Genomic DNA, 144,179 nt, shown 5'->3' on the forward strand with positions numbered 1-144,179 from the left:
ACCTTTAACATTGATATACTGCCTTCTTTACCTTTGCTGCTTAAAAGTTACAATACTACTGTTAACTATAGTCTATAAGTTACAATAGTCTTCCCATGTATTCTTAACAACTTGTAGTAGAGGAACATTCTTGTATTTGTACTATTAACCACAATCTCCACCCACCTATGAAATATGTTATACAGCCCCTAGACTACACTGTAGCTGTCTTTCAATTGGCATTAACCTCCCTAGACTACTCTTCAGTCACAATAACATTTATAAATCAGCAGTGTTAAACTCATTATAATGTGTTACCATAAATTCTCTTCATTTTCACACATTTACAATCAACCTTATTGAACATTCTACATGCACTTAGCACCAACTCCCCCTTTTCAACCCTCATTCTGTCTCCTAGTAACCTATACTCTATAGGTTAATGCCATGAATTTATTCATTGTACTTAGTTCATATCAGAGATAACATACAATATTCTTCCTTTTGTATCTGGCTTATTTCACTCAACATAATATTTTCAAGGTTCTTGCAGGTTGTCACATGCATCCTGCTTTCATTTCTTCTTAGAGCTAAATAGTACTCAATCACACCACATTTTGTCTATCCATTCATCTGTCGATGGGTACTTTGGTTGCTTCCATACTTTGGCAATTGTGAATAATGCCACTATGAACATCAGTGTGCAAATGTCAGTTTGCATCCTTGCTTTCAATTCTTCTGAATACATTCCTGGATTGTTGGATCATACAGAAGTTCTATATTTAGCTTACAGAAGAACCACCAAACTGTTTTACACAGAGGCTTCACCATTTTTCTTTCCCACTGGCAGTGAAGAAGTGTTATTTCTCTGCAACCTCTACAGCACTTGTAGTTTTCAGATATACATATATATATATTTTTTGAGCTTACAAAACTATCATGCATAATGTGAATAATTCCCATACATCATATGTCTACCCAATACCTTGCATTGTTGTGGAATATTTGTTATGGATTATGAAAGAAAATCATCAAAATATTACTACTTCCTATGATCCATAGCTTATATTTGGTATATTTTTTCCATATACCTCCCTATTATTAACACCAGGTAATAGTATTATACATTTGTTATAGTTCATGACAGAACACTCTCATGTTTGTACTGTTAACCACTGTCTATCATCCACCACATAGTTCATTGTTATACAGTCCCATTCCTTGTACGATACAACTAATGTGTACTGACAGTGGCAGACACTTTCATCACAGATTTTTTAGTCATCGCCTAAGTAGATTTTAAACTTTTTCCTTAGTCCAAAAGAAAAAAATCCCATACACCAATATTATGGACCCTTAACATTGATATTGTACCTTCTTTGACATTGATGCAAGAATATTACAATGTTGCTTTAATCATAATAATGAATTATATTAATTGTATTTTATCATGCATCACCATAGTCTTACCATTTGTAATAGTGATATACATTTGGTCAACTTTACATAATAACATTCTTGTATTTATACTATTAACCATAATCCTGATCCACCACTGGGTTCACTACGTTATTCAGTCCTTACTAGATTATTCTCTAGGTTTCTTTCAGTTGGCATTTACATCCTTAGCCTACCCTTTCAGCTACAATTACATTTATACAACAGCCATGTCACATTCACTATATGTGTTACCACCAACTCTATCCATTTCCACACTTTTACAGTCAAGCTACTTAAATATTCTGCATACATTAAGCATCAGTATCCCTTCTGAGCACTCATCTTATATCCTGGTAACCTATACCCTAGGTTTTAACTCCATGTTTTTATTCATCATATTCAGTTAGGATTAGTGAGACCATGCAGTATTTGTCCTTTTGTATCTGACTTATTTCATTCAGTATAATGTACTTAAGGTTCATCTATGTTGACTTATATGTTCCAATTTCACTTCTTCTTACAGCAGGATAGTGTTCCATTGTGTGTATATATGATACTTTGTGTATCCATTCATCAGTTGATGGACATTTGGATTGATTCCATCTTTTGGCAGCTGTGGAAATTGGCACGATGGACAGATATCAGTGTGCAAATGTCTGTTCACATCCCTGTTTTCAGTTCTTCTGTATATGTTCATAGTAGAGGGATTGCCAGGTCATACATCAGTTTTATATTTACTTTCCTGAGTAATCACCATACTGTCTTCTACAGAGGCTGCACCATTCTACATTTCCACCAACAGGGAAGAAGTGTTGCTATTTCTTCACATCCTCTCCAGCACTTGCACTATTCTGCTGTTTAAAAAAAATAATGTGTGGTGTGAAATAATATCTCAGTGTACTTTTGATCTGGAATTCCTTACCACCTAGTGATTTTGAGCATCTATTCATGTGCTTTTTGGCCATTTATATTTCCTCTTTGGGAAATGTCTACTCAAATTTTTGCCCTTTCTAATATTGGATTGCATGTCCTTTAAACACTGAGTTGCATCATCTGTTTATAAAACATGGAAATCAAACTCTTATTAGATATATGGTTTCCAATAATTCTCTCCCCTTGAGTAGCCTTCCTCTTCACTTTCTTAAGTTCACTTAAAGTACAAAAGCATTTAATATTGAAGACGTACCAATTCTCTATATTTTTCTATCATTCCTCATTCTTTGGGTGTGAGGTTTAAGAAATTACTGCCTATCACAACCTCTTGAATATGTTTCCCTACAATTCTGCTAAAAGTTTTATGATTATATCTTTCATATTTTTGTCCTTGATTCATTTTGAGTTAATATTTATTTAAGGTTGAGATAGGGGCTCTCATTCTTTCTTTTGGATATAGATATCCAGTTTCATTTGCTGAATTGACTGTTCTGTCCCAGGTGGGCGGGTTTGACCACCTTGTGAAAAAGCAGTTGAGTAATTTTGGGAAGACAGTGTCAGATTAGGCAGGTAGAGCTCAACACTCTCACAAAAACAATGGAGAAAGAGTCAAAAGCTGTCCAAGGGACTTGCTTTGGAGGTCATCAGACCAGAACAGTGCTTCACAACTCCCAGGAGGGTGAGGGACAGAGAAAGGAAGAACTCAAAACAACAAACATGAGTTATCAAACCACCAAGGTGGACAGGAGAAGCTTGCCACTCCCACTTGGCATTAAGCTAGGATAAAATATTTGGCTCATGCAGCTTACAGAGAAGAACAGATATCCTCCCCATTAGCTGTTTATAAGGGGAAAGGAAGGTGGGATTGTGGTGATTTTCTTCAGTGAAATTGGCCAGCAGAGTTCACTTTGAATCTCAGCTCTGGCCAGATGAAAACACAGGAAAACAGATAGGAGCACCCCTTGGAAAGATGCACCAGCAAGTGCCATCTTCTGGCCAATCTGGAAATTGCATGGAAAAAAAAACTGTTTTTGGTCTTCTGTCTTCTCTAACTCCTGGGAAAAATCCATACCACATTAGTGAGTATTTGGCCTAATTATGATAACTTAATCTATGGAAATTTTAAAGACTTAGTATAAGTTAAACCAAACATCAAAGAAGAGCTGTGAAAAAAAGTAGACAAGAGAGAGAAATTGGCCATTGGAGTAAAGTCACCAACATTTTCAGATGGCTAAACATCAGCAAAAAATTACAAACTGGGGAAGCAGCTGTGGCTCAACCAATGGGATCCCATCTACCATATGTGAGGCCCTAAGTTCATATCCCACAAAGAGCTGACAGCCTGCACCCACGGAGAGCTGGTGCAGCAAGATGTTGCAACAAAGGGAGACAAGCAGATACGGAAGAATGTGCAGCAAATGGACAGAGAGCAGACAGCAAGCAAGCCACAAGGGGGGAAATAAATAAATAAATTTAAAAACTACAAAACATACTAGGAAACAGGAAGGGATGGACCAGGCAAAGGCATAATTCAAATATCCTAATAAGATACAGGATTTAAGTCAAGTAATCAATGATAACCACACAACACTCCTAAATCGATTTAAAGAATTGAAAGACAATATGTTTAAAGAGATGGAGAATTTTAAGAAGACACTGAATGAACATAAAGAACAAAAGACTGCAAAGTAAAGTAAATGACTTTATGGGAAAGAAAGACATGATGGATGAGATAAAAACTACAGTAGAGGTAAATAAGAGCTGATTTTAATTGCTCTGAGATAAAAATAGTGATTTTGAAGATAGAACATCTAAGCTGGATAAGACAGGAGGGCAGAAAGTGAAGAGAATAGAAAAAATGGAACAAGATGCCAGGGAATTTAATGACAATGCAAAACACTAAATATATATATTAAAGATATCCCGGAAGAAGAGAATGGAGAAAGGGCAGAAAGAAAATCTGAGAAAATAATGACCAAAATCTTCCCAACCCTTATGAAAGCCATAAATATCAATATTGAAGGACAACAGTCCCCAACCAAAATAAATCCACATAGACGCACCCTGAGACACCTACTATGCAGAATGACACATATCAGAGATAAAGAAATGGTTCTGAAAGCAGCAAGAGAGAAAAGCATCATATCCAAGCAAAATCTGTTTAATAGTAAGGGCTGAATGCTCGTCAGAAACAATGGAGGTGAGAATAAAGTACTATGATTAATTAAGTTACTGAAAGAAAACTTTCCAACCAAGACTTCTTTATCTAGCCAAACTGTTCTACAAAATGAGGGTGACATACCCGATGAATATCTGAACACATTTACATATCCTATATACATGCCCTGGAGAATCCTGCCCACCTATGTGTCCCCATCAATGACACCATACACCAATGCTCCTCCACTGCCATAGTTGAACACCTCTGTGATCCAAAACTTCTTCAAAAATGAAGCCTAATATATTGCCAAATTCAGTTAGTAGGACAATGAAATAGTAGTGCTAGGTTTAAAGATTATAAATAGAATACATAATAATTTAGAAAATCTAAAATAAAGTTAAAAATAAATTGTGGTATTAGAATGAAAAATATCATAAAACTTTGTTTCTGATATTTTGCATTTCATCACTGTAATAGGTGTTGCCCTGCATGAACAGTCACAAGGCAATCTCTTCCTTTCCTTCCTCAGTGTCTATAACTTTTTTTAAATTTTTTCTTCAAAAAGTTTTAGATCACAGTAAAGTCACATAAACAATAAAGGGGACTCCCATATACCTAACATCAAACCCTTTTCCTCCTTCCTCAGCAATGATATTTTTACATGTGGATGTTATATTTGCTACAGCTGATATACAAATATTGAAACATAGCTACTAACCATGGTTCCATTAAGATTTACATTATGGTTTACATTTTAGACTACACACTTTTATAAATTTTTGGTCAAATTTAATATGGCCTATATCAATCATTGTATGATTTTATGGAATAATTCCATTGCCCCACAGTTACCCACTCTTCCATCTGTTCTATTCCTCTTTCCCTTCCCCTTGGGACCCACAATGACAACCAAGCTTCACTGCTTGAAGAACAAGATTCATAGGTACATGCAAGAATGCTGAGGGCTGATACACAAATTTGCCCTCCCCCATTGGCAGCCAGCCATGCTCTCAAGAGACACCCTCTCTTCAGTTTGAGAACATATATGGCTAAAAAAACTTCAAAATGAGTTGGGAGATCATCAGATGGGTCACGCTTGTGCTCATCACAGCAGAATCCCAGAGACAGCTGAAGTAGATACAACCCAGTTACTGGTTCTCCTGAGGGATACAGAGACACACAGGTTCTACATTCATGGCAGATGGCTCTGGAATTCAGTGCCTTGCCAGTGGACCCTACTTTGGAATTTGTGCTCTGAAGCACGATGGAGCTGGACTCAGATGTGACCTCTCTATACATGCCTCTTCTGTCACTTTTACTGAACCTGTGTTTGGTGCTAGGGTTGGTGAATGTTTAGGAGATTTGAATCTCTGGTCTGTCCATATGCCAGCTGGGCCCTGAGCCTCAGCAGAGTTGCAACATCTACTCTCTGTTTCATTGGACTTACCCAGGTCAGCTATCAGGGAGGTGAGGATGGTCAACCACCACACCAGGAAACCAAGAGAGTCTACAACTACAAGCAGGATAATCACATTCATCAGCCATGAGGGATCAAAACCCCCTCTCCTATAATATCTTTTTTTTTAATGTTACATTAAAAAAATATGAGGTTCCTATATTCCTCCCACAACCCCTCACCCCATTCCTTCCACATCAATAACTTCTTTCATCATTGGGGCACATTCATTGCATTTGGTGAATACAATTTGGAGCATTGCTGCACCACATGGATAATAGTTTACATTGTAGATTACACTCCCTGCCAGTCCATTCAGTGTGTTGTGGCAAGATATACAATGCCCAGCATCAGTCCCTGCAATATTATTTAGGACAACTCCAAATTCCAAAAATGCCCTCACATCACATCATTTCTTCCCTCTCCCTGCCCTCAGCAAATACCAAAGTGATTTTCTACACATCAGTGTTACAATCTTCCATTACTAGTCACAATAGTCCCATAGTAGAATATCAATAAGTCCACTCTAAGTCATATTTTATTCCTCCATCCTGTGGGCCCTGGGATGGTGATGTTGATTCCACCTCTATAACAACAGGGGGCTTAGATTCCACATGGATGATGGATGTAATTTTTTTCCTTGCAGTTGTAGGCCCTCTTCGTTTTCTGGTCTGGTGGATGACCATTTTTACCTTCATGTTAGCTGACCTGGGTAAGTCCAATGAATCAGAGGGTAGGATTTTCAAGTCTGCTGAGGCTCAGGGCCCAGCTGGCACATGGACAGTTCAGAGCTTCAAGTCTCCTGAATATAAAACAACCCTAGCACCAACCACAAGTTCAGTAAAAGTGACAGAAGAGGCATGTGTAGAAAGGTCACATCTGAGTCCAATTCCATCACGCTATGGAACACAAATTCCAAAGTAAAGCCAACCGACATGGCACTGAATTCCAGAGCCATTTTCCATGACCATAGAGCCTGTGGTTTCTGTAGCCTCAGGAGAGCCAGTATCTGGGGTGGTATCTATTTTGATTGTCTCTGGGGTCCTGCTAACGTGTGCATAAATGTGCCCTCTCTGATGACTTCCTGACTCTTTTCTGAAGTCTCTTAGCCATATAAACTCATTTATCTTTAACATTTCCCCCTTTTATTCAAAATCAAAAAGGAGTTTTTAACAATACATGGTCCTACATGTAGGCTGAGATATTCTGCTGGTCTGAGTTGACCCTTTTATTCAAGGTATCTTTCTAGTTGCATCACCAGATAGTGATTGGTAGTAATCCCTTGGCACCAGGGAGGCTCATCCCTGGGAGTCATATCCCTTACTAGGGGGAAGGTAATGCATTTATGTGCTGTGTTTAGCTTACAGAGTGGCCAAATTTGAGCAACATGGAGGCTTTCAGGAGGTAACTCTTAGGCACCCTGCAGCTCTAGGTCTAGCTCATATTTCATGCACACAGACTCATAAGCATAGTCTTCAGTATCAAGCACTCATTGTTGGACCATCTTTTTTTATTAATCTTTGCCATTGTGCCTGGGGGATTGTTGGTGTTCCATTGAAGTATGTGATAGAGCTTTCCTGGGTAGGAACTCAGCACTCCCTCAGTTGTCATTTTTAACTTTTAACTACTATGAATGTACCCAACGTATATCCAAATTATTTTTATGTACCCTATATACATGCCCTGGAGAAATCCCTCCCAACCATGTGCCCACCGTTAATAACACCCCACACCACTGTTCCTCCCCGGCAATAGTTGAAACTCTCTGTGGTCCAAAACTTCTTCAAAAATTAATCCTAATATATTGTCAAATTCAATTAATAGGAAAATGATATATAGTGATGACTTTAAAGATTAGAAACAGAATACATATTAATTTTAAAAATTAAAATGAATATAAATTGGGGCATTAAAAATGAAAAATATTATAAAGCTTTTTTTTTGACATTTTGCCTTTCATCAATGCAGTAGGTGTTGCTCTGTTTGTACAGTTGCAAGGCAATTTCTTTCACCTCTTCCCTGTATCTATATCCTTTCTTTTTTCCTAATTCTTAAATTTTTCTTTAGAAAAGTTTAAGATCACAGTATTTCACATATAGAATATAGGGGACTCCCATATATCCAGTATCAAACCCTTTTCTCCCCTTCCCCAGCAAATATCTTTTTCATGTTCATGTTATATTTGCTGCAGCTGATGTACAGATATTGAAACAATAGCTTACAAACATGGTTCCATTTTGGTTTCCATTATAGTTTATATTTTATAATGTACAATTTTCTAAATTTTTAGTTACCTTATGATTTACATTTTGGTTTACATTTTAGCCTATAGACTTTTATATATTTTGGTGTAATTTAACATGTCCTATATCCATCATTGCATGATCTTGTGGAACATTTTCATTGCTCCCCAGTTATCCTACTTCCATCTATTCTATACCTATTTTCCTCTCCCCTCAGGGCCCACAGTGACAACCAATCTTCACTATTTGAAGCACCAGATTCACAGATACTTGCAAAAATGCTGAGGGCTTGACATCCTAGACTGCCCCAACTCATTGGGAGCCACCAATCTCTCGAGACACAATTCCCTCTGTTTGAGAATATCAGTTCTCCCCAGGATGTGAGTACACCTTCATACTCTTTTTAGGGTCTCCACCAAATGATATAGAACACTATGACAAAATGAGTGCTCACGCACTCCCTAGAAGCCTGCTCCTGTGCCAGATGCCCCCCTTAAGCATCTTAAATAGGTAATACTTCCTTATTATATTTTCTAAAGAGTTTTCCAATGTTATAATTTCACCAAACATACCTGAGAATTTCCCACGTTCAAATGTTCCCCTCAGCCCTCCCCCAATTCTTTGGGCCATGTGATGCATCCTGCCAGCCCTAGCCCCCCTCAAATCAGCCAAGTTGCACCCAAAGGTATACCTATGCCATCATCTTATCCCTTCCCTGTACAAATATTTACCTCCATTCTAAACCCCCTCTCAACTTAGAGGTGGAGTAATTGTCCCCATCTCACTGTCCACTGGATGGATGGTGGAGTAAAATATGGGTTAGAGTAGAATTACTGGTATTCTACTATAGAACTGTTGTGACTCCAGCAGTGGGAGAATTTGTATCATTGATGTGGAGACAGTGGCGGTGGGGGTTGCTGAGGGCATGGAATGGGAAGAAGAAGTGTGATATGGGGGCATTTTCAGGACTTGGAGTTGTCCTGAATATTTGCAAGCACAAATGCAGGTCAGTATATATCCTGCCATAACCCACTGAATGGACTGTGGGAGAGTGTATACTAAAATGTAAACTATAATCCATGTGGTATAGCAGTGCCTCAAAATGTATTCATCAAATGTAATGAATGCCACCCTGATGAAAGAGGTTGTTCATGTGGGAGGACTGCATAGGGTGGGGAGTGGTGTATATGAGAACCTCTTGCATTTTTTAATGTCACACTTTGTGTGACATTAAAATCTATGTATCTTTGTAAAAAAAAACAATAGAAGTTGTCAAAACTATTTTAAAAAATAAATGGTCAATACACACTTCAAAACAAACAAACAAAAAAAGAGTGTGAGTTCAAAGTCTTCACAGACAAACAAACCTGATTGTATAAGTTACCAAAACACCAAAATTACAAGAAATACTAAAGGGAGTGCTGCAGCCTGAAATGAAAAAAAAAGTTAGGGGGGGAAGTTGTGGAAAAGTGTAGAATTGAAGATTATTAGGAATGATAAATTTTTTACACCTGCTGTTATGTGTAGGCAGAGATATTCTGCTGGTCTGAGTTGACCCTTTTATTCAAGGCCGTTTTCTACTTACATCATCAGCTGGTATTTGGTAGTAATCCCTGAGCACCAGGGAGGCTCATCCCTGGGCATCATGTCCCATGCTGGGGGGAACATAATGCATTTACATGCTGAGTTTGGCTTTGAGACTGGTCACACTTGAGCAACATGGAGGCTCTCAGGATGTAATTCTTAGGCACTCTGCAGCTCTAGGCCTAGTTCTTATTTCAGATACACAGGCTCACAAGCATAGTCATTAGTATTAAGGGCTGATTGTCGGTCCATCCTTCTTTATTGGTCTTAGCCATTGCACTTGGGGGATTGTTGCTGATCCATTGGAGAATGTGATAGAAATCCCACCCCCCCAAGCTAGGAACTCAGCACTCCCTCAGTTGTCATTTTTAACTGTAACCACTATGAAAATATCCAAACATTTTTATGTACACTGTATACATGCCCTGGAGAACTCCCTTCCAATCATGTGCCCCCTATCAATAACATCCCACACCAGTATTCCTCCCCTGCCATAGTTGCACTTCTCTGCAATCCAAAACTTCTTTGAAAATGAAACCTAATATATTGCCGGGTTCCATTTATAGTAAAATGGCATATAGTGATAGATTTAAAGGTTATATATATAATACATACTAATTTAGAAAAATTTAAACAAAAATAAATTGGGGTTTCAAAAAATTAAAAAATAAAAAAGCTTCATTTTTGATGTTTTGCCTTTTATCTCTGCTGTAAGTGTTGCCCTGGGTATACAGTGACAAGGCAATTTCTTCCATTTCTTCCTCAATATCTACATTCTTTATTTTCTTTTCTTTTTTCCTAATTATTGTTTGTCTTCACAAAAGTTTTAGATCACAGTAATTCATATATCATATATACAATATATGGTATTCCACATATTCAGCATCGAACACTTTGTTCCTTCCCCAGCAATGATCTTTTTACATGTTCATATTATATTTGCTGCAATTGATGTACAGATATTGAGACAACAGCTTTCAAACATGGTTACACTTGTGTTTGCATTATTGGTTTACATTTTAGCCTATAGACTTTTTAAATTTTTGGCGTCATTTAACATGTCCTATATCCACCATTGCATGATCTTGTGGAACACTTCCATTGCCCCACCGTTACACTGATTCCATCTATTCAATAACTCCCCCTCCCCTCAGGGCCCACATTTCATTATCCATTCATCTATTGTTGGGCATTTGGGTTCATTCCAACTTTTGGCAAATAGAGAATAGTGCTAACATGAACAATGGTGTGCCATATATCAGTTCATGTCCTTGTGATCGGTTCTACTGCGTATATATGCCCAGCAGTGGAATTGCTGGGTCATATGGCAAGTCTGTAGCTAGTTTTTTGAGAAACTGCCAAACTGTCCTCCAGAATGGCTGTATCCTTCTGCATTCCCACCAGCAATGGGTGAGTGTTCTCATTCCTGCATATCCTCTCCAGCACTTGTAGTCTGCTGTTTTTTTTTCATAGTTGCCAATCTTACAGGAGTAAGATGGTATCTCATTGTAGTTTTGATTTGCATTTCCCTAACAGCTAGTGATTTTGAGCATGTTTTCATGTGCTTTTTAGGCATTTGTATTACTTCTTTGGAGAAGCATCTGTTCAAATCTTTTCCCCATTTTTAAAATGGGTTTTTTGCCTTTATTTTCGAGATATGGGAGTTCTTTATATATGCAGGATATAAGTCTCCTATCTGATATATGGTTTCCAAATATTTTCTAACATTGTGTAGGCTCCCTCTTCACTTTCTTGGCAAACTCCGTTGAGGTGCAGAAGGCATTAATTTTGAGGAAGTCCTATTTATCTCTTTGTTCTTTTACTGCTCGTGCTTTGGGTGAGAATTTCATGAAGCCATTTCCAAATTACAAGATTCTGTAGATGCTTCCCTACATTGCTTTCCAAAGTCTTTATGGTCTTGGCTCTTAAATTTATGTCTTTGATCCATCTTGAGTTGACTTTTGCATAAGGTGTGAGTTGGTAATCCTTTTTCATTCGTTTACATATGGATATCCAGTTCTCTAGGCATCATTTGTAGAAGAGGCCTTGTCAAATATCATATGGCTGTATATATGAGGATCTACATTAGAACTCTCAATTCTGTTACATTGGTCTCTGTGTCTATCCTCGTGCCAAGACCATGCTGTTTTCACTACTGTAGCTTTATAGTATGATTTGAACTCAGGAAATATGATTGCTCCAATTTGATTTTTCTTTTCAATATGTCATTGGCCATTTGGGGCCTCTTTCCTTTCCAAATAAATTCCATAGATAGTTGTCCTAGTTCATTAAAGAACGCTGTGTTGATTTTTATTGGGATTGCATTCAATGTGTAGATCAGTTTTGGTATGATAGAAATCTTAATAATATTTAGTCTTCCTATCCATGAACAGGGAATATTCTCCCATTTATTTAAGTCTTCTTTCATTTCCTTGAACAGTGTTGTGTACTTTTCTGTGTTTAAGTTTTTTACTTCTTTAGTTAAATTTATTCCTAGGTATTTGTTTTTTTTAATTGACTATTGTAAATGGTATTTGTTTCTTGATTTCCTCCTCAGATTGCTCATTATTGTTGTACAGAAATGTTACTGAATTTTGCACATTGATCTTATAACCTGCAACTTCACTGAACTAATTTATGAGTTCTAGAAGCTTTTTTGTAAACTTCTCAGGGTTTTCTATGTATGGGATCATATCATCTACAAATAATGAAATTTTGACTTCTTCCTTTCCAATTTGAATGCCTTTTATATCTGGGACTTACCTCAGTGCTCGAGCAAGTACTTCTAAGACAATGTTAAATAGAAGGGGAGAGAGTGGGCATCCTTGTCTTGTTCCTGACTTTAGAGGGAAGTATTTTAGGATTTCTCCACTGCAAATGATGTTGTCTGTGGGTTTTTCATATATACTCTTTATCATATTCAAAAAATTTCCTTGTATTCCGATCTTTTGGAGTGTTTTTATCAAGAAAGTGTGCTGTATTTTGTCCAATGCTTTTTCTGCATCTATAGATATAATCATGTGATTTTTTTCCTTTAATCTTTTTATATGGTGTATTACATTGACTGATTTTCTTATGTTGAACCATCCTTGCATACCAGGAATGAATCCCAGTTGGTAATGGTGTATAATTTGTTTAATGTGTTGTTCAATACGATTATCAAGTATTTTCTTGAGGACTTTGGTGTCTAGGTTCATTAGAGAGATTGGTCTGTAATATTCCTTTCTTGAAGTGTCTTTGTTTGGCTTTAGTACTAGAGTGGTGTTGGCATCATAGAATGAATTAGGCAATGTTCCTTTTGTTTGGATTTTTTGGAAGAGTTTAAGCAAAATTGGTGTTAGTTCTTTCTGGAATGTTTGGTATAATTGACCTGTGAAGCCGTCTGGCCCAGGGATCTTCTTAGTTGGTAGGTTTTTAATGACTGATTCTATCTCTTTACTTGTGATTCTTTGTTGAGATCATCAGTTTCTCTTTCATCAATGTAGGTCACTTATATATTTCTAGGAATTTGTCCATTTCCTCTAAATTGTCCTTCTTGTTGGAATATACTTTTTCAAAATATCCTGTAATGATAGTCTTTATTTCTGTGGGTTCAGTTGTGGTATCTCCATTCTCACATCTTATTTTGTGTCTTTGCATCTTCTCTCTTTTTTCTTTGTTAGTCTACCTAAGGGTTTGTCAATTTTATTGATCTTCTCAAAGAACCAGCTCTTGGTTTTGTTTAACTTTTCAAGTGCTTCTTATTTTCTATTTCATTTAATTCTGCTCTGATCTTTTTTATTTATTTCTTTCTTCTTCCATTGGGGTTAGTTTGTTGCTTTTTTTACTAATTCCTTAAGGGTGCTATTAGTTTTTCAATTTTACCTCTTTCCTCTTTTTTGATGTATGAATTTATGGCTATAAATTTCCCTCTCAGTACTGTTTTTGCAGCATCCCATAGTGTGGGAGTGCGAGCCACCGTTGCTAAGCCGACCCGGCAACAGGCGTGTGCACAGCCTGAAGCCACAGTTCAGGGTGGCTGGAACAGGCGACCACGCCCTCAGCCTGGTACGGGTGAAGCGCCCTCAGCCTACCCGGGCAAGATACATCAATAACGGTCGCCTCCCACTATCTCCCGCCTAGCCTAACATCTCACTTCCCCTTTCCCCTCCCCCATTCCTAACCTCTCCGCCTGCCCTCTGCCTAGCAACTGCTTACAACCACCTATCAGGAAGCAGTACCTGCCTGCACCTATCAAATCTCTCCATGCAGTCCCCAACCAATCCCCATCCCTATAGATAGCAGAGCTAACCTGATATCTGCCCCCGTCCCTAGTAACTGCTTATGGCAACCAACCACAAGTCGCCTTTAGCTTAAGCCAATCAGAACCCTCTACACCACCCTAAGTCCTATAAAAGTGTGTACCCTTCTGGAATAAACCAGACTTGTGCCATCAGCCTGTCTCCACGACTGCTTCCTGGGTCGTGCGCCCTCCACGCCTTCAGAGCCCCCGAGGGAAGCCTCAGCGGCCATAGGAGGCTTTCTTCCCCACGCCAGGGACCCCTCTCATCCCACAACGGGACCCCATTCGTCCCTTAACAGGGGCCCCGCTCGTCCCACAACGGGACCCCACTCGTCCCGCAACAGGGACCCCGCTCGTCCCATAAGAGGGACCCCGTTTTGCCCCTCACCATAGTTTTGGTATGTTGTGGTATTATTTTCATTAGTTTTATGGTAGTTATTGATTTCTTTGAGATTTCCTCTTTGACACACTGTTTTTCTAAGAGTGTGTTGTTTAATTTCCATATCATGCTGTGAAATCTGGGCCTGTGTCTCTTGCAGATTTCCAGCTTCACTTCACTGTGGTCAGAGAAATTATTTTTTAGGATTTTAATCTTTCAGAAATCATTGAGACTTCCTTTATGGCCTATTATATGGTCTATCATGGAGAATGATCCATGTGCACTTGAGAAAAATATATACCCTGCTTTATTTTGATGTAATGTTCTGTATATGTCTATTAGGTCCAGCCCTCTAATACACTGTTCAAAGATTTTTTTTCTTTGATTCTCTTTTGAGATGTTCTCTCCAAAGTTGATAGTGATGTATTAAAGTTCCCTATTAAAATTGTAGAGGCACTTATTTTTCACTTAATTTTTCCAGTGTTTAACTCACATATTTGGAAGCACCCTTCTTAGGAGCATAAATGTTTATGATTGTTCATTCTTCTTGAAAGATTATCCCTTTCACTAATATGTAGTGTCCATCTTTGTCTCTCACAAGTGTTTTGCATTTAAAGTGTATTTTGTCTGATATTAATATAGGTGCTCCTGCCCTTTTTTGGTTATTGTTCACTTGTAAGATAGGTTTGCAGCTGTTTACTTTCAACCTCCTTGAATCCCTGGGTCTAAGGTAGGTTTCTTATAGACAGCATATACATGGGCCATATTTCCTTATCCAATCTTCCAGTCTGACTCTTTTGTCAGGTCAGTTTAATACATTGACATTCAGTATTATTACTTTAAGAAATTACTTATAGGGCAGCGGACTTGGCCTAGTGGTTAGGGCATCCTTTCACCACATGGGAGGTCCACAGTTCAAACCCCGGGCCTCCTTGACCCATGTGGGTCTGGCCCATGTGCAGTGCTGATGCGTGCAAAGGGTGCCCTGCCATGCAGGGGTGTCCCACATGTTGGGGAGCCCCACATGCAAGGAGTGTGCCCCATAAGGAGAGCTTTCCAGCATGAAAGAAAGTGCAGCCTGCCCAGGAATGCTGCTGCAAACACGGAGAGCTGACACAGAAAGATGATGCAACAAAAAGAAACACAGTTTCCCATGCCGCTGACAACAACAGAAGTGGACAAAGAAGAATACACAGCAAATAGACACAGAACAGACAGCCGGGGTGGGGGGGAGGGAAGAAAAATAAATAAATAAATAAATAATCTTTAAACAAAAAGAAATTACTTATATTAACCATAATATCTTTGGATTTGTGTTTGTCTAATTTTTTTTTTGGCTCTTTAATTGCTCTTCCACTCACCACAACTCTGCCTTTCCTGCTTTTTTGTTACTTCCTGCAGAACTCCCTTTAGTATCTCTTGAAGGGCAGGATTCTTGTTGGCATACTTTCTTAGTTTCTATTTATCTGAGAATACTTTGAACTCTCCATCATTTTTTAATGCTAGCTTAGCTGAATAGAATATTCTTGGTTGGAATTTTTTTAGTAACTTGACTATGTCATACCACTGCCTTCTTGCCTCCATGGTTTTAGATGACAAAGCAGCACTTAATCTTATGGAGCCTCCTTCATATGTGATGGACCTCTTTTCTCTTGCTGCTTTCAGTATTTTCTCTTTGTCTTGAGCATTGGATAATTTGACAAGTATAGGTCTTGGGGTTGGTCTTTTGGGATTTGTTTTTTGTGGTGTGTTGTGTTTCCTGGACATGTACATCCATCTCCCTCAATATATTTGGGAAGTTTTCAACCATTATTTCCTCCAACACCTCTTCTGTACTCTTTCCCTTCTCTTCTCCTTCTGGAATGCCTATAATGTTTATGTTTGTCAGTTTTGCATTGTTATTCAGGTCCCTATGTCCCAGGTTGAGTTTTTATATCTTTTTATTGATCAGTTCTACTATTTGTTTGATTTCAGATGTACTGTCATCTACATCACTAATTCTCTCCTCTGCCTCTTCTAATCTGTTGTTATTTCCTGAGAGGGTATTTTTGATTTCTTGAATTGTGCTTTTCATTACCATCATATCCATTATCTTTTTGTGTATCATTGCACTTTCTTCTGTATTCTCTCCAAGTGTTTTCTTCATATTCTTAATCTCTTTCTTCAATTCACCAAATTGGTCCCTAATATATGTTTTGACATCTTTAATAACTTGTTTGATGATCTGCTAATCTTCCTGGTTTTTTGTTTGCTCACTAGATTGGGCCATGTTTTCCTGATTATTGGTTTGGTTTGTAGTTTTGTTTTGCTGTCTGGTCATCATTTTATCTTGACAGGTTTAATCAGTTCCTTAGCTTCTTCAACTAGTCCTGAGGCTTAATTACTTGTTGTTTTTGCATACGTGTTATGTCTTCTCTTTGCCACTTTGTTCTTCTTATTCTATTTTCTTGTTACTAGCTAATTCACCTAAAGGAAAATATTAGGGCCAGGGAAAGAAAAATGAGTAAGAAATATATATATATATATAATACTATATAATAGTAGTACTGATAGTAAATGTTAACAGAGGAACCATGTGAGATCTTGAAGAATGGATATTAGACTCATGCAAGCTGTGTAGAGTTATAACAGTAAGTAAAGTAGAGTACCTATAATAAGACAGTCAACTTAATATGGAGTGGACTATAGTATGAATTAAAATGCCAGTGTTTTCAGGAGAGAGGGAAAGAGAAAAGAACAACAATAATATAAAGAATGAATAACTGACAGAAAACTGAACAAATGTATTAGAAATAAAGTGTCAGAAAATTTGGAGACCAAGCAAAGAGAGGTGGAATGTAGGAGAAACAATAAATGATGGAGGATAGAAAGATGTAGAGTAAATTTTGAGTAGATTTTGTACTACTACTCAAAATGTAGAGTAGATTTTGTTGGCCAAAATCAATACACACAGAAAAGAGGAAATGGAGGATGAAGAACCAGGAAGTGTGAAGTGCTCCCTGCAGAACCTAATATAAAAAAATAACAATAAAGAAGAGAAAGGAAGAAAAATCAAAATAAAGGGGGGACAAAAAAGGGGGGAAGCAAGCAAGAAAAAGAAAAAGAGAAAAAAGTAAAGAAAAGAAAAAGGACCTTGGGGTAGTTACTAAATATCTTTTAACAAAATAAAAAAAATAAAAATGTGAAAAGTTGGAAAAAGATACTCCATGAAAATAGTAACAAAAAAGAGATGGAGTAATCATACTAATATTGGACAGTATAGGCTTTACATGCAAAACTGTTATAATATATGAAGAAAGTCATTGTATATTAATAAAAGGGGCAATTCACCAAGAAGTAATAACTATACTTAGTATTTATACACCAAACCTGATTATCCCACTGTACATGTGGCACACACAGCAAAGCTGAAGGTAAAAATAGACGTTTCTATAATAATTGTTGGAGACTTCAATACAGCACTCAGAATATTGGATAGAACATCTGGACAGAGGATAAATAAAGAAACAGAGAGCTTCAATAATGTGATAAATGAACTATACCGAACAGACACCTGTAGAGCATTGCACACCCAAACAGTAAGATATGCATCCTTTTCAATTGTTCACTGATCCCTCTCCAAAATAGACCACATGTTGGATCACATGGTAAGTCTCAATAAATTTTAAAAGATTGAAATAGTACAATTAACTTTCTCTGATGGATGGAATATAGCTGGAATTCAATAATGGAAGGAAATAGGGAAAATTCATATTTAGAGATTAAAGAACACACTCTTAAATAATCAGTGAGTCAAGAAGAAATTGCAGGAGAATTCAGTAAATATCTTGAGATGAATGAGAACATAACATATCAAAACCTATGGGATATCACAAAGACATTGCTGAGAGGATATTTGTAGCTCTTAATGCTTATATTAAAAAGGCAGAAAGAGCTAAATGTAAGGTCTAACTGCACACCTGGAGGAACTGGAAAAAGAAAAGCAAAATAACCTCAATCAAGCTGAAGTAAAGAAAATGTAATCATCAAAGCAGAAATGAATGGAATTGAGAACAAAAAAACAATAGAATCAACAAAATGGAAAGTTGTTCCTTTGAGCAGATCTACAAAATGGACAAACCATTATCTAGACTGACAAAGAAAAAAGAGAGAAGGCACAAATACATAAAATCAGAAATCACATGTGGGACCTTACCATTGACCCCACAGAAATAAGACAGATCATAAGGGGATACTATGAATAACTCTATGCCAAAAAATTAGACAATATAGATGAGATGGACAAATTCCTAAAAACACACGAAGCACCTACAATGAACCAAAAAGGAATAGATGGCCTCAACATACCAATCACAAGTTAAGAAATCAAAACAGTCATTAAAAATATCCCAAAGATGAAAAGCCCTGGACTATATAGCTTCACAGGTGAATTCTACCAATCATTCAAAGATGATCTTATACCAATCTTGCTCAAGTACTTCCAAAAATTTGAACAGGAAAGAACAATACCAAACTCATTCCACAAACTTACCATCATCCTACTTTGAAAACCAGATAAAGATATTGACAAAAGAGAAAATTACAGATTAGCATCTCTAATAAATATAGATGCAAAAATCTCCAAAAAAATACTTGCAAACCAAATCTGAAAGTACATTAAAAGAATTATACACCATGATAGCAATGGCAAGAACCAGGAAGGAAGGAGGGCCCAACAGTGGACTCCTGATACTAATGGCTATGCTTTTGAGCCTATACACCTGCAATAAGAACAAGGCCTAGAGTAGCACTGTGCCTGGGAGTTTCCTCCTGACAGCCTTCATGTTACTCAAATGTGGCCACTCTCACAGCCAAACTCAGCATGTAGATGCAGTGCATTCCCCCCAGCGAGGGACATGACACCCGGGGATGAGCCTCCCTGGCACTAAGGTCCACTACCACATACCAGCTGAAGATACAACTAGAAAATGACCTTGAATTAAAGGTTCAATACGGATCAGCAGAATATCCCTGTCTACATATAATAACATGACTTCAAAATGCTGATTGACCTAATGTAAGGGGGAAATGGAAAGGAGAAATGAGATTATAAGGCTGTGAGTCTCTAAAAAAGAGTCTGGAGGTTGTCAGAAGGAATCCCCTTGTGCACAACTGAGCAGAGTCTGAGAGACAGACAAAGTAGATACAACCCCAGGTATTGGTTCTTTTGAGGGACAAAGAGACCCACGGGTTCTATGGTCATGGCAGATGGGGTTCACTGTCATGGAAGATGGCCCTTCTTCGGAGCCTGTGTTTCTGTGTGATGGAATTGGACTCAGAGGGGATCTCTTTTCACAAGACTTCCATGCTACTTTATAGGAATTGTAATAGGTGCTGGGGTTTAAGATATATTTAGGGGATTTGAATCTCTGGACTGATAATATGACACCCAGGCCCAGAGCCTCAACAGACTTCAGCTCCTACACTTTGATTTATTGGACTTACCCCACTCAGCTAACATCGAGTTGAAGAAGGTCAACCACCACACCATGGAGCCTAGAGTGTCTACAACTGAAAGCAGGAGGGGTGCATCCAGTATCCATGTGGAATCTAAGCCCCCACTTGACATAGATGTGCAATGGATACAACCAATCCAATGTCCACAGAGAAAATGTGGAATGGGTGTGGGAAGGGTAGCCATGGTGGCTGCTGGGTTTGGGGAATGGGAGGAAGAGATGAGAGGTGGAGCCAGTTACAGGACGTCGAGTTGTCCTGGGTGGTGTTTCACGGACAACTACGGGACATTGTAGATCCCCCCAGGGCCCACTGGACGGAACGTGGGAGAGTGTGGGCTATGATGTGGATCATTGAGTATGGGGTGCAGTGATGCTCAGAGATGTTCTTACCAGGTGCAATGGATGTGTCACGATGATGGGAGCAAGTGTTGCTGTGGGGGGAGTGGGGGGTGGGGGCGGTGGGGTTAAATGGGACCTCATATTTTTTTAATGTAATTTTTAAAAATAAATAAATAATTAAAAAAAAAAGAATTATACACCATGATCAAGTTGGTCTTATCCCAGGTGTGCAGTGGAGAGTCTACAGAAGAAAATCAGTTAGTGTAATAAACTACATTTTTAATTCATCCATCCAAAAAGTGTACAATCAATGGTATTCAGGGTAATCACATATTTGTTCCTTATTAACATTTTTCAATAAATTCAATATGTTAAGAAAAAAATTATAAAACATGATTAAGAGGGTTTTATCCCAAATATGCAAGGGTAATAAATTTGTGTAATAAATGACATTGATGAATTGAAGAAGAAATGAATAGATGATCACCTCAATTGATGGAGAAAGGGAATTTTACAAAATACAGCACCCATTCTTGATTAAAAAAAACACTCCAAAATATAGGAATAAAAGGAATCTTAACCAATATGGTAAAGGGCATATATGAAAAACCTACAGCTACCCTTGAATCAATGATGAAAGACTGAAAGCTTTCCTGCTGAGATCAGGAACAAGACAGGTTGCCTACTGTCATCACTGTTTTTCAATATTGTGCTTGAAGTTCTAGCTAGAGCAATTAAGCTAGATAAAGAAATAAAAGACACCCAAATAGGAAAGGAAGACTCAAAACTTTCCACTATTTGCAGGTGATATGATCCTATATCTAGAAAATCCTGAAAAATACACAACAAAGCTACTAGAACTCATAGATGAGTTCAGTAAAGTTGCAGGATACAAGATTAATAGCCAAAATTCAATAACATTTCTATACACTCAGATGTGCAATCTGAGGAGGAAATCAGAAAAAAAATCCAATTGTAATAGTGACCGAAATAATAAAACACTTAGGAATAAACTTAAATGAGGCATAAAGGACCTATATTCAGAAAAGTAGAAAACATTGCTAAAAGAACCTGAAGATGACTTAAGTAAATGGAAGGACATTCCATGTTCATGGATTGGAAGACGAAATAACATTAAGATGTCAATTCTATCCAATTTGATTTACAGATACAATGCAATTCCAATAAAATCTCAACAGCCTTTTTTGCAGATATGGAAATGCTAATTATCAAATTTATTTTTTTGGTGTAAGGAGCCCTAAATAGCCAAAAATATCTTTAAAGAGAAAAAGAAAGTTGGAGGTCTCTCACGTTTTTATTTTAAAGTATATTACTTAGGAACAGTGATTAAAAACCAGCATGGTGGGAGGCAGGGCAATTTGGCATCTCAGTGAGTGCACCTCGTAATCTCTCCTGCAAAGAAGCAGTTGAGTGGGTTTAAGTTTTGTTGGACCAGGCTGTTTCGGGTGCTTGCAGGGCAGGAGGTGTCCTGATATCAATTTAGTGGGACAGTGACAGAGGAGATTCTTGCAAGAGTGAACTTAGCCAGCAACAAGAAAATAGAGTAAGAAGAACAAAGTGACAAAGAGAAGACATAATACTTACGCACAAACAACAACTAATTAAACCCCAAGACTAGAAAAAGAAGCTAAAGAACTGACTAAACCCATCAAGATAAAATGATGACCCGATAGCAACAAAAAACTACAAACCAAACCAATAATCAGGAAAACATGGCCGAATACAATCAACAAACTAAAAATCAGGAAGAGGAGCAGAATATTGGAAAAGTAATTAAAGATCTTAAAACTTATATTAGAGACCAACTTAATGAAGTAAAGGAAGAGATTAACAATATGATGAAAACACTTGGATAGGAAATTGCAGACATACGCAAAAAGATAACAGATATGATGGTGATGAAAGATATCAAATACACTCTCTCAGCAAATAGCAGCAGATTAGAAGAGGCAGAGGAGAGAATTAGCGAAGTGGAAGACAGAACATATGAAATCAAACAGATAGTAGAACTGATTGATGAAAAGATAGAAAAAATCCAGCTAACACGTAGGGACCTGAATGACAATGCAAAATGCACAAACATACATATTATAGGCATTCCAGAAGGAGAAGAGAAGGGAAAGGGGACAGAAGGGGTGTTGGAGGAAATAATGGCTGAAAACTTCCCAAATCTACTGAGAGAGATGGATGTATATGTCCAGGAAGCATAGCTCACCCAAAACATCATAAATACCAAAGGCCCACCCCAAGACATATACTTGTCAAATTATCCAAAGCTCGAGATAAAGAAAAAATTCTAAAAGCAGCAAGAGAAAAGAGAACCATCATATAAAAGGGAGCTGTATAGGATTAAATGCTGATTTCTCATCTGAAACCATGGAGGCAAGAAAGGAGTGGTATGATATAGACAAGGTACTAAAAGAAAAAATTTCCAACCGAGAATACTCTACCCAGCTAAGCTAGGATTCAAAAATGACAGAGAATTCAAACTATTCACAGATAAACAGAAATTAAAAGAGTATGCCAACAAGAACCCTGCCCTTCAGGAAATACTAAATGGAGTTATGCAGGAAGAAAGCAAAAAACAGGAGAGGCGGAGTTGGAGGACAATGTAAAAGCAAGAAAAAAGACAAAAAGAGAAGGAAAAAGCAAACAAAAAAAATGACAAACACAAGTCCAAACAAAATACAGCTAACATAAATAATTCCTTGAAAGTAATTATGGTGAATGTCAATGGATTAAACTCACCTGTCTAAAGATACAGGTTGGCACATAGAAGAGGTGGCATTGGATTGGGAAAAGTGGACATGGTGGACGATGGGTATGGGGAAAGGCAGGAAGAGATGAGAGGTGGAGGCGTCTTTGGGACATGGAGCTGCCCTGGATGGTGCTTCAGAGGTAATCACCGGACATTGTAAATCCTCACAGGGCCCACTGAATGGAATGGAGGAGAGTATGGGCCATGATGTGGACCATTGTCTATGAGGTGCAGAGGTGCCCAAAGATGTACTTACCAAATGCAATGGATGTGTCATGATGATGGGAACGAGTGTTGTTGGGGGGGGGAGGGGGAGTGGGGGGGTGGGGTTGAATGGGACCTCACATATATATTTTTAATGTAATATTATTACAAAGTCAATTAAAAAAAAAGATACAGGTTGGAAGATTGGATAAGGAAATATGACCCATCTATATGCTGTCTACAAGAAACACATCTTAGACCCAGGGATTCATGGAGGTTGAAAGTGAATGGCTGGAAAACAATTGTACAAGCAAACAATAACCAAAAAGAGGCAGGAGTAGCTGTATTAATATGAGACAAAATAGACTTTAAAAGCAAAACAATTGTGAGAGACAAAGATGGATAAAACATATTAGTGAAAAGGATAATCTTTCAAGGAGAACGAACAATCATAAATATTTATGGTCCAAACAAGGGCACCTCCAAATATGTGAGGCAAACACTGGAAAAACTAAGTGAAAGAATAGATGCCTCTACAATTTTAGTGGAAGACTCTAATACACCACTATCAACTTTGGACAGAACATCTCAAAGGAGAATCAATAAACAAAATCTTGAACAGTATATTAGAGGAGATGGATCTAATAGACATATACAGATCATTACACGAGAATACAGCAGGATATATATTTTTCTCAAGTGCACATGGATCATTCTCCAAGATAGGGCATATGCTAGGCCACAAAGAAAGGCTCAGTGAATTCGGAAAGATCAAAATCATACAAAATAATATCTCTGACCACAGTGAAATGATGCTGGAAATCTGCAAGGTCCAGAGACCCAGATTTCATGCCAATATATGGAAATTAAACAGCACACTATTTTAAAAAAGTGGGTCAAAGAGGAAATCTCAAAAGAAATTAATAACTATCTTGAAACTAATGAAAATGATAACACAACATACCAAAACTTATGGGATGCAGCAAAAGCAGTACTGAGAGGGAAATTTATAGCCATAAATTCATACATTAAAAAAGAAGAAAGAGCAAAAATTGAAAAACTAACTGCACATTTGGAGGAATTAGTAAAAAGTAAACAACAAAGTAACCCCACAGGAAGAAGAAAGAAAGAAAGAACAAAGATAAGTGCAGAACTAAATGAAATAGAAAATAAGAAAGCATTTGAAAAGATAGGACCAAGAGCTGGTTCTATGAGAAGATCAATAAATTGACAAACCCTTCGTGAGACTAACAAAGAAAAAAAGAGAGAAGATGCAAATACACAAAATAAGAAATGAGAAAGGAGGTATCACCACTGAGCCCACAGAAATAAAGACTATCATAAGAGGATACTTTGAAAAACTATATTCCAAAAAAATGACAATTCAGAGGAAATGGACAAATTCCTAGAAACACATAAGCAGCCTATATTGATGAAAGAAGAAACTGATGACCTCAACAAACCAATTACAATTAAAGAGATAGAATCAGTCATTAAAAACCTCCCAACTAAGAAGAGCCCAGCACCAGATGGCTTCACAGGTGAATTCTACAAAACATCCCGGAAAGAACTAACACAAATCTTGCTGAAACTCTTCCAAAATTTGAAAAATAAGGAACATTATCTAACTCATTCAATGATGCCAACATTACCTTAGTGCCAAAGCCAAACAAAGACATCACAAGAAAGGAAAATTACTCACCCATTTCTCTAATGAACCTAGACACAAAAATCCTCAAAAAAATACTTGCTAACCATATCCAATAACACACTAAACAAATTATACACCATGACCAAGTGGGATTCATTCTGGATATGCAAGGATGGTACAACATAAGAAAATCAATCAGTGTAATACACATATAAAGAGATTGAAGGAAAAAAAATCACATGAGTCTGTCTATAGATGCAGAAAAAGCATTTCACAAAATACAGCACCCACTCTTGATAAAAACACTACAAAAGATCAGAATACAAGATCGAAATACAAATTTTTTGAACATGAAAAAGAGTATATATGAAAAACCCACAGCCAACATCATTTACAATGGTGAAATCCTAATATCCTTCCCTCTTAGATCAGGAACAAGACAAGGATGCCCACTATCACCTCTTCTATTTAACATTGTCTTAGAAGTACTTGCTGAAGCACTGAGGCAAGAACCACATATAAAAGCCATTGAAATTGGAAAGAAAGAAGTCAAAATTTCATTATTTGCAGATGACATGATCCTATACATAGAAAACCCTGAGAGGTCTAAAACAAAGCTTCTAGAACTCATAAATGAGTTTAGTAAAGTCGCAGGTTATAAGATCAATGCGCAAAAATCAGTAGCATTTCTGTACACCAATAATGAGTAAGCTTAGGAGGAAATCAAGAAACAAATACCATTTACAATAGTCAATTAAAAAAATCAAATATCTAGGAATAAATTAAACTAAAGATGTAAAAAACTTATACACAAAGAACTACACAACATTGTTCAAGGAAATCAAAGAAGACATAAATAAATGGAAGAATATTCCCTGTTCATGGAAAAAGATGAAATATTATTAATATGTCTATCCTACCAAAACTGATCTACACATTCAATGCAATCCCAATAAAAAATCAACACAGCATTCTTTAAGGCACTAGAAAAACTAGCTATGAAGTTTATTTCGAAAGGAAAAGAGGCCCCAAATAGACAAAGACATATTGAAAAAGAAAAACTAAATTGAAGGAATCACACTACCTGACTTCAAAACATTCTACAAAGCTACAATAGTGAAAATGGCATGGTATTGGCACAAGGATAGACACACTGACAAATGGAACTGAATTAAGAGTTCTGATATAGATTCTTATACATAGAGTCATCTTATATTCAACAAGGCCACCAAGGCCTCTCAACTCAGAAAGAATAGCCTCTTCAACAAATGGTGCCTGGAGAACTGGATATCCATATGTAAAAGAATGAAAGAGGATTACCAACTCACACCTTATAGAAAAATCAACTCAAGATGGATCAAAGACCTAAATATAAGCGCCAAGACCATAAAGACTTTGGAAAGCAGTGTAGGGAAGCATATACAAGACCCTGTAGTAGGAAATGGCTTCATGAACTTCACACCAAATGCACGAGCAGCAAAAGAACAAATAGATGATTGGGACTTCCTCACAATTAAAGCCTTCTGCACCTCAAAGGAGTTTGTCAAGAAAGTGAAAAGAGAGCCTACACAATGGGAGAAAATATTTGGTAACCATATATCTGATAGGAGACTTATAACCTGTATATATAAAGAACTCCTATATCTTGAAAATAAAAAGACAAACAACCCATTTAAAAAATGGGAAAAAGATTTAAACAAACACTTCTCCAAAGAAGAAATGCAAATGGCTAAAAAGCACATGAAAAAATGCTCCAAATCTCTAGCTATCAGGGAAATGCGAATCAAACTACAGTGAGATACCATCTTACTCCCATAAGATTGGCAGCTATGAAAAAAACAGAAGACTTTAAATGCTGGAGAGGATGTAGAGGAATGGGAACACTCATCCACTGCTGGTGGGAATGCAGAAGGATCCAGCCATTCTGGAGGACAGTTTGGCGGTTTCTCAAAAAACTAGCTATAGATTTACCATATGACCCAGCAATTTCACTGCTGAGTATATACCCAGTAAAACTGAAAAGAAGGACACAAATCGATATATGCACACCAATGTTCATAGCGGCATTGTTCACTATCGCCAAAAGTTGGCATCAACCCAAATGCCCATCAACAGATGAATGGATAAATAAAATGTGGTATATACATACAATGGAATACTACTCAGCTTTAAGAATGAATACACTACAAACACACATGATAACATGGATAAATCTTGAGAACTTTATGTTGAGTGAAGCAACCCAGGCATTGAAGCACAAATACTACCTGACCTCAATGATATGAAATAAATAAACCAATCTGCCTCAGAGACCTACAGATTGGATGATTGGCTTAAAGGAAAATGGGGGGTAGAGGAAGGATGTAAGCTGACACCTGCATGGGTGAAATCTATGATAAACTGAAGATAAGTATTTGTACAAGGAAGGGATAAAATGGGGGAATAGGGTTACCTTTGGGTGGGGCTTGGCGGGCTTGAAGGGGGCTCAGGATGGGAGGATGGGTAATATTGCCCAAGAAATTGAGGGGAGGGTGGGGCAACATACGAACATAGGAGATTGTCAGGTATTTGGTTGAGTATAATGCTGAGAAAACTTTTTCAAAAATATATTAAGGAAGGTTACCTTTTAAAGATGCTTAAAGGGGATAATCCGACACAGGACTTGCTCCTAGGGATTATGTGAATGCTCATTTTTTTCCATAGTGAATTATATCATTGGATAGAGACCCAAAAATGAGAGTGAGGGTATACCGACATCCTAGGGAGGACTGATGTTCTCACATAGAGCGAATTTTATCTCTTGAGAGAAATGGTGGCTCCCAGTGCATTAGGGTATTTGAGCATGTCAAGCCCTCAACACTGTTGCAAGTATCTCTGAAAATGGCCCTTCTAGCAATGAAGATTGACTGTCACTGTGAGCCCTAACGGCAGGGGGAAAGAGGTATTGTATAGATGGAACCAATGTAACTGTGGGTAGTAGTGTTTTCCACAAGAGTACGCAAGGATGAATATAAGACAGGTTAAATTACACCAAAAATGTATAGGGGCTGATAGGCTAAAATATAAATCATAATGTAAAACATAAGATAACTAAAAATTTAGAAAATTGTATAGTCTAAAATATAAACCACAATGTAAACCTAGGGGTTGGAGGCAAGATGGTCGCTGAGTGAACTTGCCTTTGTGGTAGGTCCCGGGAGGAGACAGTTGGGCGCGGCTGCAGGCTCTCCAAGGTCAGGCTTTTTCGGGATTTTTGCAGGGCAGAAGTGCCTGGACATCGATTGGGTGGAAAGGTAACGGAGAGGATTGGTCTAGTAGATATAATTTGGGTTCTATTGCCTGTGGGTGAGACCCGTGCGGGCTCCTCCCTGCTGGGGGTGGGGGGAGTCGCGGTTCAGCCCAGCGGCACCGCTTTTACACGGCTCTGAGCTGTCGAGGAGTTCACGAGCTCTGGGCGAGCTGTGCACGGGTTGATGCGACGGCTCGCCTTTGAAGTGGGATTTGGGAAGATAGACGGTGCTTTGTTGTGAAGCGGGAGAAACTTGTGATTGCAAAAATAAACAATAGTGCTTCCGCCTGAAGCCCCGCCCCCAAAAGCCCGGCAGCCGGTCTCCGACCCAAATAGGCTGTAGGCAATAAAGAGACGTAATCGGAAAGTTGTATTAGGCTGCGGCAAGGGAGGGGGATACGTCTGGAAGCAGATTAGGGAATATTTTGCGAAGCTTGGGAAATCCGATTTTCGAATCTGTTTTCGGCGTCACAGGCCGGGCTTCAGATCTGTACTAGCAAAGTGGCTGCGGTGTAGAGGCGCCCTCTAGTGGCAGAGGTTTGGAATCACAGGACGGGAGCTGTCCAAAAGCTGAAGTGAAATATACTAATGAGCCCAGCTAAGTAAATGAATTGCAGGGTTCAGTCATAATATAAAGTTTGTGGATCTGACTTCCCCCTTAAGGCTGGCACCCAGCTGAGGGGATCCCTGAGGGCTGTATTACACTGCGGGGCTCCCAGGCTTCCTGTAGACCAGATTGGAGGGTGCCAAGTCTGAATTCCCTAAAATCTGGTGGCCCACACCACAGAGACTCACATCTCTTGAGACCTCAATATCTCAGACTTTCCATCCCTGAATCCATCACGCACTGAGGTCCATCTGAGGTCCTTAAATGCCCTAGCCTTCAACGTTGGTGTTCTTTCCTTATCATTTCATTTTGTTTTGTTTTTATTTTCATTTTGACTTATTCTTTACTTTTTTCAATTTCCTGATTGCTAACACCGCATTATCCCCTAGTCTTCTCTCACAGCGTATCCCCCAAAGTCTTTCTATTACTCAGTTATTTAAGGCTTTTTTTCGTGGTAGGTGCTGTGAAGTGGGTGTTTTAATTCTGGGTCATGCATATCTGTTTTTTTTTCTTTCCCCTATCTGTTCCCCACCCCTTGCACATCCCCTTCTACTTTCTTCCTCTCGTCCCTTCCCCCCCACTTTCTTTTTTTTTCTTTCTTTCTTTTTTTCTGTTGTCTCTCTCCCTCTTGTCCCTCATATTCTACTTAGTTTATTTTAACTCAATTATAAAATAGGTGCGGCAGGAAACACCTCACATTCGCTGGGGTTTTCTCATCCTCCACTGCCTCATTTCTGTGTGAACTGATTTAGCCTACCTGCACTATCCTCTTCCCCCTACATCTTGATACCCGCCACCATCTACTGGCTCTCCCATATTCCACCTCCCACCTCCCTTTCTTCGATCCACGAAGGGTCTAAGTCTTAACTTCTAATACCTATGTTTTGTTTTCTGTCTGTTATCCACTCTTGAAACTATTACCATATTTTTCCTTTTCCCTCTCTCACAAAATCAATAGCTTTTTAGCTCATACCATAATCCTCCCATATTCAATCACCTACCTCATAATAGGTACTCTACCTACTGCTATAACTCTACACAATTTACATAAATCTAACCTCCATCCTCCCAGATCTCATATTCTTGCTTTGCTAACATATATCACCAATATTACTTTACACTTTTCCCTTGCTTACACAATTGCCTTCCCCCAACACTAATACTTTCCTTTAAAGTGAACTTAACCAACAACAAGAAACTAGAATAAGAAGAAAAAAGTGACAAAGAGAAGATATAACACCTATGCAAAAATAACAGCTAATTAACCTCCAAGAGCAGACAAAGAAGCTAAGGAACTGATTAAATCCGTCAAGATAAAGAGATGACCAGAAACTAACAAAAATCTACAAACCAAACCAGTAATCAGGAAAACATGGCTGAATCCAATCAACAAACCAATAATCACAAAGGGGAGCAAAACTTGGCACAAGCAATGAAAGACCTCAGAACATTTATCACCGACAAATTTGACGAAGTAATGAAAGAGGTTAACAACATGAAGACATCACTTGGAGGGGAAATTGCAGACATACGAAAAAACATAACAGATATGATGGGAATGAACACCACAGTTCAAGAAATCAAAAATACACTTGCAGCAAATATCAGCAGACTAGAAGAGACAGAGCAGAGAATTAGTGATGTGGAAAACAGTACTTCAGAAATCAAACAGATAGTAGAAGGGGTCAATAAGAAGATAGAAAAAATCCAATTAGGATTTAGGAACCTGAATGACAATGCAAAACGCTCAAACATACGTATTATAGGCATTCCAGAAGGTGAAGAGAAGGGAAAGGGGTCAGAAGGAATGCTGCAGGAAATAATGGCTGAAAACTTCCCAAATCTACTGAAAGAGACAGATGTACATATACAAGAAGCACAGCGCACTCCACAAGTCATAAACCCCAACAGGCCCACCCCAAGACATATACTTGTCAAATTATCCAATGCTCAAGACAAAGAGAAAATCCTAAAAGCAGCAAGAGAAAAGAAAACCATCACATACAAGGGAAGCTCAATTAGATTAAGTGCTGATTTCTCTTCTGAAACCATGGAGGCAAGAAGGCAGTGGTATGATATAGTCAAGGTACTAAAGGAAAGAAATTTCCAACCAAGAATACTCTATCCAGCTAAATTAGCATTCAGACATGATGGAGAGTTCAAAATATTCGCAGACAAACAGAAACTGAAAGAGTATACCAACAAGAAACCTCCCCTTCAAGAAATTCTAAAGGGAGTTCTACAGGAAGAAAGGAAAAAACAGGAAAGGCAGAGTTGGAGGAGAGTATAAGACCAACAACAATAACAAAAAAGACAAAAAAAAATATACAAACAAAATATGACAAACACAAATCCAATCAAAATATGGCTAGCACAAATAATTCCTTGACAGTAATAACACTGAATGTCAATGGATTAAACTAACCTATCAAAAGATTCAGACTGGGACATTGGATAAGGAAATATGACCCATCCATATGCTGTCTACAAGAGACACATCTTAGACCCAGAGACACATGGAGATTGAAAGTGAATGGCTGGAAAACAATCATACAAGCTAACAATAACCAAAAAAAGGCAGGAGTAGCTATATTAATATCAGACAAAATAGACTTTAAATGTGAAACAATTGTGAGAGACAAAGAAGGATACTACATTTTAGTGAAAGGAAAAATCTGTCAAGATCGAACAATTATAAATATCTATGCCCCTAACAAGGGTGCCTCTAAATACGTCAGGCAAACGCTGGAAAAACTAAGTGAAAGAATAGATACATCTACAATTATAGTGGGGGATTTTAATACACCACTATCAACTCTGGACAGAACATCTCAAAAGAGAATCACCAAAGAAACAAAACATCTGAATAGTATATTAGAGGAGCTGGATCTAATAGATATATATAGATCGCTACACCCAAACACAGCAGGATATACATTTTTCTCAAGCGCACATGGATCATTCTCCAAGATAGATCCTATGCTAGGCCACAAAGAAAGGCTGAACGAATTCAGAAAGATTGAAATCATACAAAACATTATCTATGAACACAGTGGAGTCAAGCTGGAGATTTGCAAGGGACAGAAGCCCAGATTTCACACCACGATTTGGAAATTAAACAGCACACTCTTAGAAAAACAGTGGGTCAAAGAGGAAATCTCAAAAGAAATCAATGACTACCTTGAAACAAATGATAATGATAACACAACATACCAAAATTTATGGGATGCAGCAAAAGCAGTACTGAGAGGGAAGTTTATAGCCATAAATTCATATATCAAAAAAGAAGAAAGAGCAAAAATTGAAGAACTAACTGCACATTTGAAGGAATTAGAAAAACAACAACAAAGTAACCCAACAGGAAGAAGAAGGAAGGAAATAACAAAGATAAGAGCAGAACTAAATGAAATAGAAAATAAGAAAGCACTTGAACAGATAAACAAGACCAAGAGCTGGTTTTTTGAGAAGATTAACAAAATTGACAAACCTTTAGCAACACTAACAAAGAAAAAAAGAGAGAAGATGCAAATACACAAAATAAGAAATGAGAAAGGCGATATCACCACTGACCCCACAGAAATAAAGACTATCATAAGAGGATATTTTGAAAAACTATATTCCAACAAAAATGACAATCTAGAGGAAATGGACAAATTCCTAGAAACACATAAGCAGCCCATATTGACAAAAGAAGAAATTGATGATCTTAACAAACCAATCACAAGCAGAGAGATAGAATCCGTTATTAAAAATCTCCCAACTAAGAAGAGCCCAGGGCCAGATGGCTTCACAGGTGAATTCTACAAAACATTCCGGAAAGAACTGACACCAATCCTGCTGAAACTATTCCAAAAAATCGAAACAGAAAGAACATTACCCAACTCCTTCTATGATGCCAACATTACCCTAGTACCAAAGCCAAACAAAGACATCACAAGAAAGGAAAATTACAGACCAATTTCTCTAATGAATCTAGACGCAAAAATACTTAACAAATTACTTGCTAATCGTATTCAACAACACATTAAACGTATTATACACCACGACCAAGTGGGATTCATCCCAGGTATGCAAGGATGGTTTAACATAAGAAAATCAATCAATGTAATACACCATATAAACAGATTGAAGGAAAAAAATCACATGATTATATCTATTGATGCAGAAAAAGCATTTGACAAAATACAGCACCCTTTCTTGATAAAAACACTCCAAAAGATTGGAATACAAGGAAATTTTTTGAACATGATAAAGAGTATATATGAAAAACCTAAAGCCAATATTGTTTACAATGGAGAAATCCTAGACTCCTTCCCTCTAAACTCAGGAACAAGATAAGGATGCCCACTGTCTCCGCTCCTATTTAACATTGTCTTAGAAGTACTTGCTCGAGCACTGAGGCAAGAACCAGAAATAAAAAGCATTCAAATTGGAAAGGAAGAAGTCAAAATTTCATTATTTGCAGATGACATGATCCTATACATAGAAAACTCTGAGAGATCTACAACGAAGATTCTAGAACTAATAAATGAGTTCAGTAAAGTCGCAGGTTATAAGATCAATGCACAAAAATCAGTAGCATTTCTGTATACTAATAATGAGCAAGATCAGGAGGAAATCAAGAAACAAATACCATTCACAATAGTAAATAAAAAAATCAAATACTTAGGAATAAATTTAACTAAAGAGGTAAAGAACTTATACACCGAGAACTATACAAGATTGTTCAAGGAAATCAAAGAAGACCTAAATAAATGGAAGACTATTCCTTGTTCATGGATAGGAAGACTGAATATTATTAAGATGTCTATCCTACCAAAACTGATCTACACATTCAATGCAATCCCAATAAAAATCAATGCAGCCTTCTTTAAGGAACTAGAAAAGCTAACTATGAAATTTATTTGGAAAGGAAAGAGACCCCGAATAGCCAAAGACATACTGAAAAAGAAAAATGAAATTGGAGGAATCACACTACCTGACTTCAAAACATACTACAAAGCTACGGTGGTGAAAACAGCATGGTATTGGCATAAGGAGAGACACATAGAGCAATGGAATCGAATTGAAAGCTCTGATATAGAACCTCACATATACAGCCACATAATATTCGATAAAGCCACCAAACCCTCTCAACTGGGAGAGAGTGGCCTATTCAACAAATGGTGTCTGGAGAACTGGATAGCCATATGTAGAAGAATGAAAGAAGATTACCATCTCACACCTTATACAATGATCAACTCAAGATGGATCAAAGACCTAAATATAAGAGCCAAGACCATAAAAACCTTAGAAAGCAGTGTAGGGAAACATCTACAGGACCTTGTAATAGGAAATGGATTTATGAATATCTCACCAAAAGCACGAGCAGCAAAAGAACTAATAGATAAATGGGACTACCTCAAAATTAAAGCCTTCTGCACCTCAAAGGAGTTTGTCAAGAAAGTAAAAAGGGAGCCCACACAGTGCGAGAAAATATTTGGCAATCATATATCTGATAAGAAACTTATAACATGCATATATAAAGAACTCCTATATCTTGAAAATAAAAAGATAAACAACCCATTTAAAAAATGGGAAAAAGACTTAAACAGACACTTCTCCGAAGAAGAAATACAAATGGCAAAAAAGCACATGAAAAAATGTTCCAAATCTCTAGCTATCAGGGAAATGCAAATCAAAACTACAATGAGATACCATCTTACACCCATAAGATTGGCAGCTATGAAAAAAACAGAAGAATACACGTGCTGGAGAGGATGTGAAGGAAGGGGAACACTCATCCACTGCTGGTGGGAATGCAGAAGGATCCAACCGTTCTGGAGGACAGTATAGCGGTTTCTCAAAAAACTAGCCATAGATTTGCCATATGACCCAGCAATACCACTGCTGGGTATATACCCAGCAGAACTGAAAACAAGGACACAAACAGATATATGTACACCAATGTTCATAGCAGCATTGTTCACTATTGCCAAAAGTTGGAATCAACCCAAATGCCCATCAACAGATGAGTGGATCAATAAAATGTGGTATATACACACAATGGAATACTACTCGGCTGTAAGAACAAACACACTACAAACACATGTGATAACATGGATGAATCTTGAGAACCTTATGTTGAGTGAAGCAACCCAGACATTGAAGGACAAATACTACATGACCTCAATGATATGAAATAAACAAGCTGCCTTAGAGAGCAAGAGACTGAACGATAGGCTTACAGGAAATTGGAGGGTGGAGGAAGGATATGAGCTGATGTCTGCAGGGGTGGAATTTAAGACGAGATGGTGGTAAGTATGAACACAAAGAAGAGATAAAAGGGGGGCAAGGGGTTGCCTTTGGTTGGGGCTTTGGGGGTTTGAGGGTGGCTGGGGAGGGACGGATGGGTAACATTGCCCAAAAGTGGGGGGAGGGAGGGGTAGCATACGAACACAGGAGAGGGTCAGGTGTTGGTGGAGAGTAAAATGCCGAGAAAATCATATCAAAATATAATAAAGAGGGTTACCTGTTAAGAATGCTCGGAGGGGAGGTCTGATGCAGGACGGGCTCCTGGGGAATGTCTAAATGCTCATTCTGCCAGAGTGGGTGTCACCATGGGGTAGAAACCCAAGTAGTGAGAGTGGGGGTGGACCCACATCCTGGGGAGGACTAATGCCACCAAATAGAGGGAACTGTATCCCTCGAGAGAAAGGGTGGCTCCCAGGGCATTGGGGCAGTTGAGCAAGTTAGGCCCTGAACACTATTCCATCTATCTCTGGAAGTGGCTCCTCAGGAAACGGAGGTTGGCTGTCACTGTGGGCACCAAGGTGGAAGGGAAAATGGATGTTAAATGTGTGGAACCAAGGTAAATGGGGGATAAGAGAGGAGTTTCTTGAGAGTACACAAGGATGGATATAAAACATGTAATATTACACCATAACATATAGGAGATGACAGACTGATAATGTAAACCATAATGTAAAACATAGGATAACTAAGAATGTAAAGAACTGTATATCCTAAAGTATGCACCATAATGTAAGCACAGATGTCACCTTGTTAGAAAGCTAATGTCTCAGACTCTGTACATCACGTTAAGTAAATATGATATGAATAGGGTGTAAGAGTATCTCTGTGGAAGGAAAAAGGTTTTGTGGTGGATGTATGGGAGTGCTGTATATTATATATATGCATTGCTGTGGTCTAGGACTCCTGTGAAGAGAAGCTGAATAATTCGGGGGGGGGGGGAAGATAGGATGTAGAATTTTTTCAAGTCAACATTCTTTATCTAAGTTCTTTATCTAACTTTATCCAAGTTCTTTATCTAACCTTTAAATCCATCGCTATATGCCATTCCCTAGTAAGGGACCATGACATTATATTGGGCTTCAAATTTCGGGGAGTTCTGGATCACAGAGTGTTTCAACAATGGCAATGGAGGGATACTGGTATGGGATACCAATGACAGGTAATATATGGCTGACAGGGAGCTGTACAGAACATATGTCCAGGGTGCATGGTAATGTTTGGATATACTCATAGTGGCAACAATTAAAAACCACAGCAGGGGGGGTACTGGGTTCCTGGCCAATGGTGTTCTGTCGTGGTCCCTAGGGGAGCAGCAATAGTCTCCCAGGTACAGCAGTGGGGACCGGGAGGGAGTGAGGGTTCAACAGTGAGCCCCTGATGCTAATGACTATGCTTGTGAGCTGATAAGCCTAAAATAAGAACAAGGCCTAGAGCAACATTGTGCATGGGAATTTCCTCCTGTCAGCCTTCATGTTACTCAAATGTGGCCAGTCTCGAAGCCAAACTCAGCATGTAAATGCAATGCCTTCCCCCCAGCGTGGGACATGACACCCGGGGATGAGCCTCCCTGGCAACGAGGGACCACTATCAACTACCAACTGATGATGCAACTGGAAAATGACCTTATACGGAAGGTTCAATGTGGATCAGCAGAATATCCCTGTCTACATAAAATAACATGACTTTAAAATGCTGTTTGACCTAAAGTAAGGGGGAAATGGAAAAGAGAAATGAGTTTATATGGCTACGAGTTTCTAAAAAAGAGTCTGGAGGCTGGCAGAAGGATTGCCCTCATGCACAACTGAGCAGAGTCAGAGAGACAGATAAAGCAGATACAACCCCCAGATATCGGTTCCTTCGAGGGCTAAAGAGACCCATGGGAGTTATGGTAATGGCCGATGGGGTTAACTACCAGGTCAGATGGCCCCTTTTTGGAACTGGTGTTTATGTGTGATGAATCTGGACTCAGATGGGATCTTCCTTCTTAAGACTTTCATGCTAAGGTGATGGAGGTGCAGTTAATGTTGGGGTTTAAGATATATTTAGCGGATTTGAATCTCTGGACTGTCAATGTGATAGCCAGGCCCTGAGCCTCAACAGACTCTAGCACCTACAATCTGATTTATTGGACTCACCTCACTCAGCTAAGATGGAGTTGAAGAAGGACAACCACCACACCATGGAGCCTAGAGTGATTACAACTGAAAGTGGGAGGATTGCATCCAGCATCCAGGTGGAATCTGAGCCTCCTCTTGACATAGAGGTGCAATGGACACAACCAATCCAATGTCCACATAGAAGAGGTGGCATTGGATTGGGAAAAGTGGACATGGTGGACGATGGGTATGGGGAAAGGCAGGAAGAGATGAGAGGTGGAGGCGTCTTTGGGACATGGAGCTGCCCTGGATGGTGCTTCAGAGGCAATCACCGGACATTGTAAATCCTCACAGGGCCCACTGGATGGAATGGAGGAGAGTATGGGCCATGATGTGGACCATTGACTATGAGGTGCAGAGGTGACCAAAGATGTACTTACCAAATCCAATGGATGTGTCATGATGATGGGAACGAGTGTTGCTGGGGGGGGGAGGGGAGAGGTGGGGTGGGGGGGTGGGGTTGAATGGGACCTCACATATATATTTTTAATGTAATATTATTACAAAATCAATAAAAAAAAACAATGTAAACCTAAATGTTACCTTATTTGAAAGCTATGGTCTCAATATCTGTACATCATTTTCAGTAAATATAATATGAGTATGTAAAAAGATTATTGCTGTGGAAGGGAAAAGTGTTTCATGTTGACTATGTGGGAGTACTGTGTATTGCATATATGAATTACTGTGATCTAAAACTTTCTTGAAGATAAGCTTAATAATTAGGAAAAAAAGAAAAAGGACATAGACACTGAGGAGAAGACAGAAGTAGTTGCCTTGCCAATTTGCACACAGGGCAACACTTATTGAAGTGATGAAAGGCAAAATATCAAAAACAAAGCTTTTGCATTTTTAAATTTTTTGATACCCCAATTTATTTTTACCTTAATTTTTCTAAATTAATATGTATTCTATATCTAACCTTTAAACTCATCACTATATTGCATTTTACTATTAATGGAACCTGACAATATATTGGGCTTCACTTTTGAAGAAGTTTTGGATCTCAGAGAGGTTCAACAATGGCAGGGGATGAATACTGGTGTGGGATGTTATTGATAGGGGACACATGGTTGACAGGGATTCCTACAGGGCATATATCCAGGGTACATAAAAATATTTAGATATTTTCATAGTGGTTACAATTGAAAACATCAACTGAGGGAGTGCTGAGTTCCTAGCCAGGGGAGCTCTATCACAGTCCCTAAAGGAACAGCAACAATCCCCCAAGTGCAATGGCAAAGACCAAAAAAAAAAGGAAGGTCCAACAATGAGCCCTTGATACTAATGACTATGCTTGTGAGCCTGTGCACCTGAAATAAGAATAAGGCCTAGAGCTGCAAAGTGCCTAAGAGTTACCTCCTGAGCACCTCCATGTTGCTCAAATTTGGCCAGTCTTGAAGCCAAACTCAGCATGTAAATGTGTTGCCTTCCCCCCAGTGTGGGACATGACTCCCAAGGATGAGCCTCCTTGGTGCCGAGGCATTACTACCAAGTACCAGCTGATGATGTAACTAGAAAATGACCTTGAATAAAAGAGTCAACTCGGACCAGCAGAATATCTCAGTCTACATGTAATACCAGGAGTTAAAAATGCTTTTTGACCCGAATAAAAGGGGAAATGGAAAAGACAAATTAGTTTTTATGGCTATATGTCTCCAAAAAGAGTCAGGAGTTTATCAGATGTGTTGCCCTTATGCACACCTGAGCAGAGTCCCAGAGACAGATAATGTAGATACAACCCCAGGTATTGGTACTCCTGAGGGCTACAGAGACCCACAGGTTCTATGGTCATGGCAGATGGAGTTCAGTGCCATCTCAGTTGGCCCTACTTTGGAGTTTGTGTTTCTTTGCAATGGAACTGGACTTAGATGTAATCTTTGTTCACAAGTCTCTCCTTTTACTTTTACTGGAACTGTAGCTGGTGCTGGGGTTTATTGTATACCCAGGGGACCTGAATCTCTGGACTGGCCATATGATAGCCTGGCCCTGAGCCTCAAGAGATTTGCAACTCCTACACTGTGGTTTATTGGACTTACTCCACTCATCTAATATAGAGGTGAAGAAGGTCAACCACCACACCAGGGAGCCAAGACTGCCTGCAACTGAAAGCAGGAGAAATGCATCCAGCACCCATCTGGAATCTAAGCCCCAACTTGATATAGATGTGGAGGGACTGAACCATTCTAAGGTCCACAGGTTGGAGGAATAGAGTATGGATTAGAGTGGACTTACTGATATTCTATTCATGAACTATTGTGATTAGTAATCAAAGAAAATGTGGCATTGGTGTGGAGAAATTGGCCATGGTGACTGCTGAGTGTAGGGAGTGGGAGGAAGAGATGAAATGTGGGGGCATTTTTAGTACTTGGGACTTGTGATTTGGGGGCCTTTTGGGACTTGTCCTGGGTGGTGCTGCAGGGACAGTTACCTGACATTTTATGTCCTCCCATGGCCCACTGAGTGGAATGTGGGAGAGTGTGGGCTATGATATGGACCATTGACCATGAGGTGCAGTGGTGCTCAGAGATGTATTCACCAAATGCAATGAATGTCTCATGATGATGGAGGAGATTGTTGTTATGAGGGGAGGTGAGGTGAGGGGTGTGGAGGGCATGTGGGGGGCATATGGGGACCTCATATTTTTTGAATGTAATATTAAAATATAATTAAAGACAAAAAACAGCACGGTATTGGCATAAAAACAGACAGATTGACCAATGGAACTGAATCAAATACTCAGAAATAGACCCTCACATCAACAGTCAAGTGATTTTTTAACAAGACTGCCAAGCCCTCCTAGCTGGGCCAGAACAGTCTGTTCAACAAATGGTGCTGGGAGAACTTGATATCCATCGATGGACAAATGAAAGAGGACCCCTATTTCACACCTTATATAAAGATTAACTCAAAATAAATCAAGGACCTAAATATAAAAGCAACAACCATAAAACTCCCAGAAGATAATATTCATAAATCATTTTCAAGATCTTGTGGTAGGTGGTAGTTTCTTAAACCTTACACCCAAAGCATGAGCAATAAAATAAAAAAAGATAAATGGGGCCTCCTCAAAATTCATCACTTTTGCACCTCAAGGGACTTTATCATTTTATTTCTGTATTTTATTATTGTTACTATTATTATATTTTCTTATTTTTATTTTTTTCATTTGTTTTTCAGGAGGCTTTGGATCACAAAACTGTCACGGTTGTGGTAGAAGAGGATTACTGGTGCAGGGTGTCATTGTTGGGTATATGTGTAGAGAGGGGTGCATCTGGGGCATCCCCTATAGCATATGAAGATATTCAAGTGGTTATGGGGCATTGTCTAGGTGGGTGGGGTCCCACACAATAACCAAAAGAATATTGAATTCCCATCGTTGGAAGTACTGCTTCTTTCTCTAAAAGAGCAGCAAGAATTCCCTGAGTACATGGGCAATGCCTACCAAAGGACAGACTACTATGCCAGGCCCTTGATATTGATTGTTGCACTTATGAAACCGTTTTTAGTGAAATTGAAACTTAGCCTAGTATTATATATTGTTTAAGAGTTACTCCCTGAAAGCTTCCTTGTTGCTCAAATGTGGCCTCTCTTTAAGCCAAACTCAGATTATAAACTCACTACCTTCCCTTCAGCACGAGACAGGACTTCAGGAATGAGCCTCCTTGCAACAAAAGATTATACCAAGCACTTGCTAGTGATGAATCTAAACAAACACCTTAACCAGTAGGGGTAAATATTAAATACAAATTAGTTTTTCTGTCTAAGAGACTTCAAAGTAAATTGGGAGATTATTCCATAGGTTACACTTATAAGGGTTCTTCCATTGCTAAAATAACAAGTCTATAGTCGAATAACTGTAAGTTTACTTTAGTACATCATTCATTCACCAATCCTAAGGATGATGAGATGGTGATTCCCACACAGTCTTTAATCAAGAGGGGCTTAGATCCCATAGGGCTGGTGGATGGGGCTAACTTGCTTGCAGCTGCAGATACTATCTGTTGCTTGGGATGGTTGATGTCCATCATTATCTCCTTGCTACTTGTCCTGGGTGATTCTAATGACCTGAAGAGTAGGTGTTGCAAGAATTGTTGAGATTCAGTGTCCAAAGATTTAAGTCTCCTTGACATAAACCTATCAAGTCTAGTACAAACTATAGGTTCATATAGAAGAGGCAGAAGAGCCATGTGTAGGGAAAAGACAAATGAATCCAAATCTGTCACTCTGGGGAGCATAAATTCCCACTGGCAGGGAGCCAAACTCCAGAGCTGCCAGTACTGCCTATAGTGTCTGGATGTCTCCCCAGCCCTCAGTATCCATATGATTTGAGGAAATGTTTACTGTGGCATTCAGTGGAATCCTGCTGAGACATGCGAAAGTGTAACCTCTAGAATGACCTCCCAATTCACTTTGAAGACTTTTAGCCATATAAACCCATTTGTCTTTACCCTTTCCCCCTGTTGGTCAAGGTTTTTTTCCAGTTGCATTGCTAGTTCATGCTTGTTAGTAATCCCTTGGTGCCAGGGAGGATCATGTCCCATGCTGGGGGGAGGTAATGCATTTATATGCTGAGATTGGCCTAGAAAGAGGCCACATTTGAGCAACAAGGAGGCTCTCAGGAAGTAGTCCTTAGGCAACCTACAGTACTAGGCTAAGTTTCAATTTCAAAAGATAAGGTTCATAAGTACAATCATCAATATCATGGGCCCATCAGTGGTCCATCCTCCTTCAATAGTCACTGCCCCTGTGCACAGGGGATTTTCGCTGTCCCATTAGAAAATGTGGCAGAACTTCCCAGGAAAGAAATTCGACATTATTTTGGTTATTGTAAAAATCTCCACCTTCCGTGGCAATGCCCCATGAAAAACTGAACACATTCATATGGCTTATAGGGATGACCCAGGTAATCCTCTACCATGAAGGACTACATCTGTGGCAGGGGAGAATCATTGATGTGGGGTGTCAGAAATGGGGGACACATGCATGGGGATACATATGGGGTCAGGGTTGATATCCCCTTCCTCTTTTCTTATTTTCTGTATTTGCATCTTCTCTCTTTTTTTCTTTGTTAGGTTAGCCAACAAAGAACCAGTCTTTGGGTTTGTTCATTTTTTCTAGTGTCTTCTTATTTTAATTTCATTTGGCTTTGCTCTAAATTATTTTCTTCTTTATACTTGCTTTTGTATAAATTTATTGTTCCTTTTCTACTTGCTTTAGGTGTGCAGTTAGGTATTTGAGTTTAGCTCTTTCTTCTTTTTTAATATAGGAATTTATGGCTATAAATTTCCCTCATCAATGCTTATGCTGTATCCCATGGTATTAGAATATGTTGCTTGTCATTTTCATTCATTTCAAGGTAGTTATTGATTTCTTTTGCAATTTCCTCTTAACCGACTGATTGTCTAAGGGTGTGTTGTTAATTTCCATATCTTGTGCCTTATCTGCTTCTCTGCCCCTTACTGATTTCAAGTTTCATTCCATTATGGCCAATTAAATTACTTTGGATATTTTCAGTCTTTATGAATTTGCTGAGAGTTGTTCTGGGGCCTAGCATGTGGTCTATCCTGGAGAATCAGTCATGTTCACTTGAGAAGAAAGTATATCCTGCTGCATTTTGGTGTAATGCTATGTATATGTCTATTGGGTCTATATCCTCCAATGTATTATTCAATGTCTCTTTCTTTATTGATCGTCTGTTGAAATTTTCTGTCTAATGTGATAATGGTGTATTAAAGCCCTCACTGTAATTTTAGAGGTATCTATTCCTCCACTTAGTTTTTCCAGTGTTTGCCTCATGTATTTTGAGGCGCACTGGTTAGCTGCATAAATGTTTATGAATGTTCTTTCTTCTTAAAAGCCTACCCCTTTTATGAATATATGTGTCTATCATTGTCTCTCACAATAGTTTGGCATTTAAAGTCTATTTTGTCCAATATTAGTATAGCTATTCCTGCCCTTATTTTGTTATTGTTAGCATGTAAAATCATTTTCAAAACATTTACCTACAACTTCCTTGTGTCCCTTGTTCTAAACTGAGTTACTTGTAGACAGTATATAGATGTATATATCATATTTTCTCATCTATTCTATCATTCTGTGTCTTTTTATTGGAAGGTTTAATCTATTAACACTCAATGCTATTAATGTCAAGTAATTATTTATGTTAGCCATATTTTCTTTATACTCGTGTATGTTCTATATGGTTTTTATTTCTCTTTTTATCTTTTTAGTTATTCTTACCAATAATCTTCTTTCCTACAGTCTCCTCCAACTCTCTCTCTGCTCTTTTTTACCTTTCATCCTGCAGAACTCCCTGTATTATTTCTTGAAGGGCAGGTTTCTTGTTGACAAACACTCTTAATTTTTGTTTATCTTCAAAAGTTTTGAAGTATCCTTCATTTTTGAAAGCCAGCTTTGCTGGATATGGAATTCTTGGCTGACAATTCTTTTTTATTTCAGCACCTTAAGTATGCCATACCACTGCCTTCTTGCCTCCATGGTTTCAGATGAGAAATTTTCACTTAATATTTTTTTAATTTTTTATTCTATTTTTTAAAGATACATAATCACAAAAAAATATTACATTAAAAAATATGAGGTTCCCACATACCCCACCCCCCACCCGCCTCACTCCTCCCACATCAACAACCACTTTCATCTTTGTGGCACACTTATTACAATAGAGCTTCTGTTGTATGTGATAGATCCTTTTTCTCTTGCTACTTTGAGTATTCTCTCTTTGTCTTGAGCATTGGACAATTTGAAAAGTATGTGTCTTGATGTAGGCCTGTTAGGATTTATACTCTTTGGAGTTTGTTGAGCTTCCTCGACATGTACATCCATATCCCTCCAAATAATTGGGGAATTTTTCAGCCATTATTTCCTCCAAAGCTCCTTCTATCATCTGTCCCTATTCTTCTCCCTCTGGGGTGCATATAATGTGTATATTTGTGCATTTCGTGTTGTTATTCAAGTCCCTAAGTCCCTGCTGGATTTTTTTCTATGTCTTTATATATATGTTCTCCTGTCTGTTTGATTTCAGATGTAGCATCCTTTTTTTTAAAGATTTACTTATTTCTCTCCCCTTCCTTCCCCCACCCTGGTTGTCTGTTCTCTGTGTCTATTTACTTTATCTTCTTCTTTTGTCTGCTTCTGTTGTTGTCAGCGGCACAGGAATCTGTGTTTCTTTTTGTTGCATCTTCTTGTTGCATCAGCTCTCTGTGTGTGGCACCATTCCTGGGCAGGCTGCACTTTCTTTAACGCTGGAGGGCTCTTCTTATGGGGCAGACTCCTTGCACGTGGGGCTCCCCTATGGGGGGGGACAACCCTGCGTGGCACGGCACTCCTTGCATGCATCAGTACTGCACGTGGGCCAGCTCTACATGGGTCAAGGAGGCCCAGGGTTTGAACTGCGGACCTCCCATGTGGTAGACAGACACCCTAACCACTGGGCCAAGTCTGCCGCCCAGATGTAGCATCTTAGACAACACTAATTCTTTCCTCTGCCTATTCAAATCTGCTGTTAAGTGCTTCCAGTGTATTTTTTATTTCTTACATCATTTCATTCATCACCATCATATGTTATCTTTTTATGCATGATTACAATTTCTTAAGTATGTTCCCCCAGTGTCTTTGTAATATCCCCTTTCTCTTCCTTCACTTTATTTAGTTGGTTCATGTTATTTGTTTGGACATCCCTGATTAGTTGTTCCATGTTTGACATCTGCTCCTGTATTTTAGTTCGTTCAGATCCTCCCTATCATCTCCCCATGGCTACCTCAGTCCTCTCCAAGATTTAAATGAGGCTCAGCTGCCCTAAATCACTGAAAAGAATCAACTCCCCACCATCTGCCAGATCCCTCTTCCTCCTAGGGAATGATCCCTCTCACTCAGTTGATTGTAGTGAGTCAGGTGCATTACCAAGGCTATTTGCCTTGTGGGTGGGGTATATGTACCATTTCCAGCCACGGGAGTGATTAGCTCATGGTTTTCCTTTGACCTCTCCCTGTCTAGTTTCCCTCTGGATGATGCATAGCACTTTCCCATTCTATATATCTCCAAAGCAGCTCTGTTGGATAGGGGTTTTTTTTTAGCATCTTTTTAAAGACAGTTTTGACTGTTCAGGTATACTTAAACACTTCCAAATAAATTTGTTAGTTTTTTCATTTCTGCAAAAAATCAGTTGGGATTTTTTTTATAGGGATTGCATTGGATCTGTAAATCAGTTTGGATAGAATTGACAACTTGAATATCCTTCCATTTATTTAAGTATTCTTTGGTTTCTTTTATCAATGTTTTGTAGTTTTCTGAAAATGTGTGTTTATGTCTTTGGTTAAGTTAATTCCTAAATATTTGATTGTTGCAGTCATTATTAAAAATGGATTTTTTCTCTGAATTCCTCCTCAGATTGCACATAAGTAGTGTATAGAAATGCTATTGATTTTTGCATATTAATCTTGTATCTCATCACATTGATGAACATGTCCATTAATTCTAGTAGATTTGTTCTAGTTTTTCGGGAATTTCTAGATTTAGGATTATGTCATGTGTGAATAGTGAAAGTTTTACTTCTTCTTGTCCTATTTGGGTGCCTTTTATTTCTTTATCTAGCCTAGTTGCTGTACCTATAACTTCTACCACAATATTCGATAACAGTTACAGTGGGCATCCTTCTCTTGTTCCTGATATTAGTAGGAAAACTTTCAGTCTTTCACTGCTGACTACAATGCTAGGTGTAATTTATTCTTATATGCACTTTATGATATTGTTATAGTTAGCTTCTTTTCCTGTATTTCACAGTCTTTTTTATCAAGAAAAGGTTCTGTATTTTGTCAAATGTCTTTTCTGCACCAATAGAGAGGATCATATGATTTTTCTTCTTTAATTTATCAATGTGGTTTATTACACTAATGGATTTTCTTATGTAGTACCATCCTTGCATACCTGGAATGAAACTCACTTGATCATGGTGTATAATTTTTTCAATGTGCTTTTCTTAAGATTATTAGGCAATACTGAAGAGTTTAATTCTCTTAGCCTTACAGTAGTCAAATCTTATTTGTTTATATCCTTATCTGCCCTTGATAAATGGGAGAATTTTTGTGGGGGATTTTTTGTGTTGATTTTTCATTGTCTTTTTTTAAAATTGAAGATACATAGATCACAAAACTGTTACATTATGTGGACCATTGCCCATGTGGTGCAGCAGTGTTCAGAGATGTATTCACCAAGAGCAATGAATGTCCCATGATGATGGAGGAGTTTGTTGATATGGGAGGAGTGGGGTTAGGGGGGTGAGGTGTAACATTAAAAAATAAAAAAAAAACAAAAACTGTGGAATACAATTTAAATATATATATATAAAAAACAGGTTCTCGTGGGAGAGTGTGGGCTATGGTGTGGACCACAGGCCATGGGGTGCAGCGATGTCCAGAGATGTACCCACCAGATGCAATGGATGTGTCATGATGATGAGGGAGAGTGTTACTGTGGGGGGAGTGGTGGGGTGGGGGCGGTGGGGGTGAATGGGGACCTCATATTTTTTTAATGTAATATTTTTTTAAAATGAATAAATAAAATTTTTAAAAAATATTGATTTAGGGAATGGCAAAAAAAAAAACAACAACAGGTTCTCATATACCCCACTCCCATCCCCTCACTCCTCCCACATCAACAACCTCTTTCATCATTGTGACACATCCATTTCATTTGGTGAATATATTTTGGAGCTGTATGGGTTATAGTTTACATTGTAGTTTAAACTCTCCCCCAGTCCATTCAGTGGGCAATGGCACGAAATATAATGTCCAGCATCTGTCCCTGCAATATCATTCAGGACAACTCCAAGTCCCAAAAATGCCCCCACATCACTTCTCTTCTTCCCTCTCCCTGACCTCATCAACTACTGTGGCCACTGTCTCCACATCAGTGATAAAATTTATTCCATTGCTGGAGTTACAATAGTTCTACAGTAGGATTCCACTAAGTCCACTCTAATCCATATTTTATTCCTCCAAACTGTCGACCCTGGGATGGTGATGTCAAGTCCACCTCTTTGAATTCAGTTTGCAAGTATTTTGTTAAGGATTTTTTCATCTGTATTCCTTAAGCATATTGGTCTGTAATTTTCTTTTTTGCAGTATCTTTATCTGCTTTTGGTATTAGGGTGATGTTGGCTTCATAGAATGAGTTTTGTAGCAGTATCTCCTGTTCAATTTTTTTGGAAGTGCTTGAGCAAGATGAATATTAGGCCATCTTTGAATGATTGGTAGAATTCAACTGTGAAGCCATCTGTTCCAGGGCTTTTCATCTCTGGGAGGTTGTTAATGACAGTTTTAATCTCTTCACTTTTGATTGGTTTGTTGAGGTCTTCTATTTATCCTAGGGTCAGTGTAGGTGGTGTGTTTACAGGAATTTGTCCATCTCATCTACATTTTCCAGGTTTTTTTTTTGGCATACAGTTGTCCGTAGTATCCGCTTATGATCTCTCTTATTTCTGCATTATAAGTGGTAATATCCCTCATCTCATTTCTGATTTTATGTATTTGTGTCTACTCTCTTTTTTTTCTGTGTCAGTCCCACTAAGGGTTTTTTATTTTTTTTTTTTATTTTTTTTATCTTCTCAAAGAACCAGCATTTGGTTATGTGGTTTTTCTCTGTTGTTTTTTTCTTGATTTCATTTCTTTCTGTTCTGATCATTACTATTTGTTTCCTTTCACTTGACATAGCACTAGTTTGCTCTTCTTTTCTAGTTCCTCTAGGTGTGGAGTTAGATCTTCAATTTTGGCTCTTTCTTCTTTTTTAATGTAAGCATCAAGAACTATGAATTTCCCTCTCAGCATTGCCTTTGCAGTGTCCCATAGGTTTTGATATGCTGTATTCTCATTTGTCCCAAGATATTTGCTGAATTCTTTTGCAAATTCTTCTTTGACCCACTGATTATTTAAGAGCATGTTATTTAATTTATATATGTTTATGAATTTTTCCTTTTTCTAACGATTAATGATTTCTAGCTTCTTTCTGTTATGATCAAAGTGTTTTGTATAATTTCTATATTTTTTAATTTATTGAGACTTGTCTTGTGATCAAAGATATCCTTTATTTTGCAAGTATCCATGGATCCTTGAAAGGAATGTATATCCTGCTGTTTTGGGGTGAAATGCTTTATAGATTTCTTTAGGCCTAGTTCATTTATCATTTTACTCAAACTCTCTGTTTCTTTATCTTCTGTCTAGATGTTCTATCCAATACATCTAGAATACTAGATGTTCTATCCAATACACAAACTATTACTGCATAAACATCTATTTCTCCGTTCAGCTTTGCCAGTGTGTGCCTCATGTATCTTGGGGCACAGAGGTCAGGTGCATAAATATTTATAGTTATTTGTTCTTGCTGAATTGCCCCTTGTTTTAATATAAAATGACTACATTCATACCTTTAAACAATTTTGCATTTAAAATCTATTTTTCCCATATTAGTATTGCTATTCCAGCTCTTTTTGGGTTAATATTTGTATGGAATGTCTTTTTCCAACCTCTCTCTTTTGATCTGGTTGTGTCCTTACGTCTGAGATGTGTCTCTTCTAGATAACGTAAAGATGGCTCATATTTCTTTATCCATTCTATCATTCTTTTTAAAAAAGATTTATTTATTTATTTATTTATTTATTTCTCTCCCCTCCCCCCCCCCCACCCTGGTTGTTCTCTGGGTCTATTTGCTGTGTCTTCTTTGTCTGCTGCTGTTGTTGTCAGTGGCTCAGGAATCTGTGTTTCTTTTTGTTGCGTCATCTTGTTGTGTCAGCTCTCCGCGTGTGCGGCACCATTCCTGGGCAGGCTGCACTTTCTTTCGCGCTGGGCGGCTCTCCTTACAGGGTGCACTCTTTGCATGTGGAGCTCCCCTACGTGGGGTCACCCCTGCGTGGCAGAGCACTCCTTGCACACATCAGCACTGCACGTGGGCCAGCTCCACATGGGTCAAGGAGGCCTGGGGTTTGAACCGCAGACCTCCCATGTGGTAGATGGATGCCCTAACCACTGGGCCAAGTCCGCCACCCATTCTATGTCTTTTGATTGTGGTGCTGAATCCATTAACATTCAATGTTATTGCTGTAAAGGCAATACTTACTTTGTCCATTTTTACTTTGGCTTTCTATTGTCATATCATATATTGAGTATCTTATTACCCTTTAATTTACCCTTTCTAAGAATCTTCATTGCTAGACTTTTCTCCAACTTTCTCATCATTTTTCTTTACTTTCATTCTTCATCACCCTCTTTATTCTCTCTTGTCATTCTGGCTTTTTGATAACATAGTCTATTAGTTTTTATTTGTCTGTGAAGACCTTGAACTCCCCTTGATTTTTCATGGATATACTTGCCAGATACAGAATTCTTGACTGGCACTTTTTCTCTTTCAGTATTTTAAATACATCATACCACTTTCTTCTCTCCTCCCTGATTTCTAATGTGAGGTCAGCACTTAATCTTATCAAGATTCCCTTGTATGTGATGCTTTGCTTTTCTCTTGCTGCTTTCAGAATCTTCTCTTTATCTCTATTTGTCATTCTGAATAATACATGCCTTGTGGTAGGTCTATATGAACTAATTCTGTTTGGGGTGTATTATCCTTCTTGGATATTGATATTCATGTATTTCATAGGGGTAAGGAAGTTTTCAATCATTATTTCCTCAAATATTCTTTCTGCCCCTTTTCCATTTTCTTCTCCTTCTGGGACACTGATAATGTATATGTTTTTGCATTTTGTGTTGTCATTAAGTTTCCTGAGACCCTGTTACATTTCTTCCATTCTCTTTCCATTTCTCTGTCTTTTCCAGTTCAGATGTTTGATCTTCAAAATCACTAATTCTGTTTTTGAGCAATTCAAATCTGTTCTTATGTGCCTCTAGTGTATTTTAAATTTCATCCATCATGACTTTTTTTCCCATAAGTTCTGCTACTTTTCTTTGCAGACCTTCAGACTGTTATGATTGCACAGTGTCTTTTTAATATATTTTATCTTTTTAGTCATATTACCTTTTAATTCTTTAAATTAATTCAGGAGAGTTACAGGATTTCATTGATTAATTATCTTAAATCCTGTGTCTCTTCAGGATGTTTGGTTTGTTCCTTGGGCTAGGCAATCTCATCCTGTTTTGTAGTATGGCTTGTGATTTTTTACTGATGTCTAGACATCTGAATATGATGGTGAATTTACTCTGAGGGCTAATTTTTCTCTCTAGCCTATTGTTAGTAATTTTTTACAACTCTTTTCTGATATTTGGTTCAACTTATCCTAAGTCTTTAAAATTGCCCAATATAAGTAGTGAAAATCATACCAGGGACTCGTTAATGGGGCTCAAATCATTTCCCAGAATTTAGGGAACAGAGATACCCAATTGCAGATTTTGTCTGTGCAATTTCCAGACCAGTCAGCTAATGGCACCTGTTGGCACACTTTTCCACCAAAGTGTCTCTCAGTTTTCCTTTGTTTTGCTCTCACTGGTGCTGAGATTCAAAGTGGACTTCCTTTGACAAATTCACTAAAGAAAAGCCCTCAACCTCCCTACACTTTTCCTTTGTAACAGCTGACAAGGAGGAAGACATCTGCTCCCCTCTCAGTCAGCTGCAGTGAGCCAGGGATTTTACCCCACTTAATATATCAGTCCTGGGGAAGAAGAGCCCTTTCTAACAACCAGGAGGTTTAGTATCAGTTTTTTGTTTTGGGTTCTTCCTCTCTCTGTCCGTCAACCTCCTGAGAGTTGTGAAGTATGTTCTGATCTGCTGACCCCTAAAGCAGGTCCCTTGGGCAAATTTAGCTTTCTCCATTGTTTCTATGAGAGAGTTGAGCCTTGTCTGCCTTATCCAATGCCATCTCCCCACAGTCCTCTAATGTATTTTTAATCTCATCCATTATGTACTTCACTTACATAAATTCTGTTACTTTTCTCTTTAGACTTTTAAATTGTTCTTTATGCTCACCCAGTGTCTTCTTTTTTTTATTATTTAAGTTTATTTTTATGACTGCATTTATTCAGTTTCTGTCTTTAATATTTGCATTTTTCTTATATTTTAGTTCAAACATTAGCTACCATATGAAGTACATATTATTTTCCAAGTGGAAAACAAGACTTCCTCCCACAAATACTTCTATCACATTATCTTTTCAGAGTCCTCAGAAATAATCACTAATACAGTCCCCTCAACATCCGAGAATATTCTTGACCTCTTGCATCATATTTTCTTTCAATTTCTTGAAGTGATTGAGGAGATTTGTGTGCACACTTTTAATTCATTGTCTCAAATCTTAGTCTTGTCAGGATTCTTGCTTTGTACCTCTGGCTGGGCCATATCTTCCTGTTTCTTAGTATGGCTTGTAATTTTTTGCTGATGTCTAATCATCTGATAATTTCAGTGATTTTACTGTTATTCAATTTATCTCTCTTGTCTAGTGGTTTAGTTTCACACCCTTTTTTTATTTTTGATTTAGTGTTTTTTTTCTAAAATTGAAGGTTTCCCTTTTTTAAGTCATCAAAACTGGTCCAGGGACCCAATAATGGGGCACAGACCTGATCTACAGTAGTCTGAGGCTATTGCCAAGAGACAAGCCTTGTCTTCTTTCATTTTGCCAGGCAGCCAACAAGTTGTAGTCTTGGCAAACCTTTTCACAAATGTGGGGATTTCCTGTTCCACTGGCTGGATTTTCTGAGCCTTTGAATCTATGTTGTACCCTGGCATTTAAGCTCACTGAATGGAAACTGCACTCACCCTCTGCTATACCCTCGAACTTCCCAAGTGAGATATGTATGTTCCCCTCCCATTTGGCTTGTTCAGCTGTAGATTTCACTGAAGCTGTTTCCCTCATGGGTGGGGGATGGGCTCCTTTCCCAGGCATGGGCATGAGTAATGCACAATTTTTCTTTTGGCTTCTTTGTCTCCTTTTCCTCAGTCCCTCCAGGATGATGTGTGTGGCACTCTTCTGAAACTGCAGATTACAAAAGATGTGCCCTTAAACATTTTTCTGCTGTTTCTTTCCTGTTTTATAACAGTGTTGTGCCCTGGATGACCTACTCTGATATCTTCTGGGAACTCTCTCCCATCAAATTAATTCTTTATCCAAAAATACGGTATGAAAGTTTGAAGATATTGTGGATCCCAGAAAAGATCATATTCTTGACTCTAATCCATTCCACTGGGTGTGGGACCCTTGAGATTGTATTCTGTTAGGAGGCCATTGATTGGATTACTTCAGTGAAGCTTGACCCAGGGTAGATCTTGGTCCTTTTTCTGGAGACCTTTATAAACTGAGTACTACAAGCAGATACACAGAAAAAAAGCAACAGTGATGGAAAGGAGAAAACCAGGAGCTCAAAGAAGAATCCAGGAGAAAGGAAGCCACAGATGGAGCAGTCAGATGTTGAAACAATATGACCCAGAGGATGATCTGATGCTTCTGCCTTCCAAATGGAAGGAATCTTAGATCACCAGCACCTGAACTTGACTGATACAGTCTCTCAGATTATGTCTTTTTTTTTCTTTTAAATGTTACATTAAAAAATATGAGGTCCCCATATACCCCAGCACCACCCTCACCTCACTCCTCCCACAGAAACAACCTCTTCCATCATCATGGCACATTCACTGCACCTGGTGAAAACATTTTGGAGCACTGCTGCACCATATAAACAGTGGTCTACATTGTAGTCTACACTCTCCCCCAGTCCACCCAGTGGGCCATGGTAGGACCCACAATGTCCTGCATCTGTCCATGCAGTATCATTCAGGACAAATCAAGTCCTGAAAATGCACACACATCATGTCTCTTCTTCCCTCTCCCTACCCTCAGAAGCCACTTTATCCACATCAATGATACAATTTCTTCCATTATTTTTTTTATTTTATTATCTTTTTTTACATAGATCACACAAAATGTTACATTAAAAAATATAAGAGGTTCCCTTATACCTCACTCCCCACACCTCCTTTTTCCCACATCAACAACTTCTTTCATTAGTGTGGTACATTCATTGCCTTTGTTGTTGTTGTTTTGTCTTTTTTTTTTAATGTTACATTAAAAAAATATGAGATCTCCATATATCCCCCACCCCCCTCAATCCACTCTTCCCCCCATAACAACAGTCTCCTCAGTGATCATGAGATGTGAGTGAGCTGCAGGCGCCACTCCTTAAAGATGGCGCCAAGCCTCGCAGTAAACAACTGTGAGCCACTCCTAATTCTTCCCCAGTCCTCAGCAACAAGATCCCATGAGCCAACCAGCCTCGCTGAATTAACATAACAAATCGGGTGCTTGCACGATGCCTAGCTTCCCCCCAGCCACCAGCCTGTGTCTCCAGAGCGGTTACCGTGTGTTGTCTTGCTCTGTTCATCCTTACCTCTTCGGGAGTGGAGCCGCTGGAAGGCACCGCAACAATGAGACATTCATTGCACTTGGTGAATACATCTCCAAGCACCACTGCACCTCATGGTCAATGGTCCACATCATAGCCCACACTCTCCCACAGTCCACTCAGTGGGCCATGGGAGGACATACAATGTCCAGTAACTGTCCCTGCAGCACTACCCAGGACAACTCCAACTCCGAAAAATGCCCCCACATCATATCTCTTCCTTCCACTCCCTACCCCCAGCAGCCACCATGGCCACTTTCTCTACACCAATGCCACATTTTTTTCAATTACTAATCACAATAGTTCATAAATAGAATATCAGTAAGTCCACTCTAATCCATACTCTATTCCTCCATCCTGTGGACCCAGGGATGGTGATGTCCACTCCACCTCTAAATCAAAAGGGGCAGAGATCCAACATGGCTGATGTATGTGATTCTCCTACTTGCAGTTGAAGACACTCTCAGTTCCCTGGTGTGGTGGTTAACCATCCTCACCTCTCTTTTAGCTGACCTGGGTAAGTCCAGTGAATAAGAGAGCTGGTGTTGCAAACCTTCTGAAGCTCAGCACCAAGCTGGCACATTGCCAGTCCAGATATTCAAGTATCCTGAGCATACATCAACCCCAATGCCAACCACAGGTTCAGTAATAGTGACAGAAGAGGCATGTGTAGAAAGGTCACATCTGAGTCCAACTCCATCACACACTCAGGAGCAAAAATTCCAAAGTAGGACCTACTGACAAGGCATTGAACTTCAGAGCCATCTGCCATGACCATAGAACTTGTGCATCTCCATAGCCATCAGGAGGACCAGTACCCAGTGCTGTAACTACTTTGGCTGTCTCTGGGATCCTGCTGAGAAGTGCATAAGCATGACCCCTCTGCTTACTTCCCAGCTCACTTTGAAGTCTCTTAGCCAGATAAACTCATTTGTTTTTATCATTTCCCACTTTTATGCAGGGTATTTTTCTAGGTGACCACCAGCTGGTGCTTGGTAGTATTCCCTCAGCAGCAGGGAGGTTCATTCCTGGGAGTCATGTCCCATACTGGAGGGGAGGTAATACATTTATATGCTGTGTTTGACTTAGAGAGTGGCCACAATTGAGCAACATGGAGGCTCTCAGGAGGAAACTTTTAGGCACCCTGAAGCTGTAGGCCTAGTTGGAATTTCAAGCACACAGGCTCATAAGCATAGTCATCAGTATCAAGGGTCCATCATTGGACAATCCTTCTTCACTGATCTTTACCCTTGCACTTAGGGGATTGTTGCTGTTCCATTGGGGAATGTGACTGCTCCCCCAACTAGAAGCTCTGCACTCCCTCAGTTCAGTTGTTTTGCAACTCTATCTACTATGACTATACCCAATGAATATCTGAACATTTTTATATACCCTATATACATGCCCTGGAGAACTCCCTCCCAACCATGTGTACACAGTCAATGACACCCCACACCAGTGCTACTCCCCTGCCATAATTGAACCGCTCTATGATCTGAAACTTCATAAAAAATGAAGTCTAATATATTGCCAAATTCAATTCATAGGAAAATGAAATAGTAATGATAGGTTTAAAGGTTAGAATTTTAATACATACTAATTTAGAAAAACTAAAATAAAGAATAAATTGGTGTAATAAAAAGTGAAAAATATCATAAAACATTTCTTGCATAGAAAAATTCACATTAAAATCATTTTGGGTAGACACAACTCCAGGTATTGGTTCTTCTGAGGGCTACAGAGATCCACAGGTTTTATGGTCATGGCAGATGGAGTTCAGTGCCATCTCAGTTGGTCCTACTTTGGAGTTTGTGTTTCTGTGTGATGGAGCTGGACTCAGATGTGATCTTTGTTCACAAGCCTCTCCTGTTACTTTTATCAGAACTGTAGTTGGTGCTGGGGTTTAATATATACCCAGGGGACCTGAATCTCTGGACTGACCATGTAATAGCCAGGCCCTGAGCCTGAACAGACTTCAGCTCCTACACTCTGGTTTATTGGACTTACCCCATTCAGCTAACATGGAGGTGAAGAAGGTCAACCACCACACCAGGGAGCCAAAAGTGCCTACAACTGAAAGCAGGAGGATTGCATCCACCATCCATGTGGAATATAAGCCCCCTTTTGATATAGATGTGGAGTGGACAAAACCATTCCAAGGTCCACAGGATGGAGGAATAGAGTATGGATTAGAGTGGACTTAGTGATATTCTATTCAGGAACTATTGTGATTAGTAATCGAACAAAATGTGGCATTGGTGTGGAGAAAGTGGCCATGGTGGCTGCTGGGGGTAGGGAGTGGGAGGAAGAGATGAGATGTGGGGGCATTTTTGGGACTTGGAGTTGTCCTGGGTGGTGCTGCAGGGACAGTTACCGGACATTGTATGTCCTCCCATGGTCCACTGGGTGGACTGTGGGAGAGTGTGGGCTATGATGTGGACCATTGACCATGAGGTGCAGTGGTGCTTGGAGATGTATTCACCAAATGCAATGAATGCCTCATGATGATGGAGGAGATTGTTGTTATGGGGGGAGGACTAGAGTGAGGGTGTGAGGGTTATATGGGGAGGTCATATTTTTAATGTAATATTAAAGAAATAAAGGAAGAAAGAAAGAAAGAAAGAAAGAGAAAAAAGATACATTGAAATTCTAACCTGGGGGGGGGGGGGGATCATTTTGGCTGCCTGTGACTGGAGAAATATTCCACAAAAGCTTCCCTATGAACTTGTAGCTCTTAACATCAGAAGAGAGTGTATGTGTATGTGCACACACCTCTAAGTTCTCTGTCTCCCAGTTCAGTTAACTACTGTAGACCATGAGTGAGAAGTGAATTGAGTTATTAGGTAACTGGGGGAGGAAGACTTTGTGTGAAGTGAGAGACTCATGTATGTAGGAGACACCAAGAATTAACAGGAAATTTCACAAGTCAGGACCAAAAGAAATCACCTATTTGAAGGCTCTATTCTGTCCTCACTTTCTACTCTTAACTATTCTTTCTCTGTTCTGGTATCTTTTCTGGGAAGTTGACATTCCAAGGCCAATCCCATGTACATTCAGCCTGGCAGGTGAAACTGCCCCAAATTGCTTCTTTTGCACTCCAGTTTCCCTGGGTGGCAATGGAAATAACCACTGCCTTCCCTGACAAATCCTGGTATGTTCAGCCTCTAAGAGCTTGGTTCAGGTACAATCCTGCGTGAGAGTTATGGATAGGGAAAGAAGACTGGGATGGTTTGATTCAATCATGTGGGGGATTTGACTATTCCCCTCAATTTTGGCCAAACCCTGTGAGCTAGGACCTGGCTTACTTATGGAATTGGGAAGACAGAATCTCATTCTAAATCTCGCCAGAGCCTTCAGCTGCTCACTTTCATTTTCATGCCAGCATTTTGGAAGAGACGTCATAGACAATTCCATAAGAAAATGTATCCCATCCATCCAAACCAGGGACACCTTCTAATCCATCCGGATTTGGACTGGTATTCCAGATACAGTTTGCTGGATGGTAGAAATCCACTTCAAATTGTTAGGATGCTGCTCTTCCTGCTTTTGTTTGTACTATAATTTAGCCAAGATCTGACATTGGCACTGATACTATATCCTATGTGACATTATCTTTCTTACATATGGTATTAATTTCTACCAATAATAAAAAAGAAAGTAGTTAATGAAAACCAGGCACTTAAGGTAACAAGAAGGACAGAATTTCACTTTAGAGAAAAGCATAAGTGTTTGATGTCCCCTGAATTCTCAACCTGATGAGGACAGCAGCGCCTAATTTGGAGGAAATACAAATGTATGAGGTGAAAACATCAATGCAGAACCTAGAGCCAGAAGAAATCACTAGTGAAAGAACATGATGGTTTTCAATGGTCCACATATTGGAGCCCTTTTCAACAATATAATAGATTTTCAGTTTTGTTGGTCTATTCCTTTCCAGGGGTGAGGAAGAATACTTACAAGGGTAGATGGATATATGAGGGACGCTAGGAAGACTTCAACCCAGACAACAATCTCTTTGAGGTCAGAAGTTCTAATGTTAATGACAACAATCCATTTCTTTGGTTTCAGAATTGCACATTCCCTTGGTTGCCACTAGAGAGAAAAATATATAATCAGTCCCTGACCCAATAAGTCCTAAGAAACATGAAGGTGGAGGACCAACAATGGAAGGTTTACTCTTTCAAATGTGAAATATTTGCTTGAAGTGAACCAAAGAACTAGAGAGCAGGAAGTGAACTTAGGAATCTTTTAAATCACCTTAATGCTTTACTATTCTAAGTAAGTCCTTCAGAATACTAAAAATGAGGGGGAGGGTTTGGGCTGGGAATAGAGAGAGGCTCTAGACTGTATAAGAGATTAAACTAGAAAATATAGTCATTTTTAGGGAGGTTGGTATATAGCCTTGAAGGAAAAGATAGGATGGCTTTTGGAGAAATGAAAAGTGAACAGGCAAAATTATGTCAGCACATAAGTATGCTGGGCAATAATATGTTGAGTACTAATATTGAAATATAATTAGTAATGAAACCTAAAGATGCAGAAAATTCTTTTGAAAGCACAGACATCTACATGATGGCTGTTTTGGGTTTAGGTCCCTCAGATGAATTGAAATGGAATATTTCTCTTAAAGTAAACATGCTCCAGGTTTCAAATAATGTTATAGGTAGGAATGATGACAAAAGTCTTTTATCTATATTTAGGAAATAAAATACAAAACATATACTTTTACTTGTTTATTTTTATTTTCTCTTTCTAGGATACATAGATCACACAAAACCTAACATTAAAAAATATAACAGTTTCCAATATACCCCACTCCCCACACCCCCATTCCTCCCACATCGACAGCTTCTTTCATTGGTGTGGTACATTCATTGTGTTTGATGAGTGCATTTTGGTGCATGGCATGGTTTATAGTTTATGATGTAAGTTTCACTCTCTCCAAGTCCATCAGAGAGATTATACATGGCATGGATTATAGTTTATGATGTAGGTTACAATCTCTCCCAGTCCATTCAATGGGTTATGGCAGAATATACAATGTCCTGCATCTGTCCCTGCAACATAATTGAGGATGACTCCAAGTCCTTGAAATTTCAATTAGGGCTAGGGCTGCAGGGTGCCTAAGAGTTACCTCCAGAGAGGCTCCAAGTTGCTCAAATGTGGCCACTCTCTAAACCACACTCATCATGTAGATGCATTACCATACCGTCAGCATGGGACATGACTCCCAGGGATGATTCTCCCTGGCAAAGGATTACTACCAAGAACCATCTGGTGATGCAACTAGAAAAATACCTTGAATAAAGGGGGAAAATAGTAAATACAAATGAGTTTATATGGCTAAGAAACTTCAAAATTAGTTGGGAGGTCAGCAGAGGGGTCATGCTTATGCTCATCTCAGCAGGATCTCAGAGACAACCAAAATAGATAAAACCCAAGGTACTGGTGCTCCTGAGGGCTATGGAGACACTGAGGTCCTACAGTCATGGCAGATGGCTCTGGAGTTCAGTGTCTTGCCAGTTGGCCCTACTGTGGAATTTGTGCTCCTGAGTGTGATGGGGTTGGACTCTGATGAGACCTTTCTACACATGCCTCTTCTGTCAATTTTACTGAACCTATGGTTGGCACTGGGGTTAGTTTATGCTCAGGAGACTTGAATCTCTGGACTGGCTGTGTATCAGTTGGACCCTGAGCCTCAAAAGAGTTACAACATGTACTCTCCATTTCATTGGTCTTACCCAGGTCAGCTAAGAGTGAGGTAAAGATGTTCAAGCATCACACCAGGGAACAGAGAGTGCATACAATTGAAAGCAGAAGAGTCACATCCATCAGCCATCTAGGATCTAAGTCCTCTTGATTTAGAGGTGGAGTGGACATCACCATCCCAGGGTCCACAGGATGGAGGAATAAAATATGGATTAGAGAGGACTTCCTCGTATTCTATTATAGAACTATTGTGACTAGTAATGGAAGAAATTGTAGCATTGATGTGGAGAAAGTGTTACATCTTATTTTCTCTCCTTTATGTCTCTTGTTGTGTCATCTTGCTGCACCAGCTCTCTTCATCAGCCAGCACTCTTACACAGGGTTGCTCTCCCACACTGCATGGCATTCCCATGCAGGGCAGCACTTCTGCATGGAGCATCATTCCCGTGTGGGTTGGCAATGCATGGGTCAGCTTAGCATGTGGGCCAGCTTTCCCTCACCAGGAGGCCCTGGGCACCAAAACATGGACCTCCTATATGATAGACAGAAGCCCAATTGGGTGAGCCACATCCGTTTCCCCTCATTCCTTTCTAACATAGTCCATTTCATCTTCAGTCAGCTCTGCTGTAACATTGACCCAATGATCTTAATTCTGTCCTTGTAGTCATCTGCGCAGATAAAATCTTCTTTCCCATGATGACCTTGCAGATATTGGAAAACCATAACCAGGTCTCACTCCACCCTCCAGGTTTCTCTTATTATCCTCTATTTTATCTTTATCCCTCTTTAGAAGATAACTGCCAGAACTGAGTCATACCTGAGGTGTGGTTCTACAAACTCAAAAAGAATGGAGTGACTAAGTGATTGCCTCCCACATTCTAGACTCTCTTCTATCACTAATAAGCCAGAATGTCCATTAACATTCGACAGGCCTATTAAATCTTATATAATTATTTATTTTTAAAATGTCTTTTTATTTTATGAAACTAATTAAAGATGCCATTTTTATTCTTATAAAATTTGTTTTGCTGTTTTTGGGTTTTTGGGGGGGTTTTTTGTTTGTTTGTTTTGCTGTTTTTGGACCATCTTTGCATTCTAGTAAATTCTTCATAATTTCCAGTTCTGTCACCTTATATATGTACTTCCCCTCCCACTCCAGTTCTTCCTTAACATTTGATGAGTATAATTTTCTACATTTGTATCCAACTTAGAGTCCTAGGTTCAGGATGGGGATCTGACCAATGGCTGGTGTGCCCCAGAATCCACATTTCGGCTGATCCTGCCCTCGCCTTGGGGCAGCAGTAGGCATGGGTGTCTGGGAACGTCTTCATTCAACTAGGCTACAGCAGTGGCACCCGCTGCCAGTTTCAGACCACATTTCCCCCGGAGCTGGAGAACAGGATTGATAGGCAAACAGTTTGAAGAGACAGTTTGCACATTCTCAGGGAAGGGAGAGAGAAAAATATGTGTAATATGGGGGCAATTTAGGGACATTGAAATTGTTCTGGATAACGTTGCAATGACAGATACAGGTCATTATATATCTTTTCATAACTTACAAAATTGTGCAGTAAAGAGTGCATCTTGTAATGTAAACTATAATCCACACTTAGTAGCATGCTCTAATATGTGTTCATCAATTGTAACAAATGTAGCAGGTTAATGAAGGATGTTGTTAATGTGAGAAAGTGTGGGAGTGAGAGGGAGTGGGACATATGGGAATCCCCTATATTTTTATGTATCATTTATGTAATCTAACTATATTTAAGAAGTAAAACAAAACAAAAGAAAAAAATGTAAAAACCAAGACAGATCCTTGTACAGAGCTCTGAGTCTAACCAAGGACCTCTCTTTGCAGAAATGAAGCTCAAACTTTCACCTACATCAACATGTCTGAGAGCCCTTACCATCACCCAATTAAATCAATCACAATAGCTCAAGAAATATCAGGGATATATGAAAAGGATAGGCCTTCTAAGTGAGGGTATTAAAATGGGGGGAAAGGTCAGTGTGGTTTGGAAAGCCTTCATTCAGGTGATTAATCCCCCACACTTAAGAATTTCTACTTCAGGAAAACAGAAACAACAATTTTCTCCCTTTGGAAATGGTTTCCTTATCGGTACGATGGTGCTAATAACACATAACTGATAGGGTTATTGTGAAGATTAAATGACTAATGTGTATATATCACAGTATCTGTCACATAGTAAGTGTTCAATAAATAGTAGTACTTTAAAAAAAAAACACTAGTTTAGTAGAAAGGACAAGATGACATTGGCTTAAGTGTGCCCAGATCATCTCTCCTACATAAAACAGCCATGTGGGGGGCAAATCCTGCCTCAGTGAGCTGTTTTGGGAACCCACAAAGCAGGAGGCTTCAGGGTTTTGAGCTGGAGAGAGTGTGACAAAAAGATTGATTGTTCAAGTAAAACCATGAGTTTCTGGTGCTTGTCACTGAAGCTGTGGGATGGCTAAGCCCCTCCCTCAAGGCAGGAAACTGTGGCATTCCCTGACCCTTGCGGGTCACCTAGCAGGAGGAGAAAAGCTCTGACAGTAGGAGGTTTCTGGTGAATAGTGGAGAGGGGTCCCCCATCTGTGGGTTCAATCATCTGGAATCCCTTTTTGGAGCTTTGAGGAGCATACCAGCTGGCTTGAGGAGAAACCAGGAAGAGGGAAGAGGTGAATCTGCTGAGGCAGCCTGATTTATCTAACCTCCCTGGGATAGAGAATATTGGTCTGGGAGAAGGTGTAGTCAGGCAATTAACTAGTCCTGTGCAAATCACTTAAGGGGGGGGGCAGTAGGAAGTGCTTAATAAGCCTCCAAGAGCATATTTAGGGTTCTCAGCAAGGTGTGGGTGCTCTCTCTCAAAGAAACTGAAAGTCATTTTTTTCTGTGGTGACTTAAGTCACCTGGTCCCATTTGAATTCCAAAAGGGACCTTTCACACAGGCTACTGATTCTTGCTGCCCTGGGAGAGAAAGCAGTTAGAAAAAAAAGTGGGGGGAGGACAGATTCCTAGTCAGCAGTTGGTCCAATTGCAAAGAGTCACTCCTGCCCAGGGACAAAGACTCTTTCTGAAGAGCTAATCAACCCACCAAGAAAGATTAGCTCAGTGGAGGAGATTCAGCCTTGAATATACAAGGTCTCTAGTTTGATTCCTGGCTCCTCTTAGAGAAGTGACCTACTGGGATAGTAAACACCTAGCTACTAATTTAGGACAGGGAAAATATAGACTTTTTCCTTGTATTAGATTCCCATGGGTCTTTTATTTTTCCTAAAAACTTAAAGGTTACTTTTTTTTTTTTTTTAATTTTTTAATTTTTTATTGACTTTGTAATAATATTACATTAAAAATATATATGTGAGGTCCCATTCAACCCCACCCCCCCCCTTTCCCCCCCCCCCAACAACACTCGTTCCCATCATCATGACACATCCATTGGATTTGGTAAGTACATCTTTGGGCACCTCTGCACCTCATATACATTGGTTCACATCATGGCCCATACTCTCCTCTATTCCATCATGTAGGCCCTGTGAGGATTTACAATGTCCGGTGATTACCTCTGAAGCACCATCCAGGGCAGCTCCATGTCCCGAAGACGCCTCCACCTCTCAGGTTACTTTTGTTATATAATTTAACTTAGTTTACTCATGAAAACCCACTTCAAAATCTGCAGCATAATTGATTAATAAACAAGGCCACATGACAAGCTCCACAGGGGCTTAAGAGGGAAGTCTCTTTTTCCTTAGTGTTTGGTTGAATCCTTGTTTGTGGGTTTGTCTTTTTTGTTGTTGTTTTGTTTTGTTTTGTCTTCTTGACTTTCTCTTTAATGTCCCACATTTTAAAAATTAGGTACTGTTGACTTGTTTCTTGTTTGCTGTGTTTCCTCCTCCTCAATTTCCTCTTTCCTGTGTGTACTGATTTAGGCTACCAATGCTATCTCTTTTCCTAACTACATCTTTCTATCTTCTACCTTCTGTAGTTGCTCTTACATTCCACCTCTCTTGTTTAGCCTGCATTTTTCTAGCTTTTTATTACTAACACTCCTATTAGGTTTTCTATCTTATACTAACTCTTTCTGCTTTTGTCATTTCTTTTCATTTCTCTCTCTCCTCATTATGCTGATCTTTTAATTCACACTATAATCTCCATATTGAGTCGCACATTTTATTGCTTGTACTCCACTTTTTTATTCATATAACTCTACACTGCTTACATGAGTTTAATATTCATTACCCTAGGTCCTGTAACATTCTTCTGCTAACTTTTACTATCAATATTACTATTACACTTTTTCTTTTCTTACAGCTTTTGCTTGCCCTGGCCCTAATTTTTTCTTAGATAATAACAAGAAAATAGAATAAGAAGAAGAACCTGTGAAAGAGAATACTAAATAAACACAGAAAAACAGCAAGAAAGTAAAATCCAAGACTAGAGTGAGAAGCTAAACAACTGAACAAACCCATCAAGATAAAATGATGACAAGATAGCAACAAATTACAAGCCATACCATTAAACAGGAAGGCATGGCCCATCCAGTGAACAAAGTAAAAAACAGGAAGAGGAACAGAACTTCAAACAACTAATCAAAGCTGTTCAAAAAATATCATGGACCAACTTAATGAAGTGAAGGAAAAGATGAAGGAAACTAAGAAAACACTTGGAAGGCATGCTGAAGAAATTGTAAACATGCAAAAAAAAAGATAACAGATGTGATACTGATGAATGGTATCATCTAAGAAATTAAAAATACTCCTCGGGAAATAGCAGATTTGAACAGGCAGAGGAAAGAGTTAGTGATGTGGAAGACAGTACATCTGAAATCAACAGATAGTAGAATTAATAGATAAAAAGATAGAAAAAAATCCAGCAGGGACTTAGCAATTTGAATGACAACATAAAATGCTCAGACATATGCATTATAGGCATCCCAGTAGGAGAAGAGAAGGGGAAGGGGACAGAAAGTGTGTTGGAGGAAATAATGGCTGAAAACTTCCAAGACCTATTAAAGGAGATGGATGTACATGTCCAGGAAGTGTAGCACACCCTAAACAGTATAAGTCCCAACTGGCCTACTCCAAGAAATATACTTATCAAGTTATCCAATGCTCAAGACAAGGAGAAAATATTCAAATCAGCAAAAGAAAAGAGAACCATCACATATAAGGGAAGCTCAATAAGATTAAATGCTGATTTCTCATCTGAAACCAGGGAAGCAAGAAGGCAGTGGTATAACATAGTCAAGGTAGTAAAAGAAAAAAAGTTCCATCAAGACTACTCTATCCAGCATTTATTTGATGGGTTTGGATTTGGATTAGAGAGTGGCCACATTTGAGCAACATGGAGGCTCTCAGGTGGTAACTCTTAGGCACCCTGAAACACTAGGCCAAGTTGAAATTTCAGGCAAAACAGGATCATGAGCTTACTCATCAGTGTCAGGGGCTCATCATTGGACCATCCTTCTTCACTGGTCATTGCCCTTGTACTTGGGGAATTATTGCTATTCCATTGGGGAATGTGGCAGAGCTCCCCAGGTTGGTAACCCAGAACTCCCTCCACTGTCATATGAATCTCTAGCCACTGTGTCAATACCCAATGAACATCTAAACATGTCTATATACACTATGGGCATGCCTGGGTGAACTTCCTCTCATGCATCTCCCATTTGTTACATGCTATGCAGATGCTCTTCTCCTGCTAGGGCTGAGCCCCATGGTGTTCCTGAACTTCTTTGGGGATGGGGCTTAATATATTACCAAGTTCATTTAGTGAGAGGATGGAGTAGTAATGACAGGTTTAAACATTGGAGGTGGAATACATGATAATTTGGAAAAACTAAATTAAAATGTAGTGGGTTGTTTAAAAAGTGAAAAATACTATAAGAAATATTTTTTATGTTTTTCCTTTCATCACGGTGGTGGGTGTCCTGTGTGTGCAGTGGCAGGGCAATCTCTTCCATTTCTTCCTCAGTGTCTTACCTCTCTCTCATTATGCCTTTGGAGAAGTTTTATGTCACAGAAAAGTCACCTGCAGTATGTGGGTGACTCCCATGTACCCACCATCTTCCCCCTATTTCCCCTTCCCTATCAATGATCATTTTGCATGTGGATGTTGCATTTCCTGTGGCTGATATGCAGGTATTGAGACATGGCTACTAACCATGGTCAGTGGTTTGCATTATGGTTTGCATTTTAGACTGTAAACTTTAAGTTTTTCCAATTTTAATCACTACTGGGATGTGAAGTGGTGCAGGATATATATGTATAGAAACCCCATAAATTTTAAGAATTATATATGGATTAACTATCACCTCACTATTCCCTGGTAGTGTATCTTATATACTTTTTATCTATAACTGTTGATTTTAATTACTTTATATCACAGAGATTCTACAATGTTTTCACTTTTGGGTGTACATTATTTTACTCAATATGATATTCTGGATTCATCTATGTTGTTGCATATATCAGAAATTGATTTTTTTTAATGCTTAAATGTATTCCATTGTATTTATATAATATTTTAGTATACATTCATTGGTTGATGGACATGGGTTGCTTCCATTTTTGGCCAGCTGTGAATAAAGTGTAACTAATAGCATGTAACTAAAAAACATATATTCTATCCAGCAAAACTGGCATTCAAAAATGATGGAGAATCCAAAATATACAAGAATAAACAGATACTAAGACAGTATGCCAATTAGAAACCTACCATTCAAGAAATACTAAAGGGAGTTATGTAAGTTGAAAGACAAAAAACAGAAGAGACAGTGTTGGAGGAGAGTGTAAGAACAATTAAAAAGAGAAAAAGAAAAATAGAAACAACAGATGGCATACATACATCCAAAGAAAATACAGCTAATGTAACTCTGTGAGAGAAATAACACTGAATGCCAATGGATTAAGCTCACCTGTGAAAAGAGACACAGATTGGCAGAATGGATAAGGAAATATGACCTATCTTTAGGCTGTCTACAAGAAATTCACCTTAGTCCCAGGGATTCAAGGACTTTGAAAGTGAATGACTGGAAAACAATCTTATAAGCAAACAAAAACCAAAAATAAAAGGGCAAGAATAGCTATACTAATATCGCACAAAATAGACTTTAAATGCAAAGCTATTGTGAGAGTCAAAGAGGGACACTATATATCAGTAAAGGTAATAATCTTTCAAAAAGAAAGAACAATCATAAACATTCATGCACCTAACCAGGGCATCTCAAAATAGATGAGGTAAACATGAGAAAAACAAATTGGATGAATATATGCCTCTACAATTATACTGGGGAAATTTAACATACCATTACCACCATTAGACAGAACACCTTAACAGAGAATCAATAAAGACATTATGTATCCTGCCATAACCCAGTGAGTGGACTGGGGGAGAGTGTAAACTACAATGTAAACTACAATCCATGCGATGCAGCAGTGCTCCAAAATGTATTCACCAAATGCAATGAATGTGCCATAATGATAAAAGAGGTTGGTCATGTGGGAGGAGTGGGGGGGTCAGGTGTGGGGTATATGGAAAACTTTTATATTATTAAATGTAACAGTTTTCATGATCTATGTATCTTCAAAAAATACAATAAAAATGCATCTCAAAAAAATTGAGTAATATATTAGAGGATCTGAACCTAATAGACATATACAGAGCACTAATCCCAAATACAGCAGGATATACATTCTTCTCAGGTTCACCCAGATCATTCTCCAACATAGATGACTTTCTAGGCTCCAGAGAAAGTATCAATGAATTTAGAAAGTTAGAAATCATACAAATTAATTTCTCTGACCACAATGGAATGAAGCAGGAAATACACAAGATACAGAGAAACAGATTATGCAAAAAGATATGGAAGTTAAGCAACATATTCTTAGACAAACAGTGGGTCAAGGAGGAAATCTCAAAAGAAATCAATAACTAACTTGAAACTAATGAAAATGAGAACAAAACATATTAAAACTTCTGAAATGCAGGAAATGCTGTACTGAAAGGAATATTTATAGTCATAAATCCATATATTAAAAAAGAAGGAAGACTTAAAATCAAAGACTTAATGCACACTTACAAGAATTATTTAATAAAAAACTAACAGCAAAGGAGGAAGAAATAAGTATCAAAGAAGAACTAAATGGAATGGAAATTAAGAAAGCAGTAGAAAAAATAAACAAAATGAAGAGGTGGTTCTTTGAGATCAATAAAATTGACAAACTCTTAGCTAAACTGATGAAGAAAAAAAGAGAGAAGATGCAAATGCACAAAATAAGAAGTGAGAAAAAGGATATCACCAATAAGCCCAAAGAAATAAAGAGTATCATAAGAGGATACTATGAAAAACTATATGCCAACAAGAAGGACAATTTAGAGGAAATGGACAAATTCCTAGAAACACATAATCAGCCTAAACTGACAGATGAAGACATTGATGATCTCAACAAATCAATCACAAGTAAATAGATAGAATCAGTCATTAAAACCACCCAACTAAGTAGAGCCCAGGGACAGACGACTTCACAGGTAAATTGTTCCAAATATTCCAGAAAGAGTCATCACCAATCTTCCTTCAACTCTTCCAAAAACTTGAAATAGAAGGAACATTGCCTAACTCATTCTATGATGCCAACATTACCATAATACCAAAACCAAAGTAATCACAAGACTGGAAAATTACAGACCAGTCTCTCTAATGAACTTAGATGCTAATATCCTCAACAAAATACTTGCTAATCATATTTAACAACACATCAAATGAATTATACACCATGACCAAGTGGGTTTCATCCCTGTTATGCAAGGATTGTTCAACATAAGAAAATCAATCAATGTAACACACCACATAAACAGATCAAAAGAAAAAAACTACATGATCATACCTATAAATGCAGAAAAAGCATTTGATAAAATGCAGCACACTTTCCTGAAAAAAAAAAACTGTGAAAAGATAGGAATAGAAGGAAACTCTCTAAAGATGATAAAGGGTATATATGAAAAACCCACAGCTAACCTCAAATACAATCATGAAATACTAACATCTTTCCCTCTAAGATCAGGAACAAGAAAAAGATGCGCACTATCAACCCTCCTATTTAACATTGTGTCACATGTACTTGCTCAAGCACTGAGGCAAGAAACAGATTTAAAACGGTATCCAATTTGGAAAGGAATAAGTCAAAATTTCACTATTTTCAGATGACATAATCCTATACATAGAAATCCATGAGGAATCTATAACAAAGTTTATAGAAAATTATAAATGAGTTCAGTAAAGTCACAGGTTATAAGATCAAAGCACAAAAAAATTTGTAGCATTTGTGTACACCAATAATGAACAATCTGTGGAGGAAATAAAGAAAATACACAATTTGCAAGAGTAAATAAAAATATCAGGGTAGTGGACTTGGCTCAGTGGTTAGTGTGTCCATCTACCACATGGGAGATCCATGGTTCAAAACCTGGGTCTCCTTGACCCACGTGGAGCTGGCCCATGAGCAGTGCTGATGCATGCAAGGAGTGCCCTGCCACCCAGGGGTGTCCCCACATAGGGGAGCCCCATGTGCAAGGAGTGCACCCTGTAAAGAGAGCTGCCCAGAATGAAAGAAAGTGCAGCCTGCCCAGGAATGGCACCGCACACACGGAGCTGACACAACAAGATGATGTAACAAAAAGAAACACAGATTCCCGTGCTGCTGACAACAACAGAAGTGGACAAAGAAGATGCAGCAAATAGGCACAGAGAACAGACAACTGGGGGGGGGAGAGAAATAAATAAAATAAATATCTAGGAATAAATTTAACTAAAGATTTAAAAGACTTATACAAAGAAAACTACACAACACTGTTCAAGGAAATCAAAGACTTAAATTAGTGGAAGAATATTCCCTGTTCATGGATAGGAAGACTCAATATCATGAAAATGTCTATCCTATGCAAAATGATCTAAAGATTCAATGCAATCCAAATAAAAATCAACAGCTTTTTTTAATGAACTGGAAAAATTAACAATGTAATTTATTTGGAAGGGAAAGAGGTCCTGAAGAGGCACAGACATATTGAAAAAGAAAAATGAAGTTTGAGGAATCCCTCTACCTGACTTTAAAACATACTACCAAGCAATAATGATCAAAATGTCATGGTATTGGCACAAGTATAGACATACCAACAAAAGAAATTGAACTGAGAGTTTTAATATATATCCTCACATATACATTCATTTGATATTAGACAATGCCACCAAGACACTCAACTGAGAGAGAATGGTATCTTCAACTAATAGTGCTTGGAGAACTGGATATCCATGCACAAAAGAATGAGAAAGGAATACCATTTCTTACAAAATTCAACACAATATAGATCAAAAATCTAGATATAAGAGCCAAGGCCATAAAGACCTTGGAAGAAAATGTAGGGAAGCATCTACAAGACCTTGTAATAGGAAATGGCTCATGAACTTCATACCCAAAGCAGGAGCAGTGAAAGAGAAAATAAATAAATGGGACCTCCTCAAAATTAAAGCATTTTGCACCTAAAAGGTGACAATGAAAAGAAGGCCTACACAATGGGAGAAAATATTTGGTAACCATATATCTGATAGGAGCCTAATTTCCAGCCTATATAAAGAAATCCTATATCTCAAAAATAAAAAGACAACCTATTTAAAAATTGGGCAAGAAATTAGAACAAAGAAGAAATATAAGTGACTAAAAAGGACATAAAATGATGCTCAATATCACTGGCAGTTAGAGAAATGCAAATCAAAAGTACAATGCAATACCATCTTAAACCCATTAGACTGGTGGCTATTCATTAAAAAAAGAGAACTACAAGTGTTGTAGAGGATGTGGGGGAATGGAAACTTTCATTCACTGCTGGTGGGAATGTAGAAGGATTGACTCGTTATGGAGGACTGTTTGGAGGTTCCTCAAAAAACTACCTATACATTTTTTATATGACCCAGCAATTCCACTGCTGGGTATATAACCAGAAGAAATTAATATGAGGACACAAATTGATATATACACACCAATGCTCATAGTGGCACTATTCACTATTGCAAAAAGTTAGAATGACCCCAAATGCCCATTGTATTCATCAGCCAAAGGGGTGCTGATGCAAAACACCAGAGACCTATTGGCTTTTATAAAGGGTATTTATTTGGGGTAGCAGCTTACGGATACTAGGCCGTAAGTATTAGTTACTTCCATCACCAAAGTCGATTTTCACATGTTGGATCAAGATGGCTGCTGATGGCTGCAAGGGTTCAGGTTTCCTGAGTTCCTCACTTCCAGGTACTTGCTTCTCTCTGGTTTCAGGCTTCCTCTCTTCCTGAGGCTTGATTCTGTTTCCTCTGTGAGCTTAATTCCTGGGACTCCAGGTTAAGGCTTCCCCATGAAACTCCAACATCAAAACTCCAACATCAAAAGCCCTCAACTCTGTCCTTTGCCATGCCTTTTATCTGTGAGTTCCCACCATCAAGGGATAGGGACTCAGAGCCCTTAGGATGTGGCCCAATCAAAACCCTAATCATAACTTAATCACACCCATGTACAGACAAAATTAAAAACATAGGGGGAGCAAGATGGCATCTGAGTGAGTGCACCTCATAATCTCTCTTGCAAAGAAGCAGCTGAGTAGGGTTGGAGTCCTGCTGGACCAGGCTGTTTCAGGTGATTTCAGGGCAGGAGGTGTCTGGAAGTCAATTTGGTGGGACGGTGACAGAGGAGATTCTGGCAAGAGGTAGAATTTTGGGTCTTTTGCACGGAAGTCAGAGGTTGTGGGCAGGACCCTTCCCCCTGGGGCTGGCAGGTGGGCTGCGGTGATTCCTGAAGGCTTTGTTGAGCTGGGGTTTCTCCAAACCATGAGCAGGCTGTTTTGGGGGCTTGCAGGGTGGGAGGTGTCCAGATGTCAATTTGGTGAGAGAGGTGGAATTTTGGGTTTCTGACACAGAGGTCCAAAGTTGTGGATGGAGCCCCTCCCCCTAGGGCTGGTGGCCTGGCCGCAGTAATTGCTGGGATCTTTGCTGTGCTGGGGTGTTCACAAACCCTGAGTGGGTTGTTTCAGGGGCTTGCAGGGCAGGAGGTGTCTGGATGTTGATTTGGTTAGACAGTGACAGAAGAGACTCTTGTGAGAGGTGGAATTTTGGGTTTCTGACACAGAGGTCAGAAGTTGTGGGTGGGACATTCCTCCTAGGGCTGGTGGCCAAGCTGCTGTGATCCCTGAAGGCTTTGTTGTGCTGCATTATTCCCAGGCCCTGTGTTAACTGGATGCGTGGTTTCCAGGTCTGTGTCCCCTAAACCCTGGTGGCCCACGCTCCAGAGACTCACACACCTTGAATCTGCAATATCACAGACTTCCAATCCCCAAATCCACTGTGCTCTAAAGTCCATCTGAGGTTCTTGATTACCCTAGCCCTCAGTGTTTTCTGTTGGTTTTTTTTCTCTCTCTCTCCTTGAACATGGAGGAGTGTACCAGCTGACTTGGGGAGAGTCTCAGAAGAAAGAAGAGGTAAATCTGCTGAGAAAGCCCAATTTACCTAAACGTCCTGGGATAGGAAACTCGGTCTGGGAGAAGGTGGATTCAGAAAATCAGTTAGACCTCTCCTAGCACACCTAAGGGGAGGGACTGTAGGAGGTGCTATCCAAGCATATTTGGGGTTTCTGGTGAGGTGTAGGTGATCTCATGTTGGAAATAAAGAGCCATAGTCTCCTGTGTTGAGTTGGTTCAACAAGGACCTACTTGAATCTCCTACCGGACCTCTCAGGCAGCTTTCCTGTTGCCCTGGGAGAGAGAGAGAGAAGTGAGGAAAGGAGAAAGGGGGATGATCAGATCCCTAAGTGTATTTTTTAACTACAAAGAGGATTCCTGGCTTGAAACGTTGGTTCTTTATTTATTTTATTTTTTTTCCTCGTGGTTGCTAATATTGTTTTGTCTCCTGGTCTTCTCTCTTCTTATATCCTCCAAGGTACTTTTCATTTATTTTGGTTTTTTTCTCATTTTCTTTTTCTTGCTTGTTCCCCCCCCCCCTTTTCTTGCCCCCCATTTTCTCTCTCTTTTTTTTCTTTTCTCTCTTTCCCCTTATTTTATTTTATTTTCTTCATATAATAGGTACTGCAGGGAGCACTTCACATTTGCTGAGTTTCCTCATCCACAAGAAAGGAAATTACAGACAAATTTCTCTAAAGAACCTAGATGCAAAAATCTTCAACAAAATACTTGCTAACCTTATTCAACAACACGTTAAATGAATTATACACTATGACCAAGTGGGATTCATTTCAGGTATGCAAGGATGGTTCAACATAAGAAAATCAATCATGGGAAACGGACTTTGGCCCAGTGGTTAGGGCATCCGTCTACCACATGGGAGGCCCGCAGTTCAAACCCCGGGCCTCCTTGACCTGCGTGGAGCTGGCCCATGCGCAGTGCTGATGCGCGCAAGGAGTGCCGTGCCACACAGGGGTGTCCCCCTCGTAGGGGAGCCCCACGCGCAAGGAGTGCACCCATAAGGAGAGCCGCCCAGTGCGAAAGAGGGAGCAGCCTGCCGAGGAATGGCGCCGCCCACACTTCCCGTGCCACTGACGACAACAGAAGCAGACAAAGAAACAAGACGCAGCAAATAGACACAGAAAACAGACAACTGGGGGAGGGGAATTAAATAAATAAAAATAAATCTTTAAAAAAAAAAGAAAATCAATCAATGTAATACACCATATAAACAGATTAAAGAAAAAAAATCACATGATTATATCTATAGATGCAGAAAAAGCATTTGACCAAACACAGCACACTATCTTGATAAAAACATTGCAAAAGATTGAAATACAAGGAAATTTTTTGAACATGATACAGAGTATATATGAAAAACCCACAGACAACATTGTTTACAATGGTAAAATCCTAAAATCCTTCCCTCTAAGATCAGGAACAAGACAAGGATGCCCACTCTTACCCCTTCTATTTAACATTGTCTTAGAAGTACTTGCTCAAGCACTGAGGAAAGAACCAGATATAAAAGGAATTTCAATTGAAAAGGAAGAAGTCAAAATTTCATTATTTGCAGATGACATGATTCTATACATAGAAAACCCTGAGAGGTCTACAACAAAGATTCTAGAACTCATACATGAGTTTAGTAAAGTCGTAGGTTATAAGATCAATGTGCAAAAATCAGTAGCATTTCTGTACACCATTAACGAGCAAGCTCAGGAGGAAATCAAAAACAAATACCATTTACAATAGTCAATAAAAAAACAAATACCTAGGAATAAATTTAAATAAAGATGTAAAAAACTTATACACAGAATACTACACAAGACTGATCAATGAAATCAAAGAAGACCTAAACAAATGGAAGAATATTTCCTGTTCATGGATAGGAAGACTAAACATTATTAAGATATCTATCCTTCCAAAACTGATCTACACATTCCATGCAATTCCAATAAAAATCAGCGCAGCATTCTTTAAGGAACTAGAAAAACTAACTATGAAATTTATTTGGAAAGGAAAGAGGCCCCGAATAGCCAAAGACATATTGAAAAAGAAAAATGAACTTGGAGGACTCACTCTACCTGACTTCAAAACATACTACAAAGCTACAGTAGTGAAAACAGCATGGTATTGGCACAAGGACACACACATAGACTGATGGAACCAAATTGAGAGTTCTGATATAGATCCTCATATACATAGCCATATAATATTCAAAAAAGCCACCAAATCCTCTCAACTGGGAGAGAATGGCCTATTCAACAAATGGTGGCTGGAGAACTGGATATTCATATGTAAAACAATGAAAGAGGATTACAGTCTCACACCTTATACAAAAATCAACTCAAGATGGAACAAAGACCTAAATATAAGAGTCAAGACCATAAAGATTTTGGAAAGCAGCGTAGGGAAGCATATACAAGATGTTGTAATAGGAAATGGCTTCATGAACTTCACACCAAAAGCACGAGCAGCAAAAGAAAAAATAGATAATTGGGACCTCCTCAAAACTGAAGCCTTCTGCACCTCAAAGGTGTTTGTCAAGAAAGTGAAAAGAGAGCCTACATGATGGGAGAATATATTTGGTAACCACATATCAGATAGGAAACTTATAACCTGTATATATAAGAACTTCTATATCTTGAAAATAAAAAGAGAAACAACCCATTTTAAAAATGGGAAAAAGATTTAAGCAGACACTTCTCCAAAGAAGAAATACAAATGTCTAAACAGCACATGGTGCTCGCTTCGGCAGCACATATACTAAAATTGGAATGATACAGAGAAGATTAGCATGGCCCCTGCACAAGGATGACATGCAAATTCATGAAGCATTCCATATTTTTAAGTGGGATTTATTTCAGGTATGCAAGGATGGTTCAACATAAGAAAATCAATCAATGTGATACACCATATAAACAGATTGAAGGAAAAAAATCAAATGATTATATCTATAGATGCAGAAAAGGCATTTGACAAAATACAGCACCCCTTCTTGATAAAAACACTTCAAAAGATCGGAATACAAGGAAACTTTTTGAACATGAGAAAGAGTATATATGAAAAACCTACAGCCAACATTGTTTACAATGGCGAAATCCTGAAATCCTTCCCTCTAAACTCAGGAACAAGACAAGGATGACCATTGTCTCTGCTCCTATTTAACATTGTCTTGGAAGTACTTGCTCAAGCACTGAGGCAAGAATCAGATATAAAAGGCATTCAAATTGGAAGGGAAGAAGTCAAAATTTCATTATTTGCAGATGACATGATCCTATACATAGAAAACCCTGAGAGATCTACAACAAAGCTTCTAGAACTCATAAATGAGTTCAGCAAAGTCGCAGGTTATAAGATCAATGCGCAAAAATCAGTAGCATTTCTGTACACCAATAATGAGCAAGATCAGGAGGAAATCAAGAAACAAATACCATTCACAATAGTAAATTAAAAAATCAAATACTTAGGAATAAATTTAACTAAAGAGGTAAAAATCTTATACACCGAGAACTATACAAGACTGTTCAAGGAAATCAAAGAAGACATAAATAAATGGAAGAATATTCCTTGTTCATGGATAGGAAGACTGAATATTATTAAGATGTCTATCCTACCAAAACTGATCTACACATTCAATGCAATCCCAATAAAAATCAACACAGCCTTCTTTAAGGAACTAGAAAAACTAACTATGGAATTTATTTGGAAAGGAAAGAGGCCCCGAATAGCCAAGGTAATATTGAAAAAGTAAAACGAAATAGGAGGAATCACACTACCTGACTTCAAAACATACTACAAAGCTACAGTAGTGAAAACAGCATGGTATTGGCATAAGGAGAGACACACAGACCAATGGAATCAAATTGAAAGTTCAGATATAGAAGCTCATGTATATAGCCATATAATATTCAATAAAGCCACCAAACCCTCTCAACTGGGAGAGAATGGCCTATTCAACAAATGGTGCCTGGAGAACTGGATAGCCATATGTAGAAGAATGAAAGAGGATTGCCATCTCACACCTTATACAAAGATCAACTCAAGATGGATCAAAGACCTAAATATAAGAGCCAAGACCATAAAGATCTTGGAAAGCAGTGCAGGGAAACATCTACAGGACCTTGTAATAGGAAATGGCTTCATGAATATCACACCAAAAGCACGAGCAGCAAAAGAACAAATAGATAAATGGGACTTCCTCAAAATTAAAGCCTTCTGCACCTCAAAGGAGGTGTCAAGAAAGTAAAAAAGGAACCCACACAATGGGGGAGAAAACATTTGGCAACCATATATCTGATAAGAGACTTATAACTTGCAAATATAAAGAACTCATATATCTAGAAAATAAAAAGATAAACAACCCATTTGAAAAATGGGAAAAAGATTTAAACAGACACTTCTCCAAAGAAGAAATACAAATGGCTAAAAAGCACATGAAAAAATGCTCCAAATCTCTAGCTATGAGGGAAATGCAAATCAAAACTACAATGAGATACCATCTTACTCCCATAAGATTGGCAGCTATGAAAAAAACAGAAGAATACAAATGCTGGAGAGGATGTGAAGAAAGGGGAACACTCATCCACTGCTGGTGGGAATGCAGAAGGATCCAACCATTCTGGAGGACAGTTTGGCGGTTTCTCAAAAAACTAACCATAGATTTGCCATATGACCCAGCAATACCACTGCTGGGTATATACCCATCAGAACTGAAAACAAGGACACAAACCGATATATGTACACCAATGTTCATAGCAGCATTTTTCACTATCGCCAAACGTTGGAATCAATCCAAATGTCCATCAACAGATGAGTGGATCAATAAAATGTGGTATATACACACAATGGAATACTACTCGGCTGTAAGAACAAATACACTACAATCACACATGATAACATGGATGAACCTTGAGAATCTTATGTTGAGTGAAGCAACCCAGGCATTGAAGGACAAATACTACATGACCTCAATGATATGAAATAAGCAAACTGCCTCAGAGAGCTAGAGTCTGGAAAAGAGGCTTACAGGAAATCGGGGGGTGGAGGAAGGATGTGAGTTAACGTCTGCAGGGGTGGAATCTGTGATGAGCTGGCGGTAAGTATGAGCACAAAGAAGGGACAAAATGGGGGCAAGGGGTTGCCTTCGGGTGGGGCTTTGTGGGTTTGAGGGGGGCTGGGGATGGGCAGAGGGTAATATTGTCCAAAAATTGGGGGGAGGGAGGAGCAACATACGAACATGGGAGAGTGTCAGGTGTTCGTTGAGAACAAAATGTTGAGAAAATCATATCAAAGTGTAAGTAGGAGGGTTACCTGTTTAGGAAGCTCAGGGGTATGGTCTGATGCGGGACAGACTCCGGGGGAATAACTGAAGGCTCATTTTGCCAAGGTGGGTTGTACCATTGGGAAGAGAACCAAGAAGTGAGAGTTGGGGTGGACCCACATCCTGGGGAGGACTAATGCCATCAAATAGAGAGAACTATATCTCTCGTGAGAAAGGATGGCTCCCAGGGCATTAGGGCAGTTGAGAAAGTCAGGCCCTGAATACTGGTGCAAGTATCTCTGGACATGGCTTCTTGGGAAATGGAGAGTGGCTGGCGTTGTGGGCCCCAAGAGGAGGGGAAAATGGATGTGGAATGGATGGAGCTAAGGTAAATATGGGGGCAAGAGAGGAGTTTTGTGAGAGTACAGGAGGATGAATATAAAACATGTAATATTACACCAAAAACATATAGGGGATGACAGACTAATAATGTAAACCATAAGGCAAAACATAGGATAACTAAAAAATTTAGAAAACTGTACAACCTAAAGTATGGACCACATAGTAAGCACAGATGTCACCTTGTTTGAAAGCTATTGTTTCAGAATCTGTACATCAGTTTCAGGAAATATGATATCAATAAGTTAAAAGATTATCGCTGTGGAAGGGAAAAGGTTTTATGGTGGATCTGGGGAAGTACTGTATATTGTATATATGAATTTCGGTGATCTAAGACTCTTGTGAAGCTGACATTATGTTGGGATTCACTTTACAGGAAGTTTTGGATCACAGAGTGGTTCAAGAATGGCAGCGGAGGAATACTGATACAGGATGTTATTGACAGGATATATATGGTTGACAGGGAGTTATACAGGGCATATGCCCAGGGTATATAGTAATGTCTAGATATACTCATAGTGGAAACAATTAAAAAAAACAGCTGGGGGGGTACTGGGCTCCTGGCCGGGGGGTCTCTGTTGTGGACCCTGGGGGAGCAGCGGCAGTCCCCCAGGTGCAACGGCAAGAACCAGGAAGGAAGGAGGGCCCAACAGTGGGCTCCTGATACTAATGACTATCCTTTTGAGCCTATACACCTGCAATAAGAACAAGGCCTAGAGTAGCACTGTGCCTGGGAGTTTCCTCCTGACAGCCTTCATGTTACTCAAATGTGGCCACTCTCACAGCCAAACGCAGCATGTAGATGCAGTGCATTCCCCCCAGCGTGGGACATGACACCCAGGGATGAGCCTCCCTGGCACCGAGGGATCACTACCACATACCAGCTGAAGATGCAACTAGAAAATGACCTTGAATTAAAGGTTCAATACGGATCAGCAGAATATCCCTGTCTACAAATAATAAAATGACTTCAAAATGCTGTTTCACCTAATGGAAGGGGGAAATGGAAAGGAGAAATGAGATTATAAGGCTATGAGTCTCTAAAAAAGAGTCTGGAGGTTGTCAGAAGGAATGCCCTTATGCACAACTGAGCAGAGTCTAAGAGACAGATAAAGTAGATACAACCCCAGGTATTGGTTCTTTTGAGGGATAAAGAGACCCACGGGTTCTATGGTCATGGCAGATGGGGTTCACTGCCATGGCAGATGGCCCTTCTTTGGAGCTGGTGTTTCTGCATGATGGAATTGGACTCAGAGGGGATCTCTTTTCACAAGACTTGCATGCTACTTTATTAGAATTGTAGTTGGTGCTGGGGTTTAAGATATATTTAGGGGATTTGAATCTCTGGACTGCTAATATGACACCCAGGCCCAGAGCCTCAACATACTTCAGCTCCTACACTTTGATTTATTGGACTTACCCCACTCAGCTAACATCGAGTTGAAGAAGGTCAACCACCACACCATGGAGCCTAGAGTGTCTACAACTGAAAGCAGGAGGAGTGCATCCAGTATCCATGTGGAATCTAAGCCCCCACTTGACATAGATGTGCAATGGACACAACCAATCCAATGTCCACAGAGAAAATGTGGAATGGGTGTGGGAAGGGTAGCCATGGTGGCTGCTGGGTTTGGGGAATGGGAGGAAGAGATGAGATGTGGAGGCGTTTTTGGTACGTGGAGTTGTCCTGGGTGGTGCTTCACGGACAATTACGGGACACTGTAGATCCCCCCAGGGCCCACTGGATGGAACGTGGGAGAGTGTGGGCTATGATGTGGACCATTGACTATGGGGTGCAGTGATGCTCAGAGATGTACTTACCAGGTGCAATGGATGTATCACGATGATGGGAGAGAGTGTTGCTGTGGGGGAGTGGGGGGTGGGGGCGGTGGGGTAAATGGGGCCTCATATTTTTTTAATGTAATTTTTAAAAATAATTTTTAAAAAATAAAAAATAAAAAGCACATGAAAAAACGCTCCAAATCTCTAGCTATCAGGGAAATGCAAATCAAAACTACAATGATATACCATCTTACTCCCATAAGATTGGCAGCTAAGAAAAAAACAGAAGGCTACAAATGCTGGAGAGGATTTGAAGGAATGGGAACACTCATCCACTGCTGGTGGGAATGCAGAAGGATCCAACCATTCTACAGGACAGTTTGGCGGTTTCTCAAAAACTAACTATAGATTTGCCATATGACCCACCAATTCCACTGCTGGGTATATACCCAGTAGAACTGAAAACAAGGACACAAACTGATATATGCACCCGAATGTTCAGAGCAGCATTGTTCACTATTGCAAAAAGTTGGAATCAACCCAAATGCCCATTAATGGATGAATGGATAAATAAAATGTGGTATAAATATACAATGGAATACTACTCGGCTTTTAGGACAAAAACACTACAAGCACATGTGATAACATGGACGAATCTTGAGAACCTTATGTTGAGTGAAGCAACCCAGGCATTGAAGGACAAATACTACCTGACCTCAGTAATATGAAATAAATAAATGAATCTGCCTCAGAGAGCTGGAGATTGGATGATAGGCTCAAAGTAAAATGAGGGGTAGAGGAAGGATGTAAGCTGACACCTACATGGGTGAAATCTATGATAAGCTGGAGGTAAGTATTTGTACAAGGAAGGGATAAAATGGGGGAAGAGGGTTACCTTTGGGTGTGGCTCTGTGGGCTTTAGGGGCGCTAAGGATGGGAGGATGGGTAATATTTCCCAAGAAATTGGGGGCAGGGAGGGGCGACATATGAACATAGGAGATTGTCAGGTATATGGTTGAGAGTATAATGCTAATAAAACTTTTTCAAAAATATAATAAGGAAAGTTACCTCTTTAAGATGCTTAAAAGGGATAATCTGATACAGGACAGGCTCCTAGGGAATATGTGAATGCTCATTTTGCCATAGTTGGTTATATCATTGGATAGAGACCCATGTAATGAGAGTGAAGGTATACCCACATCCTGGGGAGGACTGAGGCCATCAAATAGAGGGAACTGTATCTCTCACGAGAAATGGTGGCTCCCAGGGCATTAGGGCAGTTGAGCATGTCAAGTCCTCAACACTGTTGTTAAGGATCTCTGAACATGGCACTTCAAGCAATGAAGACTGACTGTCACTGTGGGCCCTAAGGGGAGGGGAAAGAGGTATTGAATAGATGGAACCAATGTACATATGTGGGTAATAGAAGTGTTTCACTAAAGTACACAAGGATGGATATAAGACATGTAAAATTACACCAAAAATATATAGGAGCTGATAGGCTAAAATGTAAATAATGTAAAACATAAGATAACTAAAAATTTAGAAAATTGTATAGTCTAAAATATAAAACACAATGTAAACACAAATGTTACCTTGTTTGAAAGCTATTGTCTCAATATCTGTACCTCAGTTTCAGTAAATAGAGTATGAGTATGTAAAAAGATTATTGCTGTGGAAAGGAAAAGGTGTTATGTTGGATATGTGGGAGTACTGTATATTGTTTATATGAACTACTGTGATCTAAAACTCTTGTGAAAATAAGCTTAATAATTAGAAAAAAGAAAAGAAATAGATAGGATGTAGAATTTTTCCAAATTAATATGTATTCTATATCTAACCTTTAAACTCATTGGTATATTGCATTTTACTATTAATGGAACCTGGCAATATATTGGGCTTCACTTTTCAGGAAGTTTTGGATCACAGAGAGGTTCAACAATGGCAGTGGAAGAATACTGGTGTGGGATGTTATTGACAGGGGACACATTGCTGGCAGGGAGTTCTACAGGGCATATATCCAGGGTACATAAAAAATGTTTGGATATTTTCATAGTAGATACAGATAAAAAGAACAACTGAGGGAGTGCTGAGTTCCTAGCCAGGGGAGCTCTATCACAGTCCCTAAAGGAACAGCAACAATCCCCCAAGTGCAATGGCAAAGACCAAAAAAGAATGAAGGTCAAACAATGAGCCTTTGATACTAGTGACTATGCTTGTGAGCCTGTGCAACTGAAAGAAGAACAAGGCCTAGAGCTGCAGTGTGCCTAAGAGTTACCTCCTGAGAGCCTCCATGTTGCTCAATAGTGGCCAGTCTCAAAGCCAAACTCAGCATGTAAATGAGTTGCCTAATCCCCAGAGTGGGATATGACTCCCGGGGATGAGCCTCCCTGGCACCGAGAGATTACTACCAAGTACCAGCTGATGATATAACTAGAAAATGACCTTGAATAAAAGGTTCAACTCGGACCAGCAGAATATCTCAGTCTACATATAATACCAGGAGTTAAAAATGCTGTTTGACCTAAATCAAGGGGGAAATGGAAAGGACAAATGAGTTTATATGGCTATGAGTCTCCAAAAAAGCGCCGGGAGTTTATCAGAAGGGTTGCCCTTTGGCACACCTCAGCAGAGTCCCAGAGACAGATAATGTAGATACAACCCCGTTATTCGTTCTTTCAAGGGCTACAGAGACCCACAGGTTCTGTGGTCATGGCAGATGGAGTTCAGTGCCATGTCAGTTGTCCCTTCTTTGGAGTTTGTGTTTCTGTGCGATGGAGCTGGACTCAGATGTGATCTCTTTTCACAAGCCTTTCCTGTTAATTTACCAGAATTTTAGTTGTTGCTGGGGTTTAATATATACCCAGGGGATCAGAATCTCTTGACTGACCATATGATAGCCAGACCCTGAGCCTCAACAGACTTCAGCTCCTACACTCTGGTTTATTGGACTTACCCCACTCAGCTAACATGGAATGAAGAAGGTCAACCACCACACCAGGGAGCCAAGAATGCCTATAACTAAAGGCAGGAGGATTGCATCCAGCATCCATGTGGAATCTAAGCCCCCTCTTGATATAGATGTGGAGTGGACACAACCAATCCAAGGTCCACAGGATGGAGGAATAGAATATGTATTGGAGTGTACTTACTGATATTCTATTCGTGAACTATTGTGATTAGTAATCGAAGAAAATGTGGCATTGGTGTGGAGAAAGTGGCCATGGTGGCTGCTAGGTGTGAGAAATGTGAGGAAGAGATGAAATGTGGAGGCATTTTCGGGACTTGGAGTTGTCTTGGGTGGTGCTGCAGGGACAATTACCAGACATTATATGTCCTCCCATGACCTACTGGATGGAACGTGGGAGAGTGTGGGCTCTGATGTGGACCATTGACCATGAGGTGCAGTGATGCTCAGAGATATATTCACCAAATTCAATGAATGTCTCCTGATGATGGAGGAGAATGTTGCTATGGGGGGAGGAGTGGGGTGAGTGGGGTGGGGTGTATATGGGGACCTCATATTTTTTTATGTAATATTAAAAAATAAATAAAGACAAAAAATTAAAAATTAAAAAAATAAAACAAACAAAAAAGAGAACAATGTAAGGCCTGCAAAGAAAATAACAGGCATTATGAGAATGAAAGACATCATGAATGAGATTTAAAATAATTTAGAGGCATATAAGTTTACATTTTAATTGCACACAGACAGAATTAGTGATTTCAAAGGCAGAACATCTGAACTGGAAAAGACAGTAGAATAGAAAGAGAAGAGAATGGAAAAAATGGAACAGGGTCCAAGGGAACTGAGTGACAACTTGAAACACATGAGCATATGCATTATTGGCATCACAGAAGGAGAATGGAAAGGGGGCAGAAAGAATATTTGAGAAAAAATGACCTAAAACTTCCCACCTCTTATGAAATACATAAGTATCTATACCCAAGAAAGACAATGCTACCCTATCAGAATAAATCCATATAACCCTACCCCAAGACACCTACTATTCACAATGACAAATATCAGCAATAAAGAGAGGATTCTGAAATTAGCAAGAGAAATGCAAAGCATTATATACAAAGCAATCTAGATAAATATTAAGTGCTGATCTCTCATCAGATACAATGGAGATAATAAGAAAGTAGTTCAATGTATTTAAGATACTGAAGGCGAAAAACTGCCAGCCAAGAATTCTGCATCTTACAAAATTCTCCTTCAGAAATGAAGGTAAAATCAAAGTCTTCACAGACAATCAAAAACTGATAGAATATGTTACCATATCACCAGAATTACAAGAGATACTAAAGAAAGTGCTAAAGCCTAAAAGGAAAAAAAACAAGAATAAGAGAGTTGGAGAAGAGTGTAGAAATGGAGATGAGGAAAGGTAAATTAAAGGATAAAAAGACAGACAAAAGTAGTATGTGAAAACAGAAAGCCAAAGGACAAAATGGATGAAGCAAATAATATCTTTGGCAATTAAGAATGGCTACTTGGCTTCTATCAGCCTGGGAACTGATCATTCCCATAGTGTTTAAGGATTCCAGTTCCATGATAGCAGTTCCCACAGTAATATCTGACCTATAGAGAAGAACAAATACAGAGCTCTTCAGGGAAGATGGACTTAGTCTCACAAATTTATTCCTCACAGTCCTGGTAAAAGGTGTGTCCTCTGGACATTCCTGGGGTGGATGGGCAGGTCTTAAATGGTGAATGCATTCTGGCATTCCAGTCTGTAGAAGGCTTTGGATCCCCTCATCTACAGTACACCATGTTAGGATGGGCATCTGATCTCAGGTACTGCAGGCTTTCTTTTCGCTCATGTTTCAACCTTTCACATTAACATACTATTAGAGCACCTTCTAACCCCTCAAGTTACAACACTGAATCCAGAATCTCTGATAAGTGTGCCCATATCAATAAATTCAGCCTGATACACTTTATATTCCTTCCACCATTATTGCATAACCTTAATATCCATTCCCACACATATCTCCCTGATTTCTATCTATATAAATTGTAAAACTAATGCAATTATTTTAGGGTATAGCATACTTCCTCATGGGTCACACTTTGTACTACACCTTTGGGTGCTTTTTTTAATTTTAGTCTAGTTATAGGTTTGCAAGAGAAGAGGGGTAGTGGGAATGGATAAGGAGAAAAATTAATAGTGTTTTGCAAGCTAACCTCGGCCTTTACTTGCAGTTTTATCTACTTGGGCAGAACTAATTTCTTCAGTCAAGGGTTTGATGGTGGTCAACTCAGGGCAGGGTGGAGTTTGGGTTATGGCAGGAAGGAGGTGGAGATTCCTTGTGGCAAGCTGAAGAGTTGGGAGTGCATGACTGAGGTTAGGTTGTACCCTCCTAAAAGCCAGAGTTTATCTGGCAAAGTCTCATCACAACTTAGGTTTCATTGTCCCTACGAATATCACGATCAACTCATATGTCTACATTCCAATACTCAGGGTTCCACTAAATCCCAATCAATGTCCTCATTTTAACAACAGACACCTGAAAAGTTGAGGTTTTAGTTTCCATTGCAAATATGCTATTAATATAAGATTCTGAGTCTGGTTTTCATATATCTCAAATCTGCACCTGCATGAAACAAAATTTTCTTTCAGAGCATGCATAGAAATTTCCACATCATTCAGGTGACAATTTTGTTGCAAATTTGAAGACTTCAGCTCATACTTTTCTTTTATAACTGTTTGCAGTGTATTTAGGAATAGCCAACCAACATCATTGTCCTTTTTAACAAAACAAAACTCTCTCAAAGTGTTAAAAACACTCATCTGAGATCCTTGCCTCATATAAGCATGGAAGTAGCCATATCTAGTGGTGATATTTTTCATATCTCTAATTCCAGCTCACACCATGGATTGTCAGTAGCCTCTTGATTATTAGAAAGAGTCACTAGTGCCCTTGAATCTAGTGAGAGTGGAGGGCCAATTGCAAAAATCACAGAACCAATTCAGAAATCCCATTTTTAAGATTTTGTTTCTCCACTGCTGGGTATATACCCAGTAGAACTGAAAACAAGGACACAAACCCATATATGCATACCAAAGTTCATGGCAGCAATATTCCCTATTGCCAAAAGTTGGAATCAACCCAAATATCCATCAACAGATGAATGGATAAATAAAATGGGGTATGTACATACAATGGAATACTATTCAGCTATAAGAATGAACACAGTACAAACACATGTGATAACATGGATGAATCTTGAGAACTTTATGCTGAGTGAAGCAACCCAGGCATGAAGGACAAATACTACATGACCTCTCTGATATGAAATAAGTAAACCAAGCTGTCTCAGAGAGCTAGAGACTGGATGATAAACTTAAAGGAAGTTGGGGGGTAAAGGAAGGTTGTGAGCTGACACCTATATGGGTGAAATCTATGATAAACTGGAGGTAAGTGTTTGTACGGGGAAGGGATAAAATGGGAGCATAGGGAAAACTTTGGGTGGGGCTTTGTGGGACTGAGGGGGGCCAGGGATGGGAGAAAGGGTTAGATGGCCCAAGAAATTGGAGGGAGGTTTGGGGGAACATTTGAACATAGGAGATTGTCAGGTGTGTGGTTTAAATTATAATGTAGAGAAAACTCTTTAGAAATTATAATAAGGAAGGTTAACTGTTTAAGATGCATAAGGGTAGGCATCTGGCACAGGGCAAGCTTCAAGGGAGTGTGTGAGTGCTCATTTTGTCATAGTGGGTTATATCATTGGGTGGAGACAAACACAATGAGAGTGAAGGTATACCCACATCCTGGGGAGGACTGATGTTCTCGAACAGAGGGAAGTGTATCTCTCGAGAGAATTGGTGGCTCCCAATGAGAGGGCAGTCGAGTATGTCAAGCCTTCAACATTGTTGCTAATATCTCTGAATATGGTCCTTCAAATAATGAAGATTGATTGTCACTGTGGGCACTGTGGGGAAGGGGAAGGAGGTATTGAATAGATGGAATCAGTGTAACTGTGGGGCAATGGAAGTGTTCCACAAGATCATGCAATGATCGATATCGGACATGTTAAATCACACCAAAAATGTATAAAAGACTATAGGCTAAAATATAAACCACAATGTAAAACATAAGAAAACTAAAAATTTAGAAAATTGTATAGTCTGAAATATATACAATAATGTAAATCCAAATGGAACCATGTTTGAAAGCTATTGTTTCAATATCTGTACATCAGCTGCAGCAAACATAATATGAACATATAAGAAGATCATTGCTGGGGAAGGGAAAAAGGGTTCAATGTTGGATATGTGGGAGTACCATATATTGTATATTTGAATTACTGTGATCTAAAACTTTTATGAAGACAAACTTAATAAGTAGAAAGAAAAAAAAGAAAGGATGTAGACACTGAGGAATAAATGGAAGAAATTGCCTTGCCACTGTACATACAGGGCACCTATATGCAGTGATGAAAGGCAAAATGTCAAAAATAAAACCTTTTCATTTCTTCATTTTTTAATACCACAATTTATTTTTCCTTTAATTTTTCTAAATTAGTATGTATTCTATATCTAACCTTTAAATTCATCACTATATTCCATTTTACTATTAATGGAACCTGACAATATATTAGGTTTCATTTTTAAAGAAGGTTCAGACCACAGAGAGGTTCAACTATGACAGGGGAGGAACACGGGTGTGGGGTGTTATCGATAGAGAGCACATGGTTGGGAGGGAGTTCTCCAGGGCATTTATACAGGGTACATAAAAATATTTGGATATTTTCATAGTGGTTTCATTTAAAAACTACAGCTGAGGGAGTGCTGAGTTCCTCGCCAGAGGGGCTCTGTCACATTCCCCAATGGAATGGCAACAGTCCCCCAAGTGCAATGGCAAAGACCAATAAAGATGGATGGTCCAACAGTGAGCCCTTGATACTGATGACTACACTTTTGAGCCTGTGTGCCTAAAATATAGACTAGGCCTAGAGCTGCAGGGTGCCTAAGAGTTACCTCTTGAGAGCCTCCATGTTGCTTAAATGTGGCCACTCTCTAAGCCAAACTCAGCAAGTAAATGCATTACCTCCCCCACAGCATGGGACACGACTCCCAGTGATGAGCCTCCCTAGTGCTGAGGGATTACTACCAAGCATCAGCTGATGATGTAACTAGAAAAAGACCTTGAATAAAAGGGTCAACTCACACCAGCAGAATATATCAGCCTACATGTAATATAAGGAGTTAAAAACTGCTTTAAGATTTGGATACAAGGGGGAAATGGAAAGGTCAAATGAGTTTATATTTCTATGAGTCTCCAAAAAAGAGTCGGGAAGTCATCAGAGGGGTAATGCTTATGCACACCTCAGCAGGGTCCCAGAGACAGCCAAAGTTGATAGAATCCTAGGTACTCATTCTCCTGAGGGCTACAGAGACCCACAGGTTCTACAGTCATGGCAGAAGGCCCTGGAGTTCACTGCCATGTCAGTTAGCCCTACTTTGGAGTTTGTGTTCCTGAGCGTGATGGAGTTGGACTCAGATATGACCTTTCTATACATGCCTCTGCTGTTACTTTTACCAGACCTGTGGTTTGTGCTGGGGTTGGTGTATACTCAGGAGACCTGAATCTCTGGACTGTCCATGTGACAGCCAGGCCCTGAGCCTCAGCAGACTTGCTACTCCTACCCTCTGATTTATTGGACTTACCCTGGTCAGCTAACAGGGAAGTGAAGAAGGTCAACCACCAAACCAGGTAGCCAAGAGTGCCTACAACTGCAAGCAGAATTGCATCCATCATCCATATGGAATCTAAGCCCCCTCTTGATATAGAGGGTGAGTGGACATAAGCATCCCAGAGTCCACAGGCTGTAGGAATAGAGTAGGGATTAGAGTGAACTTACTGATATTCTACTACGGAAGTATTGTGATTAGTAATGGAAGAAATTGTAGTATTGATGTGGAGAAAGTGACCACGGTAGCTGCTGAGTGTAGGTAGAGGGAAGAAGAGATATGATGTGCGGTCATTTTCAGGTTTGGAGTTGTCCTGGGTGGTACTGCAGGGACAAATGTTGGACATTGTATGTCCTGTCATGGCCCACTGGTTGGACTGGGATAGAATGTAAACTACAATGTAAACCACAATCCATATGGTGCAGCAGTTTTCCAAAATGTATTCACCAAATGCAATGAATGTGCCACGATGATGAAAGAGGTTGTTGATGTGGGAGGAATGGGGTGAGAGGGTGAGGGGTATATGGGGACCTCATAGTTTTTTAATGTAACATTTAAAAAAAGAAGGAAAAAATAAAGATTCTGTTTTTCAAGAACCACTCCTGGTGGTTATATGTCTAAATTCTCTAGGGGAACACAACAGACAGGAGATATCTGTAAATCATGTGATATTGTATAAAATCATTTCATGTGACCCATGGGATTTACAAGTCCAAATTCCATAAAACAGGCAGACTGTAAACCAGGAGCTTTGATGAATATCTTTGATGAGTTCCAGGAGACACTGGTTATTTGAAGTAGAGATGGGAATTCTTTCTTTTAAGGCCTTCAGCTGATGAGTTATCTTTCATTTCTGTTGGCAATCTCCCTAGTTGATTGTATATGTAACCAATCACCTATGCAAGCAATTCACTGATGATTAAAGTCCATGAAATGTCCTTGTATAATGATTAGCTTAGTGCTAATTCATCATATATCATATCTCAATTCGATTGTGCAAATGTCCTCTTAACTGTTCTCCCAGCTTCAATCCTTGCCACCCTACAATCTGTCCTCACCACAGCAGAGTGGAGCTTTTAAAACATAAGTCGGATCATGTGACTCCTCTACTCAAAAACTTTCAGTGACCTGCAGGGAACTACATGATCTGGACCTCATGACCTCTCTGACATCATCTCCTACTGCACTTCTCTTTATTCAGTCTTTTATATCCACACTGGCTTCTTACCTGTTGCTCATACAAATCAGGCATGCTCTCACTTTAAGTATTTGCTCTAGATATTCTGTCTTCCTGAAATGCTCTTCCTCCAGATATTTCCCATGACTGAGTCCCTCACATCCTTCAAGTCCCTACTCAAACCTCACATTCTCAATGAGGTCTATTCTGGCCACCATATTTAATGCTATAGCCTGCCCCCAGAATCCCCAAACTCCCCTTACCCTGCTCTTTTTCTTTTTTGCCATAGCACTTATCAGTTTTCTACATAATTTGCTTACCTTTTCTTTTTATTCTTATTTATTGTCTTTCTTTTAAAGATACATAGAGCACCAAAAAATTTTTACATTAAAAGTACAAGAGGTTCCCATACACCCAACACCCCACGCCCTTCCCTTTCCTCCCACATCAACAATCTTTTTCATCACTGTGGCACATTCATTGCATTTGGTGACCACATTTTTTAAAAACATTAATTTTTATTTATTTCTCTCCCCTCCCCTCTGCTGTATGCTCTCCGTATCCATTCACTGTGTGTTCTTCTGCATCCACTTGCATTATGCATTGGCACTGGGAAACTGTGTCTCTTTTTTGTTGCATCATCTTGCTGTGTCAGCTCTCCATGTGTGCAGTGCCACTCCTGGGCAGGCTGCACTTTTTTCACGTGGAGTGGCTCTCCTTTTGGGGCACACTCCTTGCACATGGGGCATCCTTATGTGGGGACGCCCCTGCATAGCATGGCTCTCCTTGCATGTGGCAGCACTGTGTGTTGGCCAGCTTACCACATGGGTCAGGAGGCCTTGGGGATCGAACCCTGGACCCATCATATGGTAGGCAGATGCACTATCAGTTGAGCCCCGTCCATTTCCCATGGAGAGAGTATAAACTACAACGTATACTCTAATCCATGCAATGCAGCAGTGTTCCAGAATGGTCAGAACATGGGGGAAAAAGGGAAGTGATGAATCAGTAATCAAGAAGTTTAAGAACTACTCGTTTTTTCATTTTTTTTTTATTTTTAAAGAAACTTTAGATTACATAAATGTTTCATAAAAATACATAGGGGATTTTCATGTTTCCCCATCCCACATTAACAACATCCTTCATTAGTGTGGTACATTTGTTGCAAATGATGAACACATATTAAAGCATTTCCACTAACCATGTACTACAGTTTTAAAAGATAAATTAACAAACAAACAATCTGAGAAACAATGGATTCTAAAATGTAAGCTTAGCACTGCCAAGGCGGAAGTGAGCTGGGGCTGGAGCGATGGCCCTGGTCTGGAGCCTGCATCCATCGCCGCCGCCACCAGGACATCGGGAACAGCCGCGGCTGGAGCCAGAACCGGGACCGGAGTCGAGGCTGGAGTGGGGACAGCGCTTGTGAATTGCCGAAAGTCGCCCGTGCCGGAACACCTTAAACTCTGAACGGGAGTTATTCAGGTGGGCTGATCTGCAGTCGCCCCTCAGCACCGCGCCCCCCGGGCCCAATTTGCAGCCCTGCGAGCCTGATTCTAGATCCTCCTCCTTCTCGGTCTCCCTTCAAACTCAGGGCTGCGACCGGAGGACGGTGATCATCTCAGACCTGAGCTTCCAAGCTTGAGCATTTTCTCGGCGCCCAGGGCTGTGTCGGGATTGCAGCCGCTAGGAGCTCCCTCCTGCTGCTACTTTTGCCAGGCCGCTGTCTCATACTGCACTTCTTTCCCTCCCCCCCATTCAAGAGACAGTTTCTTTCCCTACTCCATTGGAAAGCCAGCCCTGAATATCCAAAACACCTAAATGTGTGTCCTCCTCTAGCTCCAGGAACACCCTTAGAAATACTACCTACTTATCAGGGTTGAGAATCTCTCATTCTTGACTTGGTTTTGTTCTTATATCCTTTCGGAGAAAGTTGCTCCTTTTCCAGATTCTTAACCAACTGACGCTCCATGCCCAAGGCTTTATCCATTTGGATCACCAATTCTCTGCTACCTCTATGCTACCAACCGTCTGAGCTCCAGTTTCCTCTGGGCTCCAGTCTCCAGTCCTAAGTAGATCTGGTCAGTCCCACTCCTGGGTGGGAGTGACTGGAGGGCTCTGGCCCAGGATTACCCACCCTGGAAGGCAACTCCAAGGCAACGAGAGAATTAGGTGTTGGGTACGAATCCGGCAGCTCAGGATTGGGTGCGCCACTTACCCCACACAAAAAGATGAAAAAGCACAAAAAACTCAATGTATTGATCAGCCTGGCTGCAGACAGCTTGAGGAAGAGGCCCAAGAAAGGCTTAGGTTATCGTCTGCTTCACACTGAGCCCCCTGACTCATATTCTGAGTCCAGCTCAGAGGAGGAAGAGGAATTTGGTGTAGTTGGATATCGTTCTCGCTTTGTCAAGGGACAGTATTAACACTCTCTCCCATCATCATGACACATCCATTGCATCTGGTGAGTACATCTCTGGGCATCGCTGCACCCCATGGCTTGTGGTCCACACCATAGCCCACACTCTCCCACGTTCCATCCAGTGGGCCATGGGAGGACATACAATGTCTGGCAATTGTCCCTGCAGCACCACCCAGGACATCTCCAAGTCCCAAAAATGCCTCCACATCTCATCTCTTCCTCCCATGCCCTGCACCCAGCAGCCACCATGGCCACTTTTTCCACACCAATGCCACATTTTCTCGATATTAACCACAATAGTTCATGAATAGAATATCATTAAGCCCACTCTAATCCTTACTGTATTCCTCCTTCCTGTGGACCTTGGCTTGGTTGTGTCCATTCCACATCTATGTCAAGAGGGGGCTTAGATTCTACATGGATACTGGATGCAATCCTCCTGCTTTCAGTTGTAGGCACTCTAGGCTCCATGGTGTGATGGTTGACATTCTTCAGCTCCATGTTAGCTGAGTGGGGTAAGTCCAATAAATCAGAGTGTAGGAGCTGAAGTCTGTTGAGGCTTAGGGCGTGGCTATCATTTTGTCAGTCCAGAGATTCAAATCCCCTAGATATATCTTAAACCCCAGCACCAACTACAATTCCAGTAAAGTAGCATAAAAGGCTTGTGAAAAGAGATCCCATCTGAGTCCAGCTCCATCACGCAGAAACACCAGCTCCAAAGAAGGGCCAACTTACATGGCAGGGACCTCCATCTGCCATGACCATAGAACCTGTGGGTCTCTTTAGCCCTCAAAAGAACCAATACCTGGGGTTGTATCTACTTTATCTGTCTCTGAGACTCTGCTCAGTTGTGCATAAGGGCAATCCTTCTGACAACCTCCAGACTCTTTTTTAGAGACTCATAGCCATATAAACTCATTTGTCCTTTCTATTTCCCCCTTACTTTAGGTCAAACAGCATTTTTAACTCCTGTTATTATATGTAGACAGGGATATTCTGCTGGTCCGCGTTGAACCTTTAATTCAAGGTCATCAGCTGGTACTTGGTAGTGATCCCTCAGTGCCAGAGAGGCTCTTCCCCGGGTGTGATGTCCCATGCTGGGGGCAAGGCATTGCATTTACATGCTGAGTTTGGCTTCAAGACTGGCCACATTTGAGTAACACGTAACATTGAGGCTGTCAGGAGGGAACTCTTAGGCACAGTGCTGCTCTAGGCCTTGTTCTTATTTCAGGTGCAGAGGCTCACAAGCATAGTCATTAGTATCAGGGGGTCACTGTTGGACCCTCATTCCTTCCTGGTCCTTGATCAGGCATATTTTAAAATGAATATATATCCTGGAATACCTAATGTCTACTCACCTAACAAAAATAGCCATTTTACTTATCACATCAATCCTCAGTCCTCCAAACTACTGTGGTAGACATATTGCCAACTTTAATAATTATATAAAAGTTATTTTTTTAAAAAAAGACTATTTACTTATAATATGACATTCAGAAATCCATGATTTCCTGAAACCAGTAAGATCTTTTATTTTAAAATTGCCAGAAAAAAAGTAAAGTTTCCTTTTTTTTCCTCTTTTTTTGAGGAGACCTTATCTTTTAAAACTAGAAAATGAATATATAGAGAGAATAAGCCACCTTTTATATTTCACATAATTTTGTCTTAAATTAACTGCACTTTATATAGAGACTCAGAAAAATGTCTTTTCTTTAAGATAGGCCTTTTCTGTTTGTAAATAGTTTAAATGTAAGAAATAATTGTGCATATTTTGTAAGAAGTAGGAAAAATGGTTTTAAACAGAAGGTGAACAAATGACTTATTAAAAATTGCTAATATGATCTGGGTAGCAGCTGAAACTATGTCCACATCTCCTTAAGGCATTCCTCAAGGACCCAGGTGCTGCTCTGAGATTTGGTCTAGTGGCCAAGGAAATAGATTTAGGGAGTGGATGCTGGGAACAGTGCTGACTCCAGGCTCAGGAGAGTAACATTCCGGTTCTTTGTTCCTATCACCTCACTAATACCAACCAGTGAATCAAAGACATCTATTTGGGTATTTTTCTCATTTTTAATCCTTTTTGAGGGTTTATGGCCATAAATAGTTATCCGGTAGGGAGTTACATCCCTACATCCCTGCTTCCCCTAATTGAGCTAGATTATCTGCCCCCATACCTCACCCACCTAGTCTGTCTTAAAGCTGTAGCTGGCTCCACCTCTGATACCATCTCCATTCTGAATGGGAGAATTGAAAGTCTCTCAGTGCCTGTCTTAGCCTGGCCACCCAGGAGTTTTTGAGGAAAGCTATGCCTCTAATTTTGACCTAGGAAACTCCACCCCTTGAGATTTTTACCTTAAGACTAACCAAAAACCCAGTATATTTTTCTGTGGCCTAAGGTCAAAAAGGTGATTAAGAGAAACAAAGCTAACCACATATCAAGTCATATTAGATTTCCTTATTCCTGCTAAGAATAGACTTTCTGTCTGGAGGATGCCAAATGGCAGCAGGCCAGTCTGGAGCAGACTTTATGTGACGGTGGCACCTTTCCTCAAATTTAATACAGGCAAGTGCAGTATTTTTCCTCCCTTTAAGTACTGTGGACCTGGCACTGAAGGCCCACGGACTGGAAGGATTAATACCTTCATGCCACCTGTATGCATAGTCTGTACTATCTGTGTTGTTCCTAGAAGACGTCATTGGGTAACACAAACTTTACTTAGCTGTTGGTCAAAGTCCAGGGAGAAACTGAAGAAGCTTTCATGACACAATCTTCTTTAGTAGAACTCATTTCCATTTTAACTTTTTGTCCAAGTTGCCCTATCAGTTGTAGATGCAGTCTTGCATTCCTAAAAGTTAAAGGGCTGTTTTTTGGTTTTTGTTTTTCTTCTTAACATGATGTTCAGCTTGGTGTCAGCTAACCTTAATTTTTTTCTAGAAGTATTAAAATTTAGTTTAAACAAGATGAAGTTTTTTCCATGTTTGTGTCTGTTTAGCTCATTATGGCTTATGTTTTTAGTGTTTTTTCCCAACATTTCCCTTGCCCATCTGAGCTATTTCACTCTCTTGGAAAGGTTAAATATAGTATAAAATTATCCTGGCACTTTAGGTAACAACTCTTACTCTTTATGGCTGCCTTTCCCCCTACCACACCCCCACTCCCTTTTTTTTTAATATATACACCTTTACAGATTTTGTAACAACCAAATAAAATTCTAGCAATAAATTTAATTACACTGCAAAAAATAAAAATAAAATAAAGTAAAATAAATAAAATAAAATGTAAGCTTAGGCCAATTCCCTGCCTTGGAAGTCACGACCTGCCCAGAATGTTAAAGAGACGCTGGGAAGATACTCCAATGATGTGGAGACTGCTTGAACAAACCCAGAATCAAACATATTTGTAAATATAGTAATGTAAGAGGTTGGCTATATAGTATAAACCAAGTTCTTCTCCGAAAAGGAAACATTTGGCCTTGAAATGTCTTCTTTCTCCCTCAGAGCACTTTCAAGAGCACAAAATCAATTAACCTCAAACAGGATGAAATTAAAAGCCAATGCAAAAGTGGTTTGTGGGATGTTTTTCTTCTTTTTTAGTGACTGACGGGTCATAATAAAATTGAGATTAACCAAACACAAGCTTGATAATCTCCATCTATGACTAGAAAAGGGTGTTCTAGGAATAGAGGTGAGAGGAAATAGGACAGACTGTATAAACAGGAAGCAAATAGAGGGGAAGAAAATGGAGTTAGCTAGCCCCAAACCCCCATAAATCTTGGGGCTCAGACCCAAAAAAATCTCCAAATTCCTACAAATGGAGTCTGAGAACAAAACTGAACCCTCCCATTCCCACAAATATCTGACCTCTCACTTTTCATAATGGCCATCTACAAACAATCTGATTCACTTTGCAACCGAACTCTATGTGTAACAGGCTCCTGACCTTTTCAGAACTAACCTAGACAGACAAGAACCAACACAATGAGGCTATATTATTTGGTAGAAAGTATTGAACTTGGAGTAAGAAGGTTCAGATCCTCACTAACTTGCTGTGGGAAGTATTTTGACCCCCTAGTAGAGTAGGGTGGGGAGTGGGGGGCTATGGGATCCTCTTATATTTTTAATGGAACATTTTGTACGACCTATGTATTTTTTTAATTTAAAAATCTATTAAGATATATTTAAAAATAATATTAAGGTGGGTTAGGGGAAACTACATCAAATGTAAGATAAGGACTATATTTATTAGTAAGATTTTGACAATATCCTTTCATAATTGGTAAAAAAATAGCTCATGACAATGCAAAGTTTTGGTTGAGGGTTGATGTATGCTTTGTAATTTCAAAACTTTCAATATACACTTATTGTTCATGTATGTTCATCTATAAATGATATAAAGATAATGACAATAGGGTGAGTTGGGGGAAAATACTTTACTTAGTAGTAATATTTTGACAATACTCTTTTTTTTATTTAATTGCCTTTTTTTAAAAGATACATAGATCACAAAAATTATTACAATAAAAAATTTAAGAGGTACCCACATACCCACACCCCTCACCACCCCACTCCTTCCACATCAACAACCTCTCTCATCATTGTGACACATTCATTGCATTTTGGTGCATGGATCATAGTTTACATTGTCGTTTACACTCTAATCATTAGTTTAAAATGTTTAACAACAATGCAAGGTGTTGGTGGTAGGATGAGCTATGACAGTCCTGTAAAATGTTACATATGTTTGTTTTATAAGTTCACAACTATTACTATACACTTATTGTTCATGTATGTTTTGTATGAGTGATATACTTCAATAAATTTAAAAAATAAAAGTAAAAAATAATTAGACTAGAGGAGAGGTGCAAGATAGAAGCTAGTATGGAGCCCCAAGAATCAACTTGTCTTACAGTGCAAAAAGTAATCAGACAGAAGCTATTTAAATCATCTGTTTGGGGGGCTCAGGAGACCAGAATAGAATCCTGCAACATCCTTGGAAGAATTGAATGAGTAGACTGCCCCCATGTGGTGAAGATTCATGAGTAGAGAACTCCACGCTGTGGAAGCAGGTGCCCATCCAGCACTGGTGGGGCAGTAATCCTCAGGAGCTATTCCCTAGATGGAGTTGGAGGCTACATTTCCCAAAAATGGGGCAGGAATAGACAGTCAAGCACTGACTTCAGCTATTATTTAGTAAATTTTGTTGGCTAAAGTCTAATCCTAAAAACAAGTAAAGATTAAACAGTCCAGGTTGGAAAGAGCCTGGTAGTCCATATTTGAACACCATCCCCAACATGAAGGGAAGCAGGCTGATTGAAAATGAGAGTGATGGTAGGGCCTGGCTTCTATCGACCCAGGTCAGGTTCCTGCCCTAGCCTGGGCTTCAGCCCAGGCCCTGGCAGGGAGGAAGGTGTGGGTTCCTGTACCAGCCTGTCATCATTTTTAGTCTGCGTGAACTAGAATGTTGGGCACACCTGTGGCTACATTCCATTCCTTATAGTACAGAAGGGGGGTCTGTGCTGCCTCAGTCTCTCTAGGAAACCACAGTAACTTTCAGCCTGCATGGACCAGATTGTTGGGCACACCTGTGTCTACATCCCCACTTCAACAGGACAAGAGGGAGGCTTTGCTTCCTCAGTATCTCAGTTGCTTTCATGTTGCCTGGAAAGACTGCTGCACAAACCTGTGACTCCATACCTACCACTGACAAGACATGAGGGGGGGATGTGCATCTTCAGCCTCTTCAGGCAACTCAGTCATTTATGGCTCACTTAGACTGGATTGTTGTGCACACCTATGTCTCCATTCCCACCCCAGGCAAGGGAGAAAGGTGCATAGTGTTTCCTTAGGCTCTCTAAATAACTATAGACAGACAGCTTTCGTGTCTTGATTACTGAACACTACTGTGCCTACATCCCCACCCCTCACAGGGAAGAAAGGTGGGAGAAGTTCCATCAGTTACTGGGGCAATGCAGGATCTTCACCCTCCATGCCTTACAGTACCAAGTGCACACTCGTCTCCTATTTTGCCCCCAGCAAGGGAGAAAGAGCAAGAAGAAAATGAAAAACAACTGAGAATATTCAGTTTGGCTAACCATGATAAAGTTCCAAAACAAGTTGAGCCAAGTATCTAAGAGGTGATATAGCACAAAATAAATCAAATAGAAAGTCCTACGCTAAGGAAAGAAATTACTCTCAGAAAGATATGTCAAGAAAACCGGATGTGGGGGGGGGCAAGATGGCATCTCAGTGAGTGCACCTCATAAGCTGTCCTGCAAAGAAGCGGCTGAGTAGGGTCGGAGTCCTGCTGGACCAGGCTGTTTTGGGTGCTTGCAGGGCAGGATGTGTCTGGATGTTGATTTGGTGAGACAGTGACAGAAGAGATTCTTGCGAGAGGTAGAGTTTTGGGTCTCTTACATGGAGGTCAGAAGTTGTGGGTGGGACCCTTCCCCCTAGGGCTGGTGGCCCAGCTCCCCCAATTCATGAAAACTGTTGTGCTGAGGTGTTCCCAACCCCTGAGCAGGCTATTTCAGGGGCTTGAAGGGCAGGAGGTGTCTGGATGTTGATTTGGTGAGACAGTGAGAGAAGAGATTCTTGCAAGAGATAGAATTCTGGGTTTCTGACACGGAGGTCAGAAGTTGTAGGTGGAGCCGCTCCCCCTAGGGCTGGCAGCCTGGCTGCGGTGATCACTGGAATCATTGTTGTGCTGCAGTGTTCCCAAACACTGAGCAGGCTGTTTTGGGGGCTTGCAGAGCAGGGGGTGTCTGGATGTCGATTTGGTGAGACACTGACAGAAGAGATTCTTGTGAGAGGTGGAATTTAGGGTTTCTGACATGGAGGTCAGAAGTTGTGGGCGCGAAGGCTGGCAACCCAGCTGAGGAGATCCCTGAAATTTTTGTTGTGCTGTGGTGTTCCCAAACACCATGTTAACTGGATGTGGGGTTCACAGGTCTGTATCCCCTAAACCCTGGTAGCCTATGCTCCAGAGACTCACACACCTTGAGTCTGCAATATCACGGATTTCCCATTCCCGAATTCATTGTGCCCTGAATTTCATCTGAGGGCCTTGATTACCCTAGCCTTCTGCGTTTTTTTGTTGTTTTTTTTCTCCTTCAGCTTGGAGGAGTGTACCACCTGACTTGGGGAGAGTCTGAGAAGAAAGGAGAGGTGAATCTGCTGAGGAAGCACAATTTACCTAAAGATCCTGGGATATGAAACTTGATCTGGAAGAAGTTGGAGTCAGAAAATCAATTAGACCTCGCCTAGCATGCCTAAGGGAGAAGGACTGTAGGACATCTTATCCAAGCTTCCAGTAGCATATTTGGGGTTTCTGGTGGTATAAGTGCTCTCACACTGGAAATAAAGAGTCATAGTCTTCTGTGTTGAGTTGGTTCAATAAGGACCCACTCGTATCTCCTATCAGACCACTCAGGCTGCTTTCCTGCTGCCCTGGGAAAGAGAGAAGTGAAGAAGGGAGAAAGGGGGAAGGTCAGATCTCCAAGCATATTATTTAACTGCAAAGAGGATTCCTAGCTTGAAATGTGGGTTCTTTTTTTGTGTGTCGTGGTTGCTAATATTGCATTTTCTCCTGGTCTTTTCTCCTGTTTTATCCCCCAATGTCCTTTTACATTTATTTACTTTTTTCTCTTTTTCTTTTTCTTGCTTGTTTCTCTCCCTTATCTTGCCCCTTCATTTTCTCTTCTCTTTTTTTCTTTTCTCTCTTTTACTTATTTTTTCATTTTATTTTCTTTATATAATAAGTGCTGCAGGGAGTGCTTGACATTTGCTGTGTTTCCTAATCCTTCTTGTCCCCTTTTCTGTGTGTATTGGTTTTGGTGACCTATACTATCCCTTTTCCCCTACATCTTTCCAGCCTCCATCATCTACTGTTTCTCTTACATTCCACCTCCCTTTCTTTGGCCCCCAAATTGTCTGACATGTTATTTCTAATTCCATTGTTCTGGTTTCTGTCTTATATCCACTCTTGATATTATTGTCTTTCTTTACTCTTTCACTCGTTCATGAAAACACTGCCTTTTAATTCATACTACAATCCTCCCCATATTCAGTTGACTATCTAATTTTAGGTACTCTACTTACTGCTATAAATCTACACAACTTACATGAGTCTAATATCCATTCTCATAGATCATACGTTGTTGCTCTGTTAACACTTATTACTAAAACTACTTTATATATTTTCTTTTCTTGCTCATTTTGCTTTGCCTGACCCTAATATTTTCCTTGAAAGTGAACTTAGCCAGCAACAAGAAAATAGAGTAAGAAGAACAAAGTGACAAAGAGAAGACATAACACTTATGCATGAACAACAACTAATTAAACCCCAAGACTAGACAAAGAAGCTAAGGAACTGATTAAACCCATCAAGATAAAATGATGACCAGACAGCAATAAAAAACTACAAACCAAACCAATAATCATGAAAACATGGTCGAATCCAATGAACAAACTAAAAATCAGGAAGAGGAGAAGAACATCGGACAAGTAATTAAAGATCTGAAAACATATATTAGAGACCAACTTAATGAACTAAAGGAAGAGAATAACAATAAGAAGAAAACACTGGGAGAGAATACAGAAGAAATTGCAGACATACACAAAAAGGTAACAGATACGATGGCGATGAACACCACAGTTCAAGAAATCAAAAATACACTCCCAGCAAATAACAGCAGATTAGAAGAAGGAGAGGAGAGAATTTAGTGATGTGGAAAACAGTACATCTAAAATCAAACAGATAGTACAATTGATCGATAAAAAGATAGAAAAAATCCAGCTGGGACTTAGGGACCTGAAGGACAATGCAAAATGCACAAACATATGTATTATAGGCATTCCAGAAGGAGAAGAGAAGGGAAAGGGGACAGAAAGGGTGTTGGAGGAATTAATGGCTGAAAACTTCCCAAATCTACTGAGAGAAAGGATGTACATGTCGAGGAAGCACAATGCACCCCAAACACTGTTAATCCCAAAAGGCCCACACCAAAGCATATGCTTGTCAAACTATACAATGCGCAAGAAATAGAGAAAATTCTAAAAGCAGCGAGAGTAAAGAGAACCATAACATACAAGTGAGGCTCCATAAGTGCTGATTTCTCATCTGAAACCATGGAGGCAAGAAGGCAGTGGTATAACATAGTTAAGGTACTAAAAGAAAAACTTCACAACCAAGAATAATCTATGCAGCTAAACAAGCAGTCAGAAATGATGAAGAGATTAAATTATTCACAGATAAACAGGAATTTTAAAAGTATACCAACAAGAACCCTGCACTTTAAGAAATACTAAAGAGAGTTCTGCAGAAAGAAAGAAAAACAGGACAGGCAGAGTTGGAGGAGAGTGTAAGAGCAACAAAAAGACAAAAAGAGAAGGAAATAAACAAACAAAATATGGCTAACATCAATAATTCCTTGAAAGTAATAACACTGAATGTCAAAGGATTAAACTCACCTGTCAATAGATTCAGACTGGAAGATTGGACAAGGAACTATGACCCATCTATATGCTGGCTGCAAAAAACATATCTTAGACCCAGGGATTCAAGGAGGTTGAAACTGAATGGCTGGAAAACAATCTTACAGGCAAACAGTAACCAAAAAAGGCAGGAGTAGCTATATTAATATCATACAAAATTGACTTTAAATATGAAGCAATTGTGAGAGACAAAGAAGTATACTACATATTAGTGAAAGGGATCATCTTTCAAAATGAGCGAACAATCATAACTATTTATGCTCCTAACAAGGGCACCTCCAAATACGTGAGGCAAACAATGGGACAACTCAGTGAAAAAAAAATAGATGCCTCTACAATTATAGTGGGAGACTTTAATACACCACTATCAACTTTGGACAGAACATCTCAAAAGAGAATCAATAAAGAAAAAAAACTTTGAACAGTATACTAGAGAAGCCTTACCTAATAGACATATGCAGATCATTACACCTGAATACTGCAAGATATACATTTTTCTCAAGTGCACAAGGATCATTCTCCAAGATAGACCACAAGCCAGCACAAAAAGAAAGACTCAATGAATTCAGAAAGATTGAAATGATACAAAATAATTTCTCTGAACACAGTAGAGTGAGCTGGAAATTCACAAGGGCCAGAGGCCGAGATTCATACCAAGATATGCAAATTAAACAACAAACCCTTATAAAAGTCCTGAGTCAAAGAGGAAATCTCAAAAGAAATTGATAACTACCTTGAAACTAATAAAAATGATAGCACAACATACCAAATGTTATGGAATGCAGCAAAAGCAGTACTGAGAGGGAAATTTATAACCATAAATTCATACAACTAAAAAGAATAAAGACCAAATATTGAACAACAAACTGCACATATGGAGGAATTAGTAAAAAAACAACAACAAACTAACCCCACAGGAAGAAGAAAGAAACAAAGATAAGAGCAGAACTAAATGAAAGAAAAGAAAGCATTGAAAAGAAACAGAACCAAGAGCTCATTCTTTGAGAAGATCAATAAAATTGACAAACCCTTAGTGAGACTAACAAAGAAAAAAAGAGAGAAGATGCAAATACAAAAAATTAGAAATGAGGAAGGAGATATCACCACTGGCCCCACAGAAATAAAGAGAATCATAAGAGGATATTTTGAAAAACTACATTCCAACAAAAATGACAGTTCAGAGGAAATGGACAAATTCCTAGAAACACATAAGTAGCCTATATTGATGAAAGAAGAAATTGAAGATCTCACTGAACAAATCACAAGTAAAGAGATAGAATCAGTCATTTTAAAAATCCCAACTAAGAAGAGCCCTGAGAGAGACGGCTTCACAGGTGAATTCTGCAAAATATTCCAGAAAGAACTAATGCCAAACTTGCTGAAACTCTTCCAAAAAATCAAAACAAAAGGACCATTACCTAACTCATTCTATAATGCCAACATTACTCTAGTACCAAAGCCAAAATAAAATACACCACAAGAAAGGAAAATTATAGACCAATTTCTCTAATGAACCTAGATGCAAAAATCCTCAACAAAATACTTGCTAACCGTATTCAACAACACATTAAACGAATTATATACCATGACCAAGTGGGATTCATTCTGGGTATGCAAGGATGGTTCAACATAAGAAAATCAATCAATGTAATATAGCATATAAACAGATTGAATGAAAAAAATTGCATGATTATATCCATTGATGCAGAAAAAGCATTTGACAAAATACAGCACACTTTCTTGATGAAAACAATGCAAAAGATCAGAATACAAGGATATTTTCTGAACACGATAAAGAGTGTCTAAGAAAAACCCATAGCCAACATCATTTACAATGGTGAAATCCTAAAATCTTTCCCTCTAAGATCAGGAACAAGACAAAGATGCCCACTATCACCTCTTCTATTTAACATTGTCTTATAAGTACTTGCTTGAGCACTGAGGCAGGACTGAGATATGAAAGACATTCTAATTGGAAAGGAAGAAGTCAAAATTTAATTATTTGCAGATGACATGATCCTATACATAGAAAACCCTGAGAGGTCTACAACAAAGTTTCTAGAACACATAAATGAGTTTAGTAAAGTCACAGGTTATAAGATCAATGCGCAAAAATCAGTAGCATTTCTGTGCACCAATAATGAGCAAGCTCAGGAGGAAATCAAGAAACAAATACAACTTCCAATAGTAAATAAGAAAATCAAATACCTAGGAAGAAATTTAAGTAAAGATACTAAAAACTTATACACAGAGAACTACACAACACTGTTCACGGAAATCAAAGAAGACCTAAATAAATGGAAGACTATTCCCTGTTCATGGATAGGAAGACTAAATATTATTAAGATGTCTATCCAACCAAAACTGATCTACACATTCAATGCAATCCCAATAAATATCAACACAGCATTCTTTAAGGAACTAGAAAAACTACCTATGAAATTTATTTGGAAAAGAAAGAGGCCCCGAATAGCCAAAGACATATTGAAAAAGAAAAACAAAATTGGAGGAATCACACTACCTGACTTCAAAACATACTACAAAGCTACAGTAGTGAAAACAGCATGGTATTGGCACAAGGAGAGACACAAACACTAAAGGTACTGAAATGAGAGTTCTGATATAGATACTCATAAATATAGTAATAAAGTATTTGATAAAGCCACCAAACCCTCTCAACTGGGAGAGAATGACCTCTTCAACAAATGGTGCCTGAAGAACTGAATATCCATATGTAAAAGAATGAAAGAAGATTACCATCACACACCTTATACAAAAATCAACTCAAGATGGACCAAGACCTAAATGTAAGAGCCAAGACCATAAAGCCTTTGGAAAGCAGTGTTGGGAAGCATATACAAGACCTTGTATTAGGAAACGGTCCCATGAAATTCACACCAAAAGCACGAGCAGCAAAATAACAAGTAGCTAAATGGGACTTCCTCAAAATTAAAGCCTTCTGCACTTCAAAGGAGTTTGTCAAGAACGTGAAAAGAGAGGGACTAAATATTTGGTAGCATATATATGATAGGAGACTTAAAACCTGCACATATAAAGAACACCTATATCTTGAAAATAAAAGAAATACAAATGGTGAAAAAGCACATGAAAAAATTCTCCAAATCTCTAGCTATCAGGGAAATACAAATCAAAACTACAATGAGATACCATCTTACTCCCATAACGCTGACAGCTATGGAAAAAAAAAAAACAACAGAAGACTGCAAATGCTGGAGAGGATGTGGAGGAATGGGAACACTCATCCACTGCTGGTGGGAATGCAGAAGGATCCAGCCATTCTGAAGGACAGTTTGGGGGTTTCTCAAAAAACTAGGCATAGGTAGAGTTGGGGCAAGATGGTGGTTGAGTGAGTGCACCTTATACTCTCTCCTGCAAAGAAGCAGCTGGGCAGCATTAGAAATTCCTCAGCACCAGGCTGTTTCAGGATTTTGCAGGGCAGGAGGGGTCTGGACATCGATTTGGTGGGAAGGTAACAGAGAAAATTCATGTAAAAGATAAAATTGAGGCTCTCTTACACGGAGTTAGGGGCTGCGTGTGGCATGCTCCCCCCTGGGGTGGGTGGAACCACGGCACCAGCATGGGGGAGGTGATTCCTGGAGGCTCTGTGGTACTGGGGAATTCATAAGCCCTGAGCGGGCTATTCAGAGTCTTACAGGGCAGGAGGCCTTCGCAAACTGATTTGGTGAGACAGACGGGAATTTTTTGTGAGGTTGGGAATTTTTGATTTCGGACATGAATAATACTGCTTCCAGCTAGAGCCCCGCCCCCAAGGCCAGCTGCTGATCTGCAGCAGCCTTAAATCGCTCACAATAAAGAGACGTCAGTAGGAGGCTGTTTCGGGGGCTTGCAGGGTGGGAGGCATCTGGAAGCCGATTAGGGGAATCTTTTGCGAGGTGTGGGATTTTCAGTTTTGGACACTGATATCAACAATTCTGGCTAGAGACCCGCCCCCTAGGCCTGGCTGTGGATCTGAAGCATCCTTAAATTGGCCGCAATATAGAGGCGCCCCCAACTGGCTGTTTCAGGGGCTTGCAGGGCGGGAGGTGTCCTGAAGTCAAATTGGTGATACAGCCACAGAAGATACACTAGTGAGAGGGGAATTGCAGGTTTCTGACACATAGGTCAGAGTTTGCGGATGTGACCTCCCCAATAGGGCTGGCACCCAGCTGCAGGGATCCCTGAAGGCTGTGTTGCACTGAGGTGCTCCCAGGCTCCCTGTTAACTGGATTTGAGGTTGCCAGGTCTGTGTCCCCTAAACCCTGGTGGCCCACACCCCAGAGACACACACCTCTTGAGTCTGCAATATCACAGACTTTCCATCCCTGAATCCACCATGCCCTGAGGTCCATCTGAGGTCCTTGATTGTCCTACCCCTCAACGTTTGCATTTTTTAAATTTTAATTTTAAATTTAAATTTTTTATTTTTTATTGTCCTGATTGCTAATATTGCATGATCTCCTAGTCTTTTCTCCCATTGTATCTCCCAAGGTCTTTTTTTTTTTTCATTTATTTAGGGGTTTTTGTAGTTGCTGTTGTTGTTGTTCTATATCTTCTTTTCTTTTCATTACTTGTTCCCCTCTCTTTTCTTTACCCACCCCCCTTTTTCTTTCTTTCTTTCTTCTCTTTTTTTTTTCTTTTCTCTCCTCCCTCATTTTCTTCTTATTTTATTTTATCTTAATTATACAATACGTGCTGCAGGGAACACCTCCCATTTGCTGGGTTTCCTCATCCTCCGTTGCCTCATTTCTGTGTGAATTGATTTTGGCTACCTACACAATCCCCTTTCCCCCACATCTTGATATCCTCCTTCATCTACTGTCTCTCCTATATTCCACCTCCCTTTTTTGATCCCCAAATTGTCTAACTTTTAATCTCTAATACCTTTTTTTGTTTTTGATCTTTCATCCACTCTTGAAACTATTGTCTTTCTTTTCTCTTTCCCTCTCTCATGAAAACACTAGCTTTTTAATTCATACCATATTACTCTGATATTCAGTCAACTACCTATTGTAGGTACACTAATTACTGCTATAACTCTACACAACTTACATGAATCTAATATCCATCCTCCTGGATCTCATATTGTTGCTCTGTTAACATTTATTACCAATACTACTTTACACATTTTCCTTTCTTACACAATTGCCTTTCCCTGGCCCTAATACTTTCCTTCAAAGTGAACTCAGCCCGCAATAAGAAATTAGAATAAGAAGAACAAAGTGACAAAGAGAAGATATAACACTTATGCAAAAACAACAGCTAATTAATCCCCAAGATTAGACAAAGAAGCTAAGGAATTTAATAAATCTGTCAAGATAAAGTGATGAGCAGACAGCAAAAAAAATCTACAAACCAAACCAGTAATCAGGAAAACATGGCTGAATCCAATGAACAAATTAAAAACCAGGAAGGGGAGCAGAACTTTGCACAAGTAATTAAAGATCTCAGAACATATATCAGAGAGAAATTTAATGAAGCAAAGGAAGAGGTTAAAAATATGAAGACAACACTTGAAGGGGAAATTGCAGACATACGAAAAAAGATAACAGATAGGATGGGAATGAACACCACAGTTCAAAATATAAAAAATACACTTGAAGCAAATATCAGCAGATTAGAAGAGGCAGAGCAGAGAATTAGTGAAGTGGAAGACAGTACATTGGAAATCAAACAGAGAGTAGAATTGATCAATAAAAAGATAGAAAAAATCCGGCTAGGACTTAGGGACATGAATGACAATGCAAAAGGTACAAACATACGTATTATAGGCATCCCAGAAGGAGAAGAGAAGGGAAAGGGGTCAGAAGGAGTGTTCCAGGAAATAATGGCTGAAAACTTCCCAAATCTACTGAAAGAGACAGATGTAAATATCCAAGAAGAACAGCGCACCCTAAACATCATAAACCCCAACAGGCCCACCCCAAGACATATACTTGTCAAACTATCCAATGCTCAAAACAAAGAGAAAATTCTAAAAGCAACAAGAGAAAAGAAAACCATCACATACAAGGGAAGCTCCATAAGATTAACTGCTGATTTCTCATCTGAAAGCATGGAGGCAAGAAGGCAGTGGTATCATATAGTCAAGGTACTAAAAGAAAAAATTTCCAACCAAGAATACTCTATTCAGCTAAACTAGCATTCAAAAATGATGGAGAGTTCAAAATATTCACAGATAAACAGAAATTGAAAGAGTATGCCAACAAGAAACCTTCCCTTCAGGAAATTCAAAAGGGAGTTCTGCAAGAAGAGAGGAAGATACAGGAGAGGCACAGTAGGAGGAGAGTGTAAGAGCAACAAAAAATACAAAAAGAAAAGGGAAAAACAAACAAACAAAATATGACAAACACAAGTCCAATCAAAATATAGCTAACATAAATAATTCCTTGAAAGTAATAACACTGAATGTCAATGGATTAAACTCACCTATCAAAAGATGCAGACTGGGATATTGGATAAGGAAATATGACCCATCTATATGCTGTCTACAATAGACACATCTTAGACCCAGAGATTCATGGAGGCTGAAAGTGAATGGTTGGAAAACAATCTTACAAGCAAACAATAACCAAAAAAAGGCAGGAGTAGCTATATTAATATCAGACAAAATAGACTTTAAATGCGAAAAAATTGTGAGAGACAAAGAAGGATACTACATATTAGTGAAAGGGACATTCTGTCAAGAAAAATGAACAATCATAAATATTTATGCTACTAACAAAGGCGCCTCTAAATACATGAGGCAAATGCTGGAAAAACTAAGTGAAAGAATAGATGCCTCTACAATTATAGTGGGGGAATTTAATACACCGCTATCAACTCTGGACAGAACATCTCAAAAGAGAATTACTAAAGAAACAAAACATTTGAACAGTATATTAGAGGAGCTGGATCTAATAGACATATACAGATCATTACACCCAAACACAGCAGGATATATATTTTTCTCAAGTGCACATGGATCATTCTCCAAGATAGACCGTACGCTAGGCCACAAAGAAAGGCTTAATGAATTCAGAAAGTTCGAAATCATACAAAATAATATCTTTGAACACAGTGGAGTGAAGCTGGAAATCTGCAAGGGCCAGAGACCCAGATTTCAAACCAAGATATGGAAATTAAACAGCACACTCTTAGAAAAACAGTGGCTCAAAGAGGAAATCTCAAAAGAAATCAATAACTACCTTGAAAAAATGATAACACAACATACCAAAATTTATAGGATGCAGCAAAAGCAGTACTGAGAGGGAAAGTTTTAGCCATAAATTCATACATCAAAAAAGAAGAAAGTAAAAATTGAAGAACTAACTGCACATTTGGAGGAATTAGTAAAAAAACAACAAAGTAATCACCACAGGAAGAAGAAAGAAAGAAATAACAAAGATAAGAGCAGAACTAAATGAAATAGAAAATAAGGAAGCACTTGAAAAGATAAACAAGACCAAGAGCTGGTTTTTTGAGAGATCAATAAAATTGACAAACCTTTAGCGACACTAACAAAGAAAAAAAGAGAGAAGATGCAAATACACAAAATAAGAAATGAGAAAGGAGATATCATCACAGACCCCACAGAAATAAAGACTATCATAACTGGATACTTTTAAAAACTATATTCCAACAAAAATGGCAATTCAGAGGAAATGCACAAATTCCTAGAAACACACAAACAGCTTATATTAATGAAAGAAGAAATTGATGACCTCAACAAAGAAATCACAAGTAAAGAAATAGAATCAGTCATTAAAAACCTCCCAACTAAGAAGAGCCCAGGGCCAGATGGCTTCACAGGTGAATTCTACAAAACATTCCGGAAAAAACTAACACCAATCCTGCTGAAACTCTTCCAAAAAATTGAAACAGAAGGAACATTGCCTAACTCCTTCTATGACGCCAACGTTACCCTAGTACCAAAGCCAAACAAAGACACCACAAGAAAGGAAAATTACAGACCAATTTCTCTAATGAACCTAGATGTAAAAATACTTAACAAAATACTTGCTAATCGTATTTAACAACACATTAAACGAATTATACACCACGACCAAGTAGTAATCGTTCCAGGTATGCAAGGATGGTTCAACATAGGAAAATCAATCAATGTAATACGCCATATAAACAGACTGAAGGAAAAAAATCACTTGATTATATCTATAGATACAGAAAAAACATTTGACAAAATACAGCACACTTTCTTGATAAAAACACTCCAAAAGATCGGAATACAAGGAAATTTTTTGAACATGATAAAAAGTATATATGAAAAACCTACAGCCAACATTGTTTACAATGGAGAAATCCTAAAATCCTTCCCTCTAAAGTCAGGAACAAGACAAAGATGCCCATTGTCTCCCCTTCTTTTTAACATTGTCTTAGAAGTACTTCCTTGAGCACTGAGGCAAGAACCAGATATAAAAGGCATTTAAATTGGAAAGGAAGATGTCAAAATTTCATTATTTGCAGAAGACATGATCCTATAAATAGAAAACCCTGAGAGGTCTACACCAAAGCTTCTAGAACTCCTAAATGAGTTTAGTAAAGTCGCAGGTTATAAGATCAATGCGCAAAAATCAATAGCATTTCTGTACACGAATAATCAGCAAGATCAGGAGGAATTCAAGAAACAAATACCATTTACAATAGTAAATTAAAAAATCAAATATTTAGGAATAAATTAACTAAAGATGTAAAAAACTTATACACTAAGAACTATACAACACTGTTCAAGGAAATCAAAGAAGACCTAAATAAATGTTCATGGATAGGATGACTAAATATTATTAAGATGTCTATCCTAACAAAACTGATCTACACATTCAATGCAATCCCAATAAAAATCAACACAGCCTTCTTTAAGGAACTAGAAAAACTAACTATGAAATTTATTTGGAAAGGAAAGAGGCCCCGAATAGCCAAAGACATTTTGAAAAAAAGAAAAACGAAATTGGAGGAATCACACTACCTGACTTCAAAACATACTACAAAGCTGCAGTAGTGAAAACAGCATGGTATTGGCATAAGGAGAGACACACAGACCAATGGAATCGAATTGAAATTTCTGATATAGAACCTCATATATATAGCCATATAATATGCGATAAAGCCACCAAACCCTCTCAACTGGGAGAGAATGTCCTATTCAACAAATGGTGCCTGGAGAACTGGATAGCCATATGTAGAAGAATGAAAGAGGATTACCATCTCACACCTTATACAAAGATCAACTCTAGATGGATCAAAGACCTAAATATAAGAGCAAAGACCATAAAGACCTTGGAAAGTAGTGTACAGAAACATCTACAGGACCTTGTAATAGGAAATGGCTTCATGAATATCACACAAAAAGCACGAGCAGCAAAAGAACTAATAGATAAATGGGACTTCCTCAAAATTAAAGCCTTCTGCACCTCAAAGGAGTTTGTCAAGAAAGTAAAAAGGGAACCCACACAATGGGAGAAAATATTTGGCAACCATATATCTGATAAGAGACTTATAACTTGCATGTATAAAGAACTCCTATATCTTGAAAATGAAAAGACAATCAACTCATTTAAAAAATGGGAAAAATATTTAAACAGACACTTCTCCAAAGAAGAAATACAAATGGCTACAAAGTACATGAAAAAATCCTCCAAATCTCTAGCTATCAGGGAAATGCAAATCAAAACTACAATGAGATACCATCTTACTCCCATAAGATTGGCAGCTATAAAAAAAACAGAAGATACAAATGCTGGAGAGATGTGAAGAAAGGGGAACACTCATCCACTGCTGGTGGGAATGCAGAAGGATCCAACCATTCTGGAAGACAGTTTCGCGGTTTCTCAAAAAACTAACCATAGATTTGCCATATGACCCAGCAATACCATTGCTTGGTATATACGCAGCAGAACTGAAAACAAAGACACAAACCGATATATGCACACCAATGTTCCTAGCAGCATTTTTCACTATTGCCAAGAGTTGGAATCAACCCAAATTCCCATCAAGAGAAGAGTGGATCAATAAAATGTGGTATATACATACAGTGGAATACTACTCAGCTTTAAGAACAAATACACTACAAACACACGTGATAACATGGATGAATCTTGAGAACCTTATGCTGAGTGAAGCAACCCAGGCATTGAAGGACAAATACTACCTGACCTCAATGATATGAAATAAACAAGCTGCCTCAGAGAGCTAGAGACTGGAAGATAGGTTTACAGGAAATCGGGGGGTGGAGGAAAGATGTGAGCCCACGTCTGCAGGGGTGGAATCTATGATGAGTTGGCGGTAAGTATGAGCACAAAGAAGAGATAAAATGTGGGCAAGTGGTTGCCTTTGGGTGGGGCTTTGCGGGTTTGAGGGGGGCTGGGGATTGGCGGATGGGTAATAGTCCCCAAAAAGTTGGGGGGAGGGAGGGGCCACATTCGAACATAGGAGAGTGTCTGGTGTTGGTTGAGAGTAAAATGCTGAGAAAACTGTATCAAAATATAATTAAGAGGGTTACCTGTTTAGGATGCTCAGAGGGGATGGTCTGACACGGGACGGACTCCTGGGGAATGTCTGAATGCTCATTTTGCCAGGGGGGGTTGTACCATTGGATAGAGACCCAAGTAGTGAGAGTGGGGGTGGACCCATGGACCCACATCCTGGGGAAGACTAATGCCATCAAAAAAGAGGGAACTGTATCTCTAGAGGGAAAGGATGGCTCCCAGGGCATTAGGGCAGTTGAGCAAGTCAGGCCCTGAACACTGTTGCAAGTATTTCTGGACGTGGCTCCTTGGGAAATGGAGATTGGCTGTCGCTGTGGACCCCAAGGGGAGGAAAAAATGGATGTTGAATGGATGGAACCAAGGTAAATGTGGGGGTAGGAGAGGAGTTTCACGAGAATACACAAGGATGGATATAAAACATGTAATATTACACCAAAAACATATAGGGGATGACAGACCAATAATGTAAACCATAATGTAAAACATAGGATAACTAAAAATTTGGAAAACTGTATATCCTAAAGTATGGACCACAATGTAAGCACAGATGTCACCTTGTTTGAAAGCTATTGTCTCAGAGTTTGTACATCAGTTTAAGTAAATATGATATGAATAAGTTATAAGAATATCGCTGTATAAGGGAAAAAGTTTATGGTGGATGTGTTGGAGTACTGTATATTGTATATATGAATTACTGTGATCTAAGGCTCTTGTGAAGAGAGCTCAATAATTAGGAAAAAAGAAAAGAAAAAGATAGGATGTAGAATTTCTCCAAATCAATACGTATTCTATACCTAACCTTTAAACCCATTGTTATATTCCATTTTACTAGTAAGGGATCCTGACATTATATTGGGCTTCACTTTTCAGGAAGTTTTGAATCACAGAGTGGTTCAACAATGGCAGTGGAGGAATACTGGTATAGGATGTTATTGACAGGTGATATATGGTTGACGGAGTTATACAGGGCATATGTCCAGGGTGCATGGAAATGTTTGGATATACTCATAATGACAAAAATTAAAAACAACAGCTGTGGGGCTACTGGGTTCCTGGCTGGGGGTGCTCTGTCATGGTCCCTAGGGAAGCAGCGGCAGTCCCCCAGGTGCAAGGGTAAGGACTAGGAAGGAATGAGGGTCCAACAGTGAGCCCCTGATACTAATGACTATGCTTGTGAGCCTATACGCCTGAAATGAGAACAAGGCCTAGAGCAGCACTGTGCCTAGGAGTTTCCTCCTGACAGCCTTCGTGTTACTCAAATGTGGCCAGTCCTGAAGCCAAACTCAGCATGTAAATGCAATGCATTCCCCCAGCGTGTGACATGATACCCGGGGATCAGCCTCCCTGGCGCCGAGGGATCACTGCCAAATACCAGCTGATTATGCAACTAGAAAATGACCTTGAATTAAAGGTTCAACTCGGACCAGCAGAATATCCCTGTCTACATATAATAACAGGAGTTTAAAATGCTGTTTGATCTAATGTAAGGGGGAAATGGAAAGGAGAAATGAGTTCATATGGCTATGAGTCTCTAAAACAGAGTCTGGAGGTTGTCAGAAGGATTGCCATTATGCACACCTGAGCAGAGTCTCAGAGACAGATAAAGTAGATACAACCCCAGGTATTGGTTCTTTTGAGGGCTAAGGAGATCCACAGGTTCTATGGTCATGGCAGATGGGGTTCACTGCCATGTCAGTTGGCCCTTCTTTGGAACTGGTGTTTCTGCGTGATGGAGCTGGACTCAGATGGGATCTCTTTTCACAAGACTTTCATGCTACTTTACTGGAATTGTAGTTGGTGTAGTTGGTGTAGTTGGGGTTTAAGATATATCTAGGGGATTTGAATCTCTGGACTGACAATATGATGGCCAGGCCCTGAGCCTCAACAGACTTCAACTCCTACACTCTGATTTCTTGGACTTACCCCACTCAGTTAACATGGAGTTGAAGAATGTCAACCACCACACCATGGAGCCTAGAGTGCCTACAACTGAAAGCAGGAGGATTGCATCCAGTATCCATGTGGAATCTAAGCCTCCTCTTGACATAGATGTGCAATGGACACAACCAATCCAAGGTCCACAGAGAAAATGGGGCATTGATGTGGGAAAAGTGGCCGTGGTGGCTGCTGGGTGCGGGGAATGGGCGGAAGAGATGAGATGCGGAGGCGTTTTCGGGACTTGGAGTTGTCCTGGGTGGTGCTTCAGGGACAATTACCGGACATTGTAGATCCTCCCAGGGCCCACTGGATGGAACGTGGGAGAGTATGGGCTACGATGTGGACCACTGACCATGAGGTGCAGCGATGCCCAGAGATATACTTACTAAATGCAATGGATGTGTCATGATGATGGGAGAGAGTGTTGCTGTGGGGGGAGTGGTGGGGTGGGGGCGGTGGGGTTGAATGGGACATATTTTTTTAATGTAATATTTTTAAAAAATGAATAAAAAATTTAAAAAAAAAGAAACAATACTTGGCTATCTATTTGGCCAAAGTGACAATAAAAGATTTAAAAGTAAGCACAGGAGGTAACATGATTGTAAAGAACTTTAACTCTTTCCTAAGTTTGTAGGCTTTTCTTTTTTCTTAAATATTGAAGAACATAATAAAGCTAACATAAACCATAGAAGGTTATTCTGGTAAGATAGAATCTTTGTCTTCTAGGAAAATTACACAGAAAGTAAAGAATAACCTTTTACAATCTCTTATTAACAGCAGAACAATAAGTCAAGAAAAATTTGCCATTTTAACAGAGAGAAAGCCAAATTATGTTTTTGCTTCAATTTATTACTTGACACTAAAGATCATTTTGAAAATCATATAAATAAATATACTAATAGAATGTTAGTCAACTTTGAACATAAACAAAATTTCTTTTCCACAAACTTCTAAATCTTTTTACATATATACACCTCCCTTATAGTACAACTTCTCAAAGTAGCAAAAATATGTTTATCAAGAAACCCAAATATATATACCAGCTCCATGACATATAAAAATAAGAAGCAAAATTACATAAACTTAAAATTATGCATAGTATTTTATATTTCAGTATTTTTACTTAGAAATCATCTAGATATCTAATGAATATTAGTTAACTCAATTTATAGTGTTCCAAGGTTTTAGGTTACATAAATATTTTAGAAATTATTTTCAAGTTGGTGTGCTACGAAACATAATTACCAAGAAGCGGATGTGGCTCAGCCAACCGGGCTCCCATCTCTACCATATGGGAGACCCTGGGTTTGCTTCCCAGGGCCTCCTTGTGAAGGCAAGCTGGCCTGCACCCATGGAAAGCTGATGGCCCATGCACTTGGAAAACTGGCACAGCAAGGTGATGCAACAAAATGGAGACAAGTAGACAAAGAATGTGCAGCAAACAGACAAAGAGAGCAGACAGCAAGCAAGCAGCAAGGGGGGCATAAATAAATAAAAATAAATATTTTTTAAAAACATAATTACTCTTGAAATAGTGTTTGTTAGAATGACTTTATTTAGTTAAAGACAAATTTACATTTTTCATAATCTGAAACATTTAGAAGTAATGCTAGCTCATTTGATCAGGAAGTCTGTATAAGTTTATGAAGAATATACCCAACTATAATAAAATGTATGCTTTCATTGTATTTATCACTGATAAATGAGAGAAAACATAGCTGTTGTTATTAAACCAAAAACATTAAAACAGTTTCATTTGTGAGATTTATCTAAATTATGTAATCTTGAATTCTTAAAACATTTGAGTTCATTTATATAAGAATACACTTTTATTTATTTTTTTATTCATTTTTTTTTAAATATAACATTCAAAAAATATGAAGTCCCATTCAACCCCACCACTCCCCCCACAGCAACACTCCCTCCCATCATCATGACACATCCATTGCATTTGGTAAGTACATCTCTGGGCATCGCTGCACCTCATAGTTAATAGTCCACATCATAGCCCATACTCTCCCACGTTCCATCCACTGGGCCCTGGGAGGATCTACAATGTCCGGTAATTGTCCCTGAAGCACCACCCAGGACAACTGCAAGTCCCAAAAGCACCTCCTCATCTCATCTCTTCCTCCCATTCCCCACACCCAGCAGCCACCATGGCCATTTTTCCCACACCAATGCCATATTTTCTTCTATAACTAACCACAATAGTTCATGAATAGAATATCAGTAAGCCCACTCTAATCCATATTCTATTCCTCCATCCTGTGGAACTTCGATTGGTTGTGTCCATTCCACATCTATGTCAAGAGGGGGCTTAGATTCCACATGGATGTTGGATGCAATCCTCCCGCTTTCAGTTGTAGGCACTCTTGGCTCCATGGTGTGGTGGTTGACATTCTTCAACTTCATGTTAGCTGAGTGGGGTAAGTCCAACAAACCAGAGTGTAGAAGCTGAAGTCTGTAGAGGCTCTCAGGGCCTGGCTATCATATGGTCAGTCCAGAGACTCAGATCCCCTAGATATACCTTAAACCCCCCCAGCACCAACTACAATTCTGGTAAAGTAACAGGAAAGGCTTGTGAAAAGAGATCACATCTGAGTCCAGCTCCATCACACAGAAACACCAGCTCCAAAGAAGGGCCAACTGACATGACACTGAACTCCAGCTGCCATTACCATAAAACCTGTGGGTCTCTGTAGCCCTCAGAAGAACCAAAACCTGGGGTTGTATCTATCTTATCTGTCTCTGAGACTCTGCTCAGGTGTACATAAGGACAACCCCTCCGATAACCTCCAGGCTCTTTTTTAGAGACTCATAGCCATATAAACTCATTTCTCCTTTCCACTTCCCCTTGATTTAAGTCAAAAACCATTTTTAACTCCTGTTATTATATGTAGAGAGGGATATTCTGCTGGTCCGAGTTGAACCTTTTATTCAAGGTCATTTTCTAGTTACATCATCAGCTGGTACTTGGTAGTGATCCCTCAGCATCAGGGAGGCTCATCCCCAGGAGTCATGTCCCATGCTTGGGGGAAGGCAATTAATTTACATGCTGAGATTGGCTTTGAGACTGGCCACATTTGAGCAACATGGAGGCTCTCAGGAGGTAACTCTTAGGCACACTGCTGCTCTAGGCCTTGTTCTTATTTCAGGCACACAGGCTCACAAGCATAGTCATTAGTATCAGGGGCTCATTGTTGGACCTTCATTCTTTTTTTTTTTTTTTTTTTTTTTTGCTTTGCTTCCAAGAACCTTTATTCAATGGAAAATGTTTTAAAAACATTGTGTTATTTTTTTATAGCATAATCACCTTCCATCATTTCTATCCATTGCAAAGTATAAAAGCAATCATATATATGTTTTGGAGCAGTCAGATATAAATTTTGGATTTTTTTGCATTAAAACATTCCACCTGCTCTTTACATCAACCCTATAAGATAGAAAAGGTTTATTATTGCCATTATACAAATCTGTGTCTCAAATTTGAAGATAGGCATTTGTGGTCTCTTAGTAGCCAAAGACAGTAATCATGTGAGGGTGTGAGAATCTGGGCCTTATTTCTGATTCTAAATCCAGTGTCATTGCTGCTACTATAAACTGCTTTGGGTGGTCCTTTCTTTTTTTTTTTTTTTTTTAATTTTTTTATTTTTTATTGACTTTGTAATAATATTACATTAAAAATATATATGTGAGGTCCCATTCAACCCCATCCCCCACCCCCCCTCTCCCCCCCCCCCAACAACACTCGTTCCCATCATCATGACACATCCATTGGATTTTGTAAGTACATCTTTGGGCACCTCTGCACCTCATATACATTGGTTCACATCATACCCCATACTCTCCTCCATTCCATCCAGTGGGCCCTGTGAGGATTTACAATGTCTGGTGATTGCCTCTGAAGTACCATCCAGGGCCGCTCCATGTCCCAAAGGCGCCTCCACCTCTCATCTCTTCCTGCCTTTCCCCATACCCTTCGTCCACTATGTCCACTTTTCCCATTCCAATGCCACCTCTTCTATGTGGACATTGGATTGGTTGTGTCCATTGCACCTCTATGTCAAGAGGAGGGTCAGATTCCACCTGGATGCTGGATGCAATCCTCCCATTTTCAGTTGTAATCACTCTAGGCTCCATGGTGTGGTGGTTGTCCTTCTTCAACTCCATCTTAGCTGAGTGTGGTAATTCCAAAAAATCAGATTGTAGGTGCTGGAGTCTGTTGAGGCTCAGGATCTGGCTATCACATTGTCAGTCCAGAGATTCAAATCCCCTAAATATATCTTAAACCCCAACATTAACTGCACCTCCAGCACATTGGCATGAAAGTCTTATGAAGGGAGATCCCATCTGAGTCCAGATTCATCACACATAAACACCATTTCCAAAGAGGGGCCATCTGCCCTGGTAGTTAACCCCATCGGCCATGACCATAACTCCCGTGGGTCTCTTTAGCCCTCAAAGGAACCAATATCTGGGGGTTGTATCTGCTTTATCTGTCTCTCTGACTCTGCTCAGTTGTGCATGAGGGCAAACCTTCTGCCAGCCTCCAGACTCTTTTTTAGAAACTCATAGCCATATAAACTCATTTCTCCTTTCCATTTCCCCCTTACTTTAGGTCAAACAGCATTTTAAAGTCATGGTATTTTATGTAGACATGGATATTCTGCTGATCCGCATTGAACCTTCCGTATAAGGTCATTTTCCAGTTGCATCATCAGTTGGTAGTTGATAGTGGTCCCTCGTTGCCAGGGAGGCTCATCCCCGGGTGTCATGTCCCACGCTGGGGGGAAGGCATTGCATTTACATGCTGGGTTTGGCTTCGAGACTGGCCACATTTGAGTAACATGAAGGCTGACAGGAGGAAATTCCCAAGCACAAAGTTGTTCTAGGCCTTGTTCTTATTTTGGGTTTATCAGCTCACAAGCATAGTCATTAGCATCAGGGGCTCACTGTTGAACCCTCACTCCCTCCCGGTCCCCGCCACTGTACCTGGGAGACTGTCGCTGCTCCCCTAGGGACCACGACAGAGCACCACTGGCCAGGAACCCAGTACCCCCCTACTGTGGTTTTTCATTGTTGCCACTATGAGTATATCCAAACATTACCATGCACCCTGGACATATGTTCTGTACAGCTCCCTGTCAGCCATATATCACCTGTCATTGGTACCCCATACCAGTATCCCTCCATTGCCATTGTTGAAACACTCTGTGATCCAGAACTCCCCGAAATTTAAAGCCCAATATAATTTCATGGTCCCTTACTAGGGAATGGCATATAGCGATGAGCTTAAAGGATAGATAAAGAACTTGGATAAAGTTAGATAAAGAACTTAGATAAAGAATGTTGACTTGAAAAAATTCCACATCCTATCTTTTTCTTTCCCCCCCCCCCTAATTATTCAGCTTTTCTTCACAGGAGTCCTAGACCACAGCAATGTATATATATAATATACAGCACTCCCACACATCCACCAGAAAACCTTTTCCCTTCCACGGTGATACTCTTACGCCCTATTCATATCATATTTACTTAAAGTGATGTACAGAGTCTGAGACATTAGCTTTCTAACAAGGTGACATCTGTGCTTACATTGTGGTGCATACTTTAGGATACACAGTTCTTTACATTTTTAGTTATCCTATGTTTTATATTATGGTTTACATTATCAGTCTGTCATCTCCTATATGTTATAGTGTAATATTACATGTTTTATATCCATCCTTGTGTACTCTCAAGAAACTCCTCTCTTACCCCCCATTTACTTTGGTTCCACACATTTAATGTCCATTTTCCCTTCCACCTTGGTGTCCTCAGTGATAGCCAACCTCCGTTTCCTGAGGAGCCACTTCCAGAGATAGATGGAATAGTGTTCAGGTCCTAACTTACTCAACTGCCCCAATGCCCTGGGAGCCACCCTTTCTCTCGAGGGATACAGTTCCCTCTATTTGATGGCATTAGTCCTCCCCAGGATGTGGGTCCACCCCCACTCTCACTACTTGGGTTTCTACCCCATGGTGTCACCCACTCTGGCAGAATGAGCATTTAGACATTCCCCAGGAGTCCGTCCTGCATCAGACCCTCCCCTCCGAGCATTCTAAACAGGTAACCCTCTTTATTATATTTTGATATGATTTTCTCGGCATTTTACTCTCCACCAACACCTGACCCTCTCCTGGTTCGTATGCTACCCCTCCCTCCCCCCACTTTTGGGCAACGTTACCCATCCGTCCCTCCCCAGCCACCCTCAAACCCGCAAAGCCCCAAGCAAAGGCAACCCCTTGCCCCCCTTTTATCTCTTCTTTGTGTTCATACTTACCCCCATCTCGTCTTAAATTCCACCCCTGCAGACATCGGCTCATATCCTTCCTCCACCCTCCGATTTCCTGTAAGCCTATCGTTCAGTCTCTTGCTATCTGGGGCAGCTTGTTTATTTCATATCATTGAGGTCATGTAGTATTTGTCCTTCAATGTCTGGGTTGCTTCACTCAACATAAGGTTCTCAAGATTCATCCATGTTATCACATGTGTTTGTAGTGTGTTTGTTCTTATAGCCGAGTAGTATTCCATTGTGTGTATATACCACATTTTATTGATCCACTCATCTGTTGATGGACATTTGGGTTGATTCCAACTTTTGGCAATAGTGAACAATGCTGCTATGAACATTGGTGTACATATATCGGTTTGTGTTCTTGTTTTCAGTTCTGCTGGGTATATACCCAGCAGTGGTATTGCTGGCTCATATGGCAAATCTATGGCTAGTTTTTTGAGAAACCGCCATACTGTCCTCCAGAATGGTTGGATCCTTCTGCATTCCCACCAGCAGTGGATGAGTGTTCCCCTTCCTTCACATCCTCTCCAGCACTTGTATTCTTCTGTTTTTTTCATAGCTGCCAATCTTATGGGTGTAAGATGGTATCTCATTGTAGTTTTGATTTGCATTTCCCTTGTAGCTAGAGATTTGGAACATTTTTTCATGTGCTTTCTTGCCATTTGTATTTCTTCTTCGGAGAAGTGTCTGTTTAAGTCTTTTTCCCATTTTTTAAATGGGTTGTTTATCTTTTTATTTTCAAGATATAGGAGTTCTTTATATATGCAAGTTATAAGTTTCTTATCAGATATATGGTTGCCAAATATTTTCTCCCACTGTGTGGGCTCCCTTTTTACTTTCTTGACAAACTCCTTTGAGGTGCAGAAGGCTTTAATTTTGAGGAAGTCCCATTTATCTATTAGTTCTTTTGCTGCTCGTGCTTTTGGTGAGATATTCATAAATCCATTTCCTATTACAAGGTCCTGTAGATGTTTCCCTACACTGCTTTCTAAGGTTTTTATGGTCTTGGCTCTTATATTTAGGTCTTTGATCCATCTTGAGTTGATCTTTGTATAAGGTGTGAGATGGTAATCCTCTTTCATTCTTCTACATATGGCTATCCAGTTCTCCAGACACCATTTGTTGAATAGGCCACTCTCTCCCAGTTGAGAGGGTTTGTTGGCTTTATCGAATATTATGTGGTTGTATATGTGAGGTTCTATATCAGAGCTTTCAATTCGATTCCATTGGTCTATGTGTCTCTCCTTATGCCAATACCATGCTGTTTTCACCACCGTGGCTTTATAGTATGTTTTGAAGTCAGGTAGTGTGATTCCTCCAATTTCGTTTTTCTTTTTCAGTATGTCTTTGGCTATTCGGGGTCTCTTTCCTTTCCAAATAAATTTCATAGTTAGTTTTTCTAGTTCCTTAAAGAAGGCTGCATTGATTTTTATTGGGATTGCATTGAATGTGTAGATCAGTTTTGGTAGGATAGACATCTTAATAATGTTCAGTCCTCCTATCCATGAACAAGGAATAGTCTTCCATTTATTTAGGTCTTCTTTGATTTCCTTGAACAATCTTGTATAGTTCTCGGTGTATAAGTTCTTTACCTCTTTAGTTAAATTTATTCCTAAGTATTTGATTTTTTTATTTACTATTGTGAATGGTATTTGTTTCTTGATTTCCTCCTGATCTTGCTCATTATTGGTGTACAGAAATGCTACTGATTTTTGCGCATTGATCTTATAACCTGCGACTTTACTAAACTCATTTATGAGTTCTAGAATCTTCGTTGTAGATCTCTCAGGGTTTTCTATGTATAGGATCATGTCATCTGCAAATAATGAAATTTTGACTTCTTCCTTTCCAATTTGAATGCCTTTTATTTCTGGTTCTTGCCTCAGTGCTCGAGCAAGTACTTCTAAGACAATGTTAAATAGGAGCGGAGACAGTGGGCATCCTTGTCTTGTTCCTGAGTTTAGAGGGAAGGGGTCTAGGATTTCTCCATTGTAAACAATATTGGCTTTAGGTTTTTCATATATACTCTTTATCATGTTCAAAAAATTCCCTTGTATTCCAACCTTTTGGAGTGTTCTTATCAAGAAAGGGTGCTGTATTTTGTCAAATGCTTTTTCTGCATCAATAGATATAATCATGTGATTTTTTTCCTTCAATCTGTTTATATGGTGTATTACGTTGATTGATTTTCTTATGTTGAACCATCCTTGCATACCTGGGATGAATCCCACTTGGTCGTGGTGTATAATACGTTTAATGTGTTGTTGAATACGATTAGCAAGTATTTTGTTAAGTATTTTTGCGTCTAGGTTCATTAGAGAAATTGGTCTGTAATTTCCCTTTCTTGTGATGTCTTTGTTTGGCTTTGGTACTAGGGTAATGTTGGCATCATAGAAGGAGTTGGGTAACGTTCTTTCTGTTTCGATGTTTTGGAATAGTTTCAGCAAGATTGGTGTCAGTTCTTTCCGGAATGTTTTGTAGAATTCACCTGTGAAGCCATCTGGCCCTGGGCTCTTCTTAGTTGGGAGATTTTTAATAACTGATTCTATCTCTCTGCTTGTGATTGGTTTGTTAAGATCATCAATTTCTTCTGTTGTCAATATGGGCTGTTTATGTGTTTCTAGGAATTTGTCCATTTCCTCTAGATAGTCATTTTTGTTGGAATATAGTTTTTCAAAATATCCTCTTATGATAGTCTTTATTTCTGTGGGGTCAGTCCTTCATTCTTTTTGGTCTTTGCCATTGCACTTGGGGGATTGTTGCTGTTTCTTTAGGGACTGTGATAGAGCTCCCCTGGCTAGGAACTCAGCACTCCCTCAGTTGTTGTTTTTAATTATTTCCATTATGAAAATATCCAAACATTTTTATGTACCCTGGATACATGCCCTGTAGAACTCCCTGTCAACCACGTGTCCCCTGTCAATAACATCCCACACCAGTATTCCTCCACTGCCATTGTCAAACCTCTCTATGATCCAAAATTTCCTGAAAAGTGAAGCCCAATATATTGCCAGGTTCCCTTAATAGTAAAATGCAATATACCAATGAGTTTAAAGATTATATATAGAAGACATATTGATTTGGAAAAATTCTACATCCTGTCTTTTTCTTTTCTTTTTTCTAATTATTAAGCTTACCTTCACAAGAGTTTTAGAATACAGTAATTCATATATACAATATACATTACTCCCACATAGCCAACATAAAATCTTTTCCCTTCCACAGCAATAATCTTTTAACATATTCATACCATATTTACTGAAACTGATGTACAGGTTTTGAGACAATAACTTTCAAACAAGGTAACATTTGTGTTTACATTGTGGTTTATACTTTAGGCTATACAATTTTCTAAATGTTTACTTATCCTATGTTTTACATTATATTTACATTTTAGCCTATCAGCCTCTATATATTTTTGGTGTAATTTTACATGTTTTATATCCATTTTGCGTACTCTTGTGAAATACTTCTATTGCCCTCACTGTTACATTGGTTCCATCTATTCAATACCTATTTCCCCCTCCCCTTAGTGCCCAGAGTGACAGCCAATCTTCATTTCTTGAAGAGCCATGTTCAGAGATACTTGCAACAGTGTTGAGGGCTTGACATGCTCAACTGCCCTAATGCCCTGGGAGCCACCATTTCTCTTGAGAGATACTGTTCCCTCTATTTGATGCCATCAGTCCTCCCCAGGATGTGGGTATACCTTCACTCTCATTATATGGGTCTCCACCCAATGATATAACCCACTCTGACAGAGTGAGCATTCACATATTCCCTAGGAGTCTGTCCTGAATCAGATTATCCCTTTAAGTATCTTAAACAGGTAAATTTCCTTATTATATTTTTTAAAAGGTTTTCTCAGCATTATATTCCCAATGAACACATGACAATCTCCTATGTTCCTATGTTGCGCCACTCACCCCCGAATTTCTTGGGCAATATTACCCATCCGCCATCCCTAGCCCCCTCAAGCCCAAAAACGCCCCACCCAAAGGTAACCCTATGCCCCCATTTTATCCCTTCCTTGTACACATACTTACTTCCATCTTATCACAGATTTCACCCATGTATATGTTAGCTTACCTCCTTCCTCTACCCCCGATTCCCTGTAAGCCTAACATCCAGTCTCTAGCTCTCTGAGGCAGCTTGGTTGACTTATTTCATATCATTGAGGTCATGTAGTATTTGTCCTTCAATGCCTGGGTTGCTTCACTCAACAAAAGGTTCTCAAGATTCATCCATGTTATCACATGAGTTTGTAGTGTATTTGTTCTTAAAGCTGAGTAGTATTCCATTGTATCTATATACCGCATTTTATTTATCCATTCATCTGTTGATGGGCATTTGGGTTGATTCCAACTTTTGGCGATAGTGAACAATGCTGCTATGAACATTGGTGTGCATATATCGGTTTGTGTTCTTGTTTTCAGTTTTGCTGGGTATATACCCAGCAGTGGAATTGTTGGGTCATCTGGCAAATCTATGGATAGATTTTTGAGAAACCGCCAAACTGTCCTCCAGAATGGTTGCATTATCCTGCATTCCCACCAGCAGTGGATGAATGTTCCCATTCTTCCACATCCTCTCCAGCATTTGTATCTTCTGTTTTTTTCATAGCTACCAATCTTATGGGAGTAAGATGGTATCTCATTGTAGTTTTGATTTGCATTTCCCTGATAGCTAAAGATTTGGAGCATTTTTTCATGTACTTTGTAGCCATTTGTATTTCTTCTTTGGAGAAGTGTCTGTTTAAATCTTTTTCCCATTTTTTAAATGGGTTGTTTGTCTTTTTATTTTCAAAACATAGGAGTTCTTTATATATGCATGTTATAAGTCTCCTTTCCGATATATGTTTACCAAATACTTTCTCCCATTGTGTAGGCTCCCTTTTTACTTTCTTGACAAGCTCCTTTGAGGTGCAGAAGGCTTTAATTTTGGGCAAGTCCCATTGATCTATTTGTTCTTTTGCTGCTCGTGCTTTTGGTGTGTTCATGAAGCCATTTTCTATTACAAGGTCTTCTATATGCTTCCCTACACTGCTTTCCAAAGTATTTATGGTCTTGGCTCTTATATTTAGGTCTTTGATCCATCTTGAATTGATCTTTGTATAAGGTGTGAGATGGTAATCCTCTTTCATTCTTCTACATATGGATATCCAGTTCTCCAGGCACCATTTGTTGAATAGGCCATTCTCTCCCAGTTGAGAGGGTTTGGTGGCTTTTTTGAATATTATATGGCTATATATATGAGGATCTATATCAGAACTCTCAATTCGGTTCCATTGGTCTGTGTGTCTCTCCTTATGCCAATACCATGCTGTTTTCACTGCTGCAGCTTTGTAGTATGTTTTGAAGTTAGGTAGTGTGATTCCTTCAATTTCATTTTTCTTTTTCAATATGTCTTTGGATATTCGGGGCCTCTTTCCTTTCCAGATAAATTTCATAGCTAGTTTTTCTAGTTCCTTAAAGAATGCTGTGTTGATTTTTATTGGGATTGCATTGAATGTGTCGATGAGTTTTGGCAGGATAGACATCTTAATAATATTTAGTCTTCCTATCAATGAACAGGGAATATTCTTCCATTTATTTAGGTCTTCTTTGATTTCCTTGAACAGTCTTGTGCAGTTCTCTGTGTATGAGTTTTTACCTCTTTAGTTAAATTTATCCTAGGTATTTGATTTTTTTATTTACTATTGTAAATGGTATTTGTTTCTTGATTTCCTCCTAAGCTTGTTCATTATTGGTGTACAGAAATGCTACTGATTTCTGTGCGTTGATCTTATAACCTGCGACATTACCAAACTCATTTATGAGTTCTAGAAGCTTTGTTGTAGACCTCTCAGGGTTTTCTATATATAGGATCATGTCATCTGCAAATGATGAAATTTTGACTTCTTCCTTTCCAATTGGAATGCCTTTTATATCTGGTTCTTGCCTCAGTGCTTGATCAAGTACTACTAAGACAATGTTAAATAAAAGGGGAGAGAGTGGGCATCCTTGTCTTGTTCTGATCTTAGAGGGAACAATTTTAGGATTTCACCATCGTAAACGATGTTGGCTGTGGGTTTTTCATATATAATCTTTATTATGTTCAAAAAATTTCCTTGTCTTCCAATCTTTTGGACTGTTTTTATAAAGAAATGGTGCTGTATTTTGTCAAATGCTTTTTCTGCATCTATACATATAATCAAGTGATTTTTTCCTTCAATCTGTTTGTATCATGTATTATTGATTTATTTTCTTATGTTGAACCACCCTTGCATACCTGGAATGAATCCTACTCGGTCATGGTGTATAATTCATTTAATGTGTTGTTGAATACAGTTAGCAAGTATTTTGCTGAGTATTTTTGCACCTAGGTTCATTAGAGAAATCGGTCTGTAATTTTCTTTTCTTGTGGTGTATTTCTTTGGCTTTGGTACTAGGGTAATGTTGGCATCATAGAATGAGTTAGGTAATGTTCCATCTGTTTCGATTTTTGAAGAGTTTCAGCAGGATTGGGGTTAGTTCTTTCTGGAATGTTTTTTAGAATTCACCTGTGAAGCCACCTGGCCCTGAGGTCTTCTTAGTTGGGAGGTTTTTAATGACTAATTCTATCCTTTACTTGTGATTGGTTTGTTGAGATCATCAATTTCTTCTTTTGTCAATATAGGCTGCTTATGTGTTTCTAGGAATTTGTCCGTTTCCTCTGAATTGTCATTTTTGTTGGAATATAGTTTTTCAAAGTATCCTCTTATGATAGTCTTTACTTCTGTGGGGTCAGTGGTGATATCTCCTTTCTTATTTCTTATTTTGTGTATTTGCATCTTCACTCTTTTTTTCTTTGTTTGTCTCACTAAGGGTTTGTCAATTTTATTGATCTTCTCAAAGAACCAGCTCTTGGTCTTGTTTATCTTTTCAAATGCTTTCTTATTTTCTATTTCATTTAGTTCTACTCTTTGTTCTTTCTTTCATTCTTCTTCCTGTGAGGTTACTTTGTTGTTTTTTAATAATTCCACCAAATGTGCAGTTAGTTCTTCAATTTTTGCTCTTTCTTCTTTTTTGATGTATGAATTTATGGCTATAAATTTCCCTTTCTGTACTGCTTTTGCTGCTTCCCATAACTTTTGGTATGTTGTGTTATCATTATCATTAGTTTCAAGGTAGTTATTAATTTCTTTTGAGATTTCCTCTTTGATCCATTGTTTTTCTAAGATTGTGTTGTTTAATTTCCATATCTTGGTGTGAAATCTGGGCCTCTGGCCCTTGCAGATTTCCAGCTTCACTCCACTCTGGTCAGAGATAGTATTTTGTATGATTTTGATCTTTCTGAATTCATTAAGCCTATCTTTGTGGCCTAGCATATGGTCTATCTTGGAGAATGATCCATGTGCACTTGAGAAAAATGTATATCCTCCTGTATTTGGGTGTAATAATGTGTATATGTCTATTAGATCCAGCTCCTATAATATATTGTTCAAAAATTTTTTTCTTTAGTGATTTTCTTTTGAGGTTTTCTGTCCAAAGTTGATAGTGGTGTATTAAAGTCGCCCACTCTAATTGTAGAGGCATCTATTCTTTCACTTAGTTTTTCCAGTGTTTGCCTCACGTATTTGGAGGCCCCCTTATTAGGAGCATAAATATTTATGATTGTTTGTTCTTCTTGAGAAATTGTCCCTTTCACTAATATGTAGTATCCTTCTTTGTCTCTCACAATTGTTTTGCATTTAAAGTCCATTTTGTCTGATATTAATATAGCTACTCCTGCCTTTTTTTCGTTATTGTTTGCTTGTAAGATTGTTTTCCAATCATTCACTTTCAGCCTCCATGAATCCCTGGGTCTAAGATGTGTTTCTTGTAGACAGCATATAGGTGGGTCATAGTTCCTTATCCAGTGTCCCAGTCTGAGTCTTTTGATAAATGAGTTTAATCCATTGACATTCAGTGTTATTATTTTCAAGGAATTATTTATGTTAGCCATATATTGATTGGACTTGTGTTTGTCATATTTTGTTTGTTTGTTTCCTTCTCTTTTTGTCTTTTTGTTGCTCTTACACTCTCCTCCAACTCTGCCTCTCCTGTTTTTTCCTTTCTTCCTGCAGAACTCCCTTTAGTATTCCTTGAAGGGGAGATTTCTTGTTGGCATACTCTTTCAATTTCTGTTTTTCTGTGAATATTTTGAACTCACCATCATTTTTCAATGCTAGTTTAGCTGGGTAGAGTATACTTGGTTGGGAATTTATTTCTTTTTTCAATGCCTTGATTATATCATACCACTGCCTTCATGCCTCCATGGTTTCAGATGAGAAATCAGCACTTAATCTTATGGAGCCTCCCTTGTAAGTGATGTTTTTCTTTTCTCTTGCTGCTTTTAGAATTTTCTCTTTGTCTTGAGCATTGGATAATTTGACAAGTATATATCTTGGGGTGTGCCTGTTAGGGTTTATGATGTTTGGGGTGTATTGTTCTTCCTGGATATGTACATCCGTTGCTCTAAATAGATTTGGGAAGTTTTCAGCCATTATTTCCTGCAACACCCCTTCTGACCCCTTTCCCTTCTCTTCTCCTCTGGGATGCCTATAATACATATGTTTGTGCATTTTTCATTGTCATTCAGCTCCCTAAGTCCTAGCTGGATTTTTTCTTTTTATCGACCAATTCTACTATCTGTTTGATTTCTGATGTACTGTCTTCCACATCACTAATACTCTCCTCTGCCTCTTCTAATCTGCTTCTATTTTCTGCGAGTGTATTTTTGATTTCTTGAACTGTGGTGTTCATTCCCATCATATGTTATCTTTTTGCGTATGTCTGTAATTTCGTCTCCAAGTGTTTTCTTCATATTGTTAATCTCTTCCTTTACTTCATTAAGTTGGTCTCTAATATATGTTCTGAGATCTTTAATTACTTGTCCAATGTTCTGCTTCCCTTCCTGGTTTTTAGTTTGTTCATTGGATTCAGCCATGTTTTCCTGATTATTGATTTGGTTTGTACTTTTTTGTTGCTGTCTGTTCATCATTTTATCTTCATAGGTTTAATCAGTTACTTAGCTTCTTTGTCTAGTCTTGGGGATTAATTGGTTGTTGTTCTTGTGTAAGTGTTATATCTTCTCTTTGTCACTTTGTTCTTATTATTCTAATTTCTTGTTGCTTGCTGAGTTCACTTTGAAGGAAAATATTAGGGCCAGGGAAAGGAAATTGTGTAAGAAAAGAAAATGTGTAAAGTAGTATTGGTAATAAATGTTAACAGAGCAACAATACGAGATCTGGAATAATGGATATTAGATTCATATAAGTTGTGTAGATTTATAGCAGTAAGTAGATTACCTATAATGAGATAGTCAACTGAATATGGGGAGGAACATATTATGAATTAAAAAGCCAGTGTTTTCATGAGGGAGAGAAAGAGGAAAGAAAGACAATAGTATCAAGAGTGGATAAAAGACAGAGAATAGAACAAAGATATTAGAATTTAAAAGTTAGACAATTTGGGGACCAAAGAAAGGGAGGTGGAATGTAAGAGAGACAGTAGATGATGGAGGATAGCAAGATGTGGGGGAAAGGGGATAGTGTAGGTGGCCAAAATCAATTCACACAAGAACGAGGAAATGGAGGATGAGGAAACACAGCAGATGTGAGGCGCTCCCTGCAGCACCTATTGTATAAATAAAATAAAATAAGAAGAAAAAGAGAGGAAAAAAAAGAGAAGAGTAAAAGGGGGTTGGGCAGAGAAAAGGGAGAGAAACAAGCAAGAAAAAAAAAAGAAGAAAGATTTTTTAAAAAACCTAAATAAACAAAAAGGGACCTTGGGGTATACAATGGGAGAAGAGACCAGGAGATAATGCAATTTTAACAACCAAGACAATTAAAAAAAAGAAAAAGGAGAAAAAGGAAAAAAAAAAAAACACAAACGCCAGGACTAGGACAATCAAGGACCTCAGATGGCCCTCAGGGCGTGATGGATTCAGGGATGGGAAGTCTGTGATATTGCAGACTCAAGAGGTGTGAATGTCTGGGGTGTGGGCCACCAGGGTTTAGGGGACACAGACCTGGGAACCAGGAATCCAGTTAACAGGGAGCCTAGGAGTACTGCAGCCCAACACAGCCTTCAGGGATCCCCGCAGCTGGGCGCCAGCCCTATGGGGAGGTGTCACGCCCACAAAGTCTGACCTCTGTGTCAGAAACCCAAAATTCCCCCTCTCACAAGAGTGTCTTCTGTCACTGTCTCACCAAGTCGACTTCAGGACACCTCCCGCCCTGCAAGCCCCTGAAACAGCCTGCTGGGGGCGCCACTGTACTACAGACAATTCAGGGACTGCCGCAGATGAGCCACCAGCCCTAGGGGGAGGGGCTCTAGCTGGAAGCTCTGATCTCCATGTCAGAAACCCAAAATTCCACGTCTCGCAAGAATGCCTCCGTCTCTGTCTCACCACATTGACTTCCAGACACCTCCCTCCCTGCAAGCCCCCAAAGCAGCCTGCTGGGGGCACTGCTGTACTACAAGCAGTTCAGGGACGCCACAGATGGGCTTTCTGCCTTAGGGGGTGGGGCTCTAGCCGGAAGCTCTGATCTCCATGTCAGAAACCCAAAATTCCATGTCTCGCAAGAATGCCTCCGTCTCTGTCTCACCAAATCGACTTCCAGACACCTCCCACCCTGCAAGCTCCCGAATAGCCCACTCAGGGCTTGGGAATTCCCCAGTGCAGCAAAGCCTCCAGGAATTGCTGCCACCATGCCGCCCACCCCAGGGGAAAGCATCACACGCGCAGCCCTGATCTCCGTGAAAGAGACCCAAAATTCTACCTTTTACACGAATCTGCTCTGTCACCGTTCCACTAAATCGATGTCCAGGCACCTCCTGCAAACACCTGAAGCAGTCTGGTCCAGCAAAATTCCAACCCTACTCAGCCACTTCTTTGCAGGAGAGATTATAAGGTGCACTCACTCTGATGCCATCTTGCCCCGCCTCCTCCCAATCTTTTTTTGAAGACTCTTAGCCATATCATCTCATTTGTAATTACCATTCCCCCTTTTATTCAAAGTATTTTACTAGTTGCACCATCAGTTAGGGATTGGTAGTAATCCCTCAGTGCCAGATAGGCTCATCCCCAGGAGTTATGTCCCATGCTGGGCAGAAGGTAATGCATTTCCATGCTGAGTGTGGCTTAGTGTGGCCACATATGAGCAACATGGATGCTCTCAGGAGGTAACTATTAGGCACCCTGCAGCTCTAGTTGAAATTTCAGGCACACAGGCTCATAAGCATAGTCATCAGTATCATGGGCTCACCACTGGACCATCCTTCTTCACTGGTCTTTGCCCTTGCATTTGGGGAATTTTTGCTGTTCCATTGAGGAATGTGACAGAGCTCCCCTGGCTAGGAACTCAGAACTCTCTCAGCTGTCATTTGTAACTGTAACTACAATGAAAATACTCAATGAATATCTGTACATTTTTATATACCCTATATACATGCCCCAGAGAACTCCCTCCCAGTCATGTGTCCCCCATCAATAACACCCCACACAAGCATTCCTCCCCTGCCATAGTTGAAACCTTCTGTGATCTAAAACTTCTTTAAAAATGAAATCTATTATATTGCCAAATTCAATTAATAGGTTTAAAGATTAGAAATAGAATACATACTAATTTAGAAAAACTAAAATAAAGTAAAAATAAATTGGGGTATTAAAAATGAAAAATATCAAAAACTTTGTTTTTGACATTTTGCCTTTTATCACTGTAATAGGTTTTGCCCTGTGTGTACAGTGGCAAGGCAATTTCTTTCATTTCTTCCTCAATGTCTACATCTTTTTCTTTCTAATTTTTAATTTTGTCTTCAAAAAAGTTTTAGATCACAGTAAAGGCACATATATAATATAGGGGACTCCCATATATCCAACATCAAACCCTTTTCCCCCTTCCCCAGCAATGATCTTTTAACATGTTCATTTTATTTGCTGCAGCTGATGTACAGATATTGACAGATAGCTATCAAACATGGTTTAATTTTGGTTTACATTATGGTTTATATTTTAGACTGCACAATTTTCTAAAATTTTAGTTACAATATGGGTTACATTATGGTTTACATTTCAGCCTATAGGCTTTTATACATTTTTGGTGAAATTTAACATGTCCTATATCCATCTTAACATGCCCTATATCCATCACAATTACCTTTTTTAAATGCTTGGTTCCAGTTTCAGGTGTGATCTCCAGAGATACTCAAACCAGCAGAGTGCAAAGTTGTACGGATGACTGAGTCTACATGGACCAAGCAATGACGTGTGGAGACATTTTTTAGAATGTCCATTCATCATGCACAGTTTTTACAGACAATATTATAAGCAACAGTTTGGTAGTAGAGACTGTAACTCATGGTTAGTTACCTCAGAACAACCCTAAGATATTAAATCAAGATATTGGGAAAACTGCACCAATAATAAACTTTAGTGAACAGAATAGTATGCTTCCTTCACAAAACATGGCAGATAACCAGTCACAAACCATGTATTTATTAAACAATTTAGAAAACATCTTGTCAAGTAACCTGCCAGGTCAGACATTGGAAAATCAGTCTTTCATCTGATATGAACACTGGACCTGACCACCACTCCCATCTGAACTAACCTAGAATCCCAGAATAGATTTTGATATTGAGGAGTATTTTTCAGCCTCCAATATCCAGACTCAAATGGAAGAGAGTGAACTTAGCAGTATGAACACTGAATCAGTCTTTGAATCCCTGGACAAGGAAACCCAAACCGACTTTTTCCTTGTAGATACCTCTGCTCAGTCCTACACTTATAGGGGAAATGCTAACTTCTTAGGCCCTGAAATGTTTGATATGCAGACAAAGACAGACAAACCTCTATTTAGATAGTAGCCCTCATCTGCCTCTGGTCAGTAGTCTGAAATGCTCCCACTTTGCAATGAGCACTGAATCATCTGACACAGAAACTCACACAGAAGGGATTTCCACTGCTAAAAACCTACCTGCTCTAGAAAGCAAAGTTCAGTTGAATAGTACAGAAACACAGATCATGAGTTCTGGTTTTGAAACCCTAGGGGGATTGTTTTTCACTAGCAATCAAACAGCAAGCTGATTTGGTCAGGAACATGATGGAGTCTCAGTAGAGTTCTGTGGAAACACAAACATTTGAAGATCTACACAGTCTCCAACTTCTAAAAGTGAAGTCCACATGCAAAATGGCATTTACAATTTTCTTCTGGATTAAGAAAATGGGAAACGGGTAACAGCATTAACTCTTTTTTTTAAAGATTCACTTATTTATTTCTCTCCCCTTCTCTCCCCTGCCCCAGTTGTCTGTTCTCTGTGTCTATTTGCTGTGTGTTCTTTGTCTGCTTCTGTTGTTGTCAGTGGCACAGGAATCTGTGTTTCTTTTTGTTGCATCATCTTGTTGTGTCACCTCTCTGTGTGGGTAGTGTCATTCTTGGGCAGGCTGCATTTTCTTTCATGCTGGGCAGCTCTCCTTATGGGGCACACTCCTTGCACATAGGGCTCTCCTATGCGGGGGGCACCCCTGTGTGGCATGGCACTCCTTGTGTGCATAAGCACTGCACATGGGCCAGCTCCACACGGGTCAAGGAGGCCCGGGGTTTGAACCACAGACCTCCCATGTGGTAGACAGATGCTCTAACCACTGGGCCAAGTCCGCTTCCCAGCATTAACTCTTGAATGTAGTTGGTTGTGTAGATGCCTAGATTCTTTGAGGTTTTTGCCTTTTGTACTTGTAAATATGAAACTTGCTTATAAATGTGAGTGTATTATGAAGTGTATGATGTTGATCTAAAGATGATTGTTTTGGTTTTGCCTACTATTTTCCTTTCAAAGCTAGTCTTTCTATCTAAAATAAATGTATTTCATACCTTTAAAAACAGTATTAGCCATTTAGCAGAAGTCAAGCTTAGCAGGTACTAGGGTACAAACTTTTCAAATCTTTAAAAGGTTTTAGTTGGAGCATAACATATTTGACTTAAATTGCACCTAAAATATATTTTTAACAGTCCTTTTTAGAAATTCCTATTTCCTGTTAGTAACCTATAATGTGGACTTAATCCAAAATGCTTACATGGTTTGAGGCTCATGCTGCCTACTTCATCTGCTTTAACATCTCACTCTTCTAATTTGAAGATACAAAGGAAAACTCTGTCTCTAACTTTTGAAATATAATAGTTTTTCATGTAGTCAGTGCCATCACTTCTCTACATAAGCTATTACTGATACCAATAAAAGTGTACAGTATTTTATACACAAGGAGCTCATGTACAATTACTGTATAAAGTAATAATAGTGAAGACTTATGTATAAATAGTGATCCTCCTAATTGAAATAATAGAAAGTCATCCACAGCATGGAAACACTGGGGTGTCCCCTACTAACATCCTGTTGTCTACAGTAGTAGTAGTTTAGAATGGTATGCCCAAGAGCTACTTCCTAAAGTGCACCCACAAGATCGATTTGGGTTTTATCACACTGTATGTTTAAAAAAAATAGTAGGAAAGGTAAAGGATACTTCCCTAAATTTCAATGTGTGGCATTTCTACTAAGCTTAATAGGACAAGAATGCAATCTACAATTATTTTAAAATAACCCAGCTTCCTTCATCCACCACTCCTCTCTTTTCCTTGAATGACTTCTGAAAGACATCAGTCTAGCAAGGGTATTATTATTTGTGCCTTGAGGGTAGCAATTACAGAATAGAACCCCCTAGAATACTGTAGTGCGCATCTTCCCTTTTTTTTTTTTAATTAAAGAAAGTTATACCAAACAGGCTTCTTCAAAGAGAGTAAAGACCCGTTGTTTCAATCACCAAGAACATTTTTTTCTCCTGAGAATGTTAAAATTTTCAAAACCTTTTATTTTGACATACTTTCAAACTTACAGGGCAGTTACAAAAACAATACAAATTCCATACCGAGAATTCCCATGTATATCCCTCTGACACATTTTCCATATCATTCTATCTATCCATCTACCAACTCATCTATCTATCTACCCATCTATCAATCCCTTTTCTGAACACTTGAGTGTAGGTTCATGCTCCTTGAGCACTTAATATTACCATGTACATTTTCTAAGAACAATAATATTCACTTATGTAACTGCCTTAATTTCAGTTATCAAGTTGAAGAAATTTAACATTAATATAAAGTTTCATTGCATTTTCTAATTTCTTCATATCCCAGTAATGTCCTTTTGAGTCTTTCTCCTCCCTTATTAGATCCTGTCCAGGATCACACATTGCATTTACATGTCATTGCCTCTTTAGTTGCTCTTTTTTTTAATTGTAGGAAGATATATAAAACAAACATTCCCATCTCAACCACTCCCAAGCATATCATTCAGTGGGATTAATCATATTCACAATGATAACAATTTTCCAGTCTCCCCAAACAGAAAGCTTATACCCATTATGCATTAACGTCTCATTCTCCCTGCCCCACACTCCTGGCTTCCTGTACTCTAATTTCTGTCTCTATGAGCTTACATATTCTCTGATATTTTCTTTGTAGTTACCATGGTGCATAAATTTAGTATTTCAAATGTATCACAAACTCATTTGTTTTGATACCAACTTCACTTCAATAGTATACACAAACTAAATCCCTATACCTTTCCTTCCCCAACTTTTATGTCGTTCTTGTCACAAATTACATATTTATACATTATAAAGCCACTGATTTATCATTACATTTTAGGTATTTGCTTTTTAGGTCCTGTAGGAGGTAAAAAGTGTAGTTACAAACCAAAAATATAAGAATACTGGCATTTATGTTTATCCATGTCATTACCATCACAAGTGATCTTTGTTTTCATGTGGTTTTAATCTATTGTCTATTGTCCTTTCCTTTCAACATGCAGAACTCTCTTTGCATCTCTTGTAAGGCTGATCTAGTGATCACAAACTCCTTCAACTTTTGTTTATCTGGAAATGTCTTAATCTCACCCTCATTTTTAAAAGACAGTTTTGCTGGACATAGATTCTTGACTGGCTTTTTAAAAAATTTCAGCTCTTTAAATATGTCATCCTATTGACTTCTCTTGCCTCCATGCTTTCTGATGAGAAACTGGCACATATTCTTTCTTTTTGTTTTGTTTTGCAATCAGTAATTAGAGAAGTTGTGAATTTACAATACAGCCATGATAAGATACAGGATTCCCACATACCACACCAACACCAACACCTTGCACCTTGCTTGCATTGGTGTGGAACATTTGTTAAACTGATAATACTACCTTTTTTATAATTTTACTATATTTTTTGCTCTTTTTTTAACAAATCAATTTCATTGATACATATTAATAAAGCATAACTCCATCCAAAGTGTACAATCAATGATAATAAGTATAATCACATAGTTGTGCATTCATCACTCCAATCATTTTTAGAGCATTTTCATTATTCCAGTAAAACAATAATAATAAACAAAACAAACAAAACTCATCACCTCTCAATCTCTCTATGCTTCCCCTGCCATACATAGCTTCTATTCTGTTTCCTTCTCTCTAGATATTCGTATTTATATTCTGTAAAAACAGTCTTATATATGCAATATCACCCATGTTTGTATTTTACATGAGATTTCACTATGCTATACAGTCCCATGATACATTTTTTAGCTTTCCTTCTATTAATATATTACAAATGTGTTTAGGCTTTCCCTTTCAACCATTGTCATACCCATATAATACCTCTGCTATTTATAAACTCAATATGATGATGTGCTTTCACCATTTCTATTCATTTCAAAACATTTACAAACAACACTTTTATGAAGTCCGCACAGATTAACCATCAGCTTTCCATTTTCTACCCTCATTCTATTTTCTGGTGATCTCTTCTAGTTATTAATTCAATGAGTTTACATAATATATTTAGTTCATAATAGCACCTAGCACAATCATATAGTATTTGACCTTTTGTGTCTGGCTTGCTTCACTCACTCAACATAATGTCCTTCAGTTCCATTCAGATTGTCATATGCTTTAGGACTTCATTTCTTCATACCACTGCATAATATTCCATTGCGTGTATATACCACAATTTGTATATTCATTCCTCAGTTGATGGACACCTGGGTTGTTTCCAAGTTTTGGCTATCATGAATAATGCTTCTGTGAAGACTGTTGTGTTTATGTCTATTCATGTCACTGCTTTCAATACTTCTCACTATATACCTAGCAATGGTATTGCTGGGTCCCATGGCAAGTCTATATTCAACTTCCTTAGGAACTGCCAAACAGTCCTCCACAGTGGCTGTACCATTCTACATTCCCACCAACAGTGAATAAGCATCCTATCTCTCCACATCCTCTCCAACTTTTACAGATTTCCAAATATTTTAATGATTTATTTTATTTGCTTTATTTCTCTTTATTTATTCCCCCTCCCTGATGGCTTTCTCATCTGTCTGCTCATAATTTGTTTGCCTTCTCCAGGAGGCACTGAGATCTGAACCCAGGACCTCACATGTAATAAGGCAGGCACACAAGAGGTTGAGCCACATCCACTTTCCTGATTTCCAACTTTTTAATAGTGGTCAGTCTAATAAGTGTGCAGTGATATCTCCTTGTACTCTTTTTTTCTTTTTTCTTTTCACTTTTTTTATTTTTAAAAGATACTTTGATTACAGAAATGTTACAGAGAATATATAGGGGATTCCTATATGCCCTGCTCCCCACCCCTCCCTTGTTTTCTACATTAGCAATATCTTTCATCAGTGTGTTACATTAATTGCAATTGATAAACACATTTTGGAGCATTGCTGCTAAGCATGAATTATAGTTTACATTGTATTTTACTCTCCCCCATTCATCTCTGTAGGTTATTGCCAGATATATAACCGCCTGTGTCTGTCATTGTAATGTCATTCAGGATGATTCCCAAGTCCCAAAAATGCCCCCCCTGTTACACCTATTTTTCCCTCTCCCTAACATCCATGGGTCACTGCCTCCACAACAATGGTATTTTTTCCATTGCTGGAATCACAATAAGTCTATAGTAGAATACTAGTACATCTCTTTTAGTCCATAGTTCATTTCCCAATCCTGAGGACTCTGGGATGGTGATGCCCACTCCATCATTAATTGAAGGGGTCTTCAAGCCCATACATCTGATGGAGGGGACTCTCCTTTTGCAGTTGTAGGCACTCTCGGTTCCTTGGTATGTTGTTTGTCCATCATATCCTGTTAGATGTCCTGGGTTAGTCCATTGGACTGGAAAGTATGTGTTGCAACTCCGTTGAGATTCAGGGCTCATTTGGCACATGGACAGCCCAAAGATTTAAGTCTCTTGGAGGTACAACTGCCAACTCTAGTACTAATTATAGGTTCAAAAAGAAGGACAGAAGAGTTCTGCAGAGGGAAATCACTGCTGAGTCTAACTCTGTCCCACTGGGGAGTATAAATACGAAATTAGGGCTCACTGGCAAGGGGCCAAGTTTCTGAGCTATCTTCCCTGACTACAGTGTATGGATGTCTCCATATTCCTGAGGAGCTTCACTATTTTGGGTAGTGTCTACTTTGGCTGTCAATGAGATCCTGTTGAGATGCACATAAGTGCTACCTCACTTTGAAGTCCCAACTCACTTTGAAGTCTCTTAGCCATACAAACTCATTGTTTTTAGCTTTTCCCCCTTTTGGTCAAGGTGTTTGTTTGTTTTTTCCCAGATGCATTGCTTGTTGGTACTTGTTAGCAATCCCTCGGGGCCAGAAAGGCCCATCCCCAGGAGTCATGTCCCATGCTGGGGGGAATGTAATGCATTTATATGCTGAATTTGGCATTGTACTCTTGATTTGCATTTCCCCAATTGCTAGTGATATTGAACATTTTTTCATGTGTTTCTTTGCCATTTGTATTTCTTCTTTGGACAAGTTTTTTCAAGTCTTTTGCCCATTTTTAATTTGATAGTTTTCCTTCTATGGTTCAGCTGTATGATCTCTTTATATATCATGGATATTAAACTCTTATCGGATAAGTTATTGCCAAATATTTTCTCCCATTGAGTTGGCTGACTTTCAAACTTTTTGCAATGTCCTTTTAGGTGCAAAAGTGTTTAATTTTGAGGAAGTCCAATTTATCTATTTTCTCTTTTGTTGCTCCTGCTTTGGGTTTAAGGTTTAAGAAACTACCACCTACCACAAGATCTTGAAGATGTTTCCTATATTTTCTTCTAAAAGTTTTATGGGTGCTGCTTTTATATTTAGGTCTTTAATCCATTTTGAGTTAATTTTTGTATAAGGTATAAGATAAGGGTCCTTTTTCTTTCTTTTGGATATGACTTTCCAGTTTTCCCACCATTATTTGTTGAATAGACTGTTCTGGCCCAGCTGAGAGGACTTGATAGCCATGTCAACAATCACTTGAATGTAGATATTTTTCAATTTTCTTGATCTTCTCAAAGAGCCAACTTTTGGTTTTGTTGAGTCTATCTTTTTTTTGTTCTTGATTTCATTTATTTCTGCTCTGCTCTTTACTATTCCTTCCCTTTGGCTTGGTTTGGGCTTAGTTTGCTGTTCTCTTTCTAGTTCCTCCTGGTGTGCAGTTAGATCTTCAGTTTGAGCTCTTCTTTTTTAATGTAAACATTAAGGGCTGTACAGGTCCCTTTCAGTACAGCCTTTGCAGTGTCCCATAGATTTTGATATGCTGTGTTCTCATTTTCCTTCCTCTCAAGATATCTGATGAATTCTCTTGCAATTTCTTCTTTGAACCACTGATTATTTAAGAGTGTGTTGTTTAATTTCCATATATTAATAAATTCTCCCTTTTTCCATCCATTATTGACATCCAGCTTCATTCTGTTATGATCAGAGAAAGTGTTTTCTATAATCTCAATCTTTTGAAATTTATTGAGACTTGTCTTCTGGACCAACATATGGTCTATCTTGGAGAAGGATCCATGAGCACTTGAAAAGAATGTATATCCTGCTATTTTGGAGTGCAATGCTCTATAGATGTCTTTTAGATCTAGCTCATTTATCATATTATTCAAACTCTCTGTTTCACTTATCCTCTGTCCAGATATTCTATTCAAAACTGAGAGTGGTGTACTGAAGACTCCAACTCATATTATAGAGGCATCTATTTCTCCCTTTGGCTTTGTCAATGTGTGTCTCATGTATTTTGGGGCACTGAAGTTAGCTGCGTAAATATTTAGAATACTTACTTCTTGATAAATTGCCCCTTTTATTAATATATAATGATCCTCTTCATCTCTATAACCAATTTGTGTTTAAAATCTATTTTGTCTGATACTACTATCACTACTTCAGGCTCTTTTTTGATTACTATTTGCATGGAATATCTTTTTCCAACCTTTCACTTTCAACTTGGTCGTGTCCTTACATCAAGTTTCTCTTGTATGTGACGCTTTGCTTTACTCTTGCATCTTTTAGAATCCTCTCTCTATCTCTGATGTTTGTCATTCTGAATATTAGATATCTCAGGGTAGTTTGATTCAAATTTATTCTGTTTGGGGTGCATTGTCCTTCTTGGATATTGATATTTATGTCTTTCATAAGGGTTGGGAAGATTTGGGTCATTATTTCCTCAAATATTCTTTCCCTTTTCCATTCTTTTCTCCTTCTGGGATATCAATAATGCATATGTTTGTGCATTTCACATTGTCATTCAATTCCCTGAGACTCCGTTCCATTTTTCCATTCTCTTCTCTTTCTGTTCTCCTGTTTTTTCCAGTTCAAATGTTCTGTCTTCAAAATCACTAATTCTTTCTTCAAGCAATTCAAATCTGCTCTTAAGTGCCTCTAATGTATTTTTATAATCTCATCCATTGTGTCTTTCATTCCCATAATGTCGGTTACTTTTCTTTGTAGTGTCTTCTTAATATATTTTATCTCTTTAGTCATATTTTCTTACAATTTTTAAAATTAATTTAGAAGAGTTGTGTGATTATCATTGATTAATTGTCTTAGATCCTGTATCTCTTCAGGATATTTGGTTTGTTCCTTTGGCTGGGCCATCTCTTCATGTTTCCTAGTATGGCTTGTAGTATTTTTCTGATGTCTAGGCATCTGAATATGTTTGTAACTTTCCTCTGATGGCCAATTTCTCTCTTGCCTATTTTTTTTTTTTTTTGGTTTCTGATTTTTTGCACAGTTCTTCTTGATATTTGGTTCAACTTATTCTAAGTCTTTAAAATTGCCCAGCTTAAGTTATCAAAATCATACCAGGGACTCACTAATGGAGCACAGATTTTCTCCCAGGAGTTAGAGTGCAGAGAAAGCCAAAAGCAGTTTTTGTTGTTACAATTTCTAGACTGGTCAGCAGATGACATGCATTGGTGCACCTTTCCACAGAGAGGAAATCTCCATTTTCCTGTGTTTTGGCTGGAGCCAAGATTCAAAGCAAGCTCTTCTGGCTGAATTCACTGAACAAAAGCCCACATACTCTCTCTTCCCCTTCCCCTTGTAACAGCTGACAGGGAGGAAGATATCTACTCCTCTCTCAGCTGCAGTGAGCCAGGGGTTTTACCCCAGCTTAATATCTTGGGGGTGGGGGAGGGGAGCATTTCCCAGCCACTATGGGGACTTGGTACTTCACGTTTGTTGTTTGGGGCTCTTCATCTTTCTGTCCATCACTGTCCTGGGAGTTGTGAAGCACTGTCCTGGTCTGCTGATCCCTAAAGCTGGTCCCTTGGACAGCTTTTGGCTCTTTCTCCATTGTTTTTGTGAGAATTGGCCCCTGCCTGCCTAATCCAATGCCATCTTCCCACAATTCCCAAGAACATTTTTTTTTTGAGATGGGAATACGGTCAAATATGCTTTTGGGGTTTTCTGTTTGGGAGATTCTGCTTAATTGCTGACAGTTAAGAAAAGTAAGAATTTGTGCAGTGTGCAAGTGATCTAAGTTTACAAAGAAATACTTTGTCCCTTCCTGTGTGCATGCTTATACTAGTGAGTGCTAAATCCTCAAAAGAAAAACTAACAAAAGACTAATAATTCATTAAAGTAAAATTATGATGTTGCTACTAATTCATATTCCATACATCAGATACAGAGGAAGTGTTGATAATAGGTAAAGAACTTAAATCTTGGGCAGGTGAGCTCAATTTAGTAGATGAAATAGTTTGCTTTAGTCACAATTGCCCATGAATATGGGTTTCAAAACAAATCTTTAACTTAGAATTTCATTATGTTTTAGAATCATCACTGCCTTAATGTTTAAAAAATCTATTTAAGTCCTCCTAATAAAGGAAAAATTCATGTTTATTCATGACTTTTTGTAAATATAAATGCAGTGATTTACAGCTTTAAAAAAAACACAACACTTTGTTTCTGTGTTTGTTAATGCAGCCAATAGAATTATTTGCAGAAATATGGAGCATGTAATAGAGTTCTTCATATGCAAAGCCTTAGTTCCCTGAATTTTTCTAAGAGTATTTGTAAAAACTGAAATTCAGTGATTTTGAAAAAAAGAAGAAAAATGCCACCATTCAGGTCACACATTAGGCTTTCAGGTTTCCACTTGGTAACTTCTCTCATCCTCAAGGAGATCCTGCCCACCCCATCCCAACTTGGTCCAACAAGTAAGTGACCTGTAGTCCACAGCACTGAAAGAAAATCACTTGCCAATCACCTTTTGACCCATGAACAACATAGCATCCACATTTATAAGTTAAATTGACCACATTCAGAGAATAGATTCATTTGAGTATACCACAGAGAAAAGGTGAAATTCCAATACACGTATGATTAGAGGCTTCATCGGAGCTCATGGCAGGGGCTGGATCACAGGGCAATCTGGTGGAACAGCCTGCCACTGACTTCACAAGGAATGTTCCAACTGAAAGGAGGAGAGGTTCAGCTTTTTCCCTCTTCTTCACCCTTTCTCTGGATAAATAGGCAAGAAACATAAGAAAAGAAAGGGGGGGGGGCAAGTTCCATGATAACCTGCCAGCCTCCAGACAACCAACTTCTGACAAAAGCATGTCCTTTGGTCCAACATCTCCTGAATCACTTTTCCAAAACTTATCCAAATTCCCCACCTTCTGAATGGGGAACACTGAAACCCAGCATAGCAAGCTCTCGTACCCTGGGGATTCAGGCCTCAACACAATCAGGAGCAATGCTACCAGAAGTATACCTTACACATAAGGCAGCAAGGAAGAACAATTTACTTTCATGGCTAACTCCAACACTAGAGATTTCTGAAAATAACCAAAGGACAAATTTATAAATCATGTACATATATATTCATGCCCACAGACCATGCAGGCATTCCCCTGGATCCTGCCCACACCCACAAACTCAAATTATCCTCAGCTAGTAAATCACTCACCTTCCCCTCCCCATCCTCAACACACACAAAATCCTTGGCATTATTTCAGGCACAAAACTTATTTCTGTTCAAGATTAATAGCACCAGAGGAACTTTTAACCAGGAATAACACCTCTTTCCAAAGGAGTTCAACACTGGACCCCAGAAAAAGCCCTAGGCTATTCTTTTGAGCATGTGAAAAGCCTCAGAAGCTACTTAGAGGGATTAGCAGAAATAATCTTTCCAGGGTTTTCTGAGAACTAGATCTGATTTCCAAGCCTGGAACAGAACTCATCAACAGACCTCTTTAGTCAATGTGACTTCAAATTCAGGGAGAAAGAAGGCAATTTGCTAGAGATCTGTTCTGTGTGCTCTTGGAGGCTTCATAAGATATTAGAGACCTCAGGTATTTCCTGCATGCTTTCCTGGATGAGAATGCACTTTGTATAGAAAATGGTAAGCCTTATGTGAATACAAAGTAGGTGGCCTCACACCAGGCCATTTTGAAGTTTGACATGCAAGGACCCCTAACAACAACAAAAACTTCCTGTCCTAAGCACCATTACTCTTTACTCTTTTCTGCTAAGACAGGAAAAGCAAGTTGTTGAAATGTAACTATATCCCCAGTTAATACTCACTAGCACATTAACATGGAGTCCTTTTCCAGATTTGGTGATAAAGTAGCCTAGAGAACAGAAAGTGGAGTCCTAAAGGGATGGAAAATTAGGTGTAGGAAAAGATCAGAAAGTCAGGAGGGATGAGGACAAGAGGAATAAAAGAAGAAATAATAATGATTCTCTTATAGGTTACAGAGTACTTGAACCCCACACTAACCCTGTTAAATCATCAGATTTACCCCCTCTTATAGCACTTAAAAAGGTTAATTGACTTGTCCAAAATCTCATAGGTAATCAACAACTAAGCTCAAGGAAAATACCACGAACATTTCCTGCCCCACCCAGGTAATATGCTCTTTGTCCAGGACAAGACTTGGTCC

General features: G+C 39.1%; 1 non-coding gene across 1 annotated transcript; it reads left to right on the forward strand.

The window, feature by feature from the left end:
• The first annotated feature begins 74,627 nt into the window (after window positions 1–74,627).
• On the forward strand, window positions 74,628–74,734 carry LOC111761293 (U6 spliceosomal RNA). Its single transcript, XR_002794696.1, has one exon. It is a non-coding gene; the product is annotated as a U6 spliceosomal RNA (small nuclear RNA).
• Window positions 74,735–144,179: the final 69,445 nt, after the last annotated feature.

Source organism: Dasypus novemcinctus, chromosome X, assembly GCF_030445035.2.
Source record: "Dasypus novemcinctus isolate mDasNov1 chromosome X, mDasNov1.1.hap2, whole genome shotgun sequence".
NCBI classification, from domain to species: domain Eukaryota; kingdom Metazoa; phylum Chordata; class Mammalia; order Cingulata; family Dasypodidae; genus Dasypus; species Dasypus novemcinctus.